The 117,813-nt window shown below is 55.2% G+C and overlaps 1 protein-coding gene across 1 annotated transcript; it reads left to right on the plus strand.

The window, feature by feature from the left end:
- Positions 1-39,639: 39,639 nt before the first annotated feature.
- Positions 39,640-90,889, plus strand: EPHA8 (EPH receptor A8). The gene is made up of 17 exons (XM_054222287.1): positions 39,640-39,760; positions 52,466-52,530; positions 61,776-62,439; positions 76,006-76,161; positions 77,254-77,589; positions 79,857-79,981; positions 80,150-80,312; positions 80,775-80,871; positions 81,519-81,586; positions 82,124-82,249; positions 82,923-83,108; positions 83,731-83,792; positions 84,184-84,393; positions 87,287-87,436; positions 88,608-88,798; positions 89,199-89,354; positions 90,775-90,889. Exons 1-17 carry the CDS (start codon positions 39,676-39,678, stop codon positions 90,887-90,889), a joined length of 2,955 nt encoding a protein of 984 aa, XP_054078262.1. The 5' UTR covers positions 39,640-39,675.
- The last annotated feature ends 26,924 nt before the right edge of the window (positions 90,890-117,813 follow it).

The raw sequence follows: 117,813 nt of genomic DNA on the forward strand, positions 1-117,813 counted from the left end.
CTTCTCAGTGCTTGCGTGTGGGTACCTGTCCTCTCCTTCCCCTTTCTCACTGCAAAAGGCTCTACCACTCCTGCATGCCTAATGCAAACATTGCAGAAGGATGATTCAGCACTTGGCACACAGTTGCAAATGCCAGAGAGATTATTTTGAGCATCTTGGAGCGGCTCTGAGAAGCCATGGGGTGATCAGGGTCCCTGCGCTCCTCTGTGTGTCATCCATGTCCCTGAGCAGACGTGGGATGCAGCCCTGGGGCAGCCTGGCACGCTGCCGACTGCTGCGTCCCTGCCTGGCTGCGTCCCCCCTCCAAAGCTCTGCAGCCCCCGCAGGGACCCTGAGCTCCAGTTCCCCCTCCCGGGAGCACACAGCTCACCTTGCCAGAGCCATCGAACACAATTTCCTTTTTCTGTGTCACAAGCCCGTTCCTGGGGCCGTGCTCGTGCCAGGTGCTCGCAGGGAGAGGTCTGTCAGGAACAATCGCTTCCCCTGGGCTGGTGGGGGGATTACTCAGACCTGTAATTTGAGGGGAGACTAATTGGCGTTGGTTTAAACGTGAAAGCAGCTGAGCTGTCTCCTGTGATGGGAGGCAGAAAGAGTCTGAGAGCAGCTGGGATCAATGGCTGCAGGTTGGGGGATGACTGCAGGCCCTGGCTGGTGATGGGCTCCAACAGGGGTTCTAGGACCTGCCTGACCCTTGGGGATACTGCTTGGGTCTGTAAGGTTGGGACACTGGTGTTTCCAGCGCTCCCTGATCTCCCAGAGCACCTCTGTTGGCTTGGCGCTTCACTCCGTGAGCCCACCACACCGTGCTGCGGGGCTGATGGGGGGATGTCCTGGGGGGAAACGAAACTGCTGGTGCTCTGGAGACCCCAAACAAGCCTTTGGGGGCTGGTGCCTGGCAGTTTAACTTGCAGAAGCTGGTTGGGTTGGGGTCCCTGTGATGAGGGCCGAGGGGGTCTCCCTCCCTGCACTGCAGGGAGCCATCCCCATCCTCTGGTCGTCTTTGTTTGGGGGCCGATCTCTGCTCATCGGTGGGTTGCTCCATTATCTTCTGGCCCTGCCTGCCGGGCCGTGGCCCTCCCTGCCTTTGCTGTGCTCTTCTGGTGGGTCTTCCTCCATGCTGTGTATGCGGCGCTGCGTGGGCTGGGCAGACCTGGGCCAGGTTTCTCCTCCCACCCCTGTGCAAACGTGGCCAGGAGAATTGTCTGCTGAGACCGAGTGCCTCCTGCCTTCTCCTGCTGCTGGCTGCGGGGGGGAACCAGCTGGAAACTCTCCCCTGGAGGCAACGGGGAGGGGTGGAGCGGGGGGACGACAGAGTCTTCCAGCTGCCTGCCCAAGGGATGGTCGAGACGGGCATCTTGCAGGGGTGCCCTGGTACCCACCTGCTCTCGAAGGCTCAGCGGGGATGGGGGGGAGCAGGGCGTTCTCGCGCAAGGCTGCATCGGCGCCCGGCCTTGTAGGAGGAGCAGTGGCAGGGCGGAGCGGCTGTTGCTGGGCAGGAGGATGGAAGAAGAGGATTATGACAAACGGTATTACCAGGGAGTGCTTTCCCCCCCCGCCCAGCTTTTTTTTTTTTTTTTTTTTTTTTTTTTTCTTCTGTTTTTCCAAGCTCAGATAATGCAGAACACATCCACGGAGACTTCATCTCAGTTTTCCCCAGAAAAACCTTTCGGCTGTGATGAAGCCTGAGACATCTCCAGCACAAAGTATTTTTTTTTTTCTTTTTTTTTTTTCTTTTAAAGTTGTTAACGCCTGAAAAGAGGGGTTTAGGAGAGAACGACCTTCGGTGTCGGTAATAATCTCACTGCACGAGTCTCTAATATCCCTTGCTCACACGAGTACATACACCCAGCTTCCTCCAGAGCATCCTTCAAGAAAATCAATGAGTAAATGGGATTTGCCACACTGGTCCAGCTCGCTCAGGGCCCTCTCTTCAGAGGCAACCGGTCTCATGCTCCAAGGGTGAAAATCCTCTGCCACCCACACAGACCCTTCTGCACCAGTCTGATGGGGAAAGAAATCCCTTCGGAGCACTGCGGCCTCCTCAGCTTTTAAGTAAATGTTCTGGCCATCTGTGCTGGAGTGCCAAACCCTGTTACCCTGCTGCAAAGCCTATGAGTGATGCCCGGGTTGAAATTAATTTGAAGGTCATTTGCCAGGCCCCCCGTCTCCAGGGGAATGGCTCTGGATGTGTATTCTCCAGGATGCTCCACCTGTGAAGTCATGGCTTCAAACGTGGTGAAGCAGAAGTCGTATTGAAGTGACCACTGTTGATGGTCACCCACAGAAGGATGCTGGCTGCCTCTGGGTGCCTCTGTCCCCTTTAAACACTGCAGCATGAACGGTCTACACCAGTGTGGCATCTCCAAGTGCTTTGCCGTGTTGGGAGGACAAAGGCACAGCACGGATTTGAGGGGGGTGGGGTTGAACTAGGTGATCTCCCAAGGTCCTGTCCAACCTCGACTCTTCTGCGAATCTGTCATTGCGTTATTTTTTTTTGCAGATCTCTCTAATTTTTCTATCAAGGATTGAGTCCGTGGCTTTGGCTGGGCTTCCCTACTGCAGCATAGAGCAGTAAACCCTAATCTCAGGAGCACTGCGTTCATTTTCCCGCTAGAGAAAAAAAAAGGACCAAACCTGAGACCTTTGATGTGGGCTTCAGTGTGGTCCTAGTGCCAAGATGGGATGGAGCAGGACAACTCAGGGTGGAAAATTTGTCTCACCTTGTTCCTGGGGGAAGAATATCTGATTCCCAGTTATGCCGTATATCCAGAAACTCTGCTGCGTGGTAGTTTGATTTGCTCTTTCCAGAGCCATGGATGTTTCCCGTGGTTCAGGTGGGCCAGCTCTGTGCCCACTGCAATAGCCCTGTGGCAGCACTGTTACAACTGCTCCTACCTTTGTAGGGCCAATTTCTGACCTCTTCTACTTCCCACAGGTCCCATCAACTGTATCTTACTGTGAATGGTATTTTGACCCAGCTTTGGAGGTACCAAAATGCTGGGCCCCTCCATCCTGGACCACACCGCTCTCATGGCCCTCTGATGTTAACCTGACCTTGCGGTTTCCACGGGTACCCAGACGTCTGCCTGGGTGGCAGCCCCATCCTGACACTATTGCAGTTTTGGAGCCTCAGGCTGCTTGTCACAGTCCAAGATACCACAAGGTAGGTCCTACAAGCAGTGGGACCACACACCTGAGCATCACGGTGAGCACCCTAACTGGGGGCAGGCAGAGATACCAGCGTGTGTGCTGGCCGTGGCTGTTTGCCAGCCTGGTGCTCTCCTTCCAGGGGTTTCCTTTCTTCGAGGAAGCTGCTCTTACTCAGTGATGCTTGACGCCTGTCCCCCTTTCCCCTGGCAGGGCCAACCATCCTCCCCCCGTGCTGTTGCTGCGGCTCCACGCCACATGCTCCATCTGTGCTGGGGACACGGCGTCTCTCGCTGCCTGCAGGCACGTCCCAGCGTTTGTGGAGCTGGTTTAACTTTGCCCTTTAGCCTTCTGTTCACCATCTTCCAGATCTGCCCTTTCTGATTTTCTCCACGCTGCTGTCTCCGGGGCCTTTCCAGCTCCAGGATGGCATCTGGCCTCGGATGCAGGACATTCCTGCTCTGGACTAGCCCCAGTGTGGGCTCGTGGTACCAAGGCAGGCAGCCGGGTAGTGTCCGCTTTGAAAACCCCTCACTTGTCCAAACTGTAATCCGCTCGGGTCACCGTTATTCCTACCCAGGAGCCACGCAGCGGGTTAGCTTGACTTCATTTCTTTTATCAGTCACACCGCTTGAAGAGCAGGTACCACGAAGGACGCTGGCTCACTGGCCGTCACAAAACAGGGCTGCAAAAACCAGCCCCTGGTGTCCCGGGGCCGCCGTGGCGCTCCTGGCTGCACCTCCAGTGGGCAAATCCAGTCCGCTTGCGAGATTTCCTCTCCTGCCGGGTGCGCGGAGGCGCGCAGGTCGTTTAATGACAGCTGAGATTTGTGAGTATTGACTTCATTATTCAGTGATTAAAATATTCCAGCTTCGTTGCGACACAGGGGTGCATTAATGATTTATAGTATTGCCTTTTGATTCGACACCTTAGCAAACTTTTAAAAGCTTGTGCCATGGATTCTGCTGAAATCTGCAAATTAAATCTGAAAATTTAGTAGTTCATTGGCTTGAAAGACAGGGAAATGGGCGAGATGCACCATGGAGAAAAAAAAACTTAAAGAGTCTTTGAAAAGTGACCGTAACCCAGATGGGCGTGTGGATGCAGCCGCTGCCCGGGGGGGGACAGCATCCATCTCCACACGTGACAGGAGGCTGGCGCGTGGCGTGGCTGCCGTGACCCTCTGTTGTTCTTCTCCAGGCAGCTTTGGCAGAGTTTTAAGTCTCTTCTAATGTGACGGGTCCTGGGAGCAGGGGTCTGTCAGGAGCGTTTCTGGGCCATGGGGACTCCTAGCCCGGCACCTCTCTCCATGCCACCGTCCCACCTCCCCATGGGACGTTGCCCTGTGACCATCCGTCCCAGCAGACCATCCCGACCCTTTCTCTTGCTGCTCTGGTGTAGGAGGCTGGGAGTGAGACGCGGCTGTGTCTTTGCTCTTCCTGCAGGGAGTCCAGCATCGCCGGGCGTCTTCTCCATCCTCTGCCTCACCTGCGATTATCAGCAAACGCTTTGAGACCCGTGTGTCTGAGTCTCTTGTACACGGTGGTGTTCCCCTTCGATGGCTTTATTTCCTACCCCTGCTCTCAGGAGACCCCCGGGGCTGCGTCTTTTCTTCTCGCCTGTGTCCCGAGACAAGCAGGAGGGACCGTGAGGCGGGGGGTGCGACCTGCTCGGGATGCGGGGGGTTTCAGGGGCACGGAGGGGAGGAGGGATGCGTCACTCCGGGTGTTCCTCCGGGTGCAGGATCTGCCCCTTGAACTGATGGCTGCGGCACCCCCTGCCCCTGGGGACCCCCAGGTCCCCTTTGGGGGTATGGTCCCCATCCCCGTTTATCCCCACTCCCTTTACAGCCCAATTAGCTGTTTGCTTAGGGTGCTGCAAACCTCACTTGATAAGTTTACCTAATTGCTTCACTTAAGTTAATTACTTCTTGGCTGAACAAGAAAGCAACATAATTGATGTCAAGGCGTATTTGTCACTTCAATTAATGTCCCGGGAGCGGGGAACTTGGCACTCCCCCCCTTGCACCCTCCCTCCCCGCCTGTGGTAGGACTGGGGAGGTGGGTGCTGCGCCTCGGGCAGCCCTGCCGTGCCTGTGTGCCCTCCCGGCTGGGCTGCAGGACCCGGTGCTGCTGCCTCTTGCCGGATGCCGGGAGCAGGCAGCAGCTTCCAGGCACTGGTGGTAAATCCCGTTCCACGGCGCTGCCGGCCTGAGGTACGGGCAGGGAGGTGAAGGCAGGGAGGCTGCCCAGGACCTCGGTAATGAAAGCGCTTACCCGTGGCGTGGGCAGCCAGCACCTTTTGCATTAACCTGTCCACGGGGAAAGAGCTGACCCTCGTGGCTCCAGCCTCCCCGGCATGGGGGTGGCTTCATGGGGACAAGCCAGTGGCCAGATCCAGACCGTACCCTGCACAAGACTAAATCCAGCCCATGCTCTGGCGGCATGCAGGCTGGGCTCGGGGTCAGGACACAGCCCGGGGTGACTTCTTTGAGTCCTGGCTGTTTGCTAGGGGTTAGGATAGCTGGCGGGACGCCGGGCTGAAGTCTCTCCTGCCTAAGTGAGGCTGGCGGCGATCGTCAGGGAGTTTGCACCCGCTTCTTTCTTGTGCGGGTGGGGGTTTTTTCCTTCCCTTTGCATCTGAAAGGATTGGAGGCAGTAGGTTAGCTCATAAAAAGCTTTCCCTGCGAGCGGCTGCCTGCCGGACTTGGGGTGAATGCCCCGGAGAAAACGCCTCCCACTCCGGTGAAATCTTCCTCCCGTGACCTGCACCAGGAGGTGAACTTTTGTGCGAGAGAAAGATAATCCCCTTTGCTCACCGGGACTGAAGGCTCTGTGATAAAAGCTTTATTCAAGATCAAAGACATACGCTGCTTTTTTTTTTTCTTATTATTTTTTTTTAAACTACTACCTTAAACAAAAAGTTTGGTTTATGCCGGATTGAAGCTCCGAGCGGTGACAGCTCCAAGAGCTCATCTTCCCGGCCGGTGCCGGCGGGGAGCGGGACAGCGCAGGGATGTAAGGCACCGTGACCATTATCCCGGCACAAAGAGGGTTTGGGGGCTCAGCTCCATTTCCCATTGCCCGAAACCACTCAGGGTTCAGGTTCCCTTTCAGACTGGGGGATTATCCGGGCAGCTGGAGGAGGCGGGGGGGGAGCCTGGAGAATGGTTCCCGTTTGATCTTGCTCAGCAGTTTCGTTTGCACGAGTGTCCGGCGGGGGCTTTGCTCAGGGGGCCGGGAAACCTCCTGCGATGGAGGTGACACAAAGAGCTGTGGGCTTTTCTCGGCAGTGAGCTGGTCGATGGCGGGGGGGTGGTGGTGGTGGTGGGGGGGGTGTGTCGTGCCGGTTTGCGCTTCAAAAGCCATGAGAAGGGTTTCCAAAACTGTGAGCTCAGCTGCAAATTACAGGGTTGTTTCTTCATTGTCGGAACCCCAACGCCGGGACTCTTTTTGTTGCCTTCTTCCCAGCTGCAGACTGGGAAGCAGCCGGCCAGGCCGGTACCTAGGAAAAATCAAGCCCAAAGCGTCTCTTTTCAGGGCACTGAGTGTCCTGTATCAACACCCACACCCTCAGGACATCCCACGCTGGGGGCACCCTGTATCTGAGGACACCTTGTGTTGTCGGGTATATCACGGGGCACCCAACTGCCGGACTCCCCTCATCAGGGGACACCCCCAGCACACGTACCATGTGTCTCCAGACATCCTTTAGTGTAAGACACCCCATACCCCATCCTGCAGTACAGAAGGGCAGCTGTAACGTGAGAAACTCGATTGCCAGCACCATACGCACGTTTCAGACAGTGAAACAAGTCCCACGTAACCCGGCTTTCACCCCCGGTACCGATTTTCACATCACAGCCAAGTCCTCCTGTGTGTAAAATGGGAGAGGATCTCTCACTTCCACCACTACATCCTCTCCGCGTTTAGCCCTTTGTAAAATGAGGGATCACAGGTCGGACTGTGTGCTCAGGATAACTCCTCTGAAGCTAATGGACTTATTATGGTCCCTCGTTTCAGAGCTAAGCTCAGCAAACCTGGTCTCAGTGGAAAAAGAAAAATATCTCTCCAGGAATGAAATTCACTCTGTCAAGTGCCACCTTTTGCGCAGAGATAAACCTCACTCCTCCGTGTGTCTTCCGCATGTCCCCCAGCTGTCCTCCTCGTGCCTCCTCCTCCAGGCAGCCCATGAGCCAAGTACCGGCTCTGCTGCGCCCGGATTTGGAGCAAAGTGGTGGGTCCCACCTCTGTGGAGCGAGGGATGTCAGATGATGTTTGCCAGCTTGTTCTGGTGAAAATCGGTCGGTCCACAGGCCAGGGCAATTGGGAATGACCAACGTGCCTTACACTGTTAGAGAAATAAAACCATTTAGAGAATCAGGGTTGACCCCGATGTATCTGCTTTCCAGCATCCCTCCAGCTGGCTCAGGTGCAACTATCTCAGCAGATCAGCCTTAGGCTGGGAGAAGATCATCCCTGGCAGGCCCGAGGCACCAGGAATGGTGGACAAGCAGCTGTATGGCTGATAGGATGTCACCACTTCCAGTCTGAAGCCTCCTTTACCTTCTGCTCCTCCTACATAACCTTACCTTGCACCCACAAGCAGATACCAAATTGGATGGGTCACTGAGAAGATGGCTACTGAGGGTGAAATGAGGGAAGGAGGAAGCCCAGGGGACTGGCTGAGTTTGGAATCTCATGGTCAAAGCAGAGAGAAGATATTAGCCCACACAGATTTAGGGAAGGGGGACAACTTTTCCTGTGCAGCCCATGAAGACAATGAGGGTGGTGAGACACTGGCCCAGGTTGCCCAGAGAGGTGATGGAGGCCCCATCCCTGGAGACACTCAAGGCCAGGCTGGATGAGGCTCTGAGCAACCTGATCTAGTTGAAGATGTCCCTGCTGACTGCAGGGGGGTTGGACCAGATGGCCTTTAAAGGTCCTTCCAACCCAACACATCCTATGATTCTATGATTCTAAGACCATGGCCATATCGTAGGCTGCTACCAACAAATGGGTTTGAAGAGGCTCCGATAGGGCTTGCTCCTGATCCCTGGTGGGCACAGGTCAATGAGCTCTTCACTGAGACTCACCACAGAGCGGAGCGGAAAATCATCACAATGTCCTTGCACATCTTTCTAGAGCCAGGGGTGATACGGACACTTGGTCCCACTGAAGTGTTGCAGGGCTTGCGGCTTGAGGAGGGCATCTGAGTTGGGATAGTTCTCAGAGCTTGGGGAGGATTTTCCTCCCCTGGGAAGAAGATGCAGGAGGTTTGTAATGTGGGGAAGAGCTTCCCCTGAGGGCTGGGCCAACACTGAGCTCTTCTGCTCAGTCATCTGCAGGGGAGCAATGTCCCCCTCTGTGCTGTGCAGCAGCTCGTACCAGCGTGGCTGCCACGGACGTGGCCACGAGCCACGCGGAGCGGTCTGAGAGCAGTGAAGGAAGAGGTGGGCAGAGGAGAGGGGCGCAGCCCAGACCTCTTCTGAGGGAAACTGTCCTTTTCTTTAAAGTCAGAACTCCACCGTCGAAGGGGTCGTTCTGGACACGGGGGAACCAGCAGCACAGCAGCTGATGGAAGTGCACTCTCACTGGGTAATCCGAGAGCTCTAATGATCTGCCTTTGATCTCCTATTCAACGGGGAGATTTATTACAGCTTTCATTTCAAGTCAGAACTGATGAATTTCAGTGGACCTGTCGAGTGGGTACAATCTGGAGGCATTTATCTTTCAGGAGGAAGAGACAGTCTCCTCTCTTTGTCCCTCTGAAATGACGGGGGCAGACACGGTACCCGGCTAGTGAGGGTCAAATGATACCTGCTGCCTGGTAGCAAGGTCTGCCTTGCTGGGGGCAGGCTCTCTGCTCCAGCCGTGGCCCAGCAGCCGCTCCAGTGGCCTTCCTACTCTGGCACAAAGCTTAATACACGTTGCTCTCCCTCTTCCCGGAGGGGCTGAGATCCAGCACCATGGGACACGGCTCCCAGGGGCTCTTTCCCTGGAGCCAAGCGCTGCTCCGGATCTGGAAGATGCCTCTGCTTCTCTAGCGGATGGTGCCCTGGAAGCCTGGTGTCTGAAACTGTGTCTCCTGACTCAGGTTGTGCAAGAGACCTCTGTTGCACTTAAACTATTTTCAGCGGTTTCACCAGAATCAACATATTTTTTCATCTGCCTTCTCAAGGGTGCCGGGGGGAGCCTGTTTCAGACTTTCCCATGTAGGTGCAGTTCAGCTGTTCCAGCTCACGGTATTTTCACCTGATACCTCTCCACCAAAGCAGGTCTGCAGCAGCAGATCCCTCATACGAACGCCGGCATGGCCTGTGCCATCCTGCAGCCCATGGAAAAGCTGGGGATCTTTCCTAAATAGTAACAATTTTATCATTGCTGATATCCTGAAGAGCTCTCAGACACTGTTTGCAGCCTCTTATCAGTTCGAAGGCTGCTCCTCGGCAGGGCCAGCTCTGGGCACCTCCTCCTGCTGCTCCCAGCCTACTCCCAGCGGCAGGGACGGCAGGAGTGCTGCAAATCGGCGCTGGTTTGGGATTCAGCTTGGACGGGGAGATGTGTTCCAACATTTTTAGCATCTGCAGCTGTTTCTCCCAGTGGAGAGCCCGTCCCTTTGCTTTGGTTCACCCTCTCTCCCATCTCGTCCCCATCTCTCCCACCGAGGAAGAGCCTTTCACTTGGACGGAGCCTGCACCTTGGCGGTGCTCTGTCTCAGCGCCGCCATCTTTGTCCTGGGAGCACTGCACAGCTGAAAAACAGCATCCTCGCAAGCTCCCACCACTGTCCTGACCATGCCAGTCGTCTCGGCCCTGCGCCGCTGTGGCGATGAGGTCCTGCTGTGTCCCGGCAAGCTCTGCAGTGGCAGTGGCACCTCCAAGGGGCTGTCACGCTCCCTCTCATCAGCAGACAACAAAGAGGCTCCGACGTGCTTCTGCTCTTGAGCAGGGATGGGCTCTCCTGGGACAGGCTTGGCTGCCTTCCCTGGCTCGTCTCCGCTTCACGAGCAGTTGTCTGGGTACGCTGTCAGCCCCGCAGACACCATGTCAAGCCCTTTGGTCCAGCGGGACCTGTGGTGGCAGCGGGAGATCTTTCCTCTCCTTTCTTCCCTGGTCCCTCTAAGGATCTTTCCTACAGGAGACCCAGGGACAGGGCAGCAGCAGGATTGCTGGGCTGCTTGGGCTTCCCTTGGCCATGCAGAAATGGATGGTGTTTCTTTGGGAGACAGCTCCCTTTTCATTCCTTCTCTCCCAGGTGGACAAAAGTTTTCCTCACTGGCCATCTCCATGAGCAGCCTGGCCTCGTCCTGCCAGTCAGCAAGCGAAGGCCGACTGGTGCCGGGTGACCGGGAGCACCAATGGAACGTTCTGACATGTCATTGTGATGCCCGTGCTGCACAGTGGGGACATCACAGCGTGACATCAGGGTGCTGTTTGACTGCCGGGGCTGCTGGCCCCGGTCGCGCGCCCCAGGGAAGAGCCGCATCCCTGGACCAGCACAGCTCGGTGGCCTGCAGGGGTTTTGGGTGGAGAAGAGCTGGGTCCCAAGCACTGGTGCAGCCAGGGGCAGGAGTGGTCCATGCAGACAAGGAGTAAGTGCTGTGGAGAGGTGGCACCAGCCCAAAGGGCCTTTTGAGGAACGCGGGTGCAGCCAGAGTGCTGGGTTTCCCAGATCCATTGCGCAGCGGGGCGGGCATGGGACTTCCTGGGAACAATGCCTGGCCCAGCTGTCTGCATCTCTGCAGCTTTAGTTTGTTCTAAGGAGTTCATTGTTTCGGGCCCTGCAGCAAGACAGGTTGTGCCAATTTAAACCCAGGGTGCTGAGCTAAAACCTTTTCTCGCTCCTGGCCATGATGCCTGCTTCCTGGTGTTCATCTCCCTTCCGCTGGCAGTGGGATTGCGCACGATGTGCGTGGATGGATGCTGGTGGGACCGTGCCGTGAGCCCTCTGCCACGTGTCCAGGGCTGCTCTGCTGGCCCAGCACGGCTCCCGTGGCGCTGTGCAGCATCCAGGGAGCATGTGGGGCCGCCGCAGGATCAGGGGGGCCCTGTGAAAGCCCAGCACGTCCCCACGCGTCACGCGTGTGGGTGTGAAGCTGCGTGCCCGGGATGTGTGACCTGGTCCCCGCGCCTCATCCCCACCTATTTCCAGGCTGCCCTGCTGCAGCCATGCAGCGCGGTTGCGATGCGGGTGGGTGGGTGGCAGCGGCAGGGGAAGAGCCACCCGTTGTCAGTCTGTCCCCTAATCCATCCCGCAGACGAGCGGCTGCCTGCCTGCCTGCCTGGCCGATAGCGCCGGGAGGGCTGCCGCTCCCTGCCAGGGACTGCTAAAGAGCAGCCACCGTATTGATTGTCCCTGTCACCGCTTGAGGGATGTATTCTTGTGAACAGCCTCCGGCATTAGCAGTCTGCTCGCATGTTGGCTGCATCAAGGGCCACCAAGGTCTCCATCTCCCACGTGCAGCAGGGCCAGGGCCAGGGCTCGTGGTCGCACTTGGCAACTCCTGCTTCAGAGAGCCAGACCATGAGGATGGCTGAGGTAACCCTCAGCAGCGCAGAAGGGGGAAGGAGAAGACCAAGATGGTGGTGTGTCCACGGATTCAGGACATGAGGAAGCGTTTGATGAGCCCGTCTGGTGAGCTCACCATGGGCACATGGTAGAAGTGTGGACCCTTCCAGCTCATGCTTTGTGCCTGCTGGATTTGATAGACTTCAGCATCTTCAGTGAGATCAAGGATGCAGGAGGATCACTGGGGCTGGACAGTGATTATTTCTTTTCCATAGAAAGTGTTGATTTGCTAATCACAAAGCCATTAGTGTGAAATGGCTGGCTTGGGCAAAAATATCTCTTTGGAAAAAATGGGATTCAGGAGTCTCCGAATTTCTACAGTGACCCCTTTGGATGCTGTCAGATTGGAGAAGCTCAGGACCTCTTTGTTCAGAGATGGTCTGTGCTTCGACAGGTAAATGGTGATTCCTCTTCTCCTGGTTGGAGATGAAAAACTCATTCACAGTCTTTCATGCACTTGTGGGGTCTGGGGCGTGTTTGCTGGGGCTGTGCTGTTTGCAGATGTTATTTCTGCTTCTGGAAGGAACACAATGACCCAGTAGATGCGAGAAGAGCTATGATGTGCTGCATCAGCCTATCTATATGGCATCAGGCTCTGCACCAGCCTTCCCAAACTCTGCTCACTCGAGTTGGTGGCTTGTTTATTTATCTCTTGAATGGGCAAATAAGATATATGTAGTTTTCTTTTTCGTCTGCCCCCTCATTAACATAATGCCGAGCAGGAGAGCGGGTCTGAGCAGTGCTGTCAGACTTCATTACAGGGATCCAGCCCAAAGAGACACGTAGCCCTGGGAGCTTGCTGCAAGGCCATCCATCAGGCCAGACCCAACTGTCCCTACGCAGAGAAAATGCCAGACCCCCAGCAGAGAGAGGCGAGCACGTGATTCCCTCTGCCCGGCACAGACTGAGCTACTCGTGCCATTAATCCTTCTGGAGAATGTGCCTCCTTTCTTGGGTAGCACTAAAGAGATATTTGTTTCCTAGTTACATATCTGCATTCATGGTGCAGTCACCCAGTTTCTGCCTCTCAAGCTGCCCCGGTGCACCCTGGGTTATTCACCACCAGACACCAAGGCTGATGCCAAACCTAAATGGATGATAAAGCTTTTGAGCATGATATTGAAGGCATGCTCTCTACAGATAGTATGTGTTGGTTTGAAGGCCCCCTTGGAGCAGCAGGTAGTAAATCCTCACCAGCCTGCAGAAATTCGGAGCAGTTCTCCCTTCCCCACAGGGCGCAGACCCGCAAACACCTCATGACCTGGGCTTCTCCCTCCATACACGTCCTGCAGAACCAGCCTTTCTGCCCTGCCCTGGGGAAGAGCCCGCAGCAGACAAGGTTAGTTGAGCTAGTTCTGGGAAAGACCCCAAGAAGGAAGGCCATAGACACACAGAATGAGGACACAAAGAAACACTAATGAAGAAATGGGCAGCAACCTGGAGCATGATCTGCAAGGGCTGAAGTAAGCTAGGTCCTGAGGGGAGACATCACCCTGTAATTACCGTTGCCTCCCAAAGGGTGTTAACACTAATGCTGGAGATAAGATCATTGACTGACGTCCCATGTCCCTGCTGCCATGAACAAGTCATCCTGGCCAGCCCACTTGGACACTCGTGTCGTGCTGGGGATGAGTGGGTGAGGTCATCTTGGAAATGACATTAAATAAAATCCCCTTCCCATCCATGGAGTCTCCCACTGAGGTTTTTAAATCCATTTCCTGCATTTTGAGCTTATCAAGGGGGTTTTCTCTGGTAAGAACAAGCACGTTTAAATGGAGAAGTCTCAAGATCACTTCCTGATGAGTGGGATGTTGTTGCCATCGTACCGGTCCCTGGACTGACATGTGCCCATGCCTGGGACGCGCAGTCCCTGCTCCCTCCTCCAAGCCACTTCTTGACCCCATGTGACCCACAGGGGAATGATCCCATCTTTCTCACGAGCTTGCCAAATGTCCTGAAAAGAGACTCCCGCGACACGGGAGGCTCTCTGGGCTCCGTGAAAGGGGATATGTGGCGAGCTGACACCCCAGCTGGTGGGAGCCTGTCTGTTCTTGCCGTCTCCACTGGCAAGGGCTGAGCTGGAAACCTGGGGAGACTTGGGCTTGCAATGCAAGGACTAGGTGCCTCTTCGGTCATTGAGGCAGAAAATGATGACGTTTAAAACTTTTCTCCCTAACTTAATGACGGTGACTGTGCCTTGCCGAGTCTGGGCTCTCCCCTTCCCTGCCATCCTCTCCGTTCCCCAATTAATGCCCCGGCTAGATGGCCGGGCCAGGGCACATTTGTCAAGACAGGAGGCAGCAGGGTAGGGATGGATCAGAGGAGGCACCAGCTGCTCCTCTCCTTGCACGAAGCAGATGAAAGGGGCAATCCTCCGAATGTTTGATATGGGAACAGAGGCCCCTGCGCTGCCTCCTCCTCTCCTGTTGCAGCTGGTGTCTCAGGAGCCCAGCATTTCAACGGCAGTAATAAGGAACATGGCAGCTCTTGGTATTGATGCCCGGTGGTTTTGATGCACTCAGGGTGAGCAGTGGAGTGTCCCATTGGGGATGGCATGGCGCTGCCCTTGCCCCAGGTGCACACCCGCTGGCACTGCCAGTGCCTGCAGAGGGATGCTGAGCTGACATGGGAAAAGCAAAGGAATTGGAACCTACGGCATCCCAGCCTCTGGCATCGTCTTAGGGAGAGGGTGATTAACAGCCCAGAGCTGCAAGAAATTTGTTTCTGGCATGGCTTTCTGGCCATCCTACTACTTTCCCATCCAGGCTGCTGGCAGTCAAAGTGACAGGGTTCTGGGGGGGATGCAAGGGCATGAGGTGAGACACTGAAAATTAGGATCAGAAGCCTTGCCCAAGGTGACCAGGGTGTGATACCACCAGTTGCAGAACAGCTGGGCACCCTCTTGCCAACAGAAACAGTGGTGAGATGTGCCCAGTGATCCCTGGGCGTTGCCTCTCCTTCCGAGTGGGAGGTTGATGACCTTCGGCAAACTGCCGTCGCTGCTTCAAGCCTTCCTCCCGCCCAGTGGATTTTAAGTTGCATGGCAGAAACACATGCCCATAACCCTGGCACCAGCTTCCCTGCGTGCTGCTCTGGCCTGGGAAATTGGGGTGGTGGGCTATATGCAGCACAGTCTGCATGACCCCCAGTGTCACCCATCCCATCCAGACACTTTGGCGTTGGACCCGACCAAGGCTGGGAAATGCAGCCAAACACCAAGAATTAACCAAGACGGTGGAGAAAAAAAACCCCTCACTCTGAACCTTGACGGTGCAGTTGTTCGACTGGGTGTGAGCTTCCTTGTGCCCCTTGGTCAGAAATCCAGGGCAAACCCACGGTAAACAGCTAAAAATTTGGAAGAGACATTCAGCCCTGGACTGTAGTGACCTGCAGCGAAAACCTCTGCTCAGCAAGTGCTTGTGATGGCAGGAGCTCATCTCCCCGTCTGTGTTGGTGAGATTTGCATTAGCCCAGGAAAACGTCACAGGTTACGTGCTCTGGGGCAAGTTCTGCTCCATCTTCTCCGGCTGTTCAGGGGGGAACTGGCCACGCTTCCCACCTCTGACCCGCTCCCAACCCCTCTCAGAGCCATGTGAAATCTGCAGCCGATAGCTCTTGGCTCGAAGACATTATGTGTAAAGACACAGGAGTGTAACTAGTGCCACTCAAAATCCCATCACATCAGCTCCGTAACGAAGGAAACAGCTCTATCCAAAAGCAGCTGACAGCTCGAGGTTTCAGGGTGATGGGGAAACCTCTGCGTAGAGATTCAAGGCAGGCAGAGGGAACTGGATGCCCTGGGCTGGCAGGACTGGGTGAAGAGCCCTCTGCTTCCCGTGTAGGCAGCAACGCTCTGTCTGGCCCCTTGGGAGAGGGGAGGACGGTGTGGTGCAAAGCCTGGGAGAAGAGGGTTGGTATTCATCCTAAAGACTGTTATTTCTGGGCAGATGCCTGGGTTGGACTGAACTGGAGCTGGATGTCAACCCGATTTTGTCCATGTTAAGAAATATTCACTAATGGGAGACGCTACAGCTGTTCTCGGGGCCACTGGCCACCACCCCACTGTGGCCAGTCACTGGTTTCCAGTGGCTCGGTGCATTTCTCTTGGTCCCACCACGCTCTTTGGCTCATGAGGAACTTGGAGGCCATGAATGCCTGCGCTCAGCTCCGACAGGCACCTTTGAGATGCAAGGCCTGTGGGGTTCGGATTAAGAGGAGCCGGCACTGGGAGTGACGCTCATTTTCAGACCAGTTCGGATCAGAGGTGGTCTGTCCTGGGCTCCCACTGCAGCTACCCAGGGATGGTCTGGGGGTCTCCAGGGCCCTTCCTTGGGGCTCAGCTACTTCTGGGGCAGCGGGATGCTGACTCTGGTCTGTCTAGAATGTGCTGTAAGAAAGCAAAGGGTGGAAAAAAACGGCGTTCAGGGGACAGAATGTGCTTTCGTGGGATCGATCCTGGCTCGATCCCTGGCTCGATCCGAGAGGGGCTCTCATCCCCAGAGGGCTGTGATGAGCCGCACGTCCTGCACATCACATCAACGCTGGGAACACCGGTCCCTGGATCGGGATGGGAGAGGGCCCCTCTCCCCTCGTCACCAAGCTGGCTCTGCTAACGAGGCAGCTCCTCATTTGCACGGGCTGGCGATACCGCGGCCGGGAGGTTGGCTCCGAGGGCACGAACACGGGGACAGCACTGACCTGTCTTTGCCGCCTTCTCTCCGAGTGCCAGCCCGTCCCCCTTAATGGGGAGCTTTGAAATGACTTGTTCATTTATCCTAATGCAATAAGAGCCCGGTTTGAGCGCGGTCTTTGTGCAGGAGCAAACTGTCTCTGCTCCCTGGAAAGGCAGTATTGTGCTGTCTCTCGCACTCCAGTATGCTAATACACCAACTCCCTGCAATTTCATTTTCAACAGGGACTAATTTAAAAGAAATGACCAGCCTGCCAGTGGACTTCAAAGATATCTTTTGATGAGTTTTAGCAGCTTCAGCAAAACTCTAATTTGAATTTCAGTGGCTGCCGTGTGATTTTCTCGGTGACAGTTAAGAGCGATGATAGTGCCAGCTCCATCTGTCATTGGAGCCTCTTCTCTTCCCTCTTTTCACTGATTTGTTACAGAGGGGGGGAAAGGAGAGAGGGGAAAAGTTGAAAGAGAGGGTGGGTAAATTCTGGCGCCCTTGTGCAGAGGCGGACAAAGGGGAAATATGGCGCTGGGGGGTGGGAGGAGACGATGGGGGGCGGCCGGGCAGCGTCCCCGCCGGCACAGGCAGCGCCAAGGGTGCTGACAAAATGGTGTAGTGGCTCAGGCAATCCGGGTTAAACTGATAATGACACAGAAAATGCTTTCACGGGGAAATTAGGAAGGTTTTTTCTGTCCGAGTCGGCTGCCCAGGCCAGCAGCCCGGGGGAGATGAGCTCTTGCAGCAGGGGAAAATGGTAGGCAGGTTTTGGGCTCGTCTGTCAACAACTGCCCCCCTGCAAACCTGCACCCGGGCGCTGCGACGCCCTTCGTGGTTCAACGCATTTCGGTGGGGGTCGCAGCAACAGGCGGGTGGCTCCAGCGGCTGGAGTTTGCAAACTGCAGCGTGGCCAGGACTGGGACGTGTCACCCAGTCCCGGTGCTGGTGAGAGACAGGGGACAGGGCACCAGCAGGCAGTGGGGCCGATGTGGGGACTGTCTCCATCTCACCCGTTGGTCCTCCACCGCCGGCACCGCTCTCTACAAAGGCAGCAGAGCCTCCCGGGGGGATGCAGCACAGCTCCTGCTCCCCCTCTCATGTCTGGAGCTGCCCCTGTTATGGTTGTCACCCGTGATTTCATGCTCCCTCTTACATCTTTAGTTTCCCTTGTCAGAGACAGCTTCATCGCTGGCTCCCCTGCGCCTTGGGGAGTCCTCTCACGCCGAGCTGGCAGCTCTGGGGGCAGAGGCGCCGCAGCCTTTTGTTCCTGGAGACCCGGATTTGCATCCTCCGTCTGATGCCCATGGACAGAGCCACGGCCGAGAGCGTTTAAGCGCTGGTCCCAGCATCCGAGCTTGCCCTCCTCTCACAGGGAAGCCCTGGCCCGGATGACGGGAGCCACTCGGGGCTGCTCTGGCTGGCCGGGGCATGGGAGAGGCTGTCAATCCCACCATAAACCCCAGGCAAGCTGATCGGGACCTGTTCAGCTCATGTAAAATCTGGGATTAGAGACTGGTTCAAGTGCCCCCTGTTCCCGACTACAGCTGCTCCCAGAGACCTAGGCCAGGAGTCACGCTGGCAAAGCCTCGGTTCACGCGTGCTCTCTGGTAGCCTATATTGCTAGCTGGTCCCTGGGAATGGGATGCTGCCAGTTTGGGTTTCTTAGTGGTGAGCATCCTGCTAGTGCTTCACCCCATGCTGATGCCAGGCTGTGCTCCTGCTCTGGCAGAAGAGCCCAGAGAAGAAAAGTACGTGCCCCACGCACACGCACCCATCCTGGAGCACTCGAAGGGGTCAGTGCCAGTGGGTGCTCGTGTGGGATGTGGCGTGCTGCCAGAGCAGGCAACAGGACGCCGAGGGATGGAGGTGGCATCTCTCCGTGCGACCTGGATGCAGACGGTGCTGGGGAGTGATGAGGACCATCCTTGGCTGCACAGATGCCCTACCAGCTTTGCAGGAGTCTTTGTACTGTATGGGAAGATGACACAGCAAGGAACGAGACAGGAGAGGTGAGGAAACCCTGGAAAAAAGACAAGGGGAACTGGGCAGGTGAGAGCGTCCTGGAAGGCAGCTGCAAGGCAAAGGCAGGGTGATACCCTGTGCCTGCTGAGCCCAGGAGCTATCGGGGCCAAGGCCGGTACAGGTAGAGCTGCCCCATGCTTCCGAGCATGTCCCTCTTCTCAGGTTAGGAGGGCAAATCCCACTGCTAATGACGGCTAACGAATACGGCGCTCGCCCATCCCACCCCTCAGGTGGTACCCCAGGAGTTTGCGTGGGCTGGCGACCCCCTGCAAAGCATCCCTGCCGCTTTTATTGTCCCCTGCAGCAAAAAGCTGGGGTCAGTTGGTGTCTAAGCCCGTCTGACAGTGCCACTGAGGCTCTGCGGCGGGGACCGCAGCCCACCGCTCTGAGATCTGCCGTGAAATCGCTCCGACATTAGGCACTTCCTAATAAAGCTGTCACAGACACCCCCATTATCTCTCGGCTCAGCCCCCTGCCCTCTGTTTAACCAGATAATCTGCTTTTTAAAAATACATTTTCCTCTGGCTCAGTGGAAGCTCAGGTCTGTCCCAGTTCCTTGTCACCAAGGCGCGCTGAGGAATTATCAGCATGCAGGCCTTTTTTATTTTTCTTTGTCATTGTGTGATACTGAAAAGTCTATTTTGTGGCTAATTATGCTGGCATCTGTGTGCCTCCCTCCGTGTGCATTTGAGTTTGTCCCCGCTGCAGTGGAACAGCCTGTGCGGGGAGGCATCTCTTTCCATTAGACATGCAGAGATCAAACCTGAAATTTGCCCCAGCCCTCTGCACAATGCTGATGTTCGGGGTCCTCATCTGTCCTTTTGTCCTCGGTCCTGGGAAATTCCCATTTCTCTACCATAGCCTGGGGGATGAGTGGGTTTTCTCTCCAGCAGCAAGGTCTGCCACCAGACGGTGGCTACGGGATGCGTCAGGATTTGAGAAGGGTCCTGGGATTGGTCTGCAAACATTGACTGTGGCACCGTGGTCATCTCTTCCTTTCCTCCAGCCTGGGCACGTCCCCCTCTGCCCCTGCCAGGAGCCAGTGCCTGTGTGACTGTGGGTCTGCAGGCAGAGCCAGCGTGACCCCACGCTGCTCCCCTTGCCCGTGGCCCTGAGCTGGGTGGCCAAGTGGGGCAACGCTACTGCAGATGTCACTGCCCCTTACGCTTACCCCAAGGACAGCGGCGTGAGGCTGGTCACCTTCTCTGTGCCCAGCTTAGGTACTTGCCCATGGTGCGTGTAGGCTTAGGCGTGGGGGGACTGGTGGAAACAAACAGCACTGGCCATCTAGGTTGTTCCCACCATGTGGAGAAGTGGGGCAAGCGTTAGGCTCGTTAATCACCTGTGAAGTGCCATAACGGTCCCCACTGTAAGGTCTGTGCTTCAGAAAGGCTTCTTGAGCCCAGCAAGCCTTCGGGAAGAGCAGCATCTCCCTGGACTGTCCTCAAAGCCGACACTTTCCTTCTGCTTGGTCAGCTAGTGGTGGCCCTTTCATTACCTGTCCTGGCTCTGTGGGGAAGCGTGGATCCTGTGCTTTCCTTCTTCAGTTTTGCTGAGAGGTAGGAGGGTAGTGGGGGGAGTCACTGCGAGCCCCACCATTTCCAGGCTCTGCTGGTGGTGCTGCTCAGGCTTCTTGTGACACATGGCCACGATCTGGAGACTACACTCAATAATCGTTTGGCCATGAACTGGAAGAACCCACCGTCGGGCCGCAATTGCTAATGCTTTGCTTAGTCACAGGGGAAATGTGGTGCAAGGCATTGCACCGTGCCCGGGGGGGTCACGTGAAAAAGGTGACATACCAGCCGAGGGAAGAGGCTGATTTATATTCCAGGACTGAGCTACCATCTCATGGGAGGATGATGTACCTAATCCCACTAACCCCGCTGAGACAGAGCACCTGTAACACCTACAGACCTCACAGAGCTGGAGGCACCTCTGGATATAATTACCCAAGTTCACACCAACGTGTCCAGGGTTAAATTACCGCTTTGGAGAACTACTGGATTAACACTGAGGATTCGTGTCAGATAAGAAGCGTGACACTGTTTTGCAGAATAAAACAAAGCCTTATCAGGAACGCGCCAGCCTGAGTGTTTGCTCAGCTCTGCGAGCAGCTGGCTGTGCAAGTGGTCAGGTTGGCGGTGGCGGGGGAAGGCCGCCCGCTGCATCGCGGACAGGAGAGATGCTGCCCTGCAGTGGAGACGAGTCCCAGCACTGCTCCGCTGAGTGTCACGGAGAGGCGGATCCACACAGCGTGAGCCTGGCCCGAAGGAAGTGCCATTAGCACAATGCTGGCAGTTTTGTGGTGGGTGAGGCAGGACCACACTGTGCATGACCCACAGGTGGAAACGCCTCTGAGCTGCTGCGCTGAGCCTTGATATCCATAGAATCAATCATAGAATCATTCAGGTTGGAAAAGACCCTTGGGATCATCGAGTCCAACCACCAACCCCGCTCTACAAAGTTCTCCCCTACACCACATCCCCCAACACCACATCTAAACGACTCGTAAACACATCCAGGGATGGTGACTCCACCGCCTCCCTGGGCAGCCTATTCCAGTGTCTGACCACTCTTTCTGGGAAGGTTTTTTGTCCAGTCTAAACCTCCCCTGTTGCAGCTTGAAGCCATTCCCTCTTGTTCTATCACTAATTACCTGTGAGAAGAGACCAGCACCAACCTCTCTACAATGTCCTTTCAAATAGTTGTAGAGAGTGATGAGGTCTCCCCTCAGCCTCCTCTTCCTCAAACTAAACAGTCCCAGCTCCTTCAATTGCTCCTCATAAGATTTATTCTCCAGACCCTTCACCAGCTTCGTTGCCCTCCTCTGCGCTCGCTCCAGCACCTCGAGATCTCTCTCGTATTGAGGTGCCCAAAACTGGACACAACAGTCAAGGTGTGGCCTCACCAGTGCTGAGTACAGGGGGACAACCACCTCCCTGCTTCTGCTGGTCACACTATTTCTGATACAAGCCAGGATGCCATTGGCTTTCTTGGCCACCTGGGCACACTGCTGGCTCATGTTCAGCCACTTTTCAATTAGAACCCCCAGGTCCTTTTCTGCCAGGCAGCTCTCCAGCCACACTTCCCCAAGCCTGTAGTGATGCGTGGGGTTGTTGTGGCCCAAATGCAGGACCTGGCACTTGGCCTTGTTGAAGCTTGTACCGTTAGCGTTGGCCCATCCATCCAATCCATCCAAGTCTCTCTGTAGAGCCTCCCTATCCTCGTGCAGATCCACACTCCCAGTTAACTTGGTGTCATCTGTGAACTTACTGATGATACACTCTATGTCCTTATCAAGGTCATCAATAAAGATGTTAAACAGAAATGAGAAAACACTGAGCCCTGAGGAACACCACTTGTGACCGCCCGCCAGCTGGATTTAACTTCATTGACCACCACTCTTTGGGACCGTCCATTCAGCCGGTGCTTGATCCAGCAGATCGTTTGCTCATACAGGCCACGAGCAGCCAGTTTTTCCATGAGAATTCTATGGGGAACAGTGTCAAAGGCTTTTCGAAAGTCTAGGTAGACAATATCCACAGCCTTTGCCTCGTCTAATAATCATGTCATCTTGTCATAGAAGGAGATCAGGTTCGTCAGGCAGGACCTGCCTTTCATAAACCCATGCTGACTAGGCCTGCTGATACTCCAGGAATAAATTGGTGGGGAACCACGGAGAGACACACGGTGCATATTCTCATACTGACATGAGAGGATGAAAAGAAGGAAATTAAAGAGGGCAATGCAACAGCTAAGAGAGGATCATTTGAAGGTGGGAACAAGACCCTTACAATGTGTTTCTGGTGCCCCTGCATCGACATGGGGCCTGGGAACCACAGCAATGAGCTCTCACCAGGGGATGGTATTGCCACTAAAAGGGAGGAAATGAGTTTTTCCACATGCATTAAGACAAGACACGCCAGCGTGAAGAAAGATGTTCCACGTGCCCAGAAATGCATGGGGAACTGCTGTGTCCTGGTGTCTCATCACAGAGGATACAGCAGAAAGTGAAATCATGAAAACGATAATGGGTGGAGAACGATTTCCACATGAGAAGAGAGAAGAAAGGAGCTATTTAGTTTGAGAGGGGATGAACGAGAGAGAACATGGTGAGATGGAGATAATAATGAATGGGACGGGGAAGACACATCCACCAGTCACCCTCGACAAAGCAAGAGGCGTCTGGGGAACTGAAAGGGCCCTTCTTGCAAATGGATGCAAGAAAATGCTTTCTGGCAGAGTTCGAGTGATCTGTCCATGGGATCCAGGACAGCAGGAAGCAGAGGGCAAAGCAGCAGCTCATTTCTGCTGGAGCTGCCTGCATCTGCCTCCATCTCCCCCACCTTCCCACCAGCATCCGGCAAGGCAGGATCTCTCTGATACGCTCTGTTTGCTCCCAGAAATGGCAGTGATCCCCAGCAGCTCGTCAGCGTGGTGTTTCCCTCTGGTGTCACGCCAAGCAGGTTGTGGCTGCGGCTGCTCGTGGGCACAAAGGCCGTGGTGATGACTGCAGGGCTCTGAGGCTTTGCAGATGAGTTGGCCAGGTATGAAATGCCTGGATTCCCTCTGACAACAGCTCTTGGGCAGCGGGGGGGGGAGCATCAAATGCCTTCAGAAATGACTGTGTGCCTGAGAAACGGTGGACACAGACGCAGGGATTGGAGTCCCCCACCCCAGCTGCACATTCCCACCCCAAGGCAGTGAATGCGGGTGAGTTCAAGGGCCGTCCCCTGCTGAGTCCTGGCCACTCAGCGCATGTGTGACTGGGCAGGGGGCTATGGAAACTGGAAAATACTGCCTGAGATGCTGCTGGGTACTCCAGATTAAAGGTGGTGGGTGATGGGGAGCTGCATGTGTGGAGGCTCAGCGGAGGGCGTGATGTGGGCATTGATACCCAGAGAATCCCTGTAGGGTTCCGGAGTGGTCGGAGGGAGTTACCCACCCAGGGCGAACGGGGAAGGAAAGCAGTGCTAATACAATCTTTTTGCATGTCCCTTCTGTCACCTTTCCCCAGTGTCAGGAAGCAATGTGGCTCCTGGGGCTTCACGGTGGGATGGGGGAGTCGCTCTGTCCTGTCGCTGCGGGGATGGGAGCCGTCAGGTCTCTGCGCCCTCTCCCTGGGGTCTGCTCTGCCGGGCACACGGGGCACACGGGGCACACGGGGCACACTGGAAGCCGGTCCCGGGCTGCTGGAGGAGCCAATCCACAGCCCTGTGTCCCTGGACCCGCTCGGGGACAGTGATGGTGACGCTGTGGACAGTGCCGTGGTGCGTGTGCGATGCGCGCTGCTCCCGCAGAGCTTCGTTAAGATAATTTCGCATTTGGTTTTTTGTTGTTTTGTTGTTTTTTTTTCCCTGGAGCTGCTGGCGTGACACTCCAAAAGGCTCTGCCGCCACAGGGAGGTGCTTTTCACAGCATTTCCATCCCAATTCCTGTCCCCTGCTGGGGACTGCTTGCATCCCAGCCTTGTCGTCCCCATTTGGGCCAGACAGAGCAGGTGGAGATGGGAAAGACCTGAGGGCTGCTCCTCCTCACTGCATCCCCACGGCATTCCCTAAGGTTTTCCTCGCCACGCTCTGCTAAACAACACTGCCTTGCTCTCTCACCTCGCGGCGAAGCATCTTCCCTGCCCTGTGGCCCGGCCGGCGCACGGGCATTGGGCTGTGGATGGCGGCAGGGGCAGGTCCCCGCCAGCAGCACGGAGGAGCGACGCTCGTGGAGAGCTCGGGGCGAGCTGTGGGGAAGCCTCGCCGGCTGCTGCCGCCTTCAAAGCTGCATCTCCCCACCATGAGGCAGGCGGATCAGAGTTCAGCTTTTCTGCCAAGTCTGAAAACAGTGCTTTTAAATTAACACCTGGGACCCATCCAGAATAATATTTGCCTTTTTTTTCTTCTTCTTCTTTTTTCTTTCTCTTTCTTCACTCCAGCATTTCCCACAATCAAAAAGTCAGTAAGAAATTGGTTTCGGGGTGATCTTTTGTGAGTGATTTTTGGGCTTCAGCATCATTTAAGGCTCAGGCCCACAAGAAAAAAAAAAGGATACACGAGCAGGGAACTGGGGTTGAGTTTTAAAGGCTGTGGGCTTTGCAGACGCCCTGCCAGAGGGAAGGGGACCGCACACCCAGAATGTTTCACACCGCAGGCGATGCAAGGGGGTGCGTTGCATTGGCTTGCCAGACACAGCCTGCTGCACATCACCTCTTTAACCAAGATCTGCACCGGTGTGCCTCTCCGGTGACTCCCAAGTGCTCTTCTGGAGCCACCAACAGGCTGGGGCTTGGCCAGCACACGGCTCGAAGGACACTTGCCGGCCCCTCATACGTATCGATCAGGAGGGCAGGACTCTGTGGTCCAGCGCATCCCCGCGCTTTCCAGCCGGGAGCGCCTCCACTTCCCGACACTGACGGGGTAATTGCAATATTGTCATGACATGTAGAAGATCAAAGGCTGGGTGCAGGGGAGGTGGCAGCGGTGGTAAGAATGACATGCAGTTTGCATTTAGAAAGCACTTAAGAAGCAATTATCCAGTGCTGGGAGCCCTGGCCAGAGAGTGTGGCTCATGTATTTTAATGCGTATTTCAAAGAGATGAAGATTGGTGCCCAGTGGGAGGCCCGGCAGTCCTGCAGCAGCTGCGTGCAGCTCGCTCCTGGCCAGGCTGCACTGCGGTGGCCTCACGCAAAGCTTGCCCTCACCCCTCGTCCCCTGCCCCTCGCCGCTCTGCCGCAGCCATCCCTGCAGCGCCGTCCTGCGGGCGGGCGGACGGACGAGGGAAGGGAGTCTCGGCATTGCCCTGGGCATCACTGCTCCGGGACGGCTCCTTCTTCCTGGAGAGGGAGGTAAGCGCTGTTTTGGATGGGATGCCAGGCTCTGCTCTGGTTGCAGCAGCCAGCTGCCACCATGCCAGCTTTGCCGCTCTGGCCCGGGGGCTCAGCACCGCCCTGGCATACCGTGTCGGTGATGGGGACAGGCCTTGTCTCAGCCTCTCCTGTTGGCAAATCCCAGAGTAGCTGCACATCCCTCTGCGATGACGTTCGGTACCTCCAGGGACTCCCTCCGATGCAGGGCACGGTCCTGCCGGTGGCTTCCCTGAATCGGGCAGGCTTCGATCCCGCCTCCCCAGCTCCTCACTGCCACGTTGCCGGGCTGTGGGAGGGCAGGGGTCCCGCCGGCTCCCTTTCCGCTCGGCAGTGGGCATTGCTAGTGGAAAAGCCTCTTTAGGGAAAGAGACCACCTAGGAGAGGCGGCCTGGTCCTTGTTTTCTAATTAGGCAGACTAAACGGGATAACCAATAATGAATAAATTATCGCTTGTAATTATCTTCTTCATTGCTGGCTGGAGCCACAAAGAGCAGAAGGGATAATTCCCTAACCTGAGCTGGAGGCCTGTCATCTCCGAGGCAGCATCCCGCGAAGACCTCCCAGCTCCTGGGCTGCCCCAGGGTGGGCAACCAGCAGCGCCCCGGGGCAAACCCGTCGGTGGGTCGATGTCGAGCCGGACCTTCAGCATCTGTGTGTGAGGAGGCGAAGGACAGTGAGAGGGCAAGTGGGTGCAGCTGGTACCACACCACAGATGGGGTTGGGAGCATCCCCAGTGCCCGGGCACCCCTGTGCGAGGTACCTCATCCCCTCTGTGGGACCAGGAGGAGCTTGGTGAGTCTTTCAGTGAGTGTAGGCACGTCCAGACCCAGCATCACCCCCAGCCCGTGCTATGGCTTGATGTGCTGCTGACAGCCCCGGGCGGGCAGTGGCCGGCCATGGGGCCGGCAAGGGCAGGCTCGCAGCCCCGGCACGATGCTGGCGCACACCCCGGGAGGTCTGTCCCCCGCATCCACACCAGCGCCTGTCCGTCAGGCTGTCCCTGGGGGGCTTCGCTGCCCCGACCTGCCACCGGAGCCTGCTGCCTTTGACAAGTCTCTCCAGTGGAGGTCTGACAGCCCGTTTCAGGGGAAGGGGGCATGGGGGGGAGGCACGGCATCTTACCGCGGTGCTTGAAGCACTTGTCCGCATCCCACTTGTACCCCCGACCCCCCACCTCGCTGAACCCGTGGGGATGCTGTGAGCTGAGCTCAGCACCCACGGCACGACTCGGCGGACCCCGAGCCAACCCTCAGTGACTCCAGCCCACCTGATGTGCTGCTTTCTCCTCCCAATGTGACCTCCTCCGCTCACCAGGGACATCAGGTTTCTGGAAACACTTTGCTCTGAGCTGTGGGGGTGCTGCTCTGCTTTCCTGGGGGCTCAGAAACGCTGTGGGGGTGTCTCCAAGGAGCCCCAGCAGCCCCTGTCCTTGTTCCCGTCTGCCTGTTGGAGCGGGGAATGCCTTTGTAGGAAGGTCAACGGATTTGTGCCAAAGTGGGACAGACTGAAGATAATCCCAGAGCTACAGGGATATTCATACTGATTCCAAATCGCAATTCTGACTTCAGTCCAAAGCTGTTTGCTTTCTGTTGCTGTTTCTACGCACGCTAACACCCACTGCAGTGCCTTCCTGCTGCCCCGGGATGATGATGGGGGAGGGATGCTGGCGTCAACTCTGCTGGAGGGAAGGAGATGTGACCAGTGGATCCATCAGGCCCATGCAGCTCATTCCTGGCCCAGTCCTTGACTTCACCCATTGATTTCTGAGTCTTTTCCTTGACGATGTGTACATCTTATCCACATTCCCTAAATGAGTTAGACAGGAGAAACGTTCCTGCTTAGGTTTAGGACCTGTCTCCTCAAGAATGGCCATTCAGGAGGATGTCCCCTGCGTGGGAGACTGTGGTGTAGTTCCCCTGCGCCAGGCTGGAGCTCAGGCTTTAGGACATCTGCCACCCCTGGGTGTGGATTGTCCTTAGCTCCTCTCTCCTGCTGCGCATACTTGCAAAGTCTTTGGGACCGTATGAGATGATTTTCCAACCCCGTGGTTCAGGCCTTGCCCAAAGGGCAGGACAAGGGCATTTCATTGAATGTGCATGTGGAAGAACTTGAGACAAGGTAGCCTGGCCAGACATCTGCCTGCCTGGGCTTTGAGGCAAGGGTAGACTTGGGGTGTAAACCTGCCAGCAAAGGAGACAACAGGACGCAGGTGTCTGCCTGCTGTGCAAAGGCAGCCCTGACCTCTATCCTGTTCCCTCCTTTTCGGTGCACTTAGATCTTCAATCACTTTATTTAATAGCCTCTGGAGCAGCAGCATTTTCTTCTGGGTACAGGAGAAAAATGGTCTGGAAATCCTCAGCCTCAGTCACGTTACGAACGCTCTGCTGTGAAAGACTGAGCTTCCCAAATAAGCAGGGAGATATAAGTTTTACTTGGCTGGTTAGAGCCTATTACACTTCACTTTGAAGCGCCTCAGCCATGTAGGCAACATCTTTAGTGGGATTTTGGCGCCACAAAACCAGCCTGGTTGGTGCAATCCACTTTCACAGTTCAAGGCACCTGATATAACGTGTCTTCTGGAGGCTGGGAAAAACTGAGGAGACAAAATTTCCACTCTCTCTAAGGTTGGGGCACACCTCTCAGGTATGATACCAACTGCAGAGCCATCTTCTCAGTTTGGTCTCCATGCCTGACCTCTCAGGGACCTCGCTGGGACAACATCTGTGTCTCCAAGCCCTGCAGGAGGCTGGTCTGCTGCAAGAGGGTCTGTATTCAGGAGCCACATCTGTATGTGCAAGCACTGACCAAGGGGTGCCCAGCCACGCACCCTGGGAGAAACATCTCCTGCCAAAGGTTGGGGCACAATCTGGAGAGGCAAAAGGTGGGCTTTTAATCCCTTTGGGCAGAGGGAGGTGTGGTGCTCCTGTCCCATACCACGGGTGAGTTTGCTGGTCGCTTGTGCAGCTCCTGTACACCAGGAGTGTTTCTCCTCTTGCCCCGCTCCTCCATCTGCTTGGGTGCAGACTGGTCCATGGGAGGATGCTAGAGCTCCTCCGGAGCTGGACTACCCCCACACGGTGAAGGAGCTTCAAGCAGCTTTTCTCACAGCCACTGTAAGCCATATGTTGCAGCAAAAAGTAACGTGTCAAGGCAGTAGCCTTATTTTTGACACTGGCCGGTTTTGAAGCATTTGATTTCTCTTTCATTTGACTGAGGCCGAGGAAGATAATTACGGAAGTGTGGCACAGAAATCTGAGGCTCGCGGGAACACCATGGAAAAAAATGGAACATATAAAAGACATGGTTTAATCAGAGAGGATTGAAAGGAAGCAAAATCTCAGAAGAGCTAGCGACTGATCTGCGGCTGGAGAACAGGCAACTGAGAGAGAGACAGCGGCCATGAGAGAAGTCTGGTCGCAGAGCTAACTCCAGGCAGTGCAATTAGAATTTGCCGGGCAGCAGAAGTCACCCTGTCCAGGGTGACAACTTTGAAGGGTGAGTAGCGCGTAACCTTCATAGACACGGTTGAAAACACTTGACACCACCAGAGCGACCCGCGGCAGAGATGAGAGTGGATCTGAACGCAGGAATGAAGCCAGCACAGCACCTGGATGCTGCGTGTACTGTGATAAGCGGGGAAAGCAGAGCGCCCTGCCTTGTGGGGAGAGGCAGCAAATGCAGGAGTTTGCAGGCACCAGCAGATGCACAGGAAGGATAAAGAAGGTGGTGACCATGCTATTAGCTGAGATGATTTCTTCAAAGGCGCGAAGGACCGTGCTGCAGCAGAAGGCAAACGGACTCTAAATCTCCAGACCAAGGCAACTTGCTTTACTTTGAAAGTATCTCTACAAAAGGAGCTGCCTCTAACAGTGATGAAGAGACTTCTCTCTGCTACATGTGGACATCACCTGAGTGTGCCGCTGACCAGATAAGAACTTATTTCTGCTAACATCGTCACCCAGTCAAGTGTCCCAAGACCCGAGTGCTGTGACTGGAGGACCAAAGGACTGGAAGATGTTAGGGCATGTTCTCCTGCATGGCCAGATGAGAGGAACAAGGGGCATGGAGCCTACCGCAGAGCTTCAGTGGCTAGATTGTACATGGCTCAGTCAGCACAAGTGCAACTGGCAACGGAGCTGCCTTCAAAGGGAGTCTAGGGCCTAAATCCTCTCTTAGGGCACAGAATCACAGACTGGCAAGGGTTGGCAGGGACCTCTGGAGATCACCCAGTCCCACCCCCTGCCAGAGCAGGGTCACCCAGAGCAGGTGGCACAGGAACGCCTCCAGGCGGGTTTGGGATGTCTCCAGAGACGGAGACTCCCCCACCTCTCTGGGCAGCCTGTGCCAGGGCTCTGCCACCCTCACAGCAAAGAAGTTCCTCCTCGTGTTTAGGTGGAACTTCCCATGGTCACGTTTGTGCCCGTTACCCCTTGTCCTGTCGCTGGGCACCACTGAGAAGAGCCTGGCCCCATCCTCCTGACACCCCCCCTTTCAGTATTTATCAGTGTTGATAAGATCCCCCCTCAGCCGTCTTTTTTCCAGACTAAACAGACCCAAATCCCTCAGCCTTTCTTCATCAGAGAGGGGTTCCAGTCCCCTCAGCACTTTGGTAGCCCTTTGCTGTCCCCTCTCCAGCAGTTCCCCGTCCTTCTGGAACCGGGGAGCCCAGAACTGGACCCAGCGCTCCAGCTGTGGCCTCCCCAGGGCAGAGCAGAGGGGGAGGATGACCTCCCTCCACCTGCTGGCCACGCTCTTCTTGATGCCCCCCAGGATGCCATTGGCCTTCTTGGCCACAAGGGCCCATTGCTGGCTCATGGGCATCCCGTTGTCCCCCAGGACTCCCAGGTCTCTTCCCACAGAGCTGCTCTCCAGCAGGTCACCCCCAACCTGTCCTGGTGTGGGGGGTTATTCCTCCCCGGGTGCAGCACCCTGCACTTGCCCTGGTTGAACTTCATAACGTTCTCTCTGCCCAACTCTCCAGCCTGTCCAGGTCTCTCTGGATGGTGGCACAGCCTTCTGCTGTGTCAGCCACCCCCCCCCCCAGCCCCGGCTTTGTGCCACCAGCAAACTTGCTGAGGGTGCGCTCTGTCCCTTCATCCAGGTCACTGATGAATATATTGAACAGGACTGGACCCAGTACTGACCCCTGGGGAACACCACTCGTCACACTGAGACCCCGGCCACACTGCTATGAAGGTGAATGACTAACTTGTTGAGAAGTATTTCTAAAGATAGGTTGGAAAGAAGGTGTGATCCTAGGGGTGGTGCTTTGGTGGGCTGTGATGCCCAGGTATAAGGCAGTGTCCTGCCTTGCAGGCATACCGAAGCCTTGGATGGTCTCTTGTGAATGCCAGGTGTCCCATGGGACCTCAGACAACACAGCAGAGCCCATGCAGGGGCTGCCAGCAGTAGCTAATGTCCTCAGGATGGGGTACTGGAGAGAAGAACAATCCATGGGAACGCTGGGGTCATTAAAACAGCTCCTCCTGGGGCTCATTTTACTTTGCCTTATGGAGAGACTGTTTCCAAAGACCTGTATATATTTAAAAATTAGAGACAGCTTGCTGTCAGTCAAAGCAAGAGAAAGATGACCGTTGAGTGGCTGTCCTGCCAATTCCTGTGCACTTGTCTCAGTCCCTGTAATATCTGGGGTTTGATGAAGCTCCCTTCTGAAGCTGCTTGACTTCAATTTATCCCAAATTCCCCAAACCAGAGGACAAAAAAATGTCACCCATGCTGGGGGCTAGGTAAATCTCATGATGTTTGAAAATGTGACATGGGGAAAAGTGACGCCAGAATCTGACAACGTGACCTCTTGCTCCTGACCTGCCTGCTGGTCTTCAGGTGAGCAGGCAGCAGCCTAAGACATCTTGGGCAAGCCCTCGAAGACTATCCAGGGGCGAAGCTGAGATCTAAACCCAGCGCTGTGAGATGACACAGCAGCATCGTGGCTGGTTTAGCTGTGAGGAGGCTGTGGGTTGGCAGCCAGACCCACCCAGTGATGCTGTATGCTGCCAGCCTTGGCTTCTCTAAAGCACAGTGACCGTGCTAAAAGGTTCTTTGCTCTTCTGTGCAACTGGGGCTTGCTTGCACTGACCTTTGGGAGCAGCAAACAGCCTCCTGCTGACCCTGAGCCAGCGAGGCTTTGGCTTTGGCTGGTCACACATGGTCCTTCCTGCAGCGATGCCCCAGCTCCCAGCCAAAGGCTGGATTTTGTCTACGTCTGATTCCCAGATCTGAGTCCTTCGCTTCGTGTGAAACACATACTTGTCCTCCCTGACCCTTCGCCACCTACCCTTGAAACATAGATTATATCCCTGACAATTTCCAAGTGAATCTGTTAATTAGTTCCTGAGACAGCGTTAATTAAATACACCCCCTTTACAAAATTTCAATTTGTTTGCTCATCTTCTGCTGACCCTTGAACCGATGAAGGGTTTTTCACTGACCCCTCACACCCCACAGGGAGTTAAATCTCAGTGAAGAGGCGGATGTTTGAAGAAATTAGGCTGCAATTCTACAAGGTTATCCAAGGTAACCAAGTTATTTATAACTTTGTATAATAGCCAGGGCTGGGTGGGTAGATCCACTTCTTCCTAAATAGTCCTACATCCAACATCCCACACGAAGGAACACGGCTCCTGGGCAGGAGACGGGCTCCAAACTATGTATGCAGAGACTTATGCTGGGTAATAAATTGTCCCAGCTGGTGGCATGGTCACTGATACAGCTGGACTTCATCACCAGAAAGAATAAATATTAAACATGAAACTGCAGATGGGGATCCTGGGATATGCAAACGGGAGGAGAAGATCTTGGCTTGGGGCTGTGCTTTGCTGTTGCCAGCCCCACCTTTGCACGCTGGTGGCCTGTTCCCAAATTCTTGAGGAAATAAAAGAAAAAGGTAGAGCCCAGCTCTGTGAAAGCACAGCCCAGGCAAGCGGGACCCAGGTCGCGCTGGCAGGGAGCTGCCGGTCTGGCGCCTCGTGCCCGAGGAGTGCCCCTCTCTGCAAAGGGCCGACCCTGGCTGAGTTCTGAAGTGGCTGCGGGTGTTCCCATTCGCTTCACTATTGTCCCCCGATCGCTCACCCCGTTTAAAATAGAGCTTTGTTTGGTTATTTTTGCAGCGTCAAAATTAATTTTGGAGAGCGTCTCATTGTAAGCTTTCAAAAGGATTACGCCTGTGTCTGCCCAGCTCTATAATTAAGTCTCTTTGAGATTTCCACTTCCAGCAGAAACAAAGCTCTTGAAATAAAGCCGGCAGTTTAGGCAGCTATCGGTGCATTTTGTCGGCAGTGCAAAGGGTGCCTGAAGTGGGGCTGGAGGTCTTTTCTGCCGGTCTTGTGGCTATGCCATTGGCACCGGGGGGTTGGCGCCAAGCAGGGATCTTTCGCTTGGGATGGGAGAGACTAGGCATGCTGGAGGGTGTTAACACTGGCTGTAATTTAATTCCAAGGCAGGCTGCAGGATTCTGGAGATGGCTGGTATGGGTTGTTTTGCTTTACTTTCCATCTCACCACCAGTGTCCAGACACAAGCTTGAGTTTTGGTCCAGGAACCCCAAGAAGAAACAACCATGGAAGTGCCCCCTTTCATCCTACGGAGGTTTTGTGTCCCATAACACAACTAACAGGGGTTTTGGGTGCCTTGGCTCATTGCTGCTGGAGAAGCCTGATGGTGCGGACGGGATAAAGAGAAAGCCGGTATCAGGGAGCAAAGCGGTGACCGGCTGTGCAAACAGAGGAGGTGGTGGTGGGTGGCAGGGGATGGGGACTGAGGTGCCACCGCCATCTGGCAGACACAAAGCGGTTCATCTGTCCGTGCGGGATAAAGCCTCGGAGACAGAAGGGAACAAGCCATGCACATGAAAGGAAAGAGCAAGGACAGAGGGGAGAGAAGAAAAAGGTGTGGAATAAATTGGGAGGAAAGAAGTGCAAGGTGGGCTCAAGAAATGCAAGGGATGCCCCAGAGCTGGGTGATGCCGGGGTCCCGTGGGGCAGAGGGGTAGTGAACTGGGTCGCATGCTCAGCTGCCCTGTAGGGACCCTCTGTTGTCCCGAAGTCTAAGTGTTTCAAACCACCTGCTTAGCCCACAAAGCCATTCCCCCCGGCGATATCAGAGCCGCTGCTCTTTGGGGACTGGGATTAAATATACGCAGTGCTGCCTATGCTAGTGGCCACTGTTTTATTAGCTCCGGCTAATTTTTGTTTGTTTGTACCAGACTTTCCCAAGAGAGCCAGGGCTGCCCGTGTGTCCCTTTCTTTACAGAATGCATGTGCTCTGGATGACGAGGGGGACTTCAGCCGGCTGGTCCACTGCTTTCCTCCACGGCTGCTGGCTCTCACAATACCGTGGGCCGCCTTGTGTTATTTTTGGATGCTTTCAAGCCCCGGCTCCTGGGGGCATATGATTGTAACAGCAAAGCCTTTGGCCTCTGTGACAGTGCAGAACAGAGCCACGTGCATGCCAAGGTTAGAAACTGGAAGGCAAAGGAGAGATATTAAGAGTGGAGGGGTGTATTTGTGGCTCTCGTGCCATTTTAGTGCCTGATTGACGGGTTTTGTTTCCTGATGTGTCTTTGAAGTGCTTGGGCTTGGCTGCGTTGCATCTCTGCTTCTTCAGCCAGTGAAACATCATTGCTTGGGCTGTCTGCAGAGAAATCCAGAGGGTACCACAGCCTTGTCTGGGTGTCAGAGTGCTGAGTGTGGGTTGGAACTCCTGCAAGTGTTCATCTGGCCACAACTGCGCTGCGGCCAGGCTTGAGACCCTCTGCAGAGCACACCAAAGCCCCTGCCGTGGTCCCTGTGTGGGCCCAGCCTTGCTGTGTGCTCATGCTCGGGCATGACCTGCTGTGATGGCTTTCCTCCAATGCTCCCCACAGCAATGTCCACTTTGGGAAGCTGAGGAATGGTCCCTGAGGTCATTACAGCACTGGGTGCAGAGGGAGGCAGAGATGTTCCCCAGACCTCCCTCCAGACACATATGCCCTTTTCTCCATACTTGGAGGTGCCTGTGGATCGCCAGAACTCATTGCCATGCCCATGTCAAAGGGGCAGAACATCCCTCCCCACCCCTCAGGATAAGGGCTGTGCTATTGCTGGGCTTACGGGCGATGCTTCCGATGTGGGCCTGAGGGCGTTGTGGTGATTTCACTTTGGCTAAACTTCTGACTGCCCATCTCCTCTTCTTTCCAGGACCAGGCTGTCCTGTCAAGGCATGAGTATATGTCTCCTTTTGGGCAGCATAGATGTGGTGGGGCTTGGAGATGCGGGTACCAAAAAAATGTTCCCTGGGAGGCCCCTCCTTTGCATCTCTGTGCAACCCTGGTCCCTAACAGCTTCATGGCAACTGTGCACCCACCTGAGGGAGCAGGGACTTAGTTCCACTTCAGCAAGACAGAAAATAGGCAAGAAGGCAAGCACAACCCCGGCGCTCTTGGATAAAAGAACATTAATGCCGTTAATATCCAGCAATCAGAATTTCTTAGAGAGAGAACAGTGCTGCATCCCCTTCCCTTCTGCTCATCCCCTGCTTGTTTAATGAAAATCAGAGACAGCCATTAAAGAGCTGCTTAGCATTTCAATACGTTTAATATCCTCACTGATAAGGGAACGATGGATATTACCAAAAGGCCTTTTTTAAACTCTCCCCTTCTGCAGCCGTTGCTCCTGGCTTGTGTTTGTCTCAATTCCAATTCCAAACCACCTCCTTCAATGAGGAAAAATTATGATAAGATTATTTTTTTTAATATAAAGGATATTAATACACCGCATTTCTGATAACGACAAGGAAGAAAGGCATGCCAGGCCTCCCCAGCCTTGACCTGAATTAATCGGGTGCTGACTGCTCAGCTGGCCAAGGGCCTCCCACAGTTGTGCCTTATCGCGACTGATGCCAAGGGCTGACCCTCTCTGCTGGCATTAATGGAAGAAACCGGTCGCCCACCTGCGGTGACGGGGAGGGAAGCGGCACCCTCTGCCTGGTGGTGGTGAGGGGCTGGGTGGGATGCTCGGCCATGGCACCTCGTGAAAGGTGCTGGCTCAAAAGCCAGGTGGTGATGGGGATACTGGCGAGCCTCAGGCAGTGTTGGGGCAAGCAGGGAAGGCAGCGCTCTGCCTGCTCCACAGGGCAGGCTCCTTGCCAAAAGAGAAGCCCAACATATTAGGAAAGGGAAAACCCCGGGGCACTGGAGAGGGAAAAGAGCCCTGTGCAAGCTGCCCCAGGAGGCAGGGAGGAGGTGAGACGCCGTCCCTGTGATGCTCGACCTTGCTGCCAAGTGATCTGTCCCAGCCCTGGCACAGCACGAGGACTTACAGTGGCACCGATGTGGCGTGGGTATTGCTCCAGATGAATTGTTATATCGATGTAGATAACTTGTCAGCATGTTTATATAGCAGGTTCCAGTTTAAAGCTCTTTCCACGTGCATGGTTAGATGTGGTACACTGAAGTTCAGTGGGAATTACTGCTAACAGCTCAGGCTGGGGCACCAAATACAAGTTTTGCTGGTGGACGCCACAGCCACGTGAAAATGCAGAGTGGGGATGTACCACCCACGTGGGTCCAGCACCCCCCTCCTGTCCTGCTACCCCCAGGGCTTTGCTGGGGAGGCCAGGGCAGAGGAATCAGGGGGAAAAAAGGGAGGACCCTGACTTGTTTACTCAATCCCAGTTTTAAAAGGTCTTCAGATTCGGGGCTGTTGCCTGGGCAAGGGATGGAGAGGGCATTGTGCATGGCCATTCGTGTGGGCAGAGCTGCCCAGGACTCCTATCCCCACCACCCATGGTGGCACATCTCTGCGCAGCGTTGCCTGTGCTTGGAAAACACTCAGCTCGTCCTCTTCCTCCTCCCACAGACACCTTGTGAGTGGGACAGGGACACGCATTGGGCTTGGGAGAGGACACCCACGCCCCGTCCTCTCTTGGCCCTCCTCCTCCTCCTGGGAAAGGGACGTACAGCAGGGGACAGATGGATGGGCAGGTGTCAGGGGGTTACGGAGACCTGCAGCACGGCTCTGATCTCTGCCCTGAGCAGCCCCTTCTCTGTGGGCGTTAGAGGAGGGCTCCTGGGTCTGCTGGTGGCCTGACACGGAGTGGCATGGGTCCTGGAGTCGGTACTGTTCCCTTAATGACTGCCACCCCCCTTAATGACTGTCACCCATGCTGCCTACACCAGCCCTGACCTGCAGGCACCTGGCCCTGCAAATGCTACGGGAGAGCAGAAGTGCCTGGATGTTGCTTTCCTGACCCAGGAGGAGAGGGGGCACCGGGGACAGGCAGCGCTGCCCCCCCCGCTAGCCAAGGCACAGGTTCAGTCTTGCAGGGCTGCGACGGACAAACCCTGGGTGCAAAGCTGGGTGAAAAGGGCAACAGCCACTCCGGCCTGAGCTGCTGAGTTAGCGAGGAGACTGTGGGCTCCCTGGTAAATGCACATTAACCTGGGTGGTGCTAAGAGAGGGTATAGCCAGGCTTGGGTCCCCTCCTTCACTGATCCTCCCTGTCTGAGCTGCGCTTCCCTCTCTCTCCAGCATCTATAAATATCCTCCCCATCTCCGTGACAGCCAGGTGCGGGACCACTTCTGAGGGACGTGGCGACGGCAGGAGACTCGCCGAGGAGCGGAGGCAGCGGCACGCAGTGAGACGGGGGAGGCAGCCGGCGGGCGCGCGTCGTGCCCCATCCAGGAGGGGTGACTGGGGGCCTGGGGGAGGGATGTGGGTGGGGAGAAGGGCCGGGGAGCCTGGCGTGATGCCTTCCATGCATCCGGTTCCTGGGCTGTTTGGCGTTCCTGGGCTGCAGGACAATGTCCTGGTGTTTCCCGACAGGAGCATCCCAGGCCCTTTGCACATGCATTTGCATTCTGTACCACCTCAAACACTCCCGGCAGTGCCCAGCCTCCAGGCACACATGCTAATGACGCACACACGGCACATCCTGAACCTAAAACCGAGTGTCCAGTGAAACCAGGATGCCTGCCCCTACTCCCACACCCCTCCAGTGCTCTGTGTGCGTGCGCTGCATTATGGTACGCAGTTCACACTGAGCCCAGCCCTCCACCAGGACACAGCACCCCGCTTCCCCCAGCCCTGCACACAGGCACCCAAGTACAGTTCGCCCTCTCTCCTCCCCAAAGCTGGCAGTCTGTCTGAGAAGCTTCCCATTCCTTCGGGGGGAGTTGGGGCACACTATTCTGGGGTCACTGTGTCTTGGCTCCTGCAGAGCCCCTTTACACTCTGTGTACCCAACCGCTGCAGCTTCTCTAGGATCCTGGGCCATGGCAAAGCCAAAACCTGCAGGGAGGCGCAATATCTGGTAACTCTGAGCACCTCTGCAACACCTGGAGGACCCACGTTCCTGGGATATCTGGGGCTGGGATGGCACCAGGGAACTTGAGAGCCCAGGTGGGTGTCTGGTTTGTGCTGGAAGTCTGCAGGGTGAACCCCTTGCGTTAGAGCGTCACACCTGGAGCATCACACCACTCAGCACTGCAAGGCCAGAGGCTCATTTCCAGAGCTTGGGACTGAGGTGGTGCGGATGGCGTCTGTCTGGCATGCCGGGCTCTGCTTGGTCACTGGGTGACAGGGAGTTGAGGCGTCCGGCACTGGGCTGTGACAAGCCCTTTTGGCACGAGGAGATTGCTGGGTTGGAGTAGCGATGCAATAGCTGGCAGAAGAGCAGCTCTCCCACCCACTTAGGGGTATTCAGGAACCCATCAGCCCTTACCCCTTTGCTCCAAGGCCCATTGTGAAGACCCCTGCTCGGCTGCACCCACGGCCCGACAGCTCCCCCCAGCCTCTGCCAGCTGCCAGCTGGAGTCCTCCCGGAGCCACAGCCCTGTCCCCGCCCGAGCCCCTCTGCAAGCCCATCCCGTGATACTGCTGATGACAGGATCTCTCCAGCGCTGTCTCGGAATGGATGGCTTCCCAGGCAGGCAGAGCAAAAATCACGGAGAGACCCGAGGCTCTGGGCCGTTCCCAGGTCCTGGTGATGAGTGGTGCAGACACGGCCCCGCAGGCACAATCCTCATCCGCTCTGAATGGGGAATTGTTGCCACCACGCGCTGTGTGACGGGCAGGGAGCCCCCCCTCACCCCAGCACGTAGGAAGCTACTAGCAGTGCCGTGGGGTGGTTCAGCATCTCCAGGGAACAGAGTGGGACCCAGGGTGGGATGCAGGCTGTGCGACACTCTGCTCCCCTGCCCCGGGCCCACCGAGCAAGTCTGGGGTGAGCTTTATCCGATGGAGATCAATGTCCGTTCTCTCCACGTGCCTTTTCCTGGGGTGAGTTGCTGGGGACAGGGGAGGGCTGCAATCACACGTCGGTCCCCTGGCCCTGAGCGCATGGAAGAGTGAATAACCCCACCGCATGTGGCAGAGGTGGGAGTCAGCATCTGTGGTTACCGTGGGCAGGTATTAGTGATCGTTCAGCATTTAGATGGGGAAACAGTCATGGCCGCTGTAGGGGGCCTGTTGACAGATGCCGAGTGTTTAATGCTGAGCAAGGTACTCACCCGGCTCGGCAATTCTGGCGGCGCCAAGCAAGAGTGATGCAGAGGCTTCCTCAGCAGTGCTGTGGGGAGGATGCTCTGTGTTCCTGAGGCAGCCCGGCCCCCTGTCTCTGGGCTCCCTTGCCCAGCGCCTGGCCTTGCCCACCCTGGGACAATGGCTGCGTCTTCCCAAACTCTGCTTTTGAAGGAGCTGGCCTTGCCTCAGCCAGCGTGGCTGTAAGCAGGCTGGGGGTTGTGAGCCCTGGCTGTGCTGTCCCTTGCTCCTGCTGCCCCAGCTCAAGGGCGAGCGGAGGGTGTCTGTCCCAGGACGATGTGGGAAAGCATTGGGGGGCAGGGGGCGGGGGGGATTCTGCCTCTTTTCCCCGGCCCCACACATGCAAGGGGAGCACATGCAAGGGGTTTTCCTCTCTGTGCACGCAGGGACTGAAGGGCAACCCCCATCCCCTTCACACCTGACCCTGACTGAGCACGGAGCCCCCCCACCGGACCACGGCTCAGGCTGCAAGTTTGACTCTCACATCAGCCGGGCGAGAGCAGCGAAGAGGGACGAGGCGCGTGAGCAGCAAGGGGGGCTGCTGGAGCATCCCGAGGGAGGGAGGACGGGTGGCAGGGGGGAGCAGGATCCCGCCGTCCGGATGCTCGGGCTGGGTACAGCTTGCGCGTGTGGCGCGGGAAGGGGGGCTCGCTGCAGAGCCCACCCACCCCATTGGCTTGTGAGCGGTGACAGGCAGGCTGCTCCCTCCCTGCCGAGCCGCTCGCCTGTGTGGATGCGAGCAATGTGCGCAAAGTGCCTTTGCATTAGCCGCTGAGCGCCGTAGCTCTGGGCGCTCGCTCGCAGAGGTGCTGGGACGACCGAGGTGGCCCCGTCCCACGCCTGGTGGCCCCGCCGGACCATGGCATGGGCACAGGGGGATCTGACATCCTCACTCTCCATCGTCATCGCTTTGGCTGCCTGCCTCTCCGCCACCACCAGCGAAGGTAGGAACCGGGGTGGCCCTGGAGCGACAGGGCAGTGTTGGGGGGACACGCAGGATCGCTGTGGCTGTTTGGATGTGTCCGCATGGACTTCCTTGCTCTGCTGGGCTTAGCTTCTCCCTGCTCCCGGCACAGCGCAGCTCCAGGTTCCTGCCTGCCTGAGTTTGCTGATCCTGGAGCTTTTGCACCAGAGGCTAAACTTCGGAGCTGGGCAGGAGGACTCGATTTCTGCAGCAATGCCTGCCAGCTCTGCCCGGCCTCCCTGCAAGGGCTCTGCTGCAGCACGCAGGGTGGCTGCAGAGGGGACAGGGACACAGGCACCGGCTCAGCCGTGGTGATCCCCATCCCCGGGGCTGGCGGCAGTGCGGGGCTGTGCTCTCCGGCCGGGCGGTGTGGGCTGCGATGGAGCGAGTAGGTGGGCACGGGAAGGCGTGCAGAGGATGCGGGGAGCTGGAGGGGCACTCAGGTGGGAAACTTGTCATGAGGGAAAGGGCTGGAAACTTCTGAAGTGGAGAGAAGGGCTGCATCTCGGTGTCAGCCACCTCAGGCCTGCTCCCTCCAGCCGGCCACTCTACCCTGCTGCCGGCGGCACTCATCCCCAGCCCTTGTCGGCAGTGCAACCCTACTCCGGCGTCCCAGGCCCCCCTCGGCTTCAGCAGCGCTGCTCCCACTGCCTGCCATCCACCCACTCGCCTGCCTCCGTCCCCGCTGGCAGCTGTGGCACGGCTGCTTCCCAGGTCTGCTGATCTTCATCACCCGGAGATCTGCCGTTCCCGCTCCCGAGCGTGTCCTTGGCACCGGCGGCAGCATCCTTCCTCCCTTCTGCTATGCCTGAGAGCCGCGGCCAGCACGGCACAGCCGTCTGCAGCGAGCCCCGGTGCCGATGTCCCTACCCGCTGGCGAGTGGCATCCCTCCCTTCTCCTGCCCCTGCATCCCTGCCATCCTTCCGGCATGCCAAGGCCCATGGGCTGGCACCGCAATGCCTCGTGCACTTTGCAGCACCCTGCTGGGCCAGGTCCTTGTGCCTACTGCCATCTTCCAACACCCACCCGCACCTCCCCTCCCACCCAGCCTGTCTTCCTCACCTGTATTACCTTTTCCAGCTATTTGCTGGTCCTAGCCCTGGTTTCTGCCAGCTGTCCACTTCCCAGCACTCCCCCTGCTCTTCTGCCCCCCAGCTTTCCTTCCCTTGCTGGGGGATGCATTGGGCTCTCGCTGCTGGGGTTGGGTTCAGTGGGTGCAGGGTGGGACCCCGGCACCCCGACACCCCCAGCCCTTGCTCGCTGTCCGCTCCACGGTGCACCAGCTGCTCCGTGTCCCGTGCCCCGGGCAGAGCGCAGTGCATGGCACTGCCCGCGCTGCCCCGGGCTCTCGGCGTTGCAGCCCCGCAAAGCCCAGCCTGAACTCGGCTAACTCTGGGCATGGACAGGCGAGGCTGGGACCCCTTTGCTTTCCCCTGCAGAGGAGATTGCTGGCTGCTGGGGTGGGTTTTATGGACTCCGTATGGACAGCCAGGCCCTGGACTGCTGTCTGCCTGTCCCTGGCTGGGAAAGACCTGAGTTTCCCGCAAGATCTTTTGGAAAGGAAAGTTAGTTTCAATAAGAGCCTTTGTCAGGGGGTTGTGTGGGGCTGGAGATGAGCCGGACTCTGGGGAAGACCAAGCAGGATGGGTCTGGGTTAGACTGGGCAGAAGGTGCTGGGTGGCATCAGACAAAGCGTGGGAACCCGTAGAAAACTGGCGGTGCTCCATCCGCCGCCCCCAGGGATGCTCGTACCCCGGTGGGCACTGGGGGACTGCTGCGACATGGGGCAGCTGGGTGCCGGCCGGGCCCCGCAGTGTGGGCGGTGGAGCTGGGGATGTGGCTGCAGGATCCCACCAGCACCCGGCGTCCGGGGCTGCTGGGACGGGCTGGTGGCAGCATCCCTGCCGGGGCGGTTGCGGCGCCGGTCGTTGAGCGCCCTGGCATGGGGATGGGACTGGAGATGTGGAGAGATCCTGCAAAACACAGCCCGGCCCTGGAGTCTCCTGCGCTCCGGTTGTGCTGGGCTTTGCTACCCCCGTTTCCACAGCGCGTGGCACGTGTGGGCACGGTGTGAGGGTGTAGCCATGGTGCACAAAGGTGCCCCGCTGCCGCCGACCGTGACCTCTGCCGGCTGCTGCAGCCACGCTCTGCTTCTTGCCATGCATCTCTGGCCATGCTCCCCAGCAAACCCAGTGCTCGTTTGAGAGCTGCGGGGTAGAAAATTCCAGCTGCAAAGCAAATTTAAGGCCGGTGTGCGCCGCACTCTGTGTGTGCGTATCGGGAGGCAATCGGTATATAAAGACATGTATTAAACTGAATACAAGCTTCAGTCTGATTTTCTTCCCCTTCCAAGAGCTCCCAGTGCCTTTCTCTTTCCTGAAAAATTTGTTTCAGGAAGTTTTGAGCTTATAATTTTTATTCCTTTCAGTCTTGCATGCAGTGGGTGCCCTGGAAATGGGAGGAAAAGGGAATCGCCGTTCTGTGGGAAATCCCCACATTTCAGTGCGGCAGCCATTGCAAAATGCATTGAAAGCCAAAACTCAAAATATTTTCTAGGTGGATGAAAATTTGCAGGGTGGGAAAAATTTTCATTTGGAGCACCGAAAAAATTTTGTCTGGAATTGCTAAATTGCTTTAGAGCAGGGAGACAGAAAAGTTATTTTCAATAATACGGAGATAGTGTGATAGACTAAAATATTAGTGATAGTGATAGACTAAAAAAATAGCAAAAAACCCCTCTGGCAGGGGGGTTGGACTAGATGATCTCTAGAGTTCCCTTCCAACCCTATGATTCTATGATTCTATGATTTACACTATTACACACCGAGTTGCATAGGCAAAAATACTAAAACAGATATTTTATATGACACCACAAATAGAAGTTAAATAATAAAACATGAATTATTTTTGTTGCATTGAAAGAAAATCAGATGAGCAGAAATTACCACACTTGGGGCCTGGGTGGGGGGTGACAAAGTCGTATTTTCTGCCAGAAAATGGCACTTTGGATGCTGCCGCTGTGGTCTGCGTCTTCCCAGGTGGTGCTCGGCTCTGCCCTCCATCCGCGAGGTGGGCGACCCTCCTGCCCATCACAACACAGACCCCGTGGCCTGCGGGTGAGCTTGGGTGGTACCTTGGTGGGGAACATGGCGCGGCAGGGAATGGGGATGGGGGACATCTCCCCCAGCATTTCAGGGCACGTAGGGACGGCTGAGGGAAACAGCCGGTGACGGGGAGAGGGTGATGTATGGGAAGCACACCGGGGAGGACGCAGGGCCGACGACACAGGGATGCTCGCCTTTTCCCCGCACCACGGGCTTGGTGATGGAGACATTTTGTTCCTCCCCGCGAGAGGGATGGGGCGCGGGAGAGCAGCGGGGTCCTTGGGAAAAGCCAGCAGCTTGCTGCGCTGCCGAAACGGGGGCCAGAGGAAGGGTTTGTGGCAACCTCCCCCTGCTAATCTCTCGATTGTAATCTCATTAATTGCCCCTCTGCTCAAACAGAAAAAGAGGTAAAAACTCGTCTGCGCGTCTGTTCAGCGCTACTTTTCTACCCCTTCCGCAGCGATGCCGAAGTCGGGGCTGCGGGAGAAGGAAAGCTCTGAAAGGGAGAGGAAATAGCTTTTTCGGTTGTAAAAAGGCTGTGAGGATGGCGTGCTGCTCCGTAAGAACAGGAAACAAGAGGCTTTAGGTACACGGAGTTTTGGTGAAGGGGGGATGGAGAAATATTAGTTTAAAACAAGGAACTGATTTGGGCTACCTTTGCAGAAAAAAAAAAAAAAAATTTTGGAGTGTGTAATCTTTTGATTGCTCCCAAAACGCTGATATAAAGCAAATACTTGCACGATTTTGGGTAGGCTCGTAAGGATATGTTTCTGGTCTCATATTAATTTCCATCCTTCTTGTATTAGTAGCTTATAAAACTTCTGAAAAATGAAACCCCAAAATTTTCAGAAAAATAACACAACTGCACACAAAATGTACCTACTCCATGAGCTTTTTTTCCTTCTTCTTGAATCCTTGTTTCCTGAAATCACGATGGGTTTATTTACAGTGAAAATAAATGGGGACCCATTTTGGTGACGGTGGAAATAGATCTGATGAGTCCAAATTTAAGTACAACTGAAAACCCCATGAATTACTACAGGGGCGAAGGAATTCCCTATTTTTTCGATTGCTGAGGAATACTTAGAAAAATATTTTTCCCAAAAGAAAGAAAAAAACCAAAGCAAAACAAGCCAAAACAACGAATCCCAGCCCCAAAAGACGCTCTGCCAGGGAGGGAGGGAGAGCGGCTCGTCCCACGCATCCCGCTGGGATCGGCGCACGTGGGTCCCGGTGGGCAAGACCCCGGGGAGCGCCGGTTTCATCAAGGCGTCCTGACACCTCTGCTCTTTGTTTCGGTCGGGTCCCGTGTTTCGTACGTCTCTGCTGGCCTCGCTGCCAGCCTTCGGTGCTGCCTTTATCTCCGGGGGCAAATCCATTCTTATGATAACTCTATTCATCCCCTGACGGTTTTTGATAGTTCATTCTCCTAGCCCCAGCGTGCTTGCATGACCAACACTCAAAATTATTCCTCTGTCACAGAGAAGCGATTAACCCCTTCGGCCCTGGTAGTTCAAAAGTGAGCAGCGGGATCGTGCAGTCCCATTTTGCTTCCAAAAGGAGCAAAAAAACCCCCATGTCCTACCCGTGTAGATGTGCGGCGCTTAGGGTCATAAATAACCACACGAAGTATATAACTCCTTTATGAATCAGGTCCAGCCATGCCAATAAAGACTAATGAACCGTGTTTGGCCCAAGGATACCGTCCAGAAAGGTATTCAGCATTTATCTGAAGACGTCGGCAAAGGCAGACCCATCCCTGCCTTTAATGACTCGTTCCAATGGCTCATCAGCCTCAGCCTTAAAACAATTGGACCCCTCTTTTCTCTAACACAAATTTGCCTGGCTTCACCTTTCAGCCATTTGTTCTTGTTAGGCTTTTCTTGCTAGATTAAAAAGCCCGTATTTTTCTGCCGTGAAAGTACGCCGAGTGCAATTGGGTGCCTTGCACCCCTCCTGGGCACAGGCAGATTGGGCTCTGCAGGTCCCCCTCGCTCCTATTTTTTTTTTCCTCCAGCCCTAGTGTCGTGGTTGTGCCTGTGGTGTCTTCTTCTCCATCTCCGGTTTCTCATATTTAAAATGCTTTAACCACGTACATGAGTGACAGCAGTGCTGGCTGCAGGTGGATGGAGCCAGCTCCATCCCAGCATCAAGGGCACGCACAAGTCACTGGATCCTTCCTTCGGTGCGATACCTTCTGTGTTAGCAAATCCTCCCATGCAATTTTTAAGGACCCACCATATTTCATTAGTGGTCGCTTGGGATATTCAGCCTGTCCCTTCAAATGTTTTTAGTACTGGTATTTTTGTCCGTGAAAATGTTCTGTTTTAGGAGGCTATTTTTAACAAGGCAAAGAAATTGCCTTTAAAAAGAAATTAACTTGCTTTAAGAATGTCACTGGGGTGCAAACAGATAAGCATGGTGTAGGGTGGCCAACTGGTGTGAGAGTAAAAGACGTTCTCAGAGAAATTAGGGAAAAATCATCCGACAGCCTGAAAAACTGCCATCCAAAGCCCTGTCAGATAATCCAGGTGATTATAAGCAAGCACATTTATGAAAATCCACGTTTTCCTGGTGAATCCTCCAGAGAGGATAAAATTCAAACCTTCACCAGGACTCCTGGGATGCGGGAGTCAGTGGGAAGGGCAGGGTGTCTTTATCAGAGTGCTGTGGGGTTTGTCCTGCTGATGGACTCATGGGCTCTGGTTTCCAGCTGAGTCCGTTGTGGCTGGCATTGGAAGAGGCTGGGAGTGATACCGGGGAGTCCCAATTTTGGGTAAGAAACCTGCAAAATCCCAGGCAGGCGGGAGATGACCGAGCGGGCGTGCGGTGTTCAGATAGGATTTGGAAGCGCTGAGATGTTCTGGGATTAAGGACCTGGGGTGGCGTTAGGGGCTTGCCTAGGCTGAGTTTCAACTCCCAAAAAATGCAGCAGAAGTCTGAAACCTCAGCGGCTAATGCCGAAAACACATTCCTGTCTGTTTTGCTAAACCCAACGTGTCTGAGAAAAGAGAAGAGGGAGTCAGGACTGGCGTAAGGACCAGCACAGAGAACACCAAAGGAGCCACTGGCACAAGCTCCTCTGGAGACGGCTCCCATATCCCCGAGTCTGTACCACGCAGGTTTCTCTTACTGCAAGCAGAAGAGGCGTATTTTGTGGTTAGAAAACTCTTCTGTATAATTTTTAAAGAATACCACGATATTGCATGAGATATTCAGCCCGTGCCTGAGCCTGGGACTGCAGCTTGGTGGTCAGAGGGAAGTCCTGGTCCGGGTGCCGTTCTTCGAGCTTCTGGGTTTGGGGACGCTGGTCAGGGATGCAAGAATCTGTCCTTTGACGGTGTGTGGGTTGAACGCAGGGCTTTAGATGCCAAGGGGTGGCTGTGCACGGTGCAAGCTCCTCTCTGCCGGTGGATGGGTCCGTGTCGTCTCGCTGTCCCTCAGACTGGGGACGTTGCAAAGGAAAGGACTGGCGTGACTCCTAGATGGCCAAACCCAGGCCTGGGGACACCAGGTCAGCAGAGCCCTCCTCGGGGGCTGCAGGGACCCTCCAGCTGTCCTCGGTGCTCCCCAGCTCCTGCCCCCTCCCCGGCCTTGCCGCAGTCCTGCTCGCATCGGATGTTTCCATGGAATTTCTTGCCTCCCTGACCTTTCCCTCCCTCACACCATCCCCAGAGCCTTCCCACCTCCTCCTCTGGCTTCTGCCCTGAATTACAACGAGCCCAGACGCCCCTTGAGCCCAAAACAGCTCCTTCCCCACCTACACAAGCTCCTGGACTGGGGACATGGAAACGTGTGCTCGACCTTTTCCTGAGCCTGGGGTCTGGCCCCGCACACCCTGTCCTCGAGCCCTGGGGCAGCCCGTGTGTTTTTAACATGCCCAGTTGGTTATTTATGTCCAGCTGGCCACGCACCATTGGCACGGAAGCCTGCGGGTGCCACGGTGTGGAGATGCACACCGGTGCTGCGGCACCCTGCCCGGCGGTGGGTAGTGTTCGTGCTTTAATTCGGGTCGCCAAACCGGCGCGTCCAATTCGCCCTGGCTGTCCCACCGCACATGAGCATCAGGAGTCTCAAACAGAGTAGGAAACACGAGCACTTTTACATCTGTATTTTCTCATCTATATTTCTGAGACGGAACATTTTTTTGTTGTTCGGCTTTTGATGTGTGGTGTTTTTTTTCTGCCCTGTAATTTCAAGGTTTTTAGCTTTGGAAATACCTTGTTCGGGGTGTTTTGTTTTGTTTTCTTCATTTTTTACATTATTTCACGACATCTCAGTCTTACCACAGGTTATGCTCTTGCGCTTGCACATTATCTTACATGATATCATGCAGGGCCTGGAAGGATCAGGTTGATCATTTTATTTCTAAAACCCGAACTATGGCTTTTTGTTAGCACTGATTGAACAAACAATCTTTCTTCCTACTTCAAAGTATTTCCTGCTCCTGGTATACTGAAAAGGGGTGACCCTCTGGGCCGGTCCTTACAGGTATTACCACTCCTGATGCATTACAAAGCGATATAAAATTAAATACAGAAAGTTCACGGCAACAATCCAGAGGTCTGAGAAAAAATCCTGAAACGGGAATTCGGGCATATCTGAAAAGCAGCGCTGCTTTTTCATGGCAGTTGTTTGAAAAATGTTGCTTTTTAATTCTTATATTTTTTCTTCAGCCTGATTTTGGCAGTTCCAGAAATGTGGAAATCCCGCATTCCTGCTGGATTTTGTGACATCTTTTGTATTTACCCGCAACGCTTTCCGATATTTCCTTTATGGGCGGCTGAGGCCGGCGGGCGCCGATGCGAGCACCATCCCCACTGTGCCCTTCGTACGCGCAGCCCCCAGGACCAGCAGCTGCTGGGCACAGCCTGCCTGGATCCGGCGGTGGCGCGGCAGAGCGCTGGTGTGCGTCACCCCACTGCCGCGGCCCCAACCCGCATCCATGGGGCGCATCCCCTGCGCACAGCTCCTGATGGGGGAGAGCTGACCCGCCCTCCAGGCTTGCTGCTTTTACCTCGAAGCCACAACGGTTGGCCCCGTGTGTTGGTCAATAAATGACTATTTTTCTTTCTTTTTAAAGGTAAATATTGCCCCGGAGAGGGGGGAAGCTGAAAGCGAAGCATCCCGTCCCATCCCCTCGTGATGCTCCGAGGCCAGTAGGATACAGCTTTCTTGCTCGGCTTTGCATCCCGAGTTGGAAAGGTTGCGGCTGGCTATTCAGCACGCCCCTGGATTAAATGGTGGGACACAAATAGCTGACCCACCCCGGCCCCACCTGCCCCTTCAAAGTCCTGCCTGGGCTTATAGGAAATGAATGCCGCTGACCCTTGTTCCCTCCTCTCAGGGAGCCTCTCCCTGCCCCTTTCCCATACTCAACTCTCTTTTCCGGCTGCGGATAACCCTCCCCATGTCGTGCCCCCACCGAGTGGGGCTGGGGCTGTGGGGCCAGCACGGGGTGTGCAGACCCGTGTGGGGCTGCGGGGACTGAGCCTGCCGGTCTTTGGGTAGCAGGGAGCAGGAGCTCCTAAGCGTGCTGATAAGAGTTTAATTATCGATGCAAAAGGCGTTGTTGGACGGGGGGGAGCCTTGCTGTGAATCTTGGGAGGCCTTTGAAGTTGTGATGGAGAGGAGCTGAAGCCCAAGGGAACAGGGCTGCTCCCACTGACCCTTCCTCCCCACGCCTCAGCTACAAAGTCCCTGCCTGGGAGGGAGATGGCGGAGTAATTAGAGTGAGGACTGCAGTGGGTTAACAATTAGTGAGGGAGCTCAGACCCCTCTTTTGTCCCCCACTGCTCTTCTAGACGATGGGGCTCAGGGCATCCCCCACCTCACACCCCAGGGTGGGCTGAGGGAGTCCACAGCCTCCCCTGGGCTGGGCAGCCGTGGCTCCCACGGCACCATTCCTGAGCCCAGGACGCCTGGATGTGGGACCCCATGGTGCCGTCACCTCCGTTTGTAGGGATGTTATACACCTCTGCAGGAGATGCAGCCACCAGCTCAAGTTTTGGGAAGGGTTTCTGATCGCTCACTCTTTATAGATATAGATATCGAGATCGATATCGATATCAATATAGATATAGTAGATATAGTAGATATGGATATGGATATAGATATAGATATAGATATAGATATAGATATAGTAGATATAGTAGATATAGATATGGATATAGATATAGATATAGATATAGTAGATATAGGAGATAGAGATAGAGATAGAGATAGAGATAGAGATAGAGATAAAGATATATGGCAAGAGACATATGGACCCAGGCAAAATGCACATCCTCTGGATTAGCATCCCTGCCTCGTCTTCTTCACTCATCCTGAGCGGTGCTTAGAATTTGGTAGATATGGGTACGGATACAGTTATGGATACGGATATAGATACAGATATATAGACATAAAAATAAAGACGTAGATATAAATAAATTAAACATATACACATACATACACTTAGTCTTTGACGCCTGCATAATCTGCATCTATGAGATTGCAATGTGCACTACTCACGCAAGATTACGTGATGCAACTTTATAAAGGAGCAAGCGGGTCCGCCTTGTGCAAGACTCCGTCTCAAGAGCCCAGCTGGCGCTGGGGAAGCGACCTGCTTGCTCCTAGGTGCTTCCATTTGAACGGGCAATCAGGCTTGACAGCTTTTCCACCAGTGCAAGTATTTCCCCTGACACCTCCTGGTGTTTTGGCTCAATACGCTGAGCCAAGGCCAAGGCACAGAATAGGGGAAATACAAAATGGTGCTCAGGAAAACAAAATGGAGCTCGCAGTTTGAGACTGATACGTGCAGACAGTCCATAACATCAAACAGAATTGCCCAGCTGTAGGAGAGAGGTCTCCCAAACCGGCACGTTTTATGAGAAACGTTTCAGTTGAAAGGGGTTCTTTGTGGCGGTCCTGCCCACCCTCCAGCATCAAGGGCAGGCTCTTTCTGAACGTTGCCCCAGGAGGAGTTACGCAGCCGTGAGATCACCTGCAAGGGGTTGGACGGGGAAACTGTCGCATGCAATACGGCAGTTTCCCTTCGGTGTTGGTCCGTAGCCTTTCCCTGACATGGACGGTTCGGTTTCAGGAGAGTATTGGTCTCCCCATATCTGAGCACAGCACGTCATTGTGCTTCTAGGTGGATACTCATCTCCACAGACGTGTGCTGTACCATGAATTAACGCAAGAGGTCTTGGACATGCAATGCCTTTATATTTGTGCAATGCCCACTGCAATGGGCTTAATGCGTCAGACTCCTATGCGCTTGGCTAAGGAATAAAAGAAATAACTTAGCCCTATTCCTACAAAGACGCACAAGCAACCTGCTCCACGGGCATGTTGCAGGGAATGCAAACTTGTCTACTTATTTGTGCACCAAAGCACCCGCAAGGAGACTGCTCCTTTGTCTACATGCGGTTGGGTGACAACCATATGGTCCATACGATGGGATGGGGCGTAGCAAGCTGGTTGCAGGTCCCACACACCGCTGTGCAGGCAAGCCTGGAGTGCGTCCCACCGTGCCTGCTCCTATCTCAGCGTGGTTCCCCACAGTGTGGTGCTCCAGCTGGACCCCAGTCTGTGCAGGCTTCTTGTGCTGCCTGGGGAGCAGCGAGAGGCAGCCGCATCCATCACTGAGCATCTCGGCGTGGGAAAGAAGGTGCAGAGACCGCGGCGGGGGGGGAGAGAGGGTCTGCGAAAGTGGTCCCCTCCCCGCAGCCTGCCCGCTGAGGGTCACTGGGACCGCGGTCCTGCACTGTGAGCAGGGAAACTCCCGAGCCCAGGCTCCTGCTGGGTGAATTACCCGGGGAAAATAGGCAGAAAATCTTCAGATTAACAATAACAAATAAAAATGGATTTGAGATCTCCAAGGTAATTACTCCGTGCTGAGGGCAAGGGGCCTCTTTAGCAGTGGGAGCAGCGTCGTGCAGGGAGTGGAGGGGCTTGGCCTGCTGTTGGGCCAATGGAGTCACACAAGAAACCCTGGAAATTCTTTCAAATTGTTCTGCTAACATTAATAAATGCCTCAAAAGCTCCTAATCTGCTCTGTCAGGAGCATGACGTCGGGGCGTTTCACAGCCAGCTCACGTCTCTGCGCCTCTCTCCCCCCGCTCTCCTTCCCAGCCTGGTAACAGTAAATGAAAGTGGCACCCGCTCCTGCGGCTGTGGGGACCAGCATCACACCGAGCCCAGCCTCTGCCAGGGCTGGAGCCACTGTCCTCATGTGCCCCGTCCGTGCCGTGCCCACCATCCCTCCAGAGCCCGGGGGCCAGCCGAGACCTGGAGCCGCAGCAGGGACGTTGGCCCCAGGTTGCCTCGAGGTCCAGTTTAACGCACTGCTCGGGAGTGAGGAAAAGCAGACAGCGCGGACGCAGCGTCCCGTGTGGGCTTGAGCTTACAGGGTGTCTGCAGGACGGAGTGCTGGGGAGCGCTGGGGGCACTGGAAGTCCCTGGGGGAGCCCGGTGCTGACGAGGGGTGACGAGGCATGGGCGCACTGGTGTCGGAGCCCACTGCGCTCACTCCCAAGGGTCAGGGCACCTTGCTGGCACCCTCTCCTGAGCCTTCATCCCTGTGGATCTGCGCTCTGGAGCTGGGGCTTGAGCTTCTTCCCCAGGTGCTGAGCAAGTTGGGGGTTATCAGGTAGATGCAAGGCTTTCCTCCGCCTGATGCTGCGGGCGCTGGCGGTGGGGCTCCTGGGCAGCAGATGACACTCAGGGGCAGCTCACCCTGTGCATGCAGCAATGCCGTGGCATCCCGCTTTCTCCTCCCTGCTGACACTGCACAGGTTTCCACGGGAAGCTCCTGAGCACGTTAAAAGGCATCCTCCCCTCTCCCCCCACAGAAGCCGTTCCCCTCTCCTTGCAGATTTGCCCGCGTCTCCTCGTTAAGCTGGGCTTCCAGTGGTGGCAGGGCTTTTGAATAGTTCGCTTTGATGGGCCTCCTCATGTAGCCTGTCCCCCATGCTCTGGCCTCTCCAGTGGGGTGTCAGCCAGGACCATGGGGGGGTCACTTTGTGCTGGAGCCAGGCACCGTGGTGCGTAATTAGAGTGGCTGCTGGAGTGCAGGCTTCAAACCAATGATGCTGGGAGGGATGTGAGCGTAAAAGGCTCAGAAGAGCCTCCGGAAGAGAAGTGTCCAAGCAAGGAACGATGCTCTGGTTGCCTCAGTGTTGGCCCAGGGTGGGACTGGTGGACAAGGTGATGCTTGCAGTTTGTTTCCCCAGCTCCCCCTTGCTTTACGTCCCCTCTGATCTGCTCTGCATCCCCTCCAACCTGCTGTTTGCAGCCCCCTTGCCTCCAAAAGGACACGTTGCTCCTATTCCTATGGCTGGTACAGCCCCACCTCAACTCTACCCTGACCCCACAGCTCTGGGGAGCATCGTTTGCTGCCATCCCCTCACTCCATATCTGCATCAGCCGCAGGCAGGCAGGTCCCTGGCAGCAGCCCCATGGATCGATGGGCACAGGGGACAATCAAGTAAGTGGGGTGAGAGGAGGGATTGCTGTTGGCGGTTCGGTTCCCCACCCCTCGGGGAGGGGGAGCAAGCTTTCTAATGCAGCGTTTTGCTCCTGTGTTTTTCAGTGAACTTGCTAGACACATCGACAATCCTGGGGGACTGGGGCTGGATGACTTATCCCTCGCACGGGGTAAGTATGAACTGTTGGTACGTGGGGGACCCCAGTGGCACGGGTCACCACAGGTCCCCATGGGCAGGGTGGGTGGACATCTCAGGCCCAGGCTTGTGCCTTGATCAGTGCTGACGGGGAAAAGAGACCCTCTCTGTTTGGAAAATGACAGCCTGAAAGACTAGCAGTGGGATGCGGCTGGTTTGGAAATGCCATTTAACTGCTCCTTTCCCCTGGTAGGGACCAGGTTGTCACCAGGTCCTGAGCTTTGAGGGAACTCAAGAACTGGGTCACCCGTGGGCTGAGAAGCATTTTGTTCCTTGTTCCACCAGGGGACCATCTGGAGGAACATCCCAAAATGGCTGGAAAGCTCTCAACCTCCTGTGATCAGAGGAGTTTCTGTGGGAACTGGGCAAGGGGGGCAAGGGGGAATCCCTGCGGATGGTCTTTTACGAGGGATGGGGTTGTAAACGCACAGCCCTGCGGTACGTGTGGGAGGGATGTAGGGGTTGTGACCCCCATGCGAGTCTGACATCTCTGCTGGCTGGATCCTCTTGGCACGCTCCCTTCACTTGCATTTCCAAGGCCAGTTTTTCCTGCTGCAGCAGCTTTCTGGAAATTGTCAGTTTCCGATAGCGGCGGTGACCTGGCTGTAAAGATTTTGCTCATTCGTTCAGCGAACGGAAACAATCCCATAAATACACACAGGACCAACTGCGGGGCACAGTGGGACTTGCTACATGCAGGAGATGTGCAAAATCGGGGTGCCCACCTGGCTTTTGCTGCTGTGTTGATTTTTCATGTCCACTCTTTTTCATCCCCTCTCTGAACTAAACGGTCCTAATCTTTTCAATTCTGCCTCCTACAGAAGTCTTCCCAGGCCTCTAATCGTTTTCATTGATCTGTTGCTTGAGACTTTTGGTCCCCGCGCTGTTTGAGCGGGAGTGATCAGAACGGTGAATTTGTAATAATAACAATGATCAGATTTATATCAGACATTACCATATATGTAAATATATTAAATCATTAACTCAGCTCTAATTTTAGCAGTTAGCTGCTGCAATGATGACTATCCTGGAATGTAATAGATTCAGGGGTACAAGGTCAGAGGGGGCTGCAGAGCTAATGTGATGTGATGTCCTGCATAGATAGAGGCCTTGAGACCTGTCAATTCACCTGCATCTCAGAAAAGCCCAGCTTTTGGAAAAAAAACATTCTTGACAACAAAATTGCCAGCGGTGGTAAATCCTCCAGGTCCCGTAGCGATGTTGTTAACAGGCGGCTGGTAAAAGCCCGTTGCTGCGTGGTTTTGCCTGGCTTCCGTTTCCAGCCACCGGACCCTCTTCTGCCATTGCCTGGGTGAGGGAGATGTCCTCCTCTTTGTGGTCGTGCACAGGCTGCCCTTAGTTATGTGGATCCCTGTCCTGTCACCCTGCTGCTGCCACCTCATCCCGGCCCTGCTGCCAAGTCCTGGCATCCTGGAGGGGCCCGATGCATGTTCAGGGGGTCAGGGACCAGGGCTTCCTCTGCTCCCCTGGGAGGGAGGATGTTTCTGGGATGTTTCTGGGAGCGACGGCTGTTTTCCTTTGTCCACTTCCACTGCTCTGCTCCTCACCACATCCTAAGCAATTCCTCCCCATAGTCAGACCCTGCACTGCTCACATGCTGCCCTTCCTCTGGATAACCCTCCTTCTTCTGGATTCTCCACCATGAGTCCAGCTCTCCCGACACCTGTGTGATCACATCCCCAGGCCCATTGCCTGGCTGTCAGACACACAGATGGGATCCATCACATCACCTAGATGGCTTGGATGAAGGTGAATCCACCTGAGCTGGCTGTTCTGGGGACACATGGGCATGGCTGGGCAGGACCTTGCACTCCCACAGCAGACAAGGGACTGAGCCTACAGGTGCCTCTTTCTCACCACATCAGGGAGTTCCATGACCAGCTAAGGTGCTGTATAGTACATCTGCAAATCCAGGGGAAGAATCCTGGGCCCTGACCCGTTAGGGCTGTCAGGTGTAGTGCCTTAGGTGGCCACAGGGTGTTGGAGCTGGCTTTCAGGGCAGTCCCTGCTCTGCTGCTCTCTTGCACTGCAGCAGATGCCCAGCAGCCCTTCACCAAGAACCCAGCAGCTCCTGAATCCAAATATATGTCTGAAGTCTCCACTTTATTGGTGGTGTTTATTAAGAATAGTTAATACTGGATGACAAAAAAATAAAAATACTTCTATAATGCCTAACGCCAAAGCCACCTCTTGGACATCTTATGATGCTGTGTCCTCCTACAAGTCTTAGGTAAGTCATGGGGTAACACCACTCTTTGCTTACCCTGTGCTTTTGCCCAACTCATGGCCTTGTTACCAAGAGGACAACCGTGCAGCTGGGTGCAAACTGGCTTGGACACCTTCAAGGAGGGTGCCTGGGTTCTAACATGACTTCGTCGCGCAAAGAGCTTTGCATATCTTTTTCCAGCTGGATGTTTCGATGACGCCTCTGAACAGTTTTCTGGACCGTGGTTCTTCCTCCGTGGGCCATTGCATTGCTTCATCCTGAAAAAGCATCTCATCCCTTTACCCTCCCACCAGTTCTTCAGCTGCCTTTGGGTAGTGAACTGGAGGTGTGATGGGGTGCTGGTGTCTCAGAGGAGCTGCTGTGAGACACTTACTCCAAGTGCCAATGATTTGGCTGCAGGGTTCAGATCCAGGTAGGAGAGAGGCTGGGTGACTCACAGGCTTCGTAGCTCGGGTCCACATGGCTCCAAGCCTTGTGTGATCTCTGCTCTGGGAAAGGGACTGCGTTTGCTGGTCACCCTCTCAGGAGTACTGCTGGTGTCCTTGGGACTGTCCCTGCCCACTGCGACACACTGCAACTCCGGTAGCCCCGGGCTGGGTAGAGCCCAGTTGCTGGTGTACTGTTAAGCCAGATTTCATTTGGGGTCCCTTATTTTTGCTGCCATTTCCTTGATTCAGATAATCCTGCTGGAAAAAAGGTGGCAGCACACCCTCTGTGCTGTCCTCCCTTGCTGCCTGCTGGCTGTCCTGCCTGAGCCGGAGGATGCAGGATTTCCCTGCGGTGTCTCTGCTCCATCCACGGACAGACACATCTGTCACAGCATCCTCCTGCCCAGGAATGGCGTTGCTGACCCTGGCTCCCCAGCTGAAGTCACACTTTGAAGCCCTGTGTGAGCCCAGGGCCACCACAGGTGTGACAGTGGGGAGGTGAGTAGCTGTGGCTGGGTCTTTGCATGGCACAGAGCCCCAGTCCCCAGCCTGAGGAGCCTAAGAAGGGGACTTGTGCCCACTAGCTCAGTCCTTAGTGCCCTACAGCTTGGTTTTCCAGCACCTGCAGGTCCTGTCCCACCTCTCGGGGGCTCCTGGGGGTGCCAGAGGAAAGGCGGCAGCCTCAGAGGTCTCCTCTTATGGACTGGGAAACCTAAGAGCTGCCCGCGCAGCCAGGGAAACAGTCCAAACCATCAGCAGTGCAAATCTGGAAGGGTACCACTTGCAAAGTCCCGATGTTTTCATCACACCTGTGGGCAAGGTGAACTTGCCTCACAGGATAGTTTTTTGACTCTCTGGGTTTGCTGTGGCCAGCAAGAGCAGAGGCGCAGGAGGCCAGGAGCAAGGAGCACAGAGGGGGTCAGCAGCGCCATTGTCCCTGGGGAGTGTCAAGCCGTCAGGGAGGCATGCATGGCCTGTTTTGACATTTCCTCTTGCCAGACAATTAACTGAGGGGTAATTGCCTGTAATTGCTGCTCAGGGGTTTAATTGCGTCCCCCCCCTCACCTCCACCCCGGAGACACGTGCAGGAAGCGGAAGGGTCACCAGGAGCATCCCTGTCCCGCAGGCTGCGGCTCCTCTCAATTATAACATCAAAGGGCTCCCAGGAGCTTTGCAGCTCACTCCATCTCCAGAACAATTCCCTTTGCATTGAAAATTAAACTCTTATCAGTGCCGTCAAAGAGGCTGCCCGTTCCCCTTCTGTGCCTCCGGTTTCCCAGCTCTCCCCAGCACAACGCCCCAGTGCCCCAGTGCCCTTCTCTCCCCTCTCCTTGCCTGGCACGTGACCTATTGGATCAGAGGGGGCCTGATCGGCCCCTTTGCAAATTGCTTTTCTACTGACTAATTAAAACGCTGATGAGATAAGTCAACATATTATTAATAATTATTGTATCGTCTACTTTGATTTACAAAGTCAAACAGGAAATGATTTTGTTCAGACACAGGGTATCTGAGGAGCTTGAATGATGCCTCGCAAAAGCTAATTATAATGGGAGCACCTTGAGTGCCGGAGAAAGGCCCCCCCCATGCTGCCCATGCCCTCCCTCCCTGCCCCCCACCAGCGCCTCCGCCGTCCGGCCCCACAGCATCCCCCACCCGGGGCTGGGGTCAACCCAGAGAGCTGGTGGGCGTCTGCCACCCAGGCAGCCGCCCCAATACCTGGCATGTTCCACGTTGCCTTTGCTGGTGGGAACACCAAGAAAGATCTTCAGAGGTGGTTTGCGCCTCCCCATCTCTGCCCTTCCACTCCTGGGGAAGGGACATACCCTGGGGGCCCTGGGCACGATTAGCCAAGAGTGCTCTCCCCTCATTCTGCAGCAGCTCAGAGAGAAAACTGGCAGAAAGGCACCAGATTTGCTTAAACCACCGGCTAAGAGCACAGACAACACATTTCTGCCCGTAGGACAGTCTCCCAGCAGTGTTTGCCCGTCAGAGGCGGGGGTTTCATGCCGGTGTGCAGTCCTGCCATAAACATCTCAGGACTGAACTGTTTGCGGAGCAAAGCCCACACAGCAGGGGACTTGTTTTGCCTGGCTCTGGTCCTGCGGCCAACAGCCAGCTCATGGCTTGGGTGAAGCCTGTCTGACACGCCAGCGCTGTTACAGGGCTGGGTCTCTCTTTGCCCCAACCCCAGTCTGCAAAAAACCTCTTGCCGGTCCGAGCCGTGCTGCGGGTTTGCCGTTTCAACCCCCTTCAGGGTCACGTCTTTCTCCTCGGAGCACCAACAGGTATTGGGGCTCTCCCACATGCCCAGGCCATGTCTTCTGCCCTCTGTCTCTTGTGCCATTCCTTGGGTTTCTCTTCCAATCCGATCCTCTGCCTGGATACAGAAATACCAGCAACTTACAGGGCAAGCTGCATTGAAACTCATTTTCTTTGAAAAAAAAAAAAAAAAAAAGATGAGTAGGAATGGAGCATTGGAAAATAAAGATTTAGACTAGTAATTGAGATAAAAGCTCACCTCCCAGTGCTTGTTCAGTAAATGCTGGGTTATTGCTAATTCCCCAGATGCTGGTCACTACCAGGAGTTAATCACCTGCAGTGAAGCTCATGGTAGTTAACTGCCTGACAAATCCCTCCTTAGCCACAGCAGTGACTGATTTCATGGGGATTATCTCCATTAACGCCTCCCATCTAATGATTTATAGCTGCAATAACGTCCTTCTCTTCCCCCCCCACCTCACCCAGTGACAGTGGTGTGAGGGACCTGGCAGCTCCTCGGGAGGTGCTGTAGCTTAGTGCTTGCTCTCGGGAGGAAGGAAAGTGCTGGATGTCCCAGTGGCAGCAAAAGCTTTGCTGTACCAGGCGGACCTGGCATCCCTCCTGGAAGCTGTTCCAGGGCTGGCGTGACCCCATCCCTTGGCTCCCTCCATGGCCATGGCAAGGGTGGTGGGAGGCTGAGCTGCTGCTGCAGGAGGACGTGGTCTCTCCTTGCGTGTTCACCCCCTCTGCTCCTCCTCCTCCTCCTCCCCACTCTGCTGCGCCGCACAGGCCCTGGGAGACTTCTAAGACCTCGTTTAGCTGCCCAGATATCTGGCGTTCACATCTTTCGCCTTTCGTAATCTGGCAAATTTTTTTATAACTGGTGTTGACTTTAATTTAAACTATTAGGCAAGCCCCTGAATACAGATGTAATCATGTTCCCCCCCCGCCAGTGTGCGCTCACCACGTTAATTATGATGTCCTCATTTCCGTCTCGCTGGGGGATCTTATCGCAGTGACGGGGGCTGGGCTGAGCTTCGTTTAATAAAAGCCACTTCGAGCCGTCAGCCGAGAGCGGGCGATGCTGGGAGGCAGGGTGCGTGCGCCCTGCCTGCGCTCTTGAACTGATGGTACCCAGCGTCGGAGACTCCTCTCCCTGGCCGTAAAAGCCTGTAATTAAAGCGAAACAGAAAAACCCTTCGGGTCATGGGGATTCCTGAAGCAGGTCCCTCCATCCCAACTGCCCGGTAGGTCCTGGGATCTGGCAGAGCTCGTGGGACCCGTGTTGCCTTGTGACACGCTGGGAAGATGCACCTGTGGCATCTGAGCCACGTGGCCTGCCTTCCCTCCCTGCATTTCCAGTGATGGCGGAGCACTTGCCCTGTAGGCGAGTGGTGCGGGTGTGGTGTTTTGGGCTAGTCTCAGACTGGGATCCCAGGGCACTGCGTACGACCTGACAGTCCAGCCGCTGCGCAAAAAAAAGCACCGAGTCTGAAAGTGTGACGCTGCAAATGCAAACCCTCCAAGTTCTCCCCTGCGGCTGACGGTGACCATTGCCAGTGTTCGGAGATGGGCATTTAGCTCTCTGCCAGCGGTGAGGACACTGCCAGCTCTGGCAGTGCCACAGGGGTGTGGGGACACCGTGAGCACTGTCTCCTCTGCCAGATTTGGGAGTGAAGGGAATGCCTGGAGACCCAAAGAAAGCATACTAGCTGGAGGCCGAGGCATTTTGGTGCACACAATAACCTCATGTTTCCCCTGCCAGACAGCCCTGCAGAGCCCCGAGCCCCACAGGCACAGGAGCATCCCTGCCCACCACCCGCAGCCCTGCCCCTGCCCCGCGTCTCCTCCCGCGCACGGCTCTGCCTCACTCCCCCCCCAGGGAACTCAGCAGGGAAAAGACAGGGAACAGCTGTTGTGTTAATTTGTGCTCGATTAATTTCGGCAACGGCTTCCACACCCTCCGCAGCACCGCGGAGCTTGCACAGGTTGGCGCAGGAGTGGGGAGCTGGCTGGCTCCCACCCCGGTGCAGGGGTGTGCAGGGAGCTGTGCGCACACTTCGGGGCACCCCTGCACCCCTCGGCCGAGCGGCAGGAGTGTATCCTGGCTGTCACAGCGCTTCCTACGGGCTCCTCTCTGTGGTTGGGGAAGTTGAGGCAAAATAAGAGGGGTGCTGCCGCTCACCCCTCCATCAAAGCACACAGGTAACCTGGCACCTTTCCATGTCATCTACCAGAGTGCTGGGGTGAAGAGCAGGTCTTCAGGGATCCTAGGACAAACCTGGGCATTTCTGGAATTCAGAAGACTTTTTTTTTTTTTTTTTAAAGGAACCAGAAATATTTTCTCTCCTGGCAGTGGCTTGACTTTCACACCCTTTGCTAATTCCCCTCTGAATGAGCTTTCGTTGAAGTTTGCACCCGGAGCTGATGCCTTCTCCAGGTTGCTTTAAGCTCTTTAGGAGTGAGAAGCAGAGTTTTCGCCTAAATGCAAGATGCTGGGGGAGTTTTGAAGATGTACATCATTGAAATGACTGCTCTGATCACCCTAGCACTAGCAGAAGGCACAGCAAAACCTCCTCCCCAGGAGCTGCAGGTCAAGGAGGTTAAATGAGGAAGGACTTTCCCATCTGAGAGGGGAGAAGGGAGCGGGCTGTCCTGTCACTGATAATATCTTTCCAATATCTCTTACACTCTGGAGATGTGATGCCATCCCCTAGCCACGTCCTGTCCCTGCAGTGCTGGCAGCCACATAGTGAGGCTGTTGGGTGCCTGTCCCGGCAGATCTGCATCCTTGCCAGCTCCCACAGTCACGGGGGTGATGTCTTCAGGCTCATCCCCTCTGAGCTGAGCATCAGGCTCCTTCTCTCTGGGCTGCTGTTGGTTTTGGGTCCGCAATGAACCCTGGGTCACCACTTGCATAAGAAAACACCATTTTTGGCAACCCGAGGAAGGTGCAGGTGGGGGGTGCTTTGGTAGGCAGAGCAGCAAGTGGTGCAGGGGTGCCAGTACCTTCCCCAGCTTCTGCGTGGCTGCATCTGGGGCTGCCCCTCACAGCTGGACGAGGGCATGGTGGTGGGACTCAGGCATCTTCAAAGCCTGTTGCTAAGTCCAGGGAGAAGTCAGAAGGTTTTAAGTCCTCCTCTGCTCCTCTTCCTCCTCCTCCTTCTCCCATACGAAGAATTCAGGGGTCCCAGACCCGTGCATGGGAGATGTGATCAGGGTGCCTGGTTTGGACAGGAATGTGAGATGAAGAGGTGGTGGGAAGCCCCCAGAGAAGGAAAGGTTCATGTGTCCTGGTGAGGTGGGTCTGGAGAGGGAGATGTGTGAGGCAAGAGTGAGCCCCCAAGAAGCATCCTGTAGCCCCCACCAACTAAGGTCAACTTGTCCCTCAGCTATGGAGCTCACTTGTATCCGAAATCTCACTACTTCTCACTTCCAATCAGTCAAAACTACTTAACATCCATCCCTTGGATGATCCAAATGTCCCTGTTCCTCTGAACTCACCCAGACCACCCCTCCATTGCAATCCTGCTTGCTGCAACCTGCTTTTGCCCAATATCTCCTCCCCAGGCTCACCCTGCTGCCACTGAATTTTAACCCCAGACCTGTCAACCTGTAAGAGGGGCTTACCCAGGCGGGGTTCCCAGAGCCAGCCCCCAGCCCAGCCTCTCAGCTGGGCTGAGCACGGTGGGCTCACACCGAGGAATCACACTGACCTCACCTTGCCTGGGAAGAAGGGGGCTCTGAGCCCTCGCGGACCCCTGTTTCTTGCTGGAAGTTCTCTGTTCACTGCATGCTTCCCCTTCACCCCGTGGTATGCACTCTGAAGCTCATTGTCCAGCTGGAAAGCAGCCTCTTCAGCTTGTGCATGGAGATTGCATGAGCCAGAAGAGACCCAGGGGAGCACTGTGCAGGTGCCTTCCCGCTGCGGCCGCGAATGGCAGGTTGAGCACCAAGAGAAGGGACTTGCAGACATGGTCTGGAGCATTTGGAGCCCTCCCAAACACACACTGCCATCAGTTTCTGCTGTCAGATCCGACTTGTGCAAGCATTCCCGCCTGCGAACACGGGGGCACTTCACCCAGCTCTGGTGTGCCAGGTTAAGTCTGTTCATCCTCATTTTCCTTTGGCCTGTGGCAGCAGTGATCTCTCATCCAGACGCAGCTGCAGGAGCAGAGGGAATTCATCCCAGGGTGGGTGATGGCACAGACTTCTGCCTGCCCTGTGCTCACCCAGTGTTTGGGGACATCTGGAATGACCTGTTCTCTCTCTGTCCCACAGTGGGATTCGATCAATGAAATGGATGAGTTTTTCAGCCCCATCCACACCTACCAGGTCTGTAATGTCATGACCCCCAACCAGAACAACTGGCTACGGACCAACTGGGTTCAAAGGGACGGCGCGCGGCGGGTCTATGCAGAGATTAAATTCACACTGCGGGACTGTAACAGCATGCCGGGCGTGCTGGGCACCTGCAAAGAGACTTTCAACCTCTACTACCTGGAGTCCGACCGGGACCTGGGCACGAGCACGCGGGAGAGCCAGTTTATGAAGATCGACACCATCGCAGCTGATGAGAGCTTCACCAACGTGGACCTGGGGGTGAGGCGCCTGAAGCTGAACACAGAGGTACGGGGCGTAGGGCCACTGAGCAAGAGGGGTTTCTACTTGGCCTTCCAGGACATAGGTGCTTGCATCGCCATCGTTTCGGTGCGGGTGTACTACAAGAAGTGCCCGGCAATGGTGAGGAACTTGGCATCCTTCTCCGAGGCTGTGACTGGGGCGGACTCGTCCTCCCTGGTGGAAGTGCGGGGAGAGTGCGTGGGCCACTCGGAGGAGAGGGACACCCCCAAAATGTACTGCAGTGCCGAGGGAGAATGGTTGGTGCCCATCGGGAAGTGCGTGTGCAGTGCTGGCTATGAAGAGCAGCGGGATTCCTGCATGGGTGAGTCCCTGCTTCTTCCTGGTGGTGCCTGCAAGGGAGGGGTGGCTGCAAGGGTCTCCTGCCTCTTTGGGGAAGGGCTGAGGACAGAAGCCTGCTTGCAAAAACTTGGACAGCCTCTGTGGAGGCCAGGGGCTGCTCAAGCCTTTGCTGGGCTGGCTTCATGCTTCCAAAATGTGTCGCTGGTACCACCGGCAAGCTCCTTGGGAGCTCCTGTGAGCCTGACTGTGACAGATCCTGGTGCACAGGGCATGGCTTTGGGATGGGGACTGGCTTTGCGATGGGGACTGGCATCAGGGCAGGGGCTGCCCTGGCTCCATCTTTCCTTACCATGGAGCGCATGTCCCAGACATCCCAGCCCAGTGCCCCCAGCAGCTCTGGTTGGTGTCTCTGGTTGAGATCTCTGCTGGTGTGCTCCAGCAAAGCACAACTTGGCCTCTCCAACATGCCCCACCGCTCGCTTCCCTTTGGCGGAGCGTTTGAAAGTGAGGAAAGCACAAAGTAAAACACCGAGCTTTTATGAAACAAGGTTATTGCGTCCATCCATCGCCCCTCCCCGGGGCTGCTGCAGAGCCCTGCCATCCCGGGGTGCAGAGAGACTTCCCCGGGGTCCTCTGTGCCGCTGGGCAGACTTCAAGCTGTCGACTGTACAAACTGTGATAAGGAAGCGGGGTGACCAGCAGCAGCCGCGCAGCAGGCACGGGGATGTGTGTGTACAGAGCACGGCGCTCGGGGCTCCCCGTGAGAGCCCTCTGCACAGGTTTGTTTGCTCTCGGTTTCTTTATGGGACGTGTTCAGGGGAGCAGCACAAATAAGAGTGCGGGGCCTTTGTTTGAGTTTCGTGGAAACGTCAAGTGGAGCATTTATCTTAGGGAGACTTGACACAAGGTTAGGGCGTCCGACGCCGGACTGGAATGGATACAGGTGCTGCTGGGACCTGTGCCGGCCCCAGTGGGTTCCCAGCTACGCAGAGTGGGAAGGATGGGCAGGATAAATGCTTCTATCAGAAACTCCTCCTGTCTGCAACCATTGATTTGAAAGTCATCCTGAGATAGATCTGGTAATTCAGAAAGTGTCTTCTCCTTCCATGCTAAAAAGTGGGTGCAAAGTGTGCTTGGGGCAAGGCACGTGCTACCGTGGGAGGGGGCACTGGCATGGGCCACCTGGACGGCTGGGTCCCAGCCCCATCACTGCAGGGAGCGGCGAGTGGGAGGTTTGGTTCAGAAGGGCCAAACATATCTTCCCTGTATTTGCCTCCTGCAGTCCTGTACAGCAGACTCTGCCCCAGGATATCACCACCCCAAAGCCTGGAGGCAGAGAGACGCCCCGGGGTCCACGTTGTGCTAAACCCGCTTCATTTTCCTGTATTTGCTTGGACACGTTTCTCTCTCCTGGGAGCGAAGCTGTAGGAGAGATCCTTCTCCGCCCTCCTGCCCTTTCCTGGTGGCATTGCCCCGGCCGTAGGTGCTGTGCAGGAGGCAGCGTGGTCCAACCTGCCTCCCTGGATGGGGTGGACACGGGCAGAAGCTGGCCCTTCTGCATGCACGCAGACTCAAGCCCCCGCTGCCCAACCAGCAATGCTCTCGGGTGAAGCTTTCCAGGGCTTGTGGCGTCAGAACAGAAATGTCACTGGATTTTCTCTGACCTCAGTGTCATTTCGCCCCCCTGCCTTCCCTGTCCCATTTATCCCTAGGAGCTCCTAGCACAGGGAGTTTGATAGCCCAGCATCAAGCAAGCAGGGGCAGCACCTCCTTCCTGGCGTCTCCTTTGGTGGGTGGACGTGGAGCCAGAGTACATATATTTACACAGGAAAGCAAACAGATGCAAATCTCTGATCTAAGCCTCTCGTGCTTGATTGGGGCAGAGTTCATTTTTCACAGTGAAAAGTGCCTTTCCGGAATGATTTATAACCCCAGCGGATCCGTCGGAGTTGGAAATTAGCCGTTTTAATTGTCAGGCGGACAAAAGCAGGATTCCAGTGGCTGTCGCCCCAGCAATTTTTCATTCTCCATCAGAGGGATGAGATGATATAAATCACTCCTTGTGGCCCTAATAATCTTTCTATAAATATCAGGGAAATTCATTTTTTGCTTGGGGGGAAAAAAATTAAAGAGAAGATACTTTGCCTCTATGGCAGTGTTTAAAATGTGATTCCAAATTAATTTCCTTTCGCCTTTCACAGCCGGACGCCCTATTTGTCAAAGCTAAAGATGTTTGAACAGTGGAGGTTTCTCTCCCTCCTCTTTAACGTTCATTTTTCTAAGGACCTGCCAGAGTGATGGAAGACAGCTCAGGAAACCAGATCATGGCCAGAGCTGTTCTCAGCCCTTCGGAGGAGAAGGCAGGCTGTGCCACAGAGCTGGGAAGGACGGGGAGAGGTGGGACGTGCTGGAGGATGTGTAGGGATCCAGGGAACTTTGCTGCCTCTCATCCCCCGTACTCTCCGCTATCACCTCGGATGTCCCTTTGTTTGGGAAGAGGGGTGTTGGCTGGGATCTCTGGCCCCTTGCGCTTACCTGGGCGGGATCCACACGTTTCATCTTGTTGGGATGTACTGGTGATTGCCATAAGGATGTGAGGGGCACTTCCCATGGAAACAAGGGGGCCAGACATCAGCCCACGGGCGTTGGGGTTCAGGACCACACTAAGCCTGGCATCAGATGTGTCACAGCCCTGCATCGCACAAGACATTTGTCCCTTGCGTCTGTGCCTCATGCATCTGCCTGATTCATCCTCAGAGGCACAGGACCCCCTTTTCCAGCTGCCCCCTTACTGGGCAGAAACCGGGATCGAGCATGAATTGCCACAGCTGCTGGTGGGGTCCTGAGGTCTGCTGGCTCCGAACATTCCCAGCTTCTGGTCCCATGGCATGTTCTGCCACAGCCACCCCAAGGATGAAACCCCTCGGGGTCCCCCTCCCCGGGCAGCGCAGTCCTGCTGCCCCACTCGCTTTTCCCCTCTGGTTTCAAGGCTCTGAAGGACTTTGATTCCCTCATCCCCTGTCACCTGCATCCAGCCTTGGATGTGCTGCGCTTTCCTCCTTGAAACCTATCAGCCCACAGCAAGACACGTTAGTATCTCTCACGCACAGCAAATAGCGACTGCTCTGCCTGAATAGCAGAATAAGCAATAGCGTGGGTGAAAAGGATTTGTCCCAGCAATTTATCAGATAAGAAGACAATCAGTATAATTCACCTTGTTTACATGCAGCTGCTGTACAGGACAAACAAGAGACCCATTTCAATAAGGTCAGTGCAATTAGAGAGATGGGAAAGGGGAGCACTTTGACCCTGGGGCTGCTTCTGTGGGAAGGGAAGAAACCCACAAGCCACCCCCTCACACAGGGCTGGGACACGTGCACCACGTCCCCTGGGTGGATGCAGAGGTGTACCGTCCCCTGGGTGGATGCAGAGATGTACCGGGAGGATCAGGTGGTGACAGCGGCTCTTCGCCCACCCCACTCCTACCTCTCTGGGGAGGGCTGCTGGGGTCCTGAGCCACCGAGGCTTTGGGGCTGTGGCCCTGGCGTCAGCGTGAGCCTTTTGGGGCAGATCTGAATTCCTTTTTGGGCAGATCTGAATTCTTCCTTGGGCTGCACCTGTCACCAGCTACCAGTGAGAAAAACTGGAAAGCTGGGCTAAAATCTGTTTAGCTGATGGTGAGTTGCACACGCGCAGAGAGTTGGTTTGGGCCATCGGTAGCGGTGTCATGGCTATGGATCATGGTGCTGCTCTCTGGGAGCTGACACAATCCAGCCAGCCAGCCACCAGCCATGGAGACCTCCAGGAGTGCAGAATCTCCCAGGAAGATTTTTCTTTAATGAACAAGTGAAAAAGAGTAAAACAGAAGGGACAGGCCCCCTTCCCAGCCGTCAGAGCAGGTGGATGAGCCTTTGGCAGCAATGCAGTTCCCAAAGAGCACCTTTGCAGTATATCCATGGGTTTCAGGAGCGGGACTCGCTGTTCAAAAGTTTGGGACCAGGCATCTTAGCCTCTGGGTGTCCTGAATGCTCTGGCTGCTTTCCCACTGCGGTGCTCAGAGGCTGCAGCTTGGCTGGTGCCTTTGGCTGGAAAACAGGGATGAGGGAGCAACAATTAAGCAACTGCTGCTCCGTCAGCCCACCATTTGCACATGAGGATGGGTGTTTGTAGCCTGCCAGGCCCGAGCGAGAACAGCTACCAAACAGGCATCTGATGCATGTGGAGCAGACTTTACCCAGCTCTGCTTAAGCTGAAAAAAGGCCCGTGTCCTCTGGAGAAGGAGAAGAGAGGGAGGCTGTCGCTGCCGGGACCCTTTCCCCTCTAGCTCCCAAATGGGGAGAAGGGCTGCTGGCTCTTTGTGGACAATCCCCTCTGCTGCTGGGCTCTCTCCTGCCTCCTGTGGCACACGGATGGTGGAAGTCGATCTGGAGAGTCTGGATAGCAATCTGGAAGCCAGTTAATTTTTTCCAGTTGGTGGGATTCATGCTGATGAACCAATCAGCAAATTTAATGTACCTTAAACCTTCCTTGTGGGCAACTTTAATCGAGCAATTAAAGCACCACAGCATTGCTAATTAAGAGGAGAAAATACCCAGCTTGGCAATTATGTGCTTGTGAATACAGTTTTGCATCCATGGACATTTATGAAGAAAGTCAGTGGAGACTGACTTTCCAGCTGGTGGGGAAGTGGGGAGCAGAGCTACGTGGCGTGAGAGGAGGGGAAACCCCACCTAGCTTCACCCCATCACCTGTGTACTGTGCTGGTGAGCACAGCCCTGGCCAGACAGGGTCAGGGCAAGCCCTAGAAGCACCGGGGGACACAACGACACAGGGGAAGCCATTGGCAGGGGAAGCCAGGTCAGAGACTCGGACTCCAGCTGTGCTGGGCTGGGCAATCACCTGCAGCCACGGCAGCAAACCTTTGCAGCCGTGTGAGCAGATGTGGTCCAGATGCCGGCGTTGGAAGGGGAGGAAAGCACGTGAGCTGCACTCCTTGGGCTTGGGTGCGACCGTGAGCTTGTGTTGTGTCTTCATGGGAAACTGCCAATACAGGCTGCTCAGCTGGAAACAGGACACTGGTCTGGCTGGGCTGACTGCAAGAACACTCCATCTTCTTGTCTTTGGGCTACACCGGGCCCCCAAAAATGTGTGTGTGTGGGTGTTACACATGCCTCTGTCAACCAGCAAATCTGGGATTTCGGGCACCCATTGCCAGGCTGGGCTCCACCTGCCTTAGGTCCTGCCTGGAAACACGCGTACCACGTACCAAGCTGACAGATAAATGTGTGTCAAAAGAACCTGTCACTGCGACTCCAAGCAAGCACGTTGGAGTGTTTCACGCTCCTTTGCAAATTGGTGTGGGTCTCAAGGAGACTCCCCACGCGAGTCCCGGCGCACACGTGCCAGCTCCAAGCCGCAGGTTTGGTGGCTGTGCTGCACCTCGGGGACGCCTGCTCGGAGCACCCCCGTGCCTGCTGGCAGGGGTCCAGGCTGTCACACCCCGTGCTAGGCTGCACCAATGCCCCGGGAGCCCACCGCCGACGGCTTCTGCCGTGGGTCAACCAAAATCAACCGTTCAAGGGCAGGAGCAGGGATAGTTTTCAATAATGCGCTATGGGAGTTACGCAAACGTCCTTTCAGTGTTGCCAGGCAAGAAAATCAAAGACACTTAGCGACTCACAAGATTTTCGCTGCTGGTTTGCCAGCCAGTCAGCTGCTTTTTAAAATACAGGCAATACGGACTGGTAAGATTATATCGCCTTCTGTTTATCCCATGCAAAGCCCCGCGTCATACACACAAAAACCGAAAACAGTTTGTTTTCCAAACCACATAAGCTCAGACTCTTCGGGATCCAGGTGTCAGACTTCAGATGGGAACAGACTGCAAAGATGTGTCAGAGCCACAAATTGCTTGCAATTAGGATATTGTCCAAATTACTTGGACATTAGGAAAAACCTCTTCCCTGGGAAGATTATCCAGCCCTGGGATGGGATCCCGGGATTCATACTTGCCTCATACCAGGGCTTCCAGCTTACGGTCCCAGACCCGGCTGCTAATCGGTCCGTTTGGATCCCCGGTCTGCTGCGCTGTGTGTACGTGGATAATTCAGCACAGTGAGCATGCTGGAGAAGGCAGGGCGCAGGACATGGTGTTTTCAGTATCTCCAGCACCTTCAATCCCTCCTCTAAAATTCAAGCAAATGACCAATTGCATTTACTAGGAAAACAAAACCAAGCAGTGCCCCCCACCCCCACCAACACCTAAACCCATTTATTTTTATTTCTGGTTTGGAAGAAACAAAAAGAACAAAGATGACTGCAGAGCCGCCCTTTCCCCACCAACAGAACAAGATGGGGTTTGTCCCTGGCTGAATATTTTATTGTTTGCCACTTTTCCCTGAGTTTGCTGCGTTCAGTCACTGACACAGATGAAGGGTGAGAATGATGCTAGACTGGAGTGCAGGGTATTGATGGGGATGAAACAAATTTCGTTTGTGCTTGGTAGGTCTCTGTAGCCCCTATAAGGAGCGCCGAAGAGCAGCTGGACTGTGATAGATGGATCTGGCAGCATTCAAAGACCTTCAGCAGTTTTGGAATGTGGGTTGTTTGGTTTTTTTGTTTGAACTCTTCCACAGAATTTGGCCAGGTTCAGGTCATGAGCACAGGTTGTTGCTCTGGATTCAGAGTGTGCAGGTGCCTGGGAAACTGCTGTTGGGGAGTTTAGAAATAAAGTCTGCGGGAAAGACCCGACGTTTTGCACCAGTACTTACACGGGGGATGGTGCAGTGCAATGGGAGGCTGGGGACCTTCAATTCTCTGCCAACACGTTCAGAGGTTTGGTGTCGCCGCCTTGCATGGGGAAGATGCTCCTCATTGCCACAGAGCATCAAGACTATGCCAAAAATTTGTTCTGTGCTTGGCATGAGAACCAGATCCCAGCCGTGTCCCTGCTCCTTGGGTGCCGACTTCTCCCCCCTTCCCGAAAACAACATGCTGCTGCTGACACTTCCCTATGAAGGAGAAAGGGATCCAAAAGCTGGTGGCGCTCAGCTGTGCAGGGCGAGGGCTGCGCTGGCCCCTGCGATGCTCTTCACTTGCTTCTGCCCCAGAGCTGGGCACCCTTGTTACAAAGCTCAGCCCCTGTATATATCCACAGCGATAAGCACGCGGTGAGAGGGCTCACAAACCCTCCAAAGCTGCATACTGGTTCCTGCAGGGGCTGGGATCAAGTTATTGGTGTTTTGTATGTCCTTTCTACATGTATGCGTCTTTGCTCCCAGAAGCCTTGCAGCAGGGATGCAGGGTTACCTCCAGCACCGTCATCTGCAGGGGGGGCTCCCATTCAGCCCCGCTCCTTCCTGAACACAGCATTTGCTGGGTTTGTTTTTGGTCTGCTGAAAACTGTTTTGGTGTTTTGTTTTTTTTTTTCCAGAAGCCTTGGATAGTTCTGTCTAAAATCCTTCGACAAGTCTGAGATTTGGAAACAGCTTTTTTTCTAATTCTAGCGTTAGGCCGTCTGTTTCCATCCAAGTCCTGCAAGCTGTAGCATTTCCCCAGATAAGCTTTATAAAAAAGCCTTTGCTCCGAGAGCATGCCAGGCTGTCTCACCTACATAAGCCTGCACAGTGTCACCTCGACTTTGCTCCTGCAGAAGGATGTCTGCACCGGGCAGCCAAGCAGCACTCGCAGCAAACTGGGATTTGGATGCTTCCTGCTTTTTTTTTCTTTTTTTTCTTTTTTTTTTTTTAAAGATGTAGGGAAGAAGAATCACAGAATCACAGAATGGCAGGGGTTGGAAGGGACCTCTGGAGATCACCTAGTCCAGCCCCCAAGAGCAGGGCAGAGTCAACAGTGCTGATTTCAAGGCAAGAAGTGAGACCGGCTGATTTTTCTTGTGCACCATGCACAAGTCCAGTTTGGGATGCAGCCGGTCTGGACCACCATGCTACCAGTTTGCCCAGAACCACAAATGGAATTACTCCACTGGGAAGTGCCGGGCCCTCCTTATACAACTTGTCCTGGCAGCCCTGAAAGCTGGGTGTTGAGCAAGAAGCTGTGCAGAGTGCCCTTTGCTGCACGTGCCATCTGCTCGCAGCCTGAGGCGTAGGATTTTGCCAGCTTTGCAAAACCTTGGTGGGTGAAAATTCCCCCTGTTTCCCACTCTGCAACATTTAGGGGTGTGAAGGAGGGTGAGATGGGTTGAATTGTGGGAAAGAAGGGCCAGGGACAGCCCTGAGGAGAAGGACTTGGGGATGCTGGTGGACGAGAAGCTCAACACAGCCCAGCAATGTGCGCTTGCAGCCCAGAAAGCCAACTGCATCCTGGGCTGCATCAAAAGAAACATGGCCAGCAGATCCAGAGAGGTGGTTCTGCCCCTCTGCTCTGCGCTGGTGAGACCCCACCTGCAGTACTGCGTCCAGCTCTGGAGCCCTCAGCACAAGAAGGACATGGACCTGTTGGAGTGGGGCCAGAGGAGGCCATGGAGATGATCAAAGGGCTGGAGCCCCTCTGCTGTGAGGACAGGCTGAGAGAGTTGGGGGTGTTCAGCCTGGAGAAGAGAAGGCTCCGGGGAGACCTTAGAGCGCCTTCCAGTCCCTGAAGGGGGCCTACAAGAAAGCTGGGGAGGGACCCTTGATCAGGGAGTGTAGTGATAGGATGAGTGGTTATGGTTTCAAACTGCAAGAGGGGAGATTTAGATGAGATCTGAGGCAGAAATTGTTTGCTGTGAGGGTGGTGAGCCCTTGGCCCAGGTTGCCCAGAGAAGCTGTGGCTGCGCCATCCCTGGAGGGGTTCAAGGCCAGGTTGGATGGGGCTTGGAGCAACCTGGGCTGGTGGGAGGTGTCCCTGCCCAGGGCAGGGGGTGGCACTGGGTGGGCTTTAAGGTCCCTTCCAACCGAAACCATTCTGTGATTCTATGATTCTATGAGGTGGAGCCTGGGGTGATATGAGATGACTTCAGGTGTGCGGAGTGGTGTGACGGGCTGTACGTCAGTAAGTGTTGGAGGTGGGAAGGGCTGTGAGCTATACAACGGGGCTGCAAGGTAGGAAGTGGGCTGTGTGACGGGCTGTAAGGTGGTGCTCAGGCATGGGAGGTAGGACAGTGGTCAGAGGTGTGAGACAGTGTAGGGGCAAGCAGCACCCAAAGGATGTACAGAGCATCAGCCGTGGGAAATAAGACTTTGTCCGAGAGAACCAGCCCAGCCAGCCCCCAGAACCCCCTCCAGACCAGCCAGCCTGGGGACAAAGCCTGGGCTGACCTGGGATTGCAGGGAAAGGGGAACACAGCATTGCAAAAACATGAGGTTTGGGGAAATCGGGTGGATACCTCTTTTTCAGACATAACTGTGAATAACGTGCTTCTGTTTCAGTGCCTGTGTCATGTGGGAGTTGAGAGTGGAGGCATCACGCTGAAACCGGATCGAAAGGAGCTGGGATTTTGTGTGTTAGCTTCTCTCGCAGCCTGGAGGGCTCTGGGACCGGTGCCTGTCTCTGGCTGTCACAGTGGCTATGACGCCCTTATTTCCATCTCTATCTCATCCCAGCACTGCCAAAGGGAGGTACATGGCTGCTCTTCTGGTGCTTGCTGATGCCCAGCTTTATTTCAGGGTCAGGGAAGGGGGCAATTGGTGGCACCACTGCCACAGAACTGCCCCACGGCACCCTCCCAACTGCGCACTTGCCCTGCCCAAACCTCCTGGGCTGAGGATGGAGCCCAGAAGGAGTGACACGGCGTCAATGCTTGCATTTGCAGCCCCACTGAAGTAGCCCTTGGTGGTCCCGCCAGGGCCACCTGCAGAGCACTTGTCCCAGACGGTGACTTCAGCCTGAGGAGAGTGGCTTGTTCCCGGCTAGTGTATCCTCGACAGGTTCATCTATCATCTCCCGAGCTCTGCCAGCTTATTAGCAGATGTTGTCCTGTCCCCAGAGGACGGAGAGGGAGGGAAACAAATGGACCGAACTACAGATGGCTGGCAGAGCTCGCTGTTTCTGAGACAAGCCTGCTGCTCCAGGGTCCCTTGGGCAGGCGACGCATGAGAGAGTGGGGCTGGTGGGCTGGGAAAAACAGGTAAGGTGTGCTGTGCAGGGTGGGGGGATCAGTGGAAGCCCCCTGGTATTGACCCCAACAGGCTGGGGTGATAATTGGGAACCCACCTATGCGACAGAGGGCTGGAGATGTGCTGTGCCAAGCACAAGGTTTAGTGTTGGTTTTTGTAGGCTCTGCTTGTGATACCGGGACCAGCCAGGTGTCTGGGCAGCAAGCCCAGTGTAGATGTGCAAGTCTTGAGCTGGGGCTGTGGGTGAAGGTCTGCTGCCGTCCCTTGTGCGCTGCAGAACCACACCATGAGAGGAGACTACAAGGACAGGCAGCCTCGGCTGGGTTTTGCAGGGGGAACGGCACTGGGGACAGAAGGAGAACACCAGGAGCAGGACTCCTGGTGGTCCACAAGGAGGCAGGACCCGAGATCCTCAGACAGAGAGCAAGGGGATCAATTGCATAAAATAATTTAAAAAAAGAAATCACCACCTTCCACAGGGCTCCTGGGAGGGCACTTCTGGCGGGTGGCAGTAGCTGGTTGCAGTGAAGACAGCAGGACAACTGTTCTGCACCTCCCTGATGGGTGACTTCAGATATTGGCAGCTTCAGTGTGTGCTACAACCATAGTTGTGGAGCCCTGTAGATTTTAGACCTGGTGCGTTTCATTGAATTTTTCTCGCTGGCCACTTCTCTGACGAATTGCTCCTACCAGAGCTAACGAGGGAGGTCCTTGTCTTCTACATGCCATTGGCCTGGCACGACAGAGCTCAATCCAGAGCGGGACATGCCTGTCATCCTGTACTGTAGGGTTTTCCTATCTTGCGCAGGCTCCTAGCTGGTGCCCTCTCCCATGACTGTGAAAGGCTTTGCACATGTGTCCTGCTTGCGTCTAAAGCAAGCACCGAGATGCACAGAGGTGCGTGACCCCATCCAGGGCAGCGTCTGCCCCGGCCCCAGCGGCTCTCCAGGCCTCCTCGCGTGCTTCTGCTGTCCAGGTGCCGGGACGTGGCTCCCGATGGCTCTGCCCCGGTGCACAAATTCACCTGCAATTTGTCGTTTAGGGTAATTTTCCCCCTGAGTGCATCTAAAATAATTGTGAATCATTGCTACAGGTAATTAACAGGGATTTTTTTACAGCATTAAATGCTAAGTGATTACAGTTACTTGGTGCAAATCTGCTGAGCTTTGTGTTCCTGTCCTTCCTGCTGGCCTGTCTCGCCATACCTGATGTGGTACTGATTTCTCTGCCGTTAATTAAATACTGGTGGGCGGAACCACTCCAGTGCCTCTTGAATCAAGAGCTGCTGGTTGCTGCACGGGTAGAGGTGGCGGTGGCGCGCAGGTCCAAGGGGGATTCGCGTGAGTTGAAGGCAGCAAAGCCTGCCATGCATGCTGCCCAGCGCAGGCAGCGGGGCTGTCTCACTGCTCGGTTCCCACCTGGGGGGCTGTGCTCGTGCCGTGTCTTCATCCTTTCCCACACAGTAAAACTGGGAACTTTTCTCTCTGAGATATTTTTTGGTGGTTTTTTTTTTGTTGTTTTTCCCCTCCCCCCGCAGCTGGCTACCTCCCAAATTTGTCCCCACCTGAGAAGAGGGTGTAACAGGACTCGTCTCAGTCTTACACCCAAAAAGAAGGTGTTGCAGACTAACGAGTGTTGCGGCATCAGGCAGAGGGCATTCGGTAAGGCAGAGAGTCCCTGGCTCCTCTTCTGATGCCATCGATGGGGTGAAAGGTGTTGAGAGAGCTGTGCAGCAAAGCAAACCCCGAGCTGCTGTAATTTCCCCGTGCATCACAGCCTCCTTCCCTTCCACCCCCAAGTTTGGGCATTTCTGCTCCTTGCTCTGATGCCCTTTGGGGAGTGGAGAATGACGAATTTAGGAATGAACTCCAGAGCTGCTGGCCTTGGCTTTTTCCAGCCTGCTGTACCAAGATGTGATGATACCAACCTGCGATACCAACATCTCTGGTGTGTGCGGCACATGTACGTCCTGCTGGGGGTATTGCTGCCCTGTCTTTAAGGTAGTGTTAGGTGCAAAACTACCACAGAAGCTGGTGACAGAGTCTGCAGAGGGACCAGCAAGCCACCAGGGATGTGTGTGGCTGCAGCACTGCCTTCAGCTGCCATTGCTGGAAGTAGCTTGGCCATAAAGAGGCCGTTGTATTACTGTGCAGTGTGTGATATGTGAAATATCTTGGTAGCAATCACGCCAAGGAGATCTGTGGCGAGGCAAGGAAAGGAGTGTTATTATATAAGAAAACAAATCGGCACCTAGAAGCAGAACAAACAGACAGCACAGAGGGACCCAGACCACCGGGGATGCTGGATCGCAAACAAAACCCTTCTACATGCTTGGAAGCAAAAATTGAAGCTGTATGCAGAGCTGGCCACTGGGGGTAAAGACGGGAAAATGAAGGTATTACTACCTCAGTAGGGGAAAACAGAAATGACTCAGAGCCAGGATTAATGCTTGAATCACTGGAACTGGTCCTAGAAGTGCTTGATAAATACGGGAACACAGACAGAGCCTGTTTTTCCTTACTTGGAATCAAAATCTGCAAGAGAGGACAGATCCTTCCACCCCCAGACAGATACCTGACATGCCACATGTCACTCTTGAGCTAATCAATTTTCCTAATGAGATACGAGTTGCTTGTTTGTGTGACAAATGGTTCACCCGAGGGGCTGCCGGGAGAGGCGGGGGTAGGACGGAGCAGACCGATGCCAGCCCTGGCGTGGGATGAGCGTGTGCTCCTGCCGCAGAGCCCCCAGCACCGGGAGGTGTCAGAGCAACCGAAGGCGGGTCGTGCTGTCAGAAAAAGCTCAGGCTGGCTCATTTGGCCTTGCTGTCCTCCGCAGAGAGCAGGCAGCGTGCATGCACTGCCGGTTTGCCGAAACGTGAAACAAGAGAGGGTGTTCTCCCTTTGTTTTGTGCAAGGAAACTTGTTGCTTTGTACAGCAGCGCGTCAGGGGCTTGCAGAGGGATGCGCACCACGTCCCAGACGTGGAGCTTTTAATTCTTGAAACCACCCACGCGGGTGTTCTGGGGCACCTGGGCGCAGCCAGCATAAATGGCGCGGCGAGTGCTGTGAAGTGAGGACTGTGCCGTAAATTTGACCCATAAATGATGGTTCTTAGAATAATTAACAAGGTGATTTCCAGTACTGCCTGGTTGGATCTTTGCAGTGCCCCGGGGCCAGGCAGTGGCCCATCGGGGTGGCTGCAGTGGGGAGAGCTCTGGGCAGCCGGCACGGTGCAAGGAGGGCACCTCGAGCTCTGCAGCTCACGAAAACTGGAGGCACCCAAGTCTGCTTCTGAAACAGTGGGGAATGGGTACCAGGACGGCAGCAAGTACATCCTGGGGGAGACTAAAGCAGTTTTCACAGAGCCTGTTTTTCAGCTGGACCAGGCACTGGGGAGAAGGGCTGGTTTCTCATGCGCTGGGAAAGGGATGAGAGTGGGGTCCAGCTCTGTGCTGGTGGGATCCACTGAGTCGTGGGATGCTCCTCGTCCAGGCGCATCCCACTGATCTCTGCCCCTTCCCTCCCCTGCAGCCTGCCAGCTGGGATTTTACAAGTCAGCCCCCGGGGACCAGCTGTGTGCAAAGTGTCCCCTGCACAGCCATTCGGAGAGCCGGGCGGCCCGCGTGTGCCGCTGCGACAGCAGCTTCTACAGGGCGGTGCAGGACCCCCCCTCGGCCGCCTGCACGCGTGAGTACCCCGGCTGCCCAGGCACCCGTCTGCGCTGCAGCGGGGCAGGCGCCGCGTCCTCAGTCACTCAGATGCTCCCTGGCTGAGGCCAGCGTGCCCCTTTCCCTCTCCGCATGCCCACCAAGACGATGTGGCAGCATTTCAACCCCGTGTCTCCCTTTGGCGCAAGAGCTGAGACGCCCTTAGCTGCGCTCCCTCACTGCCCTCCGTCTCGTCCTCATCCTGCTGCTCTCCAAGCAACCCTGGCCAGAGTCTGCTTCCCTCCTGGGGCTCTCTCCTGTGCTGGAGCAGAAGAGGGTGAGACCATGGCTCTGACGGCAAGCTTGCCTGCTCACGCACCAGCCAGCGCACCGACCGCTTGCTGGCTGCTGTCCTTTGCAGAAATGCTACGGGTGGTCGGACCCCTGGGGGCCCACGGGGCAGTGCAAGTGTTGCTGTGCTCCCCTTCACTGTGGGTGGACGGTGGCACTAGGGCTGGTCATGTGGCTCCAGTTCAGCTCTCTGCAAGAGGCTGCTTTGAGGGGCCTGGTGCTATTAAAAAGGGACAAGAACATCCCAGGAGGAGTCATCCTCTCTGTAGTTGTTCCAGGAGGGCAGAAAGGTGTGGGGCTGCTAGCTGAAGCCAGGGTGAAAGACAGGTCAGCAACATCTGACTTGTGCTTCCCTCGGGGATATCCACCCAAGATTGTTAATCTCCCCAGAGAATGTGAGTTTGCCGTCCCTTTAGGTGAGCAGGTCCTGTTCTCTACCATCCAGCCCATCAACGCCCTGTCTCTTCCCCCAAAAGCTTCATGCAGCCCCATGGCTTCCTGCTTCCCCCAAGAACAAACATCAGCTCTTGCCTGCTTGGCATTTGGCATCCTGATGCAGAGCATCTTACCTCCACGGCATTTCATCCTGAGACCTGTCTGGGTCTTTGCTGCCTTCTGTTTGGAGCACTCTCCCCTCCGGGCAGCTCTGTATTCCCTGTAGCACTGTTGTACGTGCAGGTACGTGCTGCCCAAGATGCATCTGCCCGTTGGTCCCATGCCCCGCCAGTCCCAACACACTTCGGCAGCCGCGGCTCTGCCTGAACCTCTGCTTCTTTTCCAGGCCCCCCCTCTGCTCCTGTGAACCTGATCTCCAGTGTCAATGGCACCTCGGTGACACTGGAGTGGGGCCCGCCCCTGGACAAAGGCGGCCGCGCTGATGTCGTGTACAACGTGGTCTGCAGGCGCTGCGCGGGGGACGCCGGCCAGTGTGAGGCGTGCGGCAGCGGGATCCGCTTCGTGCCCCAGCAGATGAGCCTGGTGCAGGGAGCGCTGACGGTGACCAACCTCCTGGCCCACACCAACTACTCCTTTTGGGTGGAGGCGGTCAACGGCGTCTCTGACCTCAGCCTGGAGTCCAGGAGGGCTGCAGTCGCCAACATCACGACAAACCAGGCAGGTAGGAGGAGCAGACACCCCCCCAGGCTTTGCCCGTGTGGGTGATGTTGATGTTGCTCCGACGTTGCCCCAGCCAGTATCTGCAGGAGGCAGAACCTCCATTAGCAGCCAAGGGCTGGTTTGGTGATGGGCATGGGACCCCCAGGAGATGGGACCCCTATCCTCTCTGCTGATGGAGGTGGAGACAAGCTGCTGCCCAAGGCAACTCTTACCCTTCTCTGGTTCATGGTATCCTTTTTCATTCTCCTTTCCCTCCACTCCAGCCTGCAGCCACTGGTGGAGGCTCCTTTTCTGCAGGAGACGGGGCACGGAGAACACTTGTTTGTTGACAGGAACACTAAGTGGAGCATGAATCTTTCAGGCCGTTCCTCCAGCCTTCTGTCCCTTCCCAAAGGGCCAAGCAGCAGTTCATGGTCTGCTCTTAGCTCACACCAATGCCAGGACCTGGCAGGTGACAGCAACGTTTGCTGGGAAAAGCCTCTCTCATGCATGTCTCATCTTTGCAAATCCCTTGCTGTGAAATGCTCTTTCCCCGGGAAATACTTCTGAGCAATGCTCTACTCCCAGGTGGGCCAGGACCTTGCTCCAGGGTCACCTGGGCATCTCCCCGGAGCAGAGCCCAGCTAAGCCCCGTTCCATGGAGAATGCTGCAGGCAGAGGGGACAGGGCAGGGACTGACCCTTCTTGTTAATCCTCCCAGTTGGAAACGAGCCCACGGGAACTTGCTGTGATGCCGAGCCCCTTCTGCTCTCACGGCAGCGGTGCCAGCAGGAGAAACCCGGGGAGTCTCGCTGGGTTAGCTCATGGCTGGCACGAGAAGAAGACCCTTTTGTTACCAATGCCTGCCTGTGGCACTTCTTCACCCCTCCACCGAGCCCACGTGGAAATGGTTCGGTCCTGCAGGCTCACTCCTGCGTGATCCCTCCAAGTGCTGACGAGCGGCATCAGCGTGATGCCTCGGAGTGGGATGCTCTTGGGAAGTGATGAATATTCCCATTTCAACCTCTCTGCTGGAAAGTGGATACTGAGCAGGTGCTGTGAAACCAGGAGGGTTGGGAATTTGGTAGTGATTGAAGTTTAGCTGCCGTGCCTACGTGGTGCTCCAGCTGCTGCACATCACAGAGCATCCCTGCCCGCCAGGAGGGGCTGAGGGACCCCTGCTGCACTGCACTGTCACTTGCCCATGTTGGGTGCTGGTCACTCTTGTCCCCCCAGCCACAGGTGGCCGAGCAGGGCAGGCGCAGGTGCAGTGGAGGTGCCCTGGGGCTGTTTGGAGAGATGGTTTGCAGGTTCCTGCAGGGTTTAGCTGATTCGCTCCATCCCATCCAGTCCCAGCTCCCCCGGGGTTCTGTGTGCCAACAGTGATTTCTGCTTCTTAAAGGAGGCAGCCCAAAGATGAACTGAGCTAAAACTGCCACCTTTCAGTCCCTGGGTGCCCCACTGCTGCCGCAAACCCTGCGGCCCCTTTTGGTCTCCGTGCTGCTACAGCCATGGCAGAGAGCAGCTCTGTCTTCCCCAGAGCTGCCACATCCCACTTTTCATCTGGCAGTTACGGTCGTAAAGGGTGCCTGACCCCTTCCCGTAAGTTGGACCCAATAGCTGGCACTCTTTGGGGTCCTTCCAGAGTGGATTTTCCCAGCGGGAAAAGAGGTTGGTGAGTTGGCTCTTCCAGCCCTGGCAGCTCCAATTCGGACATGGTAGGTACAAGGACTGATTCACGGGCTACCAACCCAGGCCCAAGCAAATGACAAGTATCTCAGGGCAGGAGAGCACCCCCAGGGCACCTTTAGACCTTTAGGCACCCTGACCACCCCACTGGGCCTTTGTCATCTCCCCTCTCCCTCTTCCCTTTCCCTCTCCCCCTTCCCCAGGTCGGGCAGCAGGGGTGAGGGTCCTGCCAGGGAACTCCATGGCCTCCAGACCCACGGCCCCTTCTCCTTTCTGGCTTCAGATCACCACGAAGCACCAGTGTCCCCCTCCTGTGTGTGCTGGGACAGTGCTCTCCTCTTTCATGTCCTTGGAGACTGCTCACTCCATGGGAAAGAGATCCAGGCAATTGAAGTGAACAAGAGCCCGCTTGCAAGCCTCTTCTCCCGTCCTTCAAAGCACTCGTGTCCACGCGGCTTTAATTAAAACAGAAACATGGTTTACACCAGGGGTCCTGCATGGGGCTCCGGTTCCACCCTTTCCTGCTGCTGTGTCCTGCTGCCTTCACCCCTGTAGGACCCCACCAGCAGGCACCTAACACCCTGCTGTCTGCACCCTCAGCCCCGTCCCAGGTGGTGGTGGTCCGTCAGGAGAGCACGGGACAGAACAGTGTCACCTTGCTGTGGCAAGAGCCAGACCAGCCCAATGGCATCATCCTGGAGTACGAGATCAAGTACTACGAGAAGGTAATGCTGAGCTTGCTGCCGCAAACGGTCCCAGCGTGGTGAATTTATACAGTTTAAATCCTGCTGGTGCAATTGCTGCTATCAGCCAGCCTTGCACAAAGGACGATTTTGGAAGACTTTGTGTTGCTGTGCTGATGCAGCAAGGCTTTTGGTGTTGCTTTTCCCCAGGACAAGGAAATGCAGAGCTATTCCACTCTGAAATCCAAGGGCACCACTGCCACCATCTCCGGGCTCAAGCCTGCAACCCGCTACATTTTCCAGGTTCGGGCTCGCACCTCTGCCGGCTGCGGGAGGTTCAGCCAGACTGTGGAGGTGGAAACGGGGAAGCCAGGTGAGTGTGTGCAGTTGTGGGATGTGGGAAATATGGGACAGGGAGCACGGGGGATGGCAATTTCCTTGTCTGTGGCCATTGTTCCTCTGCCAGGAGGGAGGGTGGAGGCACACCTCCTGGGGTTTCAGGCTGCAGGGCTTGCTTGAGGTAGCCCTCCAGAGATGTGCTTATACATTAGAAAGAATAGGGGAGGAAGGACATAGCAGTTAGGGTGGGGAAGACCTGGTGGGGTCCTGAGGCTCCAGACTCCTCTCTGCGCTGGTTTGCTGTATCACCACGGCTTTCCCAGATCTGTGCCTGGTTTCCCCATGTGTAAATGGTTCCTGTACAAAAAAGCTGGGGCTGGATGGGGAATGGTGCTTTATCTTTGAAGAACATGACCCCAGTAGGGCAGGTGAGTTTCTGAGCACAGCAGAGCGCTCCTCACTCCAGCTCACCTCCTTCTTACCCTGCTTCTTCCAGTGTCTCTCCGGTACGACACGATGACGATTGTCTGGATCTGCCTGACGCTCATCACTGGCCTCGTTGCGCTGCTGGTGGTCCTAATCTGCAAGAAGAGGTAAGTGGTTTCTGGTGGTCAGTGCAGCTTGTCACCAAGCAGGGCAGGAGGGATGGGAGAACTTGGGTGCAAATTGGCTCCTCTCAGTTTGTCCAGAGCATCCATAGGTCAGCGGTTAATAAGCAACCAGGAGACTTCATTTAGAAGTCACTGTGCCTCCACCTTCCCTGGGGCAGAACCGTCTCCAGACCTTCTCCTCATGCCAGAAGGCTGAACAGCAATAGCAATAGCGATAGCCATGGCAATACCTATACCAGTATGAGGGCTGAAGGGATGGGCTAGGAGGAAGGTCAGGAGTGGAAAGAGCTCTACTCCACCAGAAAAGTCTAAGGAGGACTGTGTGCTGTTCCATGTCAGCATGGCTGAGCCAGGCATCTGGAACACACTTTTCACTGCCTAGAGGAGACAAAAGGGCAGCAGCTTTTAGCGCTGCCAAGCCTTGGAGAGCACCTGGAAGGTACCTTGCTCCAGGCCAAAGTGTCTGTCCATCAAGGCGCAGGGATGCTGCTGGTAGAGAGCCAAGTGTTAGCTGCAGCTCCTCCTGGGCTGCCGACAGCCCTGGCACACAGTCTTCCACCCTGCCTTAGGGCTGCTTGTGGGAGCAAGGGACAGGAGCACCTCTTCTGACCCTTGTCTCCCTGTGGCAGGCACTGCGGGTACAGCAAGGCTTTCCAGGACTCCGATGAGGAGAAGATGCATTATCAGAACGGGCAAGGTAGGACCCTCCCTGCTGCTGCCCCTGGGGTGTGAAGGACCTCAGCCCTGTGGATGGGCAGGGACCTGGACCATTACCCCCTGGCACTGCTGTGCTTTCCAGGGGTAAGGGGTTTGGCCACTGACTGCTTCTGGGGATGTGTCTAGGAGAGCTGAGCAGGGGCTCTGATCCCAGGGGCATCCAGGTAATGGGGCTGAAGGGCTGCACAGTGTGAGATGGGACTGCAGCACTTTCATCCCAGGTAGCAGCAGGCTAGAAGAGTGGAAAATTCATCACAGGCGAGGGATGGGGGGTTGGTGGATGGGGACAATCACACGGAGGATACCTGGGTAGCCACATCCTGGACTGCTTTGAGCACACCGCTGTGCCAAAGAGTGCCTTGGGTTTCCTTCGGGCTGCAGCCTCTGTGGCCCCTCAGCATGTCAACCCAAGAAGTCCTACAACTGCCCATCCTCTGCCCAGCTGCTGGGTGCCCCTACTTCTTGGAAGGGCTGCCTGAAAGAGCTTATCTCCTCTCTCCCCTTTGAAACCTGGCAGTGAAGTTCCCTGAGTCCAAGTTCTATGTGGACCCCCATACATATGAGGACCCCTGCCAAGCCGTGCATGAGTTCACCCGTGAAATTGAGGCATCACGGATCAAGATTGAAAAGGTCATTGGGTCTGGTGAGTCCCCAGGGCATGAAATAAACTCTTTGGAGGTATCCTGGAGCAGAGGGCTGCTGCTCAGGCACTGTGGCACCGATGGCTCAGGCTGACACAGCAGACGGCTCAGCCTGTCCTGCATGGGTGCTCCAAGGTGGCCACCCTGCTTTCAAACCTTGAACCAAGCATCTGGAGTGACAAAATACAAGAGAAATTGCAATCAAACTGTTAAGTTTTCAGAACAAAAGGGATTTTTGCATAGGAATAGGGGCTTGCAGGGAAGCATAGGGCAAACGCAGAGCTGGAACTTCACCAGCAGCATCTCAAGGGCTTACCCCAGAGCAGTGTTAGGAAGCCTGGCTGAATGACATACCTGCTGCTCTAAGAGACCCCCAGATTTGTTCATTAAAACTGGTAAAGCAAGTGCCAGTGTAATCACTGCTCTTGGCCCATTGCCTTCAGTAAAAGGTATCAGAGAGAGGTGGCTTCTGATATTTCTGACCAGTTCCCACTGGAAGCTGGAGATGGGCAATCCTTTCTGGACTCAGAGGCAGCGATGCACAAGGAGCCCAGGAGTCCTGAGGGGCTGGAGTATGCTGCAAGCACGCTGGCAGATTGGGTGATCTGTGGTGCTGGTGGGTCAGTGCGAGAAGCTGAGGAGCTCCCCATGCCCTCACCTTTCCTTGCCTTGCAGGAGAGTCCGGAGAGGTGTGCTACGGCCGTCTGAAGCTGCCAGGGAAGAGGGAGATTCCCGTGGCCATCAAGGCACTGAAAGCAGGCTACACAGAGAAGCAGAGACGGGACTTCCTTAGCGAAGCCAGCATCATGGCGCAGTTCGACCACCCCAACGTCATCCATCTGGAGGGAGTGGTGACCAGGAGTATGTGCCTGGCGCGAACGGGACCCTATGGTGGGGCAGAGTTGGGACATTTCTCCCTGTGGGCACCCTGGGAGATGGGGGTCAGGGACCACTTTGGGTGCCCTCCATCCTTTGGCTGCCCCGGTTGCTCACTAGTGAGATGTCCATTTACCTGGGCCCCCTCCACCCCACCCCCTTGCCTTCTCTTGCAGGACAAACTTTCCGTGTGGCAGTTCCTCTCCTTGCTCCGCAGTGCGCCCCAAGTCAGGGCTATTGGTTTAGGAGATGTCCTACCCATTAGCATTTATTTTAAAGGCTGCCTGTATTGAATCATAATTTGAAGCCTTCCTTCAAAAAGGCACATTCTGATGCAAAGTGTTATGCTAATGACATGCAAATTTCAGCGGGACAACAAAGCTGAGCTAGCCACATCAATAGCACCTGGAGGGAGGGGTAAGTGTCAGGGTTATTGCCACATCCCCACCCTTGTGCCGGTCCTGCGTGGTGCAGGGGTGAGACCACTCTGCGGGGCTGCAGGATATCCATGGGCCTGGATTCATGTCTCTCCCAGTAAAAGCCTGGCACTGGGCTTCCCGGAGGAAGGTGACTTCTCTGCTAACTTGACCTCCCTTGTCTTCTGCAGGCAAATTGGTAATGATTGTTACTGAATACATGGAGAATGGCTCGCTAGACACCTTCCTCAGGGTAAAGAGCTCTTTGTATTTTTATTCATCGCACATCCCCCTGGGCTGAGTGACTGGAGGAGAGGCTGGTTTCTGCTCCTCAGCCTCACGGCCGCTGTGACCCCTGCATGACAGTGGTGTGCTCTGGGCTCTCACCTCTCCAGCAGACACCAGCTCCAGGGCATCCTGGCTGGGTCCCCGAAGCAACACTGCAAAGGCAGGGCCACCTGCCGGAGCGGTGTGTCAGAGGCGCTGGGAGGGCAGGAGGTTGGCTGGGGGGACAAGAGAGACGCACTGGGTTAGAGGAGGTGCTAAGCCAAAGATGAGAGGTACTACGGGGTCAGTTTAATGACAGCAGCATCAATAGGATGCTGGTGAAAATCATCATGAACTCTGGGTTATTTCCTCTCCAGAAACACGATGGGCAGTTCACCATCATCCAACTGGTGGGCATGTTGCGTGGCATCGGAGCGGGTATGAGGTATCTGTCTGACCTGGGCTACGTGCACCGGGACCTGGCCGCCCGCAACATCCTGGTGAACAGCAACCTGGTCTGCAAAGTGTCTGACTTTGGCCTCTCCCGCATCCTGGAGGATGACCCCGATGCTGCGTACACCACCACGGTGCGTGGCTCCTAGCGCTGCAGTCTCGCTGATCCTTACTGACAGTGATTGCCCCGGTCCACTGACAGATGGAAAAGTTAGACACTCTCAAGTCAAGGTAGGCAGGGAACAAGTGGAAATAGTCACCTCATCACTGATATCTGGACCAAGAGCAAGAACCCAAAGAGCTTCTGAGCCTTAATGCATTGTCCTTAGTACAGGGACATTCCAGAACTGAAGTGTGCGGTGAACAAAGAGAAGCAGGGTGGGAGAGCAGGGAGGTGATCAGACCTCCCCAGCCAACAGCTCCTGTCCTCACCCGTGGTCCATTGCACGGGGACACTCTCATGTCCCTGCTGGAGTCCTTCCCTAGACTGTTGTCATGGCTTATCCCAAGTGGGAACCAGGACCATGAGCTGTTGACGCACCACCACCTGTGTGATAGGGGAGGAGAACTGCAAAAAAAGGAAACCTCGTGGATTGAGCTAAAGACAGTTTAATAGAATATATGGAAGAGAAGATAATAATAACAATAATGATAAAAGAATATACGAAATGAGTGACGCAATATAATTGCTTACCATCCGATGATCAATGGTCCAGCCCATCCCGAGCAGTGATTGCGGATTCCTGCCCCCCGGCCAACCCCCATTTATATACTGAATGTGACGTCTATGGTATTCCTTTGGCCAGCTTGTTCTGGCTATGCTCCCTCTCAGCTTCTATGGGGAGCTGAAAAATCCTTGACTTAATATAAGCATTACCTAGCAACAGCTATGTGTTATCAATATTATTCTCATACTAAATCCAAAACACAGAGGCTAGTAGGAATATCAGCTCTAACCCAGCTGAAACCAGGACAGCTGTGTAGCTCCATCCAGTGCTTCAATTGTCCTAGGGGCATTGGTCAGTGTTCTCGTACACTTCTCAGGAGTGTGGCCACACACTAGCTTTTCCATGTGACTCTGCCTCATTCAGGGAATGGAAAGGGTAGGAACTGGCTTTGCAACCTACATAATTTTTGTTTACAATAGGACACTATTGTCTGTGAAATAATTTTAAGATTTTCTGGCCAACATGACAGCTCTGGAGCCTGATGCACGCTTCCACTGGAGGTCATTGGAGGGCAAATGAAATACGTTGAGGGAATGTGCTCTTTTTGCACTTCTCTGGCCATGAAAGGACTTAAGTGTGCCCACCAGGCACACCTCTGGTGGGGCAAATGTTGTGGATATTCATTTCTCAATGGAGGTCAGTTTGGAGCTGCAGCTGAGGAGTCTGAGCATCGGTTTTCTGAAGGACTGGGACTAGGGAAGCAGAAAGAGCTTCGGGCTAGTTTGGGATAGTTCACAGCACTGCAGAGCAGGACCCAAAGCGGTTGCAGTTCTGAGGGATGAGTGCACAGTAGCCCAGCCTGGAGAACATGGTCTTCATGCTCCTGTCTTGACTTCAGCCAGGTGGTGAAGGGAGACAGAATGTGTCCCATCTGTGTCTTTGTGTTCAGCTGCTCCTTTTGGTTTCCCAAGGAATAACTTGATATTTCAGATCCTTTAATTCTGGGGAAGGTTCCTGCTGCTTGGTTCAAGTACAGAATCTTCTGCATCTTGGCTTTGGGACTCTCGGAGGACGGGTAAGAAGGGGCCCAACATCAGCCAGGCAGCCCATCTCCTTGTCTGTGGCCTACAGAGACACATACCGCCTGCCCTTCCTCCCACCAAACCAGCCTCTGAGCTTTCCCCCGGTGATTTTAATCCTTGCAAACAAATTTCCAGAAACAGTACGTCAATGACCACACTGGGTCAGGAAGGTGACCTGAGTGACCAGAGCCCATGAACAGACCTACCTGCTGACCCTTTCCAGTCCTGCCCAGTTTCTAGAGACATTGCCTCATGTTCCCAGTGTGAGCACAAGCAAGGAGGTCACTGGAGGGTGGAGCAGCCACTGGGCATGTTGCAAGCAGAAGCTTTGAGGTATGTTGGCACAGTGCAACTCAGTAGACCCCGTTGCTCTGTAGCAAGACTGGGTGCATAGTCTGGATAAAGCTGTACCACAAGGATGCAGTGATAGGATCAGGAGCACAAGATATCTGGCAAGGTCTCAGTCAGGGTATACCGAAAATAAAGATGATTTCTTGTTCAGAAACTTGTGATAAGATGGTGTCCTACGTTCCTCCTCTGTTGTTCTTGACCGGCTCAGGAGATGTCTTCCCAATAGAGACTCTCCTAAAGGTCACATCATTCATCTTCAGTCCCCATCAAGAGTGTGGAGAGTAGGCAGGACTCAGTTGGGTGGAAGCAACTCTCCCGAGACAGGGATACCTGAAAGGTGTTCCCAGACACGTCACACCTGCCGCAGCTGTTCTGGGAAACCCACCCCATGTTCCCTGTGCCACGACTTTCCTCTTCAAGTGGCTGGTAACCACATTTGCAGCTTAAATGTATTCTTAGCCCATTTATTGCTGATTTTTGTCAGCATGATCCTTTAATTGGACAAGTCCTCCTCTTCAGTGCTTGCCTGCCAAGGCAGTAATGGACAGGGAGCACATGCCATCGCTCTCCTTGTCTGCTCAAGTCAGGCTCTCTGCCTGCTCCCCCGTCAACTCCATGCCTTTGTGCTCCAGTAGCCCTTGACTCTGCCTCATCACTTCAAATTCCTCTCTCTTGAACACTGCCAGAATTGCGCATGAAGAAGACCTTGTAAAACAGCACAGATTTCTCCTTACTTTTCTGGAAATACCTTGAAGTCACCCTTCAGGTACGCCACTAGGCTTATCTTGTGCAGATTGCCTCCTCAGTCCTTTCCAGAAGATGCCATCCCAGCCTATTGCTTGTCTAACCCGCTGTCCCAGCTGCAGAGAGGTAGGGGTGCCTGAGCCCTGCATGCTCTGAACCTCCACTGTCGCTTACTTTTTCAGGGGGGGAAGATCCCCATTCGCTGGACGGCTCCGGAGGCCATCGCGTACCGCAAGTTCTCCTCAGCCAGCGACGTGTGGAGCTACGGCATCGTCATGTGGGAGGTGTTGGCCTACGGCGAGCGCCCGTACTGGAACATGACCAACCGGGACGTGAGTGGATTCAGAGCAGTGTGGTGGCAAGCCTGCCTCTCCTCCTGCCCTCATCCAAGCCAGCCTAGCAGGGGGTGCTGGGGAAAAGGGACCCAAAGAGCAACCCTTGCCTCTCCTCACATCCCCGCAGGGCCGTGCACAGTGTGCTTGCCCCTCAGCGGGGACATCAGTGTGTCACCCATCATCGCACCATACAGCCTTTCCCCGTGCAGCAACATGACTCCTGGCTGTGCCTGGTTGTGTGCACTGCGGGTCTCCCCATCCCCGTTTGCTGCTCTGTAAAAGCCTTTCTGCTGGCTGGAGAGCTTCAGCACATGTTGTGCCGCTTCTCCCACTCCCTGGAAGTAGTCAGGGCTTCCCTAGGATCACTGCAGCCCCGCTGCATTAGCCTGCCAGTCCCGGTGCTGGGGGTCCATCCCCTCCCCTGTCCATGTGAGGCTGCTGAGAACCCCGGGCTTGCAATACCTGGCAGCAGGCTATCGGCTTGTCAGAATCAGAGGGAGCCACTCTTACATCAAGAGTAGCATAAAACCCGTAGGAAAATGTAGGTTATGTTCCTGAGCACAACCTGGGAGGAAAATTTCCAAAAGGAGGCAATAAAATGAATATTTTGACTCTGCAGAACCACAGGATTCCTTTTTATTTTTTTTTTTTTACCTATGGGGACTATAAACCTATCTGCCTTCTCCATGCTCTGGGAGTCCTGAGAATCCCCTCTCTACTTATTATTTTAGAAAGTGGCTTTGGTGACAACAGGACATGGAGGCAGTGGTTTACACTACCTCCTCTGCAGAGTTCCTTCGAGCAGGGTTTCCTCCAGCCTTGCTGAGTACTGGCAAGTCCAGGTTGTAGAGCAACTAAATGTGAGTGCAGCTCTCGTGGCTTGTCTGCTGGAGGGAAGCTGCAATATTTCAGGCCTGTTGGGCCACTTAATAAATACGCTGTCATAGCAGTGATTTCGTGTATGTGTGCGGTATCCAGCCTGCTTCAAGCTCCCCACAGAGACTGCACAGAACTTGTCATTTAGCATGAACCTTGTGTACACCCCCTGCTTCCCCATCCGATGGCCCCAGCAGCTCACACACCAGGGATCTTCCCAGTGGGATGCCGTCCGGGGTGCTCCGAGCTGGGTGGGAGTGCAGCTCCACTTCCGCATGTGGCTTCCTTCCAGGTCATTAACTCGGTGGAGGAAGGCTACCGCCTGCCTGCCCCCATGGGCTGCCCCACGGCCCTGCACCAGCTCATGCTGGATTGCTGGCAGAAGGATCGCAGCGAGAGGCCACGCTTCTCCCAGATTGTGGGCATCCTGGACAAGCTCATCCGCAACCCTGACAACTTGAAGTGCACAGCCACCGTGAACCGGTAAGGGCTTCCTGAGCTGCCGTGATGAGCAGGGTTAGACAGCTGGTGCTGGGCAGAGTACGTGGGTTGCAGACAATAAGGGATATTTCTGTCCCACCCTAGCACCAGTGGCTTCCCTGCAATCATGGACACGCATAGTGCCCATGGACACAGGTTGTGGTAGGCAGTGGGAAGCATTCTGCACTTCAGTGCCTTGCTACCACTGTGGCATCCCCATGCCAAGGTCTGGACAAGCATGTGCAGTAGTGCCTGTGCAGTGGCGTGCCTGCCTTTACCAGCCTGCAAGCACACTCTCTGTCCTGCCCTCCCTGCAGGGCAACAGGCTCTTTGAGGTGGACCTCACAGCCTGGCCACCTAGGGCCATCACCTCTTGAGCTAACCCCTTCTGTCCTGCTCCCAGGTTCACCCAAACACCCTTCAACAGGGGTCTCCTTGACCTGGCCAGCTGTCTGACAGTGGAGGACTGGCTGGACTCCATCCGGCTGGGGCACTACCGGGACAACTTTGCCATGGCAGGGTACTCCTCCCTGGGCATGGTGATGAGCATGAACATTGAGTGAGTACCAGAGAACGAACAGCACCAGTTGGGTTGCCCTGCACTATCCCACTAGCCCCTGAACAGTGACCATCCTGCCTTGGCTTGCTTGATCTAATTGATCCCTGATGCCAGAGACACACTCCTAAGGAAATGGTGTTGAGACGTGGGACAATGTCCAAGGCTGTGCTGACCTTTGAGAAAAGGTGTGGGAGCTGTACTGAGAGGGTGTGAGTACCAAGTCACCTCTGGTGCTCTGTGGTGGCTTTCCAATGTCATCATAGGTTCATTTGTAATTTGGGTTGTAAGGTGTTTCAGAAGATCCTATAATCCAGCCTCCTGCTAAAAGCAGGGTCAGCTATGAGGTTGCTGTCTCCTTGCACTTCTCACCTTTGTTTCCCCTGCAAAAAGCATGTCTGGACCAGAGTGTGGCTGTGCCATACTGCGCAGCTTCTCTGGGATCATTGGGAAACAAATGGAGATTCTTCAGACCCCAGTGCCTTGGACTGACTCCCTGCAGCTAGGCAGGAAGGCAAAATCCAGGGCCTTGGTGCGAGTGGAAGGTCATAGCCAAGCGACCAATGCTGGGTTAAGTAAGGAGAGCTGGGAAAGATGTGTCCCACCACCCATGCTCCTCCTCCTGCTGTAAGGAGCTTGCTCTGCCACCTGTCTAGGGGGTCTCCAAGGTAGCTGATGCTTCAAGCGGCACCAGAAAAGGTGGCAACTATACCTGCTCCTGCCCTGGGCTTACATTCCCCACCTTTTGCGGTTAGCATTAGCGCCAGGGCTGGCAACAGCCTCTCTGCTTCTGAGGAGATTTGTTCCCTGTCAAAAGGCATGGGGCTGCCAGACGTTTGTTCCCATGACTCCGAAAGATGTGACAGTGCGTGCCTTGGTTGAGGTGGGGCAGGTAGAGGTAAAGCCAGTGAAAAGGAAGATGGAGAGATGCAGACAGAGGGCTGTCATGTGCATTGATTGGGGGCTGTACGTGGGGCCTTTGCTGCGGGATTGAGCTGATACTGATCCTTGTTTCTCATGCACATCGGGGAAGCTTTTGAGTGGGGAAGGCTCATCACCCATCCGTCTTTCTGACTGGGTTATCTGAGGGCATCTTGCTAAAACTGAATCCAATTTCAGAGCATCGATCTTGTCACCTACTAGCCTGTCAGGAGCGATCCCCATCCTGCTGCTGCTCCCGCCGGGGCTGTCACAGCAGCCCTGCCAGGAGGATGTGCCAAGTCAACGGCAGCCTCTCTGTCCCTGGGAGGATGCCCATGGACCCTCAGCTGCAGCAGCCTTGTGCTGACGAGCAAGCGGAGAGGAGCCCGCTGTGAGGTCCAGGGCTGGTCCATGGGGTATGCACACGGGGAGGAGCAGTGTCTCTCTGTGACCCAGCACAGGTCCAGCCCAGGGGGTGTCTGACAGTGTCCTTGTTCCACAGGGATGTTCGGAGTCTGGGCATCACCATGATGGGCCACCAGAAGAAGATCTTGAGCAGCATCCAGGCCATGCGATCCCAACTGCTGAACACAAATGGCCCCAGAAGGCATCTCTGATCACCAAATTTGCAGACCCGCATTGGGCATTCCTTAACACTTACCCTGGCAAAGGGGCAGCAGGGTGGTGAGCAGGAAAAGGGGCACCAGACCAGGACCTGGAGCGCCGCCAGTATCTCTTTGATTCCAGTGTCGGTAGAAACATAGCTTTCCAGATACCTTGATGGTCCTGCTGCTTCCTTCCCCCATCTGAATGGGAGAGCAGCCTTCCAAGCGGGCCAAGGACATGTCATGCCTCTCTCCATCCTCTCCTGGGGGTCCACACACAACTATGCAGGACACGTGGTAACCCCTCATGCAGCAGGATGGCCCCCACTGTGCCTGCAGCAGATGCAACTGCGATACCAGGAGCAGCGGGACTGGGCATGCCACAGCACACAGCTCCTTTAGATCTGACAGCTGGGGAGTCTGTTGGATCTCTGAACTGAGGAGGGCCCCACGGGCTGCCACACAGCAGAGACAACCCTGCCCCCAGTACTTCCCAGTTCCAGCGTACTCCAGCCTGGACCTCCTGAACTGCACCAGCCTGCAGGTGACTTCACGGTCTACCTCTACCAAGCCCAGGAGGGCAGGGGACAGAGTAGAAGCTGAGAGTGCCAGGAATGCCCAGCTCTGCGTGCAGAGGAGACCTCCCCGGCATGGAGGAGAGGTGGCCAGAGTCTGCTATCTGGAGCCTCAAGAAGCCCCACGGTGCTGCAGGAGACTCTCCACCTCTTGAACCCACCAGAACTGCTCTTGTCTGGATCCAGCACAGGCAGCCCGGAGCAGCCCAGGCACATTTTCTAGGGCCACAAACTCAAGTTTCTTCCCCAGGAGAAAAGGCATCTCCTGTCCTCTGTCCTCCCCAAAGCTGCACAAGAACAGAGAGGAGTGGGAGAGATTACTCCCATCTCACGTGATGGAGGGACAGAGAGACTTCTGCCAAGCTCTTCTTTGTTCTTATATTGCCCTAGAGAAACCTCATAGCTGTCTCATTGCCACGCTACCCACCTGTGCCCAGGGCTGCCGTGTCATCTGCAGAGGAGGTGGCCTGAGCAACATTTCCAGCTGCAATCACACAGCCCTACGGCTGGGGACAGGGGCTCTGGGCAAAGAGGGTCTTCAGCAGTAGCCAGCTGGGGAGCCCGGAGACTGGGCAGTTGGCCTTTCCTCCACAACTCCTCCTCTCCCCCACAGGAGCATCTCTTCTCTCCAGCTTGCCTGGTGTAGAGCAGTGGCCTCCAAAGACTTGCAGAACTGGTCTGAGAGGCTGAGGTGGCTCCAGAGATGCAGATGTGCGGGGGGTGGGGGGACAGGCTGTGGCCGGGGAAGGTTTCTCTTGGATGTAAATAGAATTTTCTATGGGTTTGGGAACTATTTTACTGAAATACGATATTACATACACAAAAATGGTCTCAAAGCACAGAAGCCTCAGTTGTGGGGCTGAACACACTGCAAAAAAAATCTTCTGGGAGCATGGCTGGGGAGGGGGGCTGCTGGAGAAGGAGAAGTGCTGGAGGGGAGCCAGGCTGACTGCCAGGGACCAGCCTGGCCCACAGCATCCTGTCCTTAGCACGGGCACCGTAAATCCAGCATCACTCAAATGCAAGTACTGGTAGGATCTGGCCTGAGGTTTGTTCTTCCCAGTGCGGTTTGGGCACGAGGGAGGGCGGGGGGAGGGTTAAAGCCATTTCTCAGCTGCAATAATCCTGTCTAAACTGGCCTTTCTGGGGCTGGCTTAGCTTTCCATCCAGGGCACTTACGTCCTGATGGATTCTCTGACTGTGGTGGGCACTTTACTTCTTCCTATGGAAGCTCTTTGCAATGGGGGACAGATGCAATGTGTTGTTTAATTTGTATTGCACCCTGCGTCCTGCACTCAGACCTGTCACACACCCGCCCTGCGGTCAGCAGCATGACGGAGGTCACCCCAAGCCCTGCAGCACAGGACGATGGGCGCTGGCTGCGTCCTCTCTTCCCAACATTTGGGACTCCCCGGAGGGTGAGTCTACCACGGACAAACCGGAGAGAGCAGAGGTCAGGCCAGTGCCACAGACCTGTGTCCTTGGGGTTTGCTGGGCAACCCTGGTAACGTGGGCTGCAGGATCTGAGGTTGGGAGCTGCCAGATGGCCCCTCTCCAGGTGGTTCGTGGGTCAGATCCTGCAGCGTGGGGTCATTGGGCAGCTCCCGGCTGCAGGGATGGTGGGGCAGGGTTTGCCTTTTCTGTTCAGAGTGTTCACCTCCTCCTGGACAATAAAACTCCTTCTTCCCATGGGCCGTCTTCTTGCCTGGTGTTGTTGCTGTGATGCACAGAGCGGCTTCACCACTTGCAGAGAGCATGGAGGCCTCCACGGCTGCCTTAGAGGCGTAGGGGAGGCAGCACTGAGATGGCCACCTAGCCACCACCTTCCTCTGCTCCAGAAAACCTCCCACGCATGACGGTTGCTGCCCTGGGGAGCAGGAGTGTCTGTGGGGTGGCCCACAGGTGCTGGTCAGTGGTAGGGTCCCTGTAGGGGTGGGGGTGTGCTGCAGGCTGGGAGAAGCCTCCCCAAAGCCAAGTCGCTGCTACACTGGAGCATCTCATGCAGGAGATCATGCAAGCACAGGACATCCTGGTGCCGAGGTTTCTCTGAACCTCGAGGGTCTCCTGCAGGTTTTCCCAGACTCAGGCTTATCCTCCCTTGGAAATTCAGGATTTTTTTTTTTAAAAGCAAAAAAAACTAAACCAAACCAAACCAAACCACTAAAACCTCAACCCTCATCCCCTGAAGTCTGAGCTGAAGTAGCTTGTAAGTGAGCTTGCAAAACCCTTCTTGTAGGCATCTAGCTGTGGTTCCAGCTGCCCTCCAGTGAAGGATTTACCAGAATGAGAGTTGCAGGAACAAAGAGAAGACCAGCATTTGCAGGAAAGAAGCATATTTTTCTTGCCATATAAAACCAAAAGGGCACTACAACACAGGGTGGGATCCACGTCACTGCCTGCTTGCATGCCCCCAGCCTTAGCAGCCCTTCAGGGATGGAGGTGACCGCCCCCAGTCCCCGCAGTGAAGCCCAGCTCCACATGCCCACTGTGGGGAAAGGCCAGCCTGGCTCCCCCACGGTGCTGTGCATCCCAGCCCTCCCAGGCACCCCAGCCCCCCTTGCACCAGTTGTCTGTGTGCTACCAAGTTATCCTGCCAGCCCCGACCAGAGCGCCCTTCAGCCCAGTCTCCGCTTTCACCGTTCTCTCCAGAGCCCCCTTTCCCGAAGCACTGGCCCCTGGGCCCAGTGAGCTGCTCCTGGGCCATCTGCCCCGTGCTGAGGGTTGAGCTCACAAGCCCCGCGCTCTGCGTCCCCCCTTACACATCCCATTTTGGTATTTGCATTTCTCGTCACTACCACCCACATGACTGCAGGATGCACGTTGCTCCTCCTGTTGCTATCCTGTCCTGGACCCACCTCCTTTCCCCACCACCTCCCAAACACATCCTTAGGCATTCGTCTTCCACCTCTCTGGCTTGCTGGAGCCTCTATCTGCCAGACGACTCAAGAAATACGGTCTGAAGGTCACCTCATCCTGCTCCTTCACGTGCATATCCAGTGCACGCAGCTGTGCAGGTTCTGCACAGACCCTCACCTCATCACGCAGACAAGGACAGCAACCACGTCGCACCTTGCTCGTGGTGCACTGCTGGCACTGGCCACAGTGGGACAGCCTGGGAACACTGGGACACGACAGTGTTCAGCGAGGACCCACATTTCACTAATTGAATTTGGTTATGAATAAAGCCAGAGTCCGCATTCTGCAAAACGTACAAAGTTTTCTTACATTCCTCAGTCCCAAAGCAAACACTTGATCCATGGAAGGCTGGATGATGCTGGTGCCTGGCTCCTTCCCCCGGGTACAGGCAGGGGCAGACACACTCAGGTAGGCTGGCCCAGATTCAGAGCTGCTCCACAGCTACTTACACCATCACCTTGTGAAAGACTGTGAGGACCATGCCCAGGGCATCACCCCACTCACAACCCCCAGGAAGATGAGACAGGGTTGTGTCCTTTTTAATAGGTGATTTCTTCCCCTTCTGGAAGAATTTGCCAGGAAAGTGCAGTCCTGGCAAGGGCCAGGCATCGGGGGCTCCTCTCCAGGACACAGAGCCGCATTTACAGACCTCATGCATTGCTCCATGTTCCCAAGGCTGAGCCCCACCACAGGCAGTGGCTGGCCAGGCTGGGGACAGGGCTGGGAACCAGGGATGCTGGCAACCAGCTCAGGATTGAAAACCTTGTGGAGAGGGCTTGAGGAACCTTTTCAGGGAGAGGAGATGGTCAAGAGGCAAACTGTTCCATTTGAGGAGAAGGGATGGAAACTGGCTTATGTATGACAGCAAATAAACCCCTTCATCAAAATAGCCATCAGGATTTTCACACTTTCTTAAATGTCTCCCAAGATACTTTTGTTCCACCTTGCACCGTTGGGAACTGGTCTTTCCTCAGTAAAACAGCTTTCCTTTTCTAGTCACACCCAGTATTACCCCAAGGTACCAATAAGTCATCTCTGAAGCATTTCATTTACAGCTGTACAGGCCAGATTTGGCTATGTCATTAGCAAGTGAGGCTCTGCGAGCTTTGTGTGCCTGGAGGTGGCAGTCTGGACTTGCAGAGCACCTGCAGAGCCCTGCATGAAGCCACCCGTCTTAGCTCCGCACCCACGCTCAGTTTGTGCCAACTTTATGCAGGTTTGCAGGGGTCAGATGCACTCCGTGGATGGTGTTAACAGATGGTGAACTCTGCTTCGTATTTACTGATATGATTCCTGTCTGATCACATACCAGCTTAGTCTGCCAAGGAAAGCTGTATTCCCAAACCACCTTCTCTCTCTGCTTTTAGCACGGTCGTTTAGCATCATGTCCAAGCAAATTACTCAGGATAAACTGATGTAAGATAGAAACATCATCCACAGCTGCTGTTTTAACCCTTGGAAGGGCTATGGGTTAAGTTCTGCACGGGTTTTGAAGTATCCCATAGGTCACGTCTTGGAAACCATCCCAAGCAGCAAGATAGCGGCACAGCTCATCCCAGGATGAACAGAGACTGACAGAAGTAGCTGCTTTGCAATCAGGGCAGGGTTTCCCCACCTTGAGCAGGCTGGGCTTGGGGAGGGATGAGTCGGGACCACAGCAACCCTGACTTTGCCGCGGGGGCCGGGAATGGGTCTGGCTTCAGAGCAGAAACACAGGGCTCTCGGGTTGGGAGGTCTCCCTCTGAGCAGTCACCTGCTGCACTCATTGGAAGAAGACAGAAATGGATGGCACTTCACCTGCCCTGTGAAGGTGCCTTCCTGTCTCCGTTGGGGTGTAAAAGGGAACCTGGACTTACCGCGACGTACCACGAGTTACATGACATGCATCCCACCTCTGATTCCAGGGCGGTCCTACTGGTCCATGGGATGCAACCCAAAGCATCTCACTCAGAGGGGAGCACCAGGAGATCCCCAGACACACACAGCCCAGCTCCTCAGGGACCCCTGACCCACCCCGCCGCCGCCCGCACAGCCTGGGATTCGTGGTTGTGCTGTGCAGCCCGTGAGCAGGATCCCCGGCTCTCTGCACTCTCAGCGGTTTGTGGGTCCCTCATCCAGCAACCCAGGCACAATCACACCTGCTTTTCTGAGCGGGCTGACAAATACACACAATATCCAGGCAAACAACAGAGCCTTCCAAATGTCCTGGATGAAAACTCCTGGAAGTTGTGTCTTGGGAAATGCCAGTGCACCATTGCTGCATCTCCTGCTTATGCTGGTCCTTCCAGCAAGGAATTGCAGAGCACCTGCAGGTGCCAGGAAGATTTCTGCATGCAAAGCCGTGAAAACTTCCCTTGCACACCGTGCTGTTTATTCTTGGAAGTAAAAAAAAAAAAAACCAACCCAAAACCCAAAACAAAACAAAAACAAAACAAAAACAAAAACCAAAACAAACCAAGAATTTTTTTACTGATTTAGAAAAGATGGAGGCGTTGCACACCGCATAGGAAACTTGTGAAAGGGGTAAAGACATTGAAAACATGTTGATCCAGATGCCCATCCACAGCACTTCATTATGCTGCTGCTGAAAGTAGGCGAAATTGTTCCCAGGCACTCACTGACCTCTTCCTGACCCGAGTCTTTCACTCATACGGATTTCTCATTACTCATCGTATGTTTAATTTCCTCCCCGCCTTCCCATCTCCCCCTCAAGAAGTCATCATGAAAAGTGGCCCTTGTAGGGATCGGACGGTGGGATGGAGAGTGTGAGTGGGGTAGCGTTCAGCAGACAGCAGCAGATAAGATATCCTTCCCAAACACAGAGAAGGGTGCAAACTAATGGGGGGGTGTCAAAGAGGAGAGGCGAGGGCATGCGGTGCAGGCGATGGTGAGCGGTGATCTTGTGCCAGGACAGGAGCTGAGAGAGCGTGGGGTGAGGGAGGCAGTTTGGGTGCACTGATGGGGCACGAGCTCAGGGACTGATGTGCGCTGCAACACCGGCAGGGCGTGCTCCGAAGGCACCATGTGAGCTTACCCTCCCAGCGCAGAGGAGAGCAGATGGAGATGCAGGAGGTGATGGAGGGGCAGGAGCAGCAGGGTTACACCTGCCCAGCGGCACTGATCCCATCCCGCGTGGACACACCGCAGGGAGGGATAAAACCCCTTTTAGTTCTGGGCTCCTCTAAACCTGTTATCAAAAGATGAGGTTCCTCATTACAATTCCTTTATTTCTCTCATATTCAGAGCTGCCAGCGAAGGGTCAGCAGCACTTATGAAATTTTCAATTCTCACAGGTTTTGAATTTACATGTTTTTTTCTGTGTCTGAGCTGGAAGAAGATTATGAATAAAAGATTAAAATTGGAGGTCTCCAATCATTTAAGAGCAATGCAACGAGCATTTATTCTGTGAACGAGCATAAGCCAAACACCGCTGCATGCATACCAAAAATCAGCAGCAAACTTCAAACAGGGACTAAACAAAAGGCTGTGCTCTTTGATGTGGCTCTCTACTGGGGTGCGGGGAGCAGTGAACCTGGGGAGCTGGAAATCTCTGGGCTCTGTAGGGTCTCAGGAGCAGAGCAACAGCCTCCTTGACTCCAGATGCTCCAGAGGAGAGACAAGTCCCACCAGCTCCATCGATGCTTTTCCATTGCTGAGCCCTGCTAAGAGCTGTTAGCGTCATACAGGAGCATCTTGTGCGAGCGATGCGACTCTTCAAGAGAGAATGGAGGGATGAGTGGTGGGAAAAGGAGGCCGACTAGGACAGATTTGGGTCAACTAGGATGTGGCTGAGAGACTTGGGAAGAGCTGAGGCAGGAGGAGGAACTGGGATGAGCTGAAGAGCACAGGGTAGGTCTGAGTGGGGCGGGAGCTAAAGTAAGAGGCCAGGGCAAGCCATGCCTGGTGTGGAAAAAGGCTTTTCATGACGAGAGGCAATGGCTTATTGAGTATAAACATTGCAAAGGGAAAAAAAAAATAAACTCTAGCAAAATGTTTGGCTTCTCTGCTCAGAGAGATGAAAACAGGATGGGACTTGCTGCTGCATGGACCCTTCTCTGGACACGGGCACATCTCTGTGCGTGTTCTCACCATGTGAAAAAATCCCATGCCTTCCTCCTGTCAGTGCCTGACGGTCCTCCCTGCATCCCCACTCTTACAGGCACTTTGATTTCAGTTCACTCCTTTATCAACAGCATGGTGCTTAAGGGAATAGGCACAGACGCGGCCTGTGGTTCCCAGCACAGGCTCTCTCAGGCTTTGCTGGGGTACGAGACATCCAGCCTGGGGTGAAGCGTTAGTCTCAGTGCTGTTCCCTGCCTCGGTTTCCCTTGCCCTTTGAGAGTCCTGCTCCCATGCCTGAGCCAGGAGCTCAGATCTCACCCCTCCAGCCTACGGGTCCTTTGCCCACACCGTGGGCAGGTGCCACCAGATATCTGTGTTTGCAGTGCCCTGGCATTGCCTGTCCAGAGAACCCCAGTGGCTGGTGCTGGTGAGAGGGGAGGCAGCAGAAGGGCCTGTGGTCAGGAGATGCTGGCAGAACCCCAGCCACTCGCAATAAGGACATGCCACATCCCTGGAGGGGTCTGAGGGGAACATGGTGCTGTGGGGGCAACCTGATCTGTGACAGGCTAAGGCCCCACCATGAAAGTGATGCCGGACAGGACAACTTGGAGGTCCCTTTCGCCAGCCCTGATGGATCCTGTGAAATTTCCAGGCAGTGGAATATCTCTAAGCACCAGATCTCACCTTTAAATGCTGTACATGAAGCACTAAGAAGTTATGATACAGCTTTTCGAGACATTTCCAGGCCTTTCACCTTTTTTATCAGCAAGGGCTCGGCGATGCAGTCGTAGGCAGCATCGCCCCACAGCCTGTCCTGCATCTCTCTCCCCATCCCAGAGCAGCGGTGGGTTTCAGACAAATGTGACAGAGGACAGCAAGCACGGAGGAGCTCGTCTTTCCTCAGGCTTTATGGAAATAGAGGACAGACGGAGAAAGAACGTGTGATGTGGCAGTGCCCCCGCAGACAAGATGGTGGCAGCCTCAGCTTGCGTCTACATATGTCCAGGAGAAGGCATGAAAAAGGGACCTGTGACAGGTCCCTGCAGGTAAAGCTTTGCTTCAAGTTTGAATGAGCCCTGAGACACCATCCTGAAGGAAAGTGCCTCTGAGACTACCTGTACCTCATGTGCTCTGGTTTTCCATACTTTATCCTTGTCCCCTGCTCTCCTGACACTGTGCCTTCAGCTGCTCCCTGAAAGCGTCCCACCACCTCCCCTTCACCTTCCTCTCAGGTCCCCCGGGCTGGCCCCACAGCTGCTGGGGGCAATGGGCAGGGTGGTGAAACATCTTTGGTGGTGAGGGGATCTTACGGTGCTCATAACCACGGGTTACACTGGGTTTCACCCCCCTGCCTGCGTCCTTTGAGCAAGGCAGTGCCCAGGGAGGACAGCTGTGATGGGGACGATGTGTTGTCTGCGAGAAGGTGGCAACGCAGAGCTCCTTCCTGGGAAAAACAGAGTTGCAGCCTCTTTGAAATTCCCTGCACACGGATCCCAGGGAGCCAGGAGGGGCACTGAGCTGGGGGGAGCCTGGGTTTTTGTTTTCTCTGTGCAGAGTGCCTGTCAGAGACGCCCACCCCCGGGAGGACAGGATGGACAGATGGACGTGGATGGGCTGAGCAATGCTTGTGGTGGGCTGCGGGGAGCTCCCTGCGCTTTAATAAGCCCTCTGGCTTCAGCGCTGACAGCCATGGCTGCCGACTCTCTGCCCTTGCAAAGCGGTGCCTTCAGATTGATCCTCTCCCAGGACTGCTCCCACTGATGACAAAATCTCTTCCTCAGCTTTTACACATCCTCATTTTTGGCAGCCAAGCCCTCAACACGGCTCCTTTGCCACGGGGACTCAGTCCTTCCCTCCGGGCACAGTCCTCCTTGCCCGCCCTGCTCTTGTTGAGCATCCTCAGGGTTCCCGTGCAGCCTGGCAAAAACTTTGTTCTCTCAGCCTATAATGGCAGGAGAAAGGCTGGGGGTGACAAACAAGCTGTTACTGGGGAAATGAAGATGCTCAAGGGTGAGACGTGCCAGGTCCACCCCCAGTTGTCCACCAGCCTGGTGAAACTCCCCTGGGAAGATGAGTAGGTCTGTGCCAGGTACATCTCTCCAGTGTCCTGCATGCTCTTGCTCTTGCTTGTTTTTCCAAGCCTACTACCATTTCTATGTTCACGTTTACTTTTCAAGCCTCTCTCAAATCCCAGTGCATTGCAAAGAGGGGTATGTAAGAGTAGTTGATGAAAGGGACACAACAGCAAAGGCCGCTTTGTGGTACACAGGGTTGGCACCTGGGACCGTTTTTCAAGGGCCAGCATTACAGCTGGGGTGAGATTCCCCATTTTTCTAAGGCTGTTCAGTGTCCGTGGGAGGCATTTGTGATGGCAGCCCACAGCTCTCACTTCTGCCAAGTGGCTGTCTCTCGCTGAGCCTGTGTGTTTGTGTAGGTGCTGGGAGCTGAAGCGTGGGATGAGAGAAGATACAGACAGACGTGTCGTGAGTTTACAGACTTGATGGTGAGAGGAGGTAGGCAAGGCTCCATCTGGAGGTGCTGTGCAGGAAATTGCAAGCATTTTTGCTTGTTTGCCCCAAACCTTTCTTTTCCCTGTTGTGGTTTCAGCATCTTCCCTTGTGGCAGCAGGGGAAAGCAAACGGGCAGCTTGTGGGGGCCAAAATGTGTGTGTCTTGCCCTGGGTCACCTCCAGGAGGTTGCCTTTGCCCTCAGGTGAGTCTCTTGCTGTCACAGGCTACGAGTGGGGATGCTGGTCCCTGGGTCCAGACCGTTCCTTGTGCACAGGTCCCACCACAGGACCTGCTGCCTGCACACTGCTGTGCAGGCTGAGCAGTGCAGGATGCCACCCTACCTCCCAACCCTGCGGGACGCCCGGAGCCTGTCGAGTTCAATCAGCGTCTCACCCTTTCGGTCATTAGCCGAGAACACTTTAGCATCCTCTGTGGCCCTGGGAGGAGGGGAAGAGGTGCCACAGCCTCATGACAATCCCTGACCAGCCCGAGCCTCAGCAACTGCTGCTGCCAGTCCCTCCTTTGCCTCCTCCTCCATGGGGACATTGCTCTGCTTCTGCGTTGTTCCGCTGCCCTTGAGCCTGGATTAGCCTGCCTCCACATCTTCCTGGAGCAGGACAGATCTACTTTGGGGAGGAGGTGTCTTCCCTGCCGGTGACCCTCCTGGCACGGCAGGGCTTGGGGGAGCTGCCTGGGAATGCCTCCAGACCTCTTTATTTGACGCTGAAGTGTCTCATCAGGTGTAGGTGAAAAGTTTTGGGAGTTCAGGAGATGGCTTCTGGCTGAAAGCAGGGCGCAGTGCAGGCAGTCCCAGGGAGCCAGCAGTGTCTGCTGCCTGCAAGCAGGGGGTGCAGGGGCCCCCAGGTTTTTCACCGGCTCTGCCTGCACTCTGCCCCTGGAGCCTGCACTGCTGGCCTGGCAGCAGCAGGCAGCCCCTGCCCTCCTGGAGTGCAGCCAGGGGGGTTCAAGACAACTGGACTGTGGCCAAGTAATGCTTCGTGGAAGGCAAGACCCACCAGCTGCTACTGAACCGCCTGTGAATCTCTAAACTGCTGGTATTTTATGTGCTCTTGACAAAACTGATGGGCTCAGAGAAGGGGTGGAAGTGAGGTAGGGAGGGAAGGTTGGTGGGATGGATGGATGGAGTGTCCTGCAGACACCCATAAGTCGCTTTCAGCCAGCACCAGTATCTCCACCAAACCCAGTTACTTGTCCGTGCTGGGTCCCTGAGACGTGTGAAAGGCAAAAGCAGAGAGTGGTTTTGGGAGACGGAAGCCCAACACGGAAGGGAAAGGCAGCAGGGTCTCCCCAGTGACAGGGTCCCCAGCTGCTACCTGCTGGTGTACTGGGATGGGGGCGCTGGGGATGGGCACCAGTAAAGGGCCAAGCCTCTGGAGCTAAAACGGGAATTTTCTGTCTAGGTCCTTTGCCCTTTTTGTCAGAGCTCCAAGAGGAGTGGAGATGGCTGCTTGCCCATTTGTCTAAGTCCCAGCTTGCCTGTCCTTTAATCCTGTTTTTATCTCTTCCTGCTTATCAGCATTGATCACGGGCTCTGTCAGCCTCCCCTTCCCTGCACGCCTCCCTCCACTGTCCCTGCTGAGAGCTTTGCGGCAAAGCACCCCACGCAGCGGCTCACATCCCCTCGCTCTTGCGGCAGAGACCTTGGTTCAGCTCCTGCTGCAGGCTGAGGTCTGCAATCTGCTTCCCCTGGACCGGCAGCAGCTCTGTGCAGCCTGCTGATGGGATCTGCATCCCACACTCCCATCCCACAGCAACAGGGATTTTGGAGTCTCTTGCTGACAAGGCAAAGCCCCTAAAGAGACACTTTTCAGGGGCAACTGAAGCCTAGTTGGTGTCTGCCGTGGGTCCTGTCTTATCATAGGATCATAGAATGTGTTGGGTTGGAAGGGACCTCTAAAGGCCATCTAGTCCAACCCCCCTGCAGTCAGCAGGAACATCTTCAACTACATCAGCTTGCTCAGAGCCTCATCCAGCGTGGCCTTGAATGTCTCCAGGGATGGGGCCTCCACCACCTCTCTGGGCAACCTGGGCCAGTGTCTCACCACCCTCAGTGGAAAGAACTTCTTCCTAATGTCTCATCTAAACCTGCCCTGCTCTAGTTTAAACCATTGCCCCTCGTCCTATTGCTCCATGGCCTTGCAAACAGCCCCTCCCCAGCTTTCCTGGAGCCCCTTCAGGGACTGGAAGGGGCTCTAAGGTCTCCCTGGAGCCTTCTCTTCTCCAGGCTGAACCCCCCCAACTCTCTCAGCCTGTCCTCACAGCAGAGGGGCTCCAGCCCTTGGATCATCTCCGTGGCCTCCTCTGGCCCCGCTCCAAGAGGTCCATGTCCTTCTTGTGCTGAGGGCTCCAGAGCTGGACACTCATCTTGCCAGCCATGACCAGCTTGGGCTTCCCTGGGCTCCCACCCACCACTAGCAGCATCAAGGAGCAACTGCCCCACAACCAGGGGCCAAGAAAAGCCTCCAGAAGCAGAAGAGATGGAGCAACAGAAGAGATGGAGCAAAGCCCTGTACAACCCACTGCTTTACTGATCTTCAGAGGCCAGAACCTGAGAGCGGGTGAGCACCGACTTGAGCTTACCTGGGACATCACTGACTCGCTGGCAAGTCTCAGCTGCCCTCCTGCAGCTGTGCCCCAGCCCATGCACAGCTCAGCCCGTGGCTCCCCTCTCCCCCGGCCCCCTGCCATGGTCCTGGGCTCCCTCCCACGCCGGACAGGGCTCCCCCACCTTTTGCACTGGGCTTTATCTGCTCAAGTGGAGCAAAGCATGAAATATGAATGAGCCCTCGCAGCCTGTCGTGTGCTGCTGGGCTGGACCCTGATTCGATTAGCACTGATGTTTCTTTCATGAGCGAGAGGCTTTCTCCTCTCCACAGCCCTTTGCTGCAAACGCCGAGCTCAGTCACGGAAGCAGACGGCTGATTAACCACCCGCTGCCTGCCGCTGCTCCTGCCTGCCGTCCGTCCGTCCGCTCCCTCCCTCCTGCCCCTGCCCCTGCCCCTGCCCGCCGCTGTACCCCGCCACCTCCTGCTGCTCTGGAGCCAGCCCCGCTGCCTGCAGCCTGCTCTCCCTGCTGCCGCCGCCGGCATCTGGCCTTCCCCCTCTCCCGAGGCTGGCATTCACTGCGGGCGCTTCCTACGCCGAAGGCAGGGCTGTTCTCACAATGTGATGGGGCTGGATACGGCCGGACACGGAGCAGCTCTGCTAAGGGAAGAGCTGGTCAGACCCTGCCCAGTGTGGAGACCGTGGGTCAAGGTGTGACACTGGGTTCCTCCTGCACGAAGGACGCAGCTTCTGCTTCTGCTCCGGAGACACAGGGTCGGCTCCCAAACAGGCTGATAAATGCTCTCTCTTCAGCAAGATCTTGATGATTTTCCTAATGACCAGGCCTGCAGAATAAGCCTGGCTCCTGAGAATTCAGCTGGGTTATTTCAGGCAGCTAATTGTACCTAGCAAGGACGTTCCTACTGTTCATATTTTTCAGTTATCTGGGACAATGTGAGCGCTAACGGACTTCCCCAGAGCTGCTCTGTGGGGCAGGGAGAAGGGGACGCAGCAAAGATCATAGTGCATCTGTCTCTCTCTGTGCCCCTGTGTTTTCGTAAGGTAACCTTGAAGCCTGTGTGTATCATCAGCTTTAAAACTTCGTGCATCCCAACTTGCCTCAGCTTTCTTTGTGCAAGAGCAGCCATCCACACACACAAGCATGTGGCTTGCGCTCGGCAGGAACTCGGTTGTCTCTTTCCCACGTGAGCAGCTGCAGGAGGCATCAATGGCACAGGAACTTTGCACAGAATTAAATGCTTGAGTGTCTACAAAGGGCTGGGTAATTCTGCAGCTAAAAACCTTCCCTCTGCCTTTTGCACCCCTGAATTGCATCCACGCTGTTCATCACGTGCACACATAAAATTTCCCGGGCAGTACTGACAGGGGACAAAAAATCTCTGTCTGTGAAGATTTTCAGCTCCCAGTTGCCCCAGAGCAACCTGATCTGACTTTGAAGTCAGCCATGCTTGGAGCTGGGGGCCGGACTGTGGACCTCCACAGAGGTCCTTGCAACCCAAATCTTTGGCTCAGCCTCATTTCATGACAGCCCTGGCAACTCAGACCCTCCGGGCTGTGTGGTTTTGCTCTTTCCCTGCTGGAACAATCCAGTCCTTCCTCTCTGGTGTTGCTTTGCCCTGGGAAAAGCTCTGTTCTTTCTTACACGTGGATTTCAGTCGCAGCTGTGCCCCACCAGCTCTATTCCCACCCAGAGACTCATTGACCTTCAATGGGTGCAATTCAGAAGGTGGAGCAGTTAGCTCCACAGCTAATTTTTCTCTCTGCCCACACGTGGTGTGACTTCTTGGGTGCAGTTTGAGAAATGCTAGTGGCACCGTTAATGTGGGTGGACCGCCTACGCCAGCTCTCCGTGCCTCCCCTGCACTGCCCTGTAGCCAAGGGCGCAGGGGTTTCCACGCTCTTCTGCCCACGCTCCAAGGAAAGGTAACGTGACGGAGCAGGAACGACCTCCAACACATGACAGTTATAAGCCAGTCTGCTGAAATAAATGGAGTAGTGACGGGCCAAGAGCTGAGATGCTGTAAAGCAGCCTAAATGCACTGACTTCAGCGCTTCAGCCTCCAAAGGGCTGACCTAGTTCTTACCGCCCAGTCCCACTGCCCCTCCTGGGGCATCTGTTTTTGGGAGTACATCACCCAGGGATGCAGCCCTTCCCTGGCAGCAGCCTTTGCTACCTCCCTGCCCAGCGGGTGGGCTGCCTGCTGGGATGCTGCTTCCAGACGCTTTCCGCCGCTCTGCCTTTGCCTCCTGCGCGGGGAGGGCAGGGATGGAGGCAGGCAGCGGCGAGCAGCGATCCCGCGGCCCTGGGGAGCATTTGACACGCGATTCCTCTCGCACAGACAGCGCTTTACACGCTATTGCTGGCACAACACAGTGAGCGGCCAGGGGTTTCTCTGACACACACGCTTTCCCCTGCAGCTCCCTGGGCTCATCCTTCTCCCAGCCATCATACCAAAGCCAGCGGGTGCTGCTCTGGCGGTCTGTGCTCATCAGAGGCCGGGGGAATGGCAGCAGAGCCAGCTCATTGCTCTGCCTCCCCTCCCTTTGCTCTGCCTTCCTCTGCCCCTCCAGTCCTCACTGTCCGGCTGCCCCAGGTCACCAGTGAAGCCTTGATGGGGATGGGGGTGGGGATGGCTTTCCCCCCACAACATCGCTTGTGGGAGATGACCATCCCAGCCATAGCAAGCAATTAGCCACCCCACCAGCCCACTATGGTTAATGGATCATTTTTCAAATTGAATTTATCATTCTTTGTCTGTCTTCTCCCAGCTCCAGCGGACAGTGGACTGACAGCACTACCGTGGGCCAAACTTGGTGGTACAAATCCAGGCCCTTCCTGTGCTGGTTACAATGGTCCTGCCCTGGAAGGTCTCCGCTTACCCTGCAGCTCTTCGTGGTCCCTCACCCATTCCGCTGTACCCAGCCTAAATCATGACCAGACCCTATGTCTACCACGGGGTGATAACACCTCCAGGCGTTCCTGAATCCTGGGGCATTTCTCCAGCTCTTGCATTTCAGTTTGGGGCCATTTACGTGCACAGAGGGTTCAATATATTTTTTCCTCTACGTATTTGTCTGTGGTGCAGTTCGTCTGGGATGAAGTGACCGTGGTCAGCCAGATCAAGCCTAATCTGGGGCTCAGAGCTCCAGTAAAGAGGGACAGGGACCCCTGAGGGCAGACTGAGTGCCTCTGCCAAGCGGACCATCACTAGATGCTACAAGTGCTGGAAGGGAAGGACAGCAGACGTGCTGTGGAGGCAATGCCAGCTGTGGCCACCCAAGCACAGGAGATGCCGCAGAGGACCCAGTCCAGGCAGGAAATTCAGGGTTTTTGGAACTGGGAATGTCCTAACCAAAGGGGAAGCACTAGCCCATGCTGCTGAAATTTGCCTACCAAAGGTTAAATAGCTGATGTGTGCAAGAGGATGGTTAGGGGGGACCTCTGGTTGCCCATGTCAAAGCTATCAGAGCAGAGACGTTGACCCTGGGGGGATGCAGAAGGATGGTCCCCTGCCCAGAGATGCTCTGCACCCTGGCACGGTCCGGTGGGGTGGCTGGCGAGCCCTGCACAGCCTGTGGCTGCAGAGTATGGTGGCTGCACTCCTCTTCTCCCGGACGTCAGGCTTCGGACTCCATCTGCTGTAATAAAAGTGAAATTTCCCTGGCTTATGTTGAGCTGCCTGTGCTGGGGAAATGCGTGGCACTGCCGGTGCTCAGCAGTGATCAGGATGAAACTAGGGCAGGCAGGGATGAACTGGGCTGTGGATACAGCCTTGGGAGGCATAGGTATTTCCCAGGAAGGCTGAAACCTCCACTCAGCTTGATTAACGACAATGCCAGGAGCGGTGTAGCTCAGCAGAAAGAGGACAGAGGCCACTCCAGCTGGTCCTTCCAGCATCACTCACGTCAGTCAGGGCTTTTTGCTGCATCCCTGTGTTACATGAAAGTTTTCTGTGTGGATGTGCTGCCCGGGTGCCCAGCACCAGGGACCAGAGGAGCTGCCACCCCGATTTCCTAACGGAGTGTCCCATCAGGGACGCAGGTCTACATGGTCACGCATGCACCAAGCATGCACAGGACAGGTCCGCAGTGCTTTAGCAGCAAAAAGCTGCTTTGCCTCTTGCCAGCACTCTCCCCGAGTAGTCTGGGGCCGTGTGTCCAGATGGGATGCCCCTGCTCCTTTGTCCACATCCCAGGGCTGTGTCTCTCCCAGTCCATGCCCCTCATACCCTGCACGGCAGGACTCTGTAGCCAGCTGTGTTTGCTGCAGGGAGAGGAGGAAACCAAGCCTTGGCTTCAGGGCAGGACTGGATGCAGCTCTGATGCCGGGTGCAGGGTTGGCCCTGCCTGCACCCCTTCTCCTGGCTGCCTGGGGCTGCCTGCTCCCGGCTCTGCTGGCAGGGACATGTGGGCAGCTCCTGCCCATTTATGTGTGAGAAAAGAGAAAATACAGACTGGTGATTTTCTCTGGGGGGCTGAGCACAGATCAATCTCACTGTGCGCTGTGAAGCCTAAAGGACACCTTGAAAAATTCTTTTGTCAGGGAAGAAGCTCATTTCTCTCTCCCTGGGGCTCCCTGGGGACTTCCCAACAGATTTCCAGCATCTCAGAGAGCATCTTCCCTATGCCTGCTTCCCCCAACTCCTGTCAGCAGAGCATGCCCGTGGGCTGCCACCGAGCCCTGGGCAGGGGATCCCTGGGCTGGGGTGCAAGGGGCACCATTTTCACGGATGTGTGTTTTTCCGCAAGGTCATTGCAGTCTCTACTCTCTGTGGCCTCTTCCCAAGAGGCCGCATATCCCTGGACAGTGGGGAGAGAATTTCATCCCAGTCCTACCAGTCCTGGCACAGGGGCAGAGTTGGGTCTCCCGTGCTCTCTCCCTCTTTGGCTCAGCCACACAGGATCAGGCATGCAGATGTCTGCAAGGGGTGGGACATCTTTGCAGGGCCAGCTCAGCCCTCACCTGTCCCAGGTGACAGCCGAGGAGGTCATCCTCCCCCTCTGCTCCGCCCTGGGGAGGCCACAGCTGGAGCGCTGGGTCCAGTTCTGGGCTCCCCGGTTCCAGAAGGACGGGGAACTGCTGGAGAGGGAACAGCAAAGGGCTACCAAGGTGCTGAGGGGACTGGAACCCCTCTCTGATGAAGAAAGGCTGAGGGATTTGGGTCTCTTCAGTCTGGAAAAAAGACGGCTGAGGGGGGACCTTATCAACGCTGATAAATACTGAAAGGGGGGGTGTCAGGAGGATGGGGCCAGGCTCTTCTCAGTGGTGCCCAGGGACAGGACAAGGGGTAACGGGCACAAACGTGACCATGGGAAGTTCCATCTCAACACGAGGAGGAACTTCTTTGCTGTGAGGGTGGCAGAGCCCTGGCACAGGCTGCCCAGAGAGGTGGGGGAGTCTCCGTCTCTGGAGACATTCCAACCCCGCCTGGAGGCGTTCCTGTGCCACCTGCTCTGGGTGACCCTGCTCTGGCAGGGGGTGGGACTAGATGATCTCCAGAGGTCCCTGCCAACCCTTCCATTCTGTGATTCTGTGATTCTGTTAAATGCCTGGGCGGAGGGCCAGGTCAGGACATCGCCAGCATCCCTGCAACTGCAACCAGGCCCAGCACAGTGGGTGGATTCAGGTTTCCACAAAACACGAGTGTCTGTCTCCTCCCTTCCCATGACGGCTGCTCCCTCCATCCCTCCTGGCTCATCCGGCTCCCAAGCCTGGCTGTGCATCAGCCTCTTTACTTGGCAGAGAGGACAGAAACCCCCATGGAGAAGGGGAAACAGAATTTGGGGCCAGCAGACACCTTAAAGACTGTCCCCCCATCCCCTCGTCCTGCCCCACAGCTGCTTATGGCAGGCTCAAATTAGGGATGAAACGTTAACGGGACAAATCCTCATGAAGGCGACAAGCAGCACACTGGCTTTTCCAAGACAGGCACCACCACCACATACCCCCAACCCTTGGGCAAACTAAGGTCACCCCAGCCCTTGCCTTGCTCTGGATGGGAGAGCTAGACGCATGTATGGAAATGTCCCCATGTCCCATAAACTCCAGTCAGGGCCCCTCATTTTGATACTGTAATTTAGCAACATGAAAACAGTTGCATTCTGAAATTAAGCACACAAGGAGCTCTCCTTAAGCTGGGGGAATTATTTCCACATCATTTCAAATTTTCTGCTCTATTAATTTCCCTCTAGTCTGTCATTTTCTTCATTTGTCCCAAGGCTCCGGGGGTTCAGCACAGCCAGCACTAGGCACGATGCTTGGTCCCTTCTCCTCGGGCCAGATCCTGGTGGCTGTCTGGGCACCTGGCTTTCTGGATCCCTGGAGGCTCAGCCAGGTCCTGGCTTGAGGCTGCCCCAGGGTGATGGATGCTCCTCCAGCTCAGCATCATCTCCAGTCCTTCAAAAGGAGACCTTGCACTAAGCAAAGGGTCAAGACGCCACCTCGGTGCCTGCCTGCATCAGGCATCCCCCAGCAGTGTGTCCCCTCTCAGCAGGCTCCCACCTTGGCCCTGGGCTGGAGGGGGCTTGGGAGGGGCCTGGACCGGGATGCCTGGCCATTCTGCAGGGGTGCTGGTGGGGGCTGCTGCCACCGCTTGTCCTCTCCTAATACTACACCTGGTGGCACGGAGGGCTGGTGTTGGCAGCCTGCAGCGAGGAGTTGTGCTCTCGGAGGCCGGCATGTTCAGCTGGGCGTGGGGCAGAGAACCCCACAACCTTTGCCTCAGCCTCTCCCAGCCCGGGTCCCAGCGCAGACGGGGAGCACAGCCCCGTGCTTCACCCCTTTCCTCTGCCTTGGAGCTCACAGGCACACGCTTGAGTCCTTGAAATGGGAATCAGTCTGACAAAGTTTAAATGAACTTCAGCTCTTGATCAACCCCTGGTCAGGTTTCCAAGATCTTCTTTGCAATCTCCTTTGCTTCTCACCTCTGCTCGCATCCCAGCCCAGGCTGGTGGACTGCAGCAGGATTGCCCCCCTGCTAAACACTGTCACCCTCACCGTTTGCTCTGTCAGCGTCTCAGCTGCTTTCAAGGGCTTCTTGTTTGGGAATGGGGAGGTACCAGCTGCTCTACAAAGGGCCACAGCACTGAGACTGTGGAGGGCTGGAAGCTCCCTGGATGCCGTGCAATCAGAGGACGGTGCTGCAGGGATGGGCGTGTGGTCTCTTGTTGGGATGCAGCCTGAAATCACGCTCTTGGAGCACCACATCAGAAGCACAAGGTAGGAAAGGTCCTCTGCTGCAGAAGGACGGGTTTGCTATTCGGTGTTGCTGACCCGCGTGTCCCAAGGAGCTTATTATTTGTAGTCCATCTGCTTCCTCCCTGTGTTTGATTTGCACCCTCGGTTATCCAGCGCCTGGGCTAGCCTGAAGGTGGGTGAGCACTGAGGGGTTTTTGGCTGTGTTTGGATGTAGCACCCTACTCACACCCTACAGGGATCCTTCCGTAGGGACCCCACAGATCCTGGCTCAGAGATGATGGCAGTGACACCCCCCCCTCTCCCCGACTTTTTCATCCTTCTGCCTCACTTTCAAGCTGCTCTTCCCAGGTGATCTCTGCTGTTCTCGATAACTTCTGCTATTCAACAGCAATCTGCCTTAAAAATCCACTGCCACACTAACACTGTGTTGCCTTTCCATCAACACCCAGCAGCTGAGCGATGGATGCTGGCAGAGGACTGTGCTTAGGCCGCTTGTATAAAGAGATGTATTTCTGCTAATGTTCTTATGGTAGATGGAGAGTGGCCGGTTTCAGCTCTTTTAATTTCGATGAGAGGCTGAATAATACCATATCTTGGTTTGCTCTTCCCTGCAGCCTCTCTTCATTAGTAAACAGGTGCCTGGAGAGCAGTGGGCAGAGGAAGTCCGTTGCCTTTCCACGGGGTGCCATCTGTGTCGGAGCTGATGGGGGCCACGGGGGACGTTCAGCACATGTGAACATCCTGCAAAGTTCTTTCCAGTGTCTGCCTTGGGATGCTGGCCTGCGCCTGGTCTCTTTCAAGTAGTGCTCAGGAGGTGCCTGGAGACCTCCTGGGAGTGCCCACTCTCCCTGGGCACCCAGAGGAGAGCAGCACAGCAGAGGCAGGTCAGAGCCCATCCTCACGCTGCTCTTGCCTCCTGCCAAGTGAACACGACCCCAGAAGGCTGTTCCTGTAACCTGTCCTCGGACTGGTCCCATGGCTGAAGTAGAGCACTTCCCACTCAGCAGCCACCACGGCTCATGCTGTTAGTAGTAGAATTGACAGGAGTACATATGCTGGTGCATGGAAAAACAACTTCCTGCTCCCAAAGTTTTTTTTTCTGGTCACCTGGAAACCAGGGTTGTAATTATTCTCTGCCCTCCACCCCGATCTGTTGTATTCTGTCAACGTGGAGGGTTAAACCTGGAGCTGTAAAGCTGGTGACAGCCACGCAGAGCCGGTGGAGCAGATGGCCTGTGTGCTCCCGTTCAACAGCAGGCCACCTCCTTACCTGCTTCAGGGTCTCAGCTGAGCTGGGAGGTCGGTGATCCTCCATGCCAGATGTTGCGAGTCCCACCTGCCAGCCTGCCTCCCGCTGACCGGGGATGGCTGTCCAGCCCTGTCCCCTCTGTCTCCCCCCTTATTCCTGAGATCTCTGAGCCGCTCGCGTTGCCTCCTGGCTCTAGCTCTCATATCCTCCCTGCCCTTTGTGGTTTACTGTGGCTCTCTTGCAGACATCTCGCTTCGGGACTGATGCCCTGCTTGGGCTCTGCCCCTGTGCTTCAGGTGAGCACTGGAACCAGGATGCTCTCCAGCGTTGGGGGCTGGATTAATCCCCCTGCTCCCCAGTCTTCATACATTTACTTCCCCATGGTGGTCCCTCATTAGCATCCCACTGCTGTCCTCCAGCTGCTCTCCCTGTTTACACCATTTCAAAGACTGATAGGACTTTATGAATCATTTATCTTAAGCAGCAATTATTGTACAAACAAGTTATTAATACTGTGGCTATCAGCTTGCTCTAAACATCAGAGACAAAGAGTGAGGCATAAACGTTGCAGAAGATGGATTGAAAGAAGGATTGTTTCGGTCAAGTGAACCCCCCCCCCCTTCCCCACTCACACAAGCAATTTCAGGGATGCCTGTGGGGTACCTGGTTGAAACAGCTCTCCAGTGTGAGGCTCAAAGGCAGAAGGCAGGGACAGTCTGGCAGGAACAGGGCAGCAATGAAGAGGCGAAGTGACCATCCTGCATCAGGCTGAGCATGAAGCCATGTCGTACGTACTAGAGCCTTTGCAGGGCAGCCCTGGAGAGGCGCCTGCCAGTGGATGCCCCAGAGGAGCGGTGCCTCCTCCCAAACATCACCAGTTGCCTTTCACAGTGATAAGAGCCCTGGGAGCTCGGGAGGGTGTGAGGTACCTTCAGCTGGCCAGGCTGAGCAGCTCCTGCAGCTCCGTCTCAGGGAGCAGGACTCACCTGCCCAGATGGACGCCGGCAGGGGCCAGGGGCTAAGGAGGCTTCAAAAGTTGTATGGCAGCATGTGAGGAGAGTGATGCTCCAGCACGGTGTATTCCAGGGCAACTTTCAAGAAAGAGAAATGCCAAGCCGTCTGTAAAACGATGCCTTCCTGCAGGAGGGCAAACAACACAACCCTCAGCAGCTGGTCAGCAGGGAAAACTTCAAAGCTGAAAACAAAGCCAATTCAGTCACAGCTGCGAATCCTGCTAGGATAAATTGTGTTTGCACAACCTCAATTACTTCAGTTAATTTGCGATATCATACACAAGGTTTCCTGGTGACAACCAGCACGGCAGTATCGCTCCTCTGTCCCCTACAGCACCCATCGGCCATGATCCGACCCAAGCCCCGGGGAAGTACAGGAGTGGCCCAAACCGTCTGTGGGAGCAGTGAGCGCCCCACGGGGAGCACCCTGAGCCAGGCTGGCTTGGGCTTTCCTGGGAGCAGTTGCCAGGGAAAGGACCACCCCTTAGGACTCGTCAGCCCTGTCCTGGCCATGCTGGATGAAACAAGGAGTGCTTCAGTGCATGAAAACACGGCAGGGCATTAGAACACCTCTCTCATGATGAGGGGACTGGAACCCCTCTCTGATGAAGAAAGGCTGAGGGATTTGGGTCTCTTCAGTCTGGAAAAAAGACGGCTGAGGGGGGATCTTATCAACGCTGATAAATACTGAAAGGGGGGGTGTCAGGAGGATGGGGCCAGGCTCTTCTCAGTGATGCCCAGTGACAGGACAAGAGGTAACGGGCACAAACGTGACCATGGGAAGTTCCATCTCAACATGAGGAGGAACTTCTTTGCTGTGAGGGTGGCAGAGCCCTGGCACAGGCTGCCCAGAGAGGTGGGGGAGTCTCCGTCTCTGGAGACATCCCAACCCCGCCTGGACGCGTTCCTGGGCCACCTGCTGCGGGTGACCCTGCTCTGGCAGGGGGTGGGACTGGGTGATCTCCAGAGGTCCCTTCCAGCCCCGGCCAGTCTGGGCTTCTGTGATTCTGTGGTAGGGGCCGGGTTCAAACGGGTGAGACAAGCATGTGGAATGTGCAGTGGGGAGCGAGGGGCTTCGTCTCACCTCGCAAGGAAGAGATGTGGGGCGGGGAGGGTTGAAGCCCTTGGAGGAAAGGCTGGTGTCATGTCCGGGTGGAGAAATCAAGCCCACAAGGCTGACACATCTACACCTGCCCTTGGAGAGGAGAAAGATGGATTTCGGCACTGCCACTGTGCGAGCAGCCCCGGTGTGCCGGCAGGGCGGCTCTGCCTGGTGGCTGCCAGGCACGTGGCTAATGGAAGCTGAAAGCATCATCTCCTCCGCTTGCCCGGGCCATCCCCAGCGCCGGCACGCGCGGCACACGCTGGCCTCTCTCTGCACCCCCCCGGGGAGCGTCCCCTGTGTCGCAGCCCCTCGGAGGCTCCTCGGCGCGGGCGAGGGTGTGGTTCGCGGTTGCTAGAGCTGCAGGAAAGCTTTTTTAGCGACTTCTTCAAAGCTGGTGTGTTTGAGGCTGGGGTCATAGCGAGGCCATTCCCTGTCGCTTCTCCGCGAGCTCTTCCCCCAAAACACACAATTCGTTTTCAAACGAATTGAAATGAATCACCTCTACTCCACAGACAAACTTTTCTCCCCCTCGTTCTCCTTTGAAGATGTTCACAACATGTTGGAGTTATCAAGACTAATTTTAGAGGAAAACAGAAAAAAAATATGCAAACTACAGACTCAGGCCCCTGAAGACTAAAGCGCTGTCTAAGACCTCTTCTAAGGCGTGCAGATGCAACAAGGCTGCCTTATCTTGGAGTCAGTGCTGGAGTAGAGAGCCACGTAACGAGGGACTATTTCCCATCTGCTGCATAAATCTAAAGTTACTTCAGGCAGAATGAGGAATCAGAAGATACTTCAAAGGCATTTGAGCTCTGTATCTGTGTCAAACCACAGCTCTAAGCACTCTGTGTTGCCCTCCTATTAAAGATGAACTTTTGTACTCTGTTAGACATCTTAAAAAGCATAAAACATAAGTTCATTTGCTTTTCAAGTACTCCCACCCCCACCCCCTGCTCAGCTCCTTTGCAAAACAGTGTATTTGTGAACAAACAACCCCGGTTTTCCTGCAGAGGTTTCATCTTCCCTGCCAACACAGGTGGGCTGGGCTGGGTGCAGCTGTGGTTCTCCAGCCTTGCCCGGCACCGAGGGGAAATGTCATCTCGGTGTCAGCGGCAGGCTGGGACCAGGCACCCACTTCCCACGGACACGTCCCCAGCATCGTCTGGGCTGAAAATGTTTGTGCCAGGGGAGACGCAGCTCTGCCCTGCCGGGGACCTGGGGAGGTTTGCTTGGGAGGAGGGCGAATAAGGCTGACTGTCAAGATAACCCTTTTCCTTGTGGAGTTTGTGGCTTTATCAGCAGTTTTTGCAAAATGAGATGAAATGGGAAGGTTTTTCAGCCGTGAAAATTAATCACTTCATTTTAAGCTAGCGCTAAGCCCCATGGACTCGGGTCCTCATGGGGTGCTGTGGCACCCCCACACAGGTTGGTAGCCGCGGTACTCTGCAGGACCCCACGCACCACTGCCGCAAGCACTGTGGGAGATGCTGGCTGAGTGGCGGAGAAGAGAGCACAGCCCAGGAGGCCCTTGGTTGGAATTAATTTATGGCGTTGAAACAAAACAAAGGGCTTTGCTGTTTCCAGAATCCGCTGTGCATTTGCCAACATATCTAGTACTTTACATGGTATTTCTTGACAGGACTGTAGCTCTGCTTCTTTAATGAGCAACAGTCCCATTACTGATGGGGCAGCCGGGAGGGAGGGTGCCCCAAGAGGTGTCCACAGCCAGGACCTGGAGAGGATGGGAGAGTCGAGGCCAAGCAAAGCCTTCAAAACCCCCAGGGTCTGAAGGGAATATTTGTCAGGGGCTGTGGGGAAGAAAGGTACAAGAAGAGAAGGCAAAAGCGTCAGGAAGAAAGAGAAGACATGGGTAGGGCTTTTTACAGAGAGATCAGAGGCGGGGACCACAGTGGGAGTAATTAGGGGTTTGTGATTCAGGTGTGAGACAAAAGGAGGGGAGCGTCCATAAGGGAAGAGGAAACAGAGAACAAGGAGGAATTCAGAGTCTGGCAGCAGACGGGCAGGAGGGGATTCGTGCAAATGCAGCGAGAGAAGAGCCAGAGGACGAGCAAAGGAGGACGCAGGTACGGTATAGCAGGCTTGCAAATGGCTGCAATAGAGAATTTCTGTGCTGTCTTCCTTGGAGACGGTGCAGCCTCAGCAGAGGTGAGGGCTGCGCAATGCCAGTACCTGGCAAAGTCACAGGGATGAGGTGGGGTGTCGGGTGATGCAAACCAGGGGTGATGGGCAGAGCCAGTCACTGCAGCATCCCTATCACCTGTGCTGTATTCAGGAGAGAGGGGGGACCAGGGGGTGGTGCGGTACAGCTGGAAGAAGTGATGGATATGAGGAGCACAAAAGATACGAGCTTTCAAATTAGGAAAGAAAATAATGCTGGCAACTGTGCCCTAAATGTGTGAGTTCCATGTTCCAGCTGGCGCCGCTGCCCACGTGGCTGCACAGAGCCAGAGACGGGGCGGGATGAGGGCAGGTTTGCACAGACCATGCTGAAACCGTTGGAGCTTCCCAAGTTTGGGAGCACATCCTGTGCTACGCTTGCACCTTGCCCTGAGAAGTCCAGGGTCTGGGGGCACACCAGGGACAGGATATGTCCTCTCCTCCTGGCCTGGGGGACCTCTGCTCGTGTCTCAGTGGGGTGGACCCTGGCCCCAGGTAAGATCAGGATCCACATGCGGATGGAGATCCTGGAGAGACCTATTTCCATCCCGTGAGAAGTTGTCCTGTGCCAGCAGTGACTCAGCTTGGATTGGACTGCTCTCATGTGGAGTCTTGCAAGTGTATTTTCTAGTCCAGGTTGATGCCAATGCACCCCCAAAGTTACCCAGAGGGGAGCGGAGGCTGGCTGCAAGGATTTGGAAAGATCCATCAAATCAAGTGCAGAAGAAATCAGACCTTCTCTCCTGGGTTGCCAGCAATTGACAAACCCCTCTCTAATTTTCATTATCAGGGGCAAAGGAGCAGTTCAAGGAAAAAATTTTCTAGCAAACTCAGTGGAAGGATTTGGCCTGGACTCGTGCACTGCCTGCTCGTGGCACGTGTTTTCCCAGTCCCTTTCCAACTTGTGGTGGGGCATCTGAGAGGTTGTAGCTGCCTGCCCAACCTGTCTCGCATGAAGCAGCAGTGCTGATTGAGCCCAGGACCGGCATGGAGCCAGCGGGGCTGTGTGTGGCATGGGGACCAGCAGCGCACACCGCAGGTAGCCCACAGCAGCACAGCAATCCACAGGACAGGGACGCCCAGAGCCAGCCCAACACCTTTGGCAGAGCTGCCCTCCAGAAACGCTTTCCTTCCCCTTTCCAACTCCCAGCCCTTCAGCATCCGCACCTGGCAGGACTGCACAGATCTCCACCACATCCCTCTCACTCGTGTCTTCCTGGGCTGAACAGCCCTAATCCATTCAGTCTCTCTTTGTAGAGCTCTTCTCTCTCTCCCACCATCCCACCTTTTTCCTTTGGTCCTGTTTCTAGTTGTAAAGTGTCATTTTTTTGGGGTGCAAATGCCAGAACTGCACATGCTGTTCAACTCATGGGAGCTAAACCAAAGTGTCTGTGCTGTTCTCAATACTTTTCTTATTAAATTTGCCTTTCTCTTTGCTGCTGGGCATAGTTTCAAGATACTATCAGGGAGCTCCACGTGGCTGCAAGATCCTTTCTGTGTGGTCATTGCTAATTCGGGTTTCGTTTCTATCTGAATTCCTTTGT

Source organism: Rissa tridactyla, chromosome 16, assembly GCF_028500815.1.
Source record: "Rissa tridactyla isolate bRisTri1 chromosome 16, bRisTri1.patW.cur.20221130, whole genome shotgun sequence".
NCBI classification, from domain to species: domain Eukaryota; kingdom Metazoa; phylum Chordata; class Aves; order Charadriiformes; family Laridae; genus Rissa; species Rissa tridactyla.

What these genes read in the sequence shown, in the direction of transcription:
- EPHA8 (XM_054222287.1), top strand. Translation starts at nt 39,676, where the DNA reads ATGGCATGGGCACAGGGGGATCTGACATCCTCACTCTCCATCGTCATC. An exon ending in GCATTATCAGAACGGGCAAG is followed by an intron (nt 81,587 to 82,123) that starts GTAGGACCCTCC and finishes GAAACCTGGCAG; the next exon opens with TGAAGTTCCCTGAGTCCAAG. An exon ending in ATGCTGCGTACACCACCACG is followed by an intron (nt 84,394 to 87,286) that starts GTGCGTGGCTCC and finishes TTACTTTTTCAG; the next exon opens with GGGGGGAAGATCCCCATTCG.